General features: G+C 33.3%; 5 protein-coding genes and 1 non-coding gene across 7 annotated transcripts; 2 read left to right on the top strand and 4 right to left on the bottom strand.

The window, feature by feature from the left end:
- Positions 1-4,141: 4,141 nt before the first annotated feature.
- On the bottom strand, positions 4,142-7,547 carry LOC133193118 (uncharacterized). The gene is made up of 2 exons (XM_061329093.1): positions 7,479-7,547; positions 4,142-7,148 (listed from the first exon to the last, which is right to left on the bottom strand). Exons 1-2 carry the CDS (start codon positions 7,479-7,481, stop codon positions 5,175-5,177), a joined length of 1,977 nt encoding a protein of 658 aa, XP_061185077.1. The 5' UTR covers positions 7,482-7,547; the 3' UTR covers positions 4,142-5,174.
- An 11,646-nt stretch (positions 7,548-19,193) lies between these two features.
- LOC133180289 (uncharacterized) lies at positions 19,194-19,937 on the bottom strand. Its single transcript, XM_061314831.1, has 2 exons — positions 19,652-19,937; positions 19,194-19,565 (listed from the first exon to the last, which is right to left on the bottom strand). Exons 1-2 carry the CDS (start codon positions 19,881-19,883, stop codon positions 19,342-19,344), a joined length of 456 nt encoding a protein of 151 aa, XP_061170815.1. The 5' UTR covers positions 19,884-19,937; the 3' UTR covers positions 19,194-19,341.
- Positions 19,938-86,902: 66,965 nt separating this feature from the next.
- On the bottom strand, positions 86,903-117,720 carry LOC133193107 (tyrosine-protein kinase RYK-like). Its single transcript, XM_061329085.1, has 14 exons — positions 117,503-117,720; positions 102,465-102,598; positions 99,540-99,639; positions 97,174-97,308; positions 96,721-96,825; positions 95,037-95,193; positions 91,872-91,966; positions 90,842-90,964; positions 90,402-90,500; positions 89,882-90,084; positions 89,489-89,598; positions 88,708-88,867; positions 88,205-88,341; positions 86,903-87,766 (listed from the first exon to the last, which is right to left on the bottom strand). The coding sequence occupies exons 1-14, from the start codon at positions 117,609-117,611 to the stop codon at positions 87,655-87,657; spliced, it is 1,779 nt and encodes a 592-aa protein (XP_061185069.1). The 5' UTR covers positions 117,612-117,720; the 3' UTR covers positions 86,903-87,654.
- On the bottom strand, positions 88,470-88,542 carry Trnas-gga (transfer RNA serine (anticodon GGA)). The gene has a single exon. It is a non-coding gene; the product is annotated as a tRNA-Ser (tRNA).
- A 3,246-nt stretch (positions 117,721-120,966) lies between the features above and the next one.
- On the top strand, positions 120,967-129,124 carry LOC133180276 (spliceosome-associated protein CWC15 homolog). 2 transcript variants are annotated; one of them, XR_009720301.1, is made up of 8 exons: positions 120,967-121,007; positions 122,596-122,737; positions 122,979-123,082; positions 123,875-123,954; positions 124,836-124,934; positions 125,982-126,094; positions 127,462-128,177; positions 128,960-129,124. XR_009720301.1 is itself a non-coding variant. In XM_061314824.1 (7 exons), the coding sequence occupies exons 2-7, from the start codon at positions 122,607-122,609 to the stop codon at positions 127,586-127,588; spliced, it is 654 nt and encodes a 217-aa protein (XP_061170808.1). In that variant the 5' UTR covers positions 120,967-121,007; positions 122,596-122,606; the 3' UTR covers positions 127,589-128,211. The 2 variants fall into 2 exon arrangements, 1 of the variants encoding a protein (XP_061170808.1); XM_061314824.1 differs by lacking the exon at positions 128,960-129,124 and having other exon boundaries at positions 127,462-128,211.
- Positions 129,125-130,335: 1,211 nt separating this feature from the next.
- Positions 130,336-141,057, top strand: LOC133193167 (4-hydroxy-2-oxoglutarate aldolase, mitochondrial-like). Its single transcript, XM_061329139.1, has 7 exons — positions 130,336-130,664; positions 132,091-132,219; positions 132,461-132,588; positions 132,968-133,102; positions 133,758-133,854; positions 134,724-134,857; positions 140,878-141,057. The coding sequence occupies exons 1-7, from the start codon at positions 130,421-130,423 to the stop codon at positions 141,028-141,030; spliced, it is 1,020 nt and encodes a 339-aa protein (XP_061185123.1). The 5' UTR covers positions 130,336-130,420; the 3' UTR covers positions 141,031-141,057.
- Positions 141,058-144,179: the final 3,122 nt, after the last annotated feature.

The raw sequence follows: 144,179 nt of genomic DNA, 5'->3' as shown, positions 1-144,179 counted from the left end.
TTTGATAGTCCATTGCGGCCCTGCCCTACCCCTGGTGGTCATGCTTTGAACAAACTTGAATCTACACTACCTGAGGACGCTTCCATATAAATATGACTCATCATGGCTTTGCTGTTCTTGAGAAGAAGATTTTTAAAGATTTTTCCTATATATATATTTCTATATAAAACTTTAATACTCCATTGTGGCCACACCCTACCCCCGGGGGTCATGATTTGAACAAACTTGAATCTACACTACCTGAGGATGCTTCCATATAAATATGACTCATCATGACTTTGTTGTTCTTGAGAAGATGATTTTTAAAGATTTTTCCTATATATTTCTATGTAAAACTTTCATCCTCCATTGTGGCCACGCCCTACCCCCAGGGGTCATAGTTTGTACAAACTTGAATCTACACTACCTGAGGATGCTTCCATATAAATATGACTCATCATGGCTTTGCTGTTCTTGAGAAGAAGATTTTTAAAGATTTTTCCAATACATTTCTATGTAAAACTTTGATCCTCCATTGTGGCCACGCCCTACCCCCGGGGGTCATGATTTGAACAAACTTGAATCTACACTACCTGAGGATGCTTCCATATAAATATGACTCATCATGGCTTTGCTGTTCTTGAGAAGAAGATTTTTAAAGATTTTTCCTATATATTTCTATGTAAAACTTTGATCCTCCATTGTGGCCCCGCCCTACCCCCGGGGGTCATGGTTTCAACAAACTTGAATCTACACTACCTGAGGATGCTTCCATATAAATATGACTCATCATGGCTTTGCTGTTCTTGAGAAGAAGATTTTTAAAGATTTTTCCTATATATTTCTATGTAAAACTTTGATCCTCCATTGTGGCCCCGCCCTACCCCCAGGGGTCATGATTTGAACAAACTTGAATCTACACTACCTGAGGATGCTTCCACATGAGTTTCATCTTTCCTGGCCCTATGGTTCTGGAGAAGAAGATTTTAAAATGTTGCCATTATTTTTTCACTAATTCCTAATTATCTCCCCTTGATAGAGGGCGTGGCCCTTCATTTGAACAAACTTGAATCCCCTTTACCCAAGGATACTTTGTTGCAAGTTTGGTTGAAATTGGCCCAGTGGTTCTTGAGAAGAAGTCGAAAATGTGAAAAGTTTACAGACAGACAGACAGACAGACAGACAGACGGACAGACAGACAGACGGACGCCGGACAAAATGTGATCAGAAAAGCTCACTTGAGCTTTCAGCTCAGGTGAGCTAAAAACAGGTCGGTTAATAAAGGAGCACAATTAGTGCCCATCGCATTTAAAACAGATTGTTCCTAGATCTGGTCTCCGAAGACTATATAAATGTTGTCAATGAGAAACTCCAGCATTCTTTTAAACTCAACATCAAAGTTCTTGTATGTAGAACTTGATGCTGTCGTAAGACAGTAATACCTGCACTAAGGTATTTGCCTCTAAATGCAGCCGCCTTCATATTTGGGTAACCAGGGAAGAAGCCACAATAATTCTATTATTAACACAGAATATATACATGTTATTGTTAAATCGAACATAAAATGCTCAGGTGAACATGCGGCCCATGAGCCTCTAATATGTATTTCTTATATACTTAATTCATTACCAGTCTGAAATTACAGAATTTAATGATGTAAATTCTGTTTAAAAGTGAATTTTTGAAAGAAGATTTTTGTTTAAAAAAAAAGGGGGTGGTAAAATTTGGCCCATAATTGGAGTTTGTCGAATCTATTGTCAAAACAACAAATGTTGTCAATTTTTTTTTTTAGAGCATAGTGTTTTGGCTTAACTTATAAAAAAAAAAAAATAGATGCCAAAATGACAACTTCTGGAATTGATCGAACCGCAACTGGAGTTGGACTTGAGTCACACTACCAGTACTAGTTTTACCATCATCATTATTGGATTTCACATGGTGTAAACATCATTATGTCAGTAAAAATTTATAGTGTGTTTTGTATGGAACATATATTATTTTATGAAGTTAACAGTACCAATAACATGAGCGAAGTACATTATATCTGTGGGGTGCCATTAAAAGTTTAGGTATAGAACGTGCAAAATAATATGAAATGCAAATGGTTAGGGGCCTTTAGTTTAAAAAGGGTCAAAGAATCATTGGATGCCACATGCAAGTTATACATTGAAGCAAATCCCTGGGGATCATTCCCACTCCCTGGAACTGGAAACAATCAAATAGCTTTAAATAAAATCGAAAGCCCCAAAGTCATCTTTGTATAATGACACATTAAATGATTCCCCGAGGCCTCTGCGACCACCCCCTGAAACTGAAAATGATATATATTTCAATAATGGTTGAAAACTTTTTCCCTTAACCATACATAATCTTGTTCCCTGTGTCATTATGTATTTAATGGTATAAAGGTTATGAACCCCTGGAGGTCATCCCCAGCCCCTGGAACTAGAAATGATTGCAATATAACCTGTTTCAAAATTGCATCATTGATACTAGTAATCTGCTTGACATTTCATTCATGACACCCTAGGGTCAACCCATCCTCCTAGATTTAGAGAAGAAAATCATTCAGAGACCAACCATTAAACTTTGTGTACATTTTCGTATATATATTCACAATTTTTTTTGTGTCAAAACAACGTACTGGTGTATACAATGTACATAAACAGCAAGGGGGCTGGGAAGGGGGGAAAAGGGAAGGAGTAATCTCGAACAACTCCTAAAATTTTGAATATTAACCCCTTTTCCCACTTGTCCTTATTATTTACTCCTCTTATAACACACATATTTATTTGTCAATAGATCATAGACTTTTGGTCATATTCCCAGCCCTTTCTTGAATCAGGAATGAGGGTATTAATATTTTAAGAATCCTTAAGAGTTAAACAGGTCTTACACAATCTCTTAAAAATTGATAAAGCTCTGTTACAGTAGTTGAATTAGCTATACTGGTTTAGCTTGATTTTGTAATTCAAAACACCTTGATTTAGCTATTTAATCATACTTTTTTTTAAATATGCAGTTTTTTCAACATGGATAAAAGTCACACTATGGTGACAAGGTTTACATTTTCAGCTCTGAACTATTCTGAAAACAATGCATGAAAAAAAATTGCTTTTCAAATATTGTGTCTCCTTCCGAGCATTTGCGATTATATACAGTCAAACCTCGTTATCTCGAACTCGGTGGGACCATGAAAAAAGAGATAACCGAGGATTTGAGATATTAGGGGTAAAATAATTAAAGAATAACTGGTTGGTACTTCCAATTTACTTCGACATATCCATGGTATTCGAGATATCAGTGTTCGAGATACCGAAGTTCAACCGACAGGTAAACATACCCCTTAGGGTATAATTATCATACATGGGCCTGTACAAAATTAAGTTTAAAAAAATCAATTATTGGCCCCCATTTAACCCCGAGGGTGAAAATGAAAATTCCAAAACCTTATTGTATATCTATTGGACATCCCCTTTCATATTCCACAAGATCAATCGGTTACTGATTAAAATAAAAGAGGAGTTTGAGGATGAAGAAAGTGTGACAGACGAACGGACGGACCAGTGTTACAATATACCCAGACTTTCTTTAGAAAGTGCGGGTATAATAAGAGTGATGTCTAATAAAATAATTTCGTTGATGACCAATCACAAGATATGAAAATTTTCGAGTTCCGTTTTTTTTATTAAAGAAGCAGTGCCTATGATATCAAAAAGCCTATAGTTTTTAATTTATAGTGAGAATGGGTTGAATTAAGTGTAAAATAAAGGCGTGCGTTTTGATGTTACTGATTTAAAAAAAAAAAAAAGAAAAGAAAAAAAAAATGGGGAAAAGATCAACTTATAGATGTTCACTGCACGGGATTTATGTGCGTACGGTTCACTGCTATATTTATTTGTATAGAACATTTAGTATATAGAGAATATTACAAACCAAAATCCATAGATATGTCACATATCAGCCCGAGGGTTGGTATGACATATGATATGGTTCTTAGTATGTAATATTCTAATCATATATTTTAAGTATATAATATATGAGTTCACATAGTCATTTAAGAAAATTTTGTGCATGTAAATGACCCTTTTCTTTAAAAGCTAATAGAGCCAATTTTAGGTCATTTTCAAACTAATAAAATCAACAAAATTTAGTACAAGAATTAAATTACATGTTTATTTCAATAAAGTCAAGTTAATTAACTTTTAAACTTTATATAAACGTTACTTTCAGTTGGATATGGCAGGCCCGTACCATCAGTTTCAAAATGGGGTAGCCCTCCTGCCCCCTCCCTGCGTTCTACGGGCCTGTTTGTAATTTTGCTCACCGGCCTGATACGCGATATAATTTTTTGGACCGGACGTTAATATTGGGTTTTGTGACATCACCCGTATTGCATAGCGCGGAATCGAAGTATTTCCTACTAAGTATATGATAAATGCATTTATATAATAACACACTCTTTGGATTTAACACGAAACAAAATTTGTTGTTTGTATCCCGATATTTCAAAGATCTATCAAAAAGCCTTGTTATTTATACAACTATCTTTAAATGTATTACGTTTTGGGTTTTGTGTCAGGTTCCACGCTAAAAGTATGAATTTTATATGTTTTTCTCCCGATTTCAAATACATTTAAAAAATTCTTTCAAAGGGGATCAAATAACGTAACTGCAAATTTTAACAGCAACTGTACATCAGAGAACTGTCCTTTTCAATTTGTGTAGAAAAAAAATTCTTGAGATATAAAAACAAAAACAAAAGCTTCATTAATCAATATTAAGAAACTTTCAAATTCCAATATACTTTAATCAATTATAAAGGCAACAAACAAGGATTTTGATATTTTAAATTATTTTCTTCCGAATTCTTCCGGTTGGTATGGCGGACTAGTCAGTGGCTCGCAGCTTGAGTAAGTATTTTGAAATGATATATATGGAAAGCAATATTTGTTAGTAAGTGTGTGGTGTAGAGTATGCCATATACTACCAGGACTAAGTGCAAATGGAAAAATAGTAACCCAACTAAGTGTGTTCGTCATAAAAGCTACGTGAGTCAAAACAAAGAGAGCGGAAACAAAGGGGTCAGTACATCTATCATGGCAGACGATGGTAAAGATGAGCCTGTTGGTGTAGAGGATTGAGTATGTGGATACTTGAGAAGAAAAGATTAACAAAACTTAAAAAAAATTTTTTCAGAGTTCACTCTTGTAGCGCCTAGTCTGTCGTGACTTCGATTCACCGTCCATTCCGTCGTCTTTGTTGTCGAAACTGCGGCAGGTCGGAAGGTTAGGAAGTTCGGGTATGTTGTCTATGGCTTCATACAACATTAGCGCCATTCCATTCATCATGTGACTATCGATGTGGCAATGCATAAACCACACCCCAGGGTTGTCGGCGATGATTCGGATTATAGCATATCCACCCATCGGCACCAACAAGGTGTCCTTTCGGACTGGGTTGTTTAGGTTAATACCTGGTATCAGTTTGTAGTCATTCCATGACTCGTCCCTCCAATAAGCATTATTACAATTGCTTTCATTATTCGGCAAATTCTTGTTACACTGGATATCTTCATTTGGTACTAGAGTATCTATTCCAGTTGAATCTTTTTCTACTTTCGGAAAGGCCATCTTCAAAACCTCAAATGTGTGGCCATGCATATGGATTGGATGGTTTAAACTACCCCCTTTTCCGAGATTGAGGAATACCATAATTATTTCCTTTTCGTAGGACAGATCTATGGTGTGAGTGCAGGAGCATGGGCTCTCATCGACACATCCTTCACATTTTGTATCCACTTCATCCGGTTCCAACAAAGCTGCTATTGTTGGCGGAATAAATTTGCGTCCATTAATTGAGGGACCACCTACGAATGCAAAATTTAGAAAAAACGTCTCAGAGTTTCTCGTTTCCTGAACATTTGATTCTGTAAATGTAGATTTAAGTTCAGAGACTGGCACGCAAGTCTTTTCTGGAGAATTTGGATAGATTTCGAATGGACAATTTAGCACTGTTCTGGTATTTTTTCTTCTATTTTCACAGCATTTTGCATTCTGCGACTCGATCTCCCTTTGTCCTTCCTTTCGTGACGAAAGATGTGACGTATCTTTTAGAAGATGTCGAGAAGATCCCAAGCTGTTGCCTGAGCTTACTCCTGTGACTCTCAAAAGGGCTAACCCTTTTATATTTTGGCTTTCTTTTAAGTCAGAACCAGTCAGTATTTTCACGATAATTTTATAATTATTTTGACAAGCGTTTTGCAGATCAAGTTCAAAATCATATCGTTCAGCCGGAAGAATAATGATTTGGTCTACGACTTTTGGTTCGACTGGAAAACCGTCAGTTTCTTTGACTATAAGTTTTAACCCTGGCACGGAAAGCAGCATGGTATCAGCGGAGCCTACGTGAATCACACGGAATACATGAGATTTGGTTCTGTCTACAATAAAATTTTCCAATGGTGCATTATTGCCATTGAATTCTCCTTTTCCATTGATAAGGATAGATTTTTGATCATTACCGGCACCTTTTAAATTAGCTTTAAACCGAGCAACTGGGTCGTACAAGTGGTTCCATTCCTGTAATTGCATAATGTATTGTCTTTCTGGAGGAATGTCATCGTCTCTTCTGAGAACTATAAAGGCCCCGTACAAACCCATTTCTCTCTGTATACCGACGTGGGAATGGTACCAGTAAGTACCGGCGAAGCGAGGACGGAATGTGTATATGAAATGTTGTCCTGGCAAAATTGGACACTGTGTAACGAACGCCACTCCGTCCATTGCAGGTGATCCAAACTGGTCAATGCCGTGCCAATGCATTGTGATAGCCTCGTTCATTAACTTATTTTTGACTTTAATGGTAATTTTCTGATCCTTGTACACGACAATATTAGGTCCTGGCATTTTTCCATTAGCGGTCAGTAAGTTTGTGGTTGTCAAGTTCCACCCGTCTGCTGTGTTCACACATTCTATCGGTACTTCCTCGTCACCATCAACAGTGAACAGAGAGCGGTCTTTGGCGTAGACTGGACCGTTCACGGGGTCAATCATTGTAAAGGAGTAATCGATTTCGAGGCTTCCATAACAAACATCATCTTCCTTAACACAGCTAAATCCAAACGCTGAATCGAATATGACGAGGGTAAGGAATAGAAAGACTTTTGCCTAAAATATGATACAGTAATCTTTTGACAATCGAAGAAGTATAAACAGTTATTCAATGTTGATACCAGACACATTTTTACTGTACGTCCTAGGATTAATTTTTTTCTTGAGGTTATGTTCAGCTAGGATAATGTAATTAAATCAATGCGAATTGATTCGATAGTATAACATTTGCGTTGGGACATATTTTGTTAAATGTTCAGAATATTTAAAGTTTAATAGGTTTAATTTATGATCTAAAAAATAAAACATACAATATATCATTGACTTTAAAAAACCACGTTTATAATTTCAAAAGTAATAATTATGGAGCAATTATTTTAATCTTACCATTACTAAGGCGCACCTTGCTGACCGGGAAAATGTGTTCTGTTGTTAGTTTTTTTTTTGTTTATATATTGCGTGTACATGTATATCCTTTGTTTCGTCATGTTTCTGTGAAGTATCAACTTATTATGTAACGTTATAGAAATAAAACCACATGCTTCATATGGTTTCCTTTGCGGATCTTGATTCACCTTGATTAATCATGAAAAACATCATTAAAATACTTTTAACATATTTTTTTCAAGTAGCTCTTTTCTGTAAAATCTGTTTTCAGTAGATAATTTATACAAAGAGTCGCCCCTCTCTTTAAAACGATTTGCTTTTTATGATGAATCAGTACTGGCGATTTTTATCATAATTATTGTTTCTTCTGTATTGTTTGTATGCATTGTTTATGTTTGTATCTGTCTGTCTGTCTGTCTGTTTGTTTAACGTCTCTTCGAGAATGTTTTACTCATACAGAGACGCCATCACTTGCCGATGGAGGACTGCAAATAAGACCTGTACGTGGCCTTAAAACAGAGAGGGATCTTTTACGTGCCAGTACTTACTGCGAAACGGGACCTCGGTTTATACAGTCTCATCCGAAGACCGATCTCCACATCCCGCAGTGGGTTTCGAGCCCACTACTTAAAGATCAACTCCTTACTCCGCGACTCCAGAGCAAAGGTCTAACCACTCCCCACGTTGGCGACTGTTTGTATCTGTACATTGTAATCGTGCGTTATTGCGTCAATTCTTAAGTCCTTATAACTGGTTTAAGAGAAATCAAATGGTGCTTAACTTAAGAAGCTACAAAAACTTGTACTAAGATTCTTTTGTGCCTCTCGAAAATTCGTATTTGTTAAAAATAAAAAAGATTTCCGAGATTGTATTCCTGGACATGTTAGTTTATTGTTTAGTCGTTGCATATGAAGATATGCTGCTTTTAATTTGAAATGGAAATTTTACACCCTATTTTCAGTCCCTTGCTCAGCAAATAATTCGGGGAAGATTGGCAAAGACCTGCTACGTATAAAAAAAAAAATCATTGTGTATGATCCTTGGCAAAATAAATCATTTAGATTTGTTTTTGACCGTTGTACCTTCCACAAAAATGTGTTAGTTTGATCAAATATATATAATACACAGCTCAGATTCCACCTCCTTAGTCCTATGGACTTGAGTGACCCTGTATACCTCTGTGGACAGCTCGGATACCTGGATATCCGTTCAGATGTTAAAAGCATTAGAAAGCGTAAACAAAGATATATAAATATCACAGAAGTTGTGTTATATATTACGTAAAGCTCAATAAGTATGAATGTTTCTTTTCAATGGCGATACATACTTTTAGTTTGTTCATTATACTTTTTTTATTTATAACGGCGCTATTACAGAGGAAAGGTTTTGTATGTGTGAGATGGAAGAATTAACTACAAAGATGGAACTAACCGGCTTAAGGAGGGGACTTTTGCAATAAGAATTTACATGTAATTGCTATCAAATAACATACATGTATATGACATGTTAATTTGAATAATTTTAAACCATTTGTTTTTTATCTTGGCTGCAGCTAGGGTAAGGTTCACAAATTGCTTTTTTCCGATTTCAGATTACCAAATTTTACTCAAAAAAGTCTTAAATATTAACAGTACGGAAAGTGATTATTATTGTAACAAAATGGACTGCAATTTTCCGTTCGTTATAGATGTATTTTGATGTCATGAGTTTAAGTCATTGATTTTTATCACAATGGCCAACGTTAACTTTTAAGCCTCAATTTCAATATGTCGATAAAAGATCCCAAACCTTTACAAACCTTTCAAGCATACTTAAGTAAAGTTAGTTTGGATTTTCATAGTGTTCCATAAAAAAAGGGGGTTTGTCCATTTTTTTTTTTAAATTTATGGCTAAATATATTGAATTTCATTAAGTTACTAATAAAATTTAACATAATCTTTGTTTGCTTAGCTCATTACAACATCTGTATATCAGATTAATTAATTGATTGTTTGTCCTTTTACGTCCCGTTCGAGGATTTTTCACTAATATATAGAAATGTCACCATATAGGGCTTCAAATTTAGACCTTTACTCGGCACTTAGGGCCATTGAGCACGGGATCTCCGTTTTTAAGGTCTCATCCGAATGACCCATAACTTTCACTTCAAAGTGCCGAGAGCTTGGCGAATTAACAGTTGCTACCTATTTTTTATCGACTTAGGTCAGTCGCGGCCGTGATTCGATCACAGAAGGAGCGGAAGGCCGTGTGTTCGAATCACGGCCGCGACTGACCCAAGTCGATGGACTTGGTTTTAACACTTCATCTTTAATTCCAACTGAAACTCTTAAATCCCTTTCAAAAAAAAATAATTAAGCATTACCTGTCGGTTTTTAATCATTTTAACATCTCAGTCAACAGGAATGAATTTTGAGTTACTATGCCTATGTTGGATTCCAAAAATGTCTTAAATTTTATTTAATAAAGATGTGTTGCAGGGTCTAGTAGATGTTCTACAAAACCCTTATCTTTACTCCTCACAAACACTTTAACTGTTGAATATGGGAAACTTGCTACAACATTTTCGAAAAGTGATGTAAATCAATTTAGGATTCTATAAAATCTCCAAAGATCTTTTAGAAAATCTGATTTTTTTTTCAAAAACAACGGCAATACATCATATCTCTTCAATATTTTAAACAACAACTTTTCACAATATAAGACCTGGTTTTTTCACTTTGTAGAAAACTGTTACTTCAATGAAAAATGGAACACAGAAATATTCATATCTTGTGATTGTGTGTCATTTCGATATTGCATAAAAATTCATTTTCATTCACATATATCGATTCTAAACATCCTAATGAACTCGAAATTAAAGACCTACAGAGTCTGTTATATCCAATCTATAGCTGCATTTTTTTAAATAACTAAAGAAGGAATGGCTAACACTTGAACATTTGTAAATGTAAATTAAATTAGCGCATTATTAAATAGTGCAGTACTCTTTTTAACTGATTAGAGCAATCATAGATATGCGAACGTGATCCTTTAAAAACAAAAATTATCTTTAATCATATATTAGCGTGTGCATGAATAAGCAGAAAAGAAGCTGCCTGACAGGCGCTAAAAATGATAACCGCTAAAATAAGTACGTTAACAGTATATAACAAACAGAATGACTTCATCTGCTCCATCGTCAACGTCCCATGTTTATGTTTTTAAAAAACATTCTGTTATCGCCTGTGTGAAGAGCCTATGTCTCTCAGTCAATTCTACACGCAATATTTACGATCAATTTTTAAACCGAGACAAGCTTCTGACAAATAAGTTGATGTTATATTACTTGAAAACTCTCCTTAATTTCGTTATTTCTATGGTTTTCAGAATGAACTTGATTACAAATATGGCCTAAATATGGCCCATCGTTTGGTCTTGGTTTAATTGACATATTATATCAATTGTCAAGATATCGATTTCATTGACTTTGGGCTACTCTGTTTACCTGATAAATACAGATGGCTTAAGGCCTTCTAGGCACCTCATCCCACCTACCTCTGGTGTTTCCAGGGAGTTTGAGCTCTGTCCTGTTCTCAATTTTGTATGATCATAGGATTTCTAATATTGATCTCAGTTATCTCCAACTGTTAAATTCTAAAACTTTTTATCAAAAGTCCTATTCTGCTTTAAGAAACTTTTTTGTTTGCATGTAATTAAAAGAGGACGTCTGTTCTATACAGTAATGTTTGAAATTTGTAAACAATGAATATTGATTAATTTAGGCATACTAATTGCCCACGTTTTTAAAGTATTGAGAGTGACTCGCTGTTGATGTAAAAAAATATGAAAAATGTATGTATATTTGCATTTTTTAACATTGAAAATGATGATTAATAAAAATAACATGATGGTTATTAAAGGACCCCCCCCCCCCAAAAAAAAAAAAATGATTAAAAAATGACATGATATATACAAAATATCAGACAGGTAGAAATCCATAGCAGTTCGTTATACAAGAAGTCGTATAATAACTGAAATCGATAATGCAAGAAGTTGCGTATAACTGAAATTGGTCATACAAGAATTTGAGTATTACTGAAATCGGTCATACAAGAAGTCGTATAATAACTGAAATCGGTCCTACAACTAGAAGTCTTCTAACAACTGAAATTGGTCATACAAAAAATCGTTTAGTAACTGAAATCGGTCATATAAGAATTCGAGTATTAACTGAATTCGGTCATAGGGGAGAAGTCTAATAATAACTGAAATCGATCATACAGGGAGTTTAGAAATAATTGAAATCAGTCATACAAGAAAGTTGCATGTAATAATTGAAAAAGACGTGTAGTAATTGAAATCAGTCATATTGATAGTCGTGTAATTCGATGTAACTGAAATCGGTCATTCAAGATATCGACTATTAACTGAAATTGGTCATACAAAAAGTAGAGTAATAACTGAAATCGGTCATACTAGGAGTCATGTAATGACCAAAATCGAGCAAACAACAAGTCATGTAATTACCGAAATGGGTCATACAAGAAGTCGTTTAATAACTGAAATCAGTCATATAATGAGTCGTGTAATAACTGAAATCGGTCCTTAAAGAGGTCATGTAATAAATGAAATAGGTCATAGAGTCGTGTAACAATTGAAATCTTTCATAGATCGAAGAAGTCTGGTTATAACTGAAATCGGTCATACAAGGAGTCGTGTTATAACTGAATAAGGTCATATAAGGACTTGTTTCGTTTCCTCCAATTACCTTCACTATCCCTCCCTTCAACATTTTTATATATGAGTGAATGGTAGAAAAAAAGCTTTTTATTTCAAAATATGATTAATAACATGTCAGATTCAATTTAATATCAGATTTCAGCAATCTTTGGCTATTTATCTTTTCGGATCATCTTTTGAGGGAACTAATTAAAATAAGGCATAAAAAGTGATTACGCATAAGGCTTCAGTAAATCATTTCTTTGTTTTACGTCCCTGGATGGTAGGATTCAGGAAAATCCAGTTTAAAAAATAAAAACAAGTCAGTCAAATCCTCAACAATATTTCTCTGTATTTTGGGGGAGGGATGGGTGGGTGGGGATGCTGCAAATCAATTCAATTTTAAGACTACAGTAGTTTTTGGAATGTGTTTGTTTTTTTTAAAATTCGGACTGGAGGGTACTTTTTCAAGGAATTAAGGGACGTGAAACAAAGATATTACATACCTAAGATGATTTTCTCTTTTGGCTACATAATTCACGCAACAAGAGATTTTGATCATTACATGAATTTTGGGATATGTGTGTTAACCCAAAAGTACGTCATAAATGACTTGCTAAGCAAAAACACACAAGTTGTATATATATTACCAAAATTATAAATATTCTTTTTTCTCAGAAAAAAAGTTATGATAACGAACAAAGAACAGTTTTATAACACTGAGCTAATGCACATCTTGAACAGGTCAAAAACACAACAGAATCTTTGAAAAAACAGAAGTAGGATCAGGTAACAAAGAGGAGTAAGCATATTGTTTGTCATATGATTTAGTCCTTAGTTGGCCTTTAGCAGCTATAGTCAAATAATATTCAAACTATGAAACAGCAGTGGTAAACTCTTATGAAATTGTCTTCATAAAAACTTGAGACACTCCGACTTTCTGTCTGACTCGGTGACACAAGGCTTAGGTGAACAAAAGAACATTCAGCGTTTAAAAATTTAGCTTTACAATATATATGATTCTTAAAAGTAATCCTTTTCTCAAAGTATCACTCGATTTAATTTATATGTGTGTGGTTTTCTTCGATGAAAAGATGACAGATGTATTAAGAAAATGTTAGTCTCTTTCCTTGTCTTTATAATCTTTATATACTGAAACACAAAAGAAACGCAACATCATATTTTAGGGGAAAATATTACATATAGGATATAATTTTTTATCTAAAAAGTAAGGACGTCTTCAACTTTGTAAATATCAGTAATTTAACGGTTGAATGATTTTCGTACCATTACCGAAAGTTAAGTTTGAGTCTGCTTAACAGAAATCAAAAATTGCATGTTTAACAAAACATTTGGCAATAATATGGTGTTTTAAGGATTTGTATATCTGTTCATCATAAGTAATGCAGCAATGTTCCGAAAAAGAAATTCCCCTTTCTTTTCCGTAAGCGATGCCAAGGCTTCCTGAAAATGACTTAAGTACGCATTTCCGTTGCTCTAGCTAAAAAAATCTCAAAATAAAGGTGATGGAGAGTTGCAGATGCAAATATGACCCACATCACGCCTCAACAGGCTCTTTGTATCATTAGCATGAATGACAGTCCTTGGAGCGAAAGTCCAAGGGTTACTACACTGCGCTTGGCTAGAGAAAATTCGACCTCATCATCTGAAAAAGAGGCATTTAAAATGGCAAAGAATATATCTTTCGTCAGATCTCGATATTGATGAACCTACTGCATCGTAGAAATCAAGCTGCAAGTGTTGTGCATGGCAGTCTTGCACGCTGTAATTGAATGGCCGGGGTGGGGATGTTTTAACAGTCATGTGTTTCTTTCTTAAGTTGAAAGATATTCATTTAACATTTTTATCAAATCTCTGATGTTTCAAATCAAGTTTTACCTTAGTTTATTCATTTTTGAAAATCATTAGATAAAAAAATCAAATATTTGTAGATTACTGCTTGTTGCGTTTCTTTTGCATTTCAGTATATTATCTTTTTATTATCTTTATATATTTGTAGTAAATATCCCCAAAGGAAACAAGAAGTCTGTGAGCCAATGCTCACTAATAATATCCCCGCTCTGATGTGAATACACAAGTTCATTTTTGGACAAGGGATAAACAAGAAGTTGACATCATATTCGTACAAAAATGAATCCCACCATATGACATGCCTAAAAAATGAGTGTGCTAAACTTTCAAGCATCTGCAATAAGTAGTTGCTGAGAAATCTGCAACCAAAATTTGTAATGTATGGTACGGACAGACGCGAGGATAAAAAGGAAGTTGAAGTCAGATTCGCACAAAAATGAGTCCTACCATATGGCATGCCTAAACAAAGAGTGTGTTAAAATTTCAAGAATCTGGAATAAGTGATTGCTGAGAAAACTGCGCCCAAAATTTGTTATGTATGGTACGGACAGACACATGGATAAACAGGAAGTTGACATCGGATTCTCACAAAAATGAATCACACCATATGGCATGCCTAAACAAAGAGTGTGTTAAAATTTCAAGAATCTGCAATGAGTAATTGCTGAGAAAACTGCACCCAAAATTTGTTATGTATGGTACGGACAGACGCATGGATAAACAGGAAGTTGACATCGGATTCTCACAAAAATAAATCACACCATATGACATGTCTAAACAAAGAGTGTGTTAAAATTTCAAGAATCTGGAATAAGTGATTGCTGAGAAAACTGCGCCCAAAATTTGTTATATATGGTACGGACAGACGCATGGATAAACAAGAAGTTGACATCGGATTCTCACAAAAATGAATCACACCATATGGCATGCCTAAACAAAGAGTTTGCTAAAAATTTCAAGCATCTACGATGAATAGTTGCTGAGAAAACTGCGACCAAAATTTGTTACGGACAGACACACGGACACACACACACACAGACTGGCAGACAGACGCACAATGGCAAAACAGCATATCCCCCTCTCCTTCGGAGCGGGGGTATAAAAAGCAATTAAACTATTGGTGATTTTCAGTATTAAATAATAATTTTGATTCATTAACTTGTTGTAATATTACATCAAAAGTATTAATATAAAAAACGCACGTCCTCATTTAACAATTGAATTGGAACTTTAAAAACAATAGATAAAAATAAAGATTTTTTTTTATTAATCAATAAAACAATCAAAATTAAAATGACGCAAAGATATTCAAAATAGGTGAAATGAATAAAAACTTTCACAAAATGGAATTTAAGAAACTATTTTTGCACATTAGCTTTGTCATTTCAGTATCCACATCAATAATCAAATTAAAAAAATAGCCAATAAGATCTGAGAGGAAATACTCTAAAGTCATTTATTTTCGTGGGGTCAAATTTTCGTGGTTGTAGGAAAAAATATTAGTGATTTGATTTCGTGGAGGATTTAAGTCCGTGGGTCTCCACAAACCATGAAAATAAACTCCCACAAAAATAAATGATTTCACAGTATATTTCAAATACATTCACAATATCAACTATAACTTAAAAAATAAAATAAAAATAAATAACAGTCATACATAAAAGAAGTGTGCAGAATACTCCAAAATGTAAATGAACAAAAGGAAGGATTAACAAGATATCACTAAAATAATGCGAGCTGATTATTAAGAATTTATGTATAAAATGATTTTTTTCTTCGTTTTTGCCCATTGAATGAAGAAAATGCCCTATAAAAATCAGCAATTTTTTTTATTTTTACATAAGAATGATATTTACAATAGGCTACCTTTATTAAGGCCAGACGACACGTTCCTCAAAAATATATAACTTTTCCCAAGAATTTGTCATTGAAGTATTGCTACTTAAACAAGTTTCCTCACCAACAAGAGGCCCAAGGGCCTTAATGGTCACCTGAGTATAATACAACAATTTAGAGAAAAATAGAGTGATCAGGATAAAAAAAATAATTAGTCTAGCATTCATTCACAGTTGATAAATTAGGTTCTAATCTGTTCCTCATTTAACACTTTCACCATACAGTAAATAAACAAAATATCACTGCTTCTGTACCATCTTAATTCCTTGTTGAAATCTCTTACATTGGTCTCTCTTGATCTTTGATGAACATTTAATAAGACAAGTTATTTTTGTCTCATTTTTATTTATCTATTACTTACAAGTCTACCTGATCATTAAAACTATGAAAGTACTTTTTGTACTTTTTGTATTATACAATAAAAATTCTTGCATAATTCTCTTATTCTATTAACCTTTCAAGTACATTATTTACAGTGATTAATTATCAAAAGTAAATGGCAAACTCTCAGTAGATTACAAATTAATAGTGCCCTAGCTAGGACCAGAACACTTTACTAAATGGTCCAGATGTTCAAATATCTGGTAAAAATACCCTTCCTTATTAAAACTTTTACTCTTTTTGCCTCTGATATGCCCAGGTGCAGAGAAGATTTTTAAAGAAATAATGCATTTTTACTACAGATTCACTATATTATCAATAGAACCCCCCCCCCCCCCTCCATCGAGAAACATCAGAGCCTCTCACCCTGGGACCAGAAGTTTGCACATCATAAGTAATCACTTTGTTTATCTGCTTAACACTGAGGAGCAGACAGGATTTTGGAAGAGGCATCCTTGCTTATCATAACAATGTACTTAATTTGTTTAAATAATACCAAGGAGCAGAGAAGAAGATTTTTAAATCATTAATGCATTTTCACTATATAATAAATAGAGCCCCACCCTAACACCAGAACCCCTGATCCAGGGGCTATGAAATTCACAATTTTGGAAGAGGCATCCTTGCTTATCATAACTATGTATTTAATTTGTTTCAGTAATACCCAGGAGTAGAGAAGAAGATTTTCAAAGAAATAATGCACTTTCACTATATATCAATAAGGCCCCGCCCTAGCACCAGAACCCCTGACCCTGGGGCTATGAATTTCACAATTTTGGTAGAGTCACTCTTGCTTATCATAACTATGTATTTAATTTGTTTCAATAACACGCAGGAGTAGAGAAGAAGATTTTCAAAGAAATAATGCACTTTCACTATATGATCTATATAGCCCCGCCCTAGCACCAGAACCCCTGACCCCGGGGCCATGAATTTCACAATTTAGGTAGAGGGCTCAATGCTAATTACAATCATGTCAACAGTTTGACTGCTTGATGTCCAGGAGTAAGGAAGATTTTTAAAGATTGCATTAATTTTGGTGGTTTTAGCCCCACCCCTCAGGCCCCAGGAGGGCAGGGACCACGAAATTCACAATTTTTGTCCCCCTTCACCCACAGATGCTAATTGCCAAAATTGGTTGAAATTGGTTGAGCGGTTTCAGAGAAGAAGCTGAAAATGTTTAAATGTTAACGCACGACGCACGATGGACGACGGACAAAAACGGATAGCAATAGGTCACCTGAGTCACTCAGGTGACCTAAAAATTGAGGTACCTTACCAGGTATTTGAGCAAGATACCAGAGGGCAATATTTCCTATATAATCCATTTAGGTAATGTTTTGATCTGCCAGTGTTACAATCTTTGTTGTACTTATTTTTTAAAACATATTGAAAACAATTTAGAAATCACAAGAGAGTGACAATTATGAATAATTTTTGATATAATACCAAGGTATACAAAACATATAATTGACGTGTCGTCTGACCTTAAAGGTTAATACTTGTTATCTTTATAATAATTCATCTTATCCAGATTTAACTCGTGCATGTAAATATTTCAGTGTTATAAAATTCCGATTCAACAAAAATTTACGATGTTAAAAAAAAAAATGTACAAGATAACATTAAAAATAAGTATTTGATGAGATTGAAGCTCTACTGATTAAGCTTATATATAAGTACCAGAACTGATTTAGCTTTACATTAACCGAATTTTAATGACAGACGACAGGGGGATTTTTTTTTTTAAAGATTTCATTCATTTTCCTACATTTAATAACCACTGTATTATTTCCATTGAATGCCATAGTGTAGTTACTGATATCAATTACATATCAAGCAAAATTGAGGAAGAGTGACGTTCCGACAGAATTTTACATAAATTTCTTTTTTTGGAGCCATGGCAAAGCCAACTGTCAACATCAAATAACAAATGAAAAGTATTATGTAGCGTTTCGCAGTCTTCCTGTGTAGGAGATTAAAATTAAAATTTGAGCAATTCAGTAGGAGGGGTAGCGTTTTGAAAAGAGGTTCACAGAGATTTCTATTTTTAGTAAAAATAGCAGTACTGTTAGTTGAAATAAAAAACAAAACAAAGCAAATAAAGGAGTTATGCATTAAGTGCAGTCTACTTGTGTAGCAATTAAGTACTTAGAAAAATTGTTTACAGAAAAACAGACCAACAGACAAATAAATCAACAAACGGACGATGGACACTTTACCATCGCATAAACTCTTCTAGTCTTGGACCAGTAGAGCTAAAACAACTCAAAATGCATTTTTTTTTTTAGAAAGTCATACATCAGTTCATGTTACTTTTTTACATTTTCCAATAGGACTTTTTTTGAAAGACAATTCTTTGTTCATTTAACTTAGTATAATTTGTTCAACTTGAGAGACAAAAATAACGAACTCTCATTGGAAAACGACTTGTTACTATTCATCACAATTTCTTCCCTCCTATATTTACAACTCTAACAACTCATTTCCTTAGCAATATTCCTAATATTACTTTTAATTTAGCACCATTAAGTAACAACTTGTTGTCCTTGACACACATTCGCACTCGTGAAAATAGAAAAAAAAATCCTGTCTCACGAGTGAAATAAATTCAATATCCAATCACAAAACACTGAATATACCCTATTTACATCACAATAATGATAATTAGAAACCCTCCTCATAATACATGTATGTGATTCTCTGCTTATAATTAAAACCTCGTTTTTGTAGAGTACATGTTACTCTTTGTTGAATGGATTAGTAGCGAGAAAGTTTATTTTTTCAATGACATAGACTAAATTAAATTAAATTTTGGAGGATGCAAAACCACATTTTGCTAATCTCTTATTATTTATTGGAATGGACAATCACCTGGCATTATCAATTAGATATCAACAATAGTAAATGAGTAAAAGTTATATATCACAGTGTGAGTCAATAACACGTATAAATTATATCCAAATATCGTTATAAACAGCACCACGCTGATTTACAGAATTTCACAATCCTTCTATTAATCAGCATTACTTTGCAAAATATTTTTGAAAATTTGAAGATGTTCTTTATTTAGATTGACAAAATCATAGAACGTTTTTGCCCTTTCTTTTCTTTTTCGTCCAGATCCTGGACTACATTTCTGCACTATATCAAAAGGCACATCTCCAATTTTCTCAAAGGTGTCGTTGATAATGCTGGAATCAATGTCATCTAACAACATTTCAGTGTTCTCAAATAAGCCTGAAAAAAAAAGAAAAATGTGCATATTCTTTTGCATTACTTCTTAAAAATATTTCATTTGAGAAAAGACTTTTGAAATCAATTACCATTTTCCTCAGCCATTGCAGAATCACAAGTAGGGATTTCCTTGCTTCTGTACATATCTATCACACAGTTCATTGTATTCTTAAAAACTTTACGTTTCTTTCCACTTAGAAATAACAGAATGGCCTTTGCAGTCTGTTTCCGAGCATGGGTGGGACTGAAGAGATCCTCTATTTCTCTATGATATCCAGGTAAACATGTTTTAAGAAATTCTTTCACTATACTAGGCTCCATGTTTTCCAATATCTCTTTCTCGAAAGGAAGTGAATTATTTTCAATCGATTTCCTCCCTTTGAATAGTGGGTCTTGGTAATTAAAAAAGAATATATAAAATGTATTCATAATTTAAAATTAATTTTAAGTTGTGTACATTTGTTTCCTATTTTGAAATTTACATTATAATTGATAGTTTTAATTTTTTAAATATAAACTATGTGCATATTTTCAGTCATTCATTATCATCATAAATCAGATTCTGTTTAAACAAAAATATTGTTGGAGATTAAACTTCGTTTATTTTGTTGATTACCATAATTAATAAAATTAAATCCCGCAGTAATTTTTATATGGTACGTTATATATTTAATATGGTTATTTTTGGAACAAAATAAAGCCCCTCCCCCCAACATTTTACATGTACTTCAAAATTTAACGATATTTACTCCCCACTAAACTTTGCTTTCACGGTGGTTACCTTCCGCACATGAATTTTTCCAAATTTTGCATTTAATGTTGTGACAATCAGTTTTTATGTGAAAGCCAAGTCCTTTCATTTCACCGTTTATTGCCAGGACAAGAAGTTGTAAACGGTCTTGTATTCTGCTGTGGCGTGGTTGAACTTGTACATACAGTATCAACATGCATTTGGATTTCAACAAACCTAAAAATAATTATCAAGTACAGTGGAGATTAGAAGAGTCAAAAAAGTGAATTTTGAAGGAAAAAATTCTTAATGTACATATCGCATGTAATTGATTAGAAAAATTAATGCATCTTTCCATATTTCATTATAGATTCAGAAGAAAATGTGTTATACAATACAAGCTCCTCAACCCAGAAAGCATCTAAAGACCTCTTTAATCATTTCTTTGAAAGACTGGAGACTTTCTACATGTACATGTATTATTAATCATAAAGTCGAAATTCTTATTATCAAATATTAACAAGACAGTTTACCTGGTTCTATAATCCAATTCTTTGTTTCTATTCTAAAGACTCTAAGTGACCATATGTTTGACAAATTAATCTTTGTCATTTCTGTGACGTTTTCTTTTGGCAGAGAAAATACTAATATTAATGACCCTTCTTTGACACCACAAAGTTTAATTTCCCTAGGTTCTAAATGAAGAAGAGTCGCTAGTATTTCACGAATTTCCTCCATTTCACGGCGAACAGTGTCATTCGATATATCCAAGCTGGTATGAAGAGTTATTAATTCATGGTTTTGACCTAAAATGGAAAGAAACACTCTAGCTTGTGATTCTTGATTACGTTTTAAATTGATTTGTATGTTTGTAAATAAAAAAAATCGCGTTTTACACTTGATTTTAATACAGGTAAGACACTATGTAAAGTTTTAAACAAATTTAAAATTTTCCAGCAAATAAAAATAAATCATTCTGTCATTCAAATCGGAAGACTTGGTCTTTACATTGAGGCGTCTTGAAATAATACTTGTTTACCTTCCCTTCAAGAAAAGAATATAAACCCTAAAGAGTGCAAGAGTGAATAAACCATTCTAACTTTGTCTAAAACAGTCATAGTTTGTTAAAAAATCCATGTTTAAAAAATTTCAATCTCACAACCCTCTGATGTCGACGTCACTGCTTACGCAAAAGAAGAGATGGTCAATAGGGACAGGCGCAAAAGGAAAACCGAAGAAAATGCAATAATAAAGAATTCAATCTCTTGTAAATGGATTTGATATTTATTTCACACGTTAGACAGAATTATCTTTATTATATTTTCACACACGCGTAAAAGTAAAAAGAAAATCCTCCCCTGCTCTTGAAATAAATTCCATTTTAAACTACAAAACATTGAATATCCTCTTATACTTTGCCTAAGTTGATTTGTGTCCCTTGCACATACTGCAGGGAGAATTCTAATTTTTAATTATTCATACTGACAAACTTATCTAAAACTTTATTTTAGAATTAATTGTATGAAATGATTTGTTTCTGAAATGGAGTTTTCATTTGATCATAAAATTACCTTCACGAGTACATTCAAAATATGCGAGACACAAAGGGAAACATTTTGCAAATACAGCGCATTCCTCAACCAGGTCCACAGCTCCGCATTTTTTCAGTAATTGTTGTAAATGCCAAATATTACACTGGAAGTTATGTTCTTTGTTCCATTGTATAAATTTTTCTCGTTGATTTACAGTATTTTCCTCCCTTTTATCTGAAATGCATTTATTTGACCTATTTAATGCATCCATATAGCAGTGTTAAAAAGCTATATCAAACAATATACAATTTTTGACTTTTGATGAAGTCTACTTATGAATATAAAGACTGATCGGGTATTGGTTGGCCGAGGCTGAAGGCTAAGGTTAACAAATACCTGAAACAGCTGTGAACAGGTCCAAATAATCACAAGTAGGCTCAAAAGTCAATAACCGTTTTATTAAATAATCAGGTATTATACAATATATTTTACACAATAGGTCCTGTCTCCAAAAAATACAAACACCTCAACATTATGCAGCTATTACTGTTTTTGAAGTCAATATATTGATTAGCCAGTGTACAATATTCCCCTAGACGGAATTTTGTAAATGCAAGTATATGTACATTGTACATACATGGAAATTATTGTAAATATTGCCTATAGGATGTATTTTAATAAACTGAACGAGTAAGAGAACAGAACTTAGTATGATTTCTATAATGTTAGATCTCAGCAAATCAGAAATTATTTAATCTCCTATATGACATATAATAAAATATGTTGTTTAACGGCGTAATTATATTTCAACAGTTAATAACTGTTTAACAAAGTGGAAAACAGTATTGTAAAACAATGATTACTCATCCATGAAATATGTGGAGATAACGAACAGCGTTCGGGCTCAAAAGTCCATTAAACATTACAAAATAGAAACAGAGCAAACACGGACCTCTAAGACATCAGAGGTGGGATCAGGTGCCATGGAGGAGTGAGCATCCCCTGCCGACCGGTCACACCTGCCGTGTGCTCCTTGTCATGATCGGGAAATAACGGAAAAATCCGTCGACAATTCAGTGTGTAAATAATGGAATAACAATTAGTATGAAAAAACGTCAGTCAGCATTTGACTTAATGAAAGATTTATTTGCTGACAAGGTCATTGTATCGACCATATAACTTACGAAATGATGACTTTAAACGAGACTGCTGTTATTCTTGTTTCATCAACTTGCCTATCAATAACTTACCTAGTTTAAGAAATTGTTCATACATAGAGTATGCTCTGGCGTATCGAATCAACTGAGAGATATAAACCCCGTATGCAGGTGATAAGGGTATATTGCTGCATAAATAAGGGAAGTTGACGATTGAAAAGTTAAAGTCACCACGTTCGTAAAGCTATGTTGTTAGATTACCATTAACGTCTTTTTGTAATAAAATATCCAAATATGAAACAGATGTGTCAGACTCTGTGGTATCTTTTATCTCAAGCTCAGCCGGATATATCGTGTCGACATAAAATAGAAATAAGCACTGTTAATTAATTGACATTTACGTCGTCGATATATCTATATGTCGAGTTGAAGGCCATCTACTAATAAAGGAGCTTAGTTTCTCCGATACTGGCTTCTTTTTTACGGTAACAACGACATATGCTTTGAAACTCGTGGTTTGATTGTTTGATTAAAATCTAAGCAAATCTATGTTTGGTAAATTGAGACCCCCTCCACCAAAAAAAAAAAAAAAAAAAAAAACACAAAAAACAAAAACAAAAACAAAAAAAAAAAAAAAACAAAAAAAAAAAAACAACAAAAAACTCCCGCAACTTTATTTTGAACTACACACTCTGTAGTTCACCTCAGGGAAGAGAGTCTGGACCAATCAGAATTCCTGATCATCTACTGATGGCCATTAATCTTCCCCAAATTAAACTTTAATAGAGCAATCTATAATTATGACTTGAAGAAAAGAATATTAGGATACTTCAAACCATTAAAAATGTTAATTAATTATGAAATTAGTTAACTATGATATCAATAATTTGACATAAATTCCCATATCAATTTCTTTGAAAGAAAAAAATGGAGTTTTTTTTTTTTGTTTTTTTTTTCTTTCAAAATTCCAGGTCTGTTTAGACTCTGCTTCTTTTTCTTAAATGTAATTTGAATAAAGATGATATTTCTTAAATATAAAAAAAATTAGATTGGACAGACTTGCATTCTTTTAGTATCAAAGCCAACCTAAGTTGCTTTTTTTCATAGGTTCTGCATATTCTTGTAGTAGCTCGTAGTTTGCAACCTCATAATAATGACAAAATAGTCTGCCATCTGCCATTTCCATCAGTTATTACATATTTAACCATGAATATTTACTTAATGCTATGTTTATATTTGTCTTAGCTGCAGAATTGTAGCGTTATGGTTTTATAGTTTAGTCTTTATGGTCAAAGACTAAAATATAAAACCATAACGCTACAGTTCTGCAGCTATATTTGTCTGCAATCTGATTGCTTAAAATATTAATACGTTCTTCAGTGGGATTCGAACCCATGACCGAAGGAGTTTCCTTACTTCACCAATCTAGAAGACTAGGCTTTAACTACTGTGCCCTGCGAGCAATAAGTGCGGTTGATATATGCTATAACATGTAAGGTTGTCATCTATTGACAGTCAACTGAATAGGTATGCAACCATGACAAAATACTAAGGAAAAATTAATCAAGCACAATGAAGCAATTAGATTTTAGTTTAAAGATCTCAATCTTTCAATGATGCGCGATAATTTTATTTTCATTGTTCATATATCTTGATTTATCTGAGAACATTTTCTAAAGGAATTATTTTTATTGAAAAACCCTACCATAACAACAAAAAGTTTTATTCCCCCCCCCCCCCCCCCATCTGTTTATCTGTTTGTCCGCAAAAACTTTAACATTGCCCATAACTTTTGATTGGCTGAAGCTATGGCTTTCATATTTCACACGTCGTGACGTGTATTCCTACTGACAAGAACTTTCTTTGGGTACCATCTTATTTGACCTTTTGACCTTGGCCTTTGAGTTTGACCCAGTTTTGCAAAATTTTACCGAACTTTAACCTTGGCCATTACTTTTTAATGGTTGGTGCTAGGGCTTTCATGCTTCACATATATAATTCTTTTGACAAGTCCTTCCTTCGGATACCAATAACTTTGACCATTTGACCTTGACCTTGGAGTTTGACCTACTTTAGAAAAAAGTTTAACCTTGGCCATAACATTTGTACGGTTGTTGCTAGGGCTTTCATACTATACATATGTATTTCTTGTGACAAGACCTTCCTTCGGATACCAACAACTTTGTCCCGTTGACCTTGACCTTGGAGTTTGGCCTAGTTTTGAAAAACTTTAACCTTGGCCATAACTTTTGAACGGTTGGCGCAAGGGCTTTCATACTATACATATGTATTCCTTGTGACAAAGTCCTTCCTTTGGATACCAACAATTGTTATCCATTGACGCGGAGTTTGACTTACTTTTGAAAAACTTTAAACCTTGGCCATAACTTTTGTACGATTGGTGCTACGGCTTTCACATTTAACATGTGTATATCTTGTGGGAAAGCCTTTCCTTGGGCACCATTAATTTTTACCATTTGACCTTGACCTTGACATTTGATTTACTTTTGAAAAACTTTAACCTTTTCCATATCTATTCTATGGTTCTGCTAGGACTTTCATATTTCACAGGTATATTCCTTGAGACAAGACCTTACTTTGAGTACCAACATATTTGATTTGCATTTGAGAAAGTTTAACCTTTGCTGTAAGTTGCCATATGGGGGCATCAGTGTTTCACAAACACATCTTGTTGAGTGTTGTTTTTATTTGGTTGATAAAACTGACGACTTATAAAAAAACTGCTTTGTATGAAAAAGTACTTTGACGGGTACTTCCAGGAGTATTAAAAAAATATTAGGAGAGAAAGATTAATGACGTGTGTCCTCTGATATGCATAATATGTAATGACTACCTTGAAGGAGCACGGACATCTTCTGCACCAAATCTTTCTCTATCATTTTATCAATTAAATCTAAGTAGAAGTCGTTGAAGAAAAGCCTGTTTTTTTTATCTTCATCCCAGATAGCAGTATTCGTTTTAGGTGTTTCTGAAAAAAAGAAAGAAATAATAATAACAAAATAAAGACAAGAGGCCCATGGGCAACAAAGCTCACATGAGTCACTTTGGCCCTGCTGTTCTGGATCAGATATTCCCCCCAAAATACATGTATTTTTCTGTATTTTTTTTAAATCTCATTTTGTGGCCCCAATCTATAAATAGGAGCCATGCTTTGAACAAAAATGGATCTTAAATACCAGAGGATGCTTCTAAATTAATATGATTCATAGTGGATTTGCTCTTAAGGAGGTTTGAAGTTTTTTTCCCTGTATCATTACTATTGTGGCCCTGCATGACCCCCATTTGCCATGAATTGAACACTTTAGAATCTACACTATCCCATAAAGCTTCCAAATAAGTTTCAGCTTTTTTAGTACAGTGGTTCTTGAGAAGAAGATTTTTTAAAAAAAAATTCCATGTATTTCAATGTAAAACTTTGATTCTCTATTGGGGCCCCACCCAACCCTTGGAGGCCTTGATTTGAACAATTTAGAATTGCCACTACTTCAGGACACTTCCACATAAATTTCAGCTTTCCTGGTCGGATGGTTCTTGAGAAGAAGATTTTTATAGAATTTTCCTATATATTTTATTAAACTTTAATTCCCTATTGTGGCCCCACCCTGCCCCGGGGAGGGGGGGGGGCATGATTAAAACTATTTAGAATCTACACTACCTCAGGAAGCTTCCACATAAGTTCTAGCTGATTTGTAAATCAGTAGTCCGCAATCTTATCCAGAAGTGAGAATAATATACTTTATGCCCTTATGTCTCGTTCTTAATTCTATAAAAGTATAAACATTAAACTTTAGAGGATTGGAAGATTAATGTACATACCCGAGACTGGCATGGAATTACCAACCATTCTTCTTTTGGTAACTTCAGATCTATGAACAGTGATGTTTTCCTTAACTACATTTCCTGTCTCTTTCTCTTCGGCAATCTTTCCTTTTATTTCTTTAATTCCTGTTATATGAAATTCAAAATATGAACTTCCTGATTTCTTTTTAAAATGTGGTTTCCTGTTGTGAATGCTAAAACAATGCCAAGGATATTTTATTGATCTTCGAGATATTTTTTGGTTGATAAAAATCGTGCATTATGTGTTACTTGGATGTGAAAATATTTTTCCCTAATTTTACGTATTTCCTGGAAACACGAATGCTTACTTATGGAAAACGTTACTCGTTGTTCTTAACTCAAACACATAACCAAAAAAAAAAAATTATATCGGGAAAAATATTCATTCTTTATTGCATCTGGTGTTATTTCGCCAACAATGCAAATTGTTATTACTTAACGTCTTCTGTCAAAATCTTTAACCTGAAAACCTCGTTTTTGGAGCATTAATTTAGTCAGCATGAACCCAATCTTGTACTCGATTATTAGTCCCCTACCGGTGAAACCGGAGGGGATTATAGGTTTCCTCTGAAGCTGTCTGTTCGTTTGTCTGTCTGTCCCTCTGTCTGTCTGTCAGTCTGCCCACTTGATTTTCCGCACTTTTTTCCTAAACGCGTGCAGATATTGAGCTAATTTTTGGAATATGAGTGTATCTTGATGAGTTACAAATCAAGTTTGCATTTCGTTCCGCTTCATTAAGAAAAAAAATGTGGAAAACCCTGAAAAATTGAAATGGACGTAATTCCTTCAAAAATCATTGAAGCGAAACTCATCAAGATACACTCAATTTCAAAAAATCAGCTCAATATCTGCAAGTGTTTAGAAAAAAAGTGCGGAAAACCAAGTGGGACAGACTGACAGACAGACAGAGGGACAGACGGACAGAAAGACAAACAGACAGACGGACGGACAGACTCAGATGTCTCACCGGTAGGGGACTAAAAGGAGAAATGTTCAAAATTGATTTACACTAACATCTGTTGGTCAAAAATGTAAAATTCAAACTTGATCTACCGTTTGTCACTATAAAGGTACCCAGCAAGTCTTTAACATGACAACCTTGTTTAGGAGCATTAATTAAGTGCAGCACGAATCTGACCGTGAACCCGATCATAAAAAAGAGGAATGTTTAAAACTGATTTACTCTAGCACCTGTTTGTCAAAAGTGACAAAATTCAAACATGATCTGTAGTTGGTCACTATAAAGGTGCCCAGAAGTTTCATATCAATTCTCAAAAGCTTAAAAAAAGTGCCGAAAACCAGACAGACTGACAGACAGGCAGACGGACGGATAGACGCAGAGGAAACCTATAGTTCCCTCCGGTTTCACCGGTAGGTGACTAATGATTATAATATGGAGCACATTTTGACCATAGAAAGCATCCCTTGTCCATCAGTCACGCCCGCCGTAAGCCGTTTTTCTTTTGATAAGATAAATGGAGTAATTTTTAGACAAATGAAAACAATGGCTGAACAATTTTTGTGAAAAACACCTGTCAACAATTGACCTAACGACAGTTTGTATATGCAAACGGTCATTAAAACGAAATGTGAAGATAACGATAAGTGATCGTGCTCAAAAGTCCATTTAAACAATACAAATGTGAACAGAGACAACACGGACTCCTGAAAACAGAGGTAGGATCAGGTGCCATGTAGGAGAAAGCATCTCCTGTCGACCGGACATACCTACCGAGTGTCCCTTAAAGGAAAAATCCGTAGATAATTCAATGTGAAAATAATGGTCCAATAATTATATGTTTGTATTTTGTTTAACGTTCCTCTCAAATTTTTCACTCAAATGAATAAGCCACCACTTGCCGTTGGAGGGCTGCAGATTAAGAACTATACTCGGCACTCGGGCAATTGAGCAGTGAGAAATCTTTATCGTACCAGCATCTACTGCGACACGGGACCTCGGTTTATACGGTGTCATCGGAAGGATCGGTATCCACGTCCTGCAGTTGGATTTCGAACCCGCGACGTAAGGATCAACTCCTTAATCTGCGACTCTAGAGCAACGCCTTAACCACTGCGCCAGTCGATCGACGCTTAATAATTTGTATCAAAGGTGACAGTCAACAGGGTGTGACCGGTCGGCAGGGGATGCTCACTCCTCCATGGCACCTGATCCCACCTCTGATGTTTGGAGGTCCGTGTTTGCTCTGCTCCTATTTTGTATTGTATAATGGACTTTTGAGCTTGAATACTGTTCGTTATCTCCATATATTTCATTACATAGATCATGCTCATTTGCAAAATTCTGACTTAAAACGAATTTGCTAACATCTTTGTAACATAAATCTTATTTGTAAGAAGCCTGTCTCAGTTTAGAAATCGATGGTACGCAGAAAATTTTCCTGAGTATCAAATTGATTGGCAGCATTAACATCATATGCAGGTGATAATTGTATATTGCTACAAAAACATGGGGAGTTAGAGATAGAAAATATGATGTCATCCTTTTTATCATAAAGTCTGAACAACAAAAATAAGTCAGTCAATGTAGACATACAATTGATGTCCATGGGTATTCCAACTGATTCCTTGGAGACATAGTCTCCAAAGACAACAAAGATATTGTCAATCAGAAATTTTAACACCTTATTTTTAATCTACTTCACAATAGTTTCTCCTTCTCTGCTGTTATTATTCTCATGAGGAGTAAAGAACGAAGTTTGGTAGAACATTTACTGGATTCTGCTAAGCTGTTTGCATATTTAAAAAAATAAAGTTGATGAGTTCAATATAGCTACATGTATGGTAATTCAAATTGGGAAAATTGAAAATATTTAAAACTGGCAAATGATTTTGAAGAATCTTTCTTTTTTAATGTAAATTCTATAGTTGAATAAATTATTATGTCTAATTTGAATTAAACCCAAGTTCCTCTTAAACACAATTGTAATAAATATTGTATGATGTATGGTTCGTAATTCTATGAAACTACATAAAATTCAATGAATACATGTATGATAAACTTAAAAAGGGCATTAATGAACATACCCGATAAGGAAATACCATCTTCTTTACTTCTAATATCTTCAGATCCGTAGGTATTGAAAAATTCCTTTGCATCATTTTCCGACTCTTTTTCCCCCGCAAGAAGTTGATCTATTTCTTCTATATCTGTTTAAAAATTAAATTAAAGAAAATGTAGGATTTCTTTTTTAAAAAAGAATTTTTCCTGATTCTTATGTTAAAACAATGCAATTTATTTATTTTCACTTTTATTTTTTTATGTATCGATAATCACAGCAAACGTGCGTGTACAAGTCGTGCATGAAGCGCGTTGAACTGTATTTCCACCCAAAATGGTAGTTTTAATAAGGTTTTTTTTTTCGACGGTCTCAATTTCATGGCCAGGGGGGCTTTAACAACGGTTTTGGGGAATGTTTTGTTGAGGAAGTAGTAATAGAATATGCTAGGAACACAGTTAATAATATTTTGAGATGGCAGCGTAAATATACGGTGAAATAAATCGAGAAAACAGCGCACTTTTTTGTGCGCAATAAATATACACTTTTTCAGTTGGTGGCACTGTAGCTCGTTGGTCGTCTATCCAAACTTTTTCAGACCAGCGAGCTACAAATCTGCAGCTAGATGGGGTAATGTTCTGTTAAATACAAAAGTATTACCCGTTTTTCTGAGCATGGTATAATAGAGTTTTTTAAAAATATTATATTAATAGTTGTTAAGTTTGTTACTCCAATACCTTCTTCTTTTTCATTGTCCACACATGCTGTGACTTCTTTAAGGCATTGATTTAGTCCGCATTTTCTCTTTGACTCTTCATCTAAATAATAATGGATTTTCTTTTTACATGTTGAAAAACATGCTTTATTGGATTTGAATTTAAAATCTGAAGTCTGACCGACCCACTTCATGAAGTTTTTAAACTTGTTATTTATTTGTTAAAAAATTTACGGTCCACCAACTTTTAGGAAAAATATAATTATATATATTTATCACAGTTAAACTTTAATCCTTGCACTGTTATGATTCCATCTTCATTAGACCTAAGGACCATGATATGAAAAAAATATATATAATATGTACACATGGGGTTACTTGCATACTATTTATGGTGCCCTAATGTGATCCCTTAATGTGGACCATGATTTGAACGAAAAGTCCCATCGCATATTGACTATTTCTCACTTAAACCCCGCCCCTCTGAAAGAGGATATGGCTGTTTATTTGAAAAAAAAGTTGAAATCCCGACACTCAAAGATGCTTTTTTGGCAAAATTAGGTTTAAATTACCCAATAGTCATGGAGATCAAACTGTGAAATCTTGACAGAGAACATACAATACACGATAGTCAGATGCCAAGCACTCTTTCATAAGAAAAGTTTTTTTTTAGGTCTTTCGTTAAAATTAGGTAAAAAAGAAATTGAATAAAATTACATTACATACCAGATGAGGTCTTTGAATTTTTTTCGATAGTTTCTATTTCATTTACTTCATAAGGCGTATTATCACTCATTAAAGTAGTGTCCTCATCATTTACAGAATTCTTCTTTTTAACAATCATTTCTATCTTTTCCTCCATTTCTGTTAAAAGAAAGGAAATACATCTATGTTAATAAATTACATCAGAATTTATTAAATATTTTTTCCCCGAATCAAGCCAATTTTCAATCAATAGAAGCTCGCCATCCAAAATCGTTGTACTTAATATTATTTTGCAATTTGCTTGAATTTTTCGCCCTACAATATATTATATATTCGTGGCCAAAATTGGCCCTGTTAGGTTATAAGGAATGTCAATTATGTAGTTGAATATTTCGTAGCCTTATTTTTCTCAAAACAAGCCCGTAAGTTCATCTGAGTCACCTTGACCATGCCTTTCTTCGGATTCTTGAGAGATTTTCCCTCTCTATTCCCATGACTTATCCCCATGTTACCCGGTATAATGAGAATCAACACAACACAACACAGCATGGGAATGCCTCCATAGGACTAAAACGGTATTGCTGTTCTGGAGAGGATTTTTCAAACAATTTTCCCCAGTACACATGCATTATGTAAAATCTGATCTCCAATTATAGGCAGTGCTTCCATATTACGAGGGGTGATCAAAATGTTCGCGAACTATCTCTATAATTTACAAAACCACACTTCAGATCGGAATGAAATTTGGAAAACAAATAGTCATAAACATGTTATATAAATAGCAAAAGTTACGTAATATTTTGTTCAATGTTTATGACGTCACAATGTGAAAATGACGTCAATATGTAGGTGACTTGTGACGAAAAATGGATGACTCAGTCTTACTCAAGCAAGGAACGGTTGTAAAGTTTAACGTAAATCTTGGAAATTCCTTTGCAATGGCAACAATAATTTGTACAGGGTTTATGAAGGCGACGGACTTGCAATAAGTTTAGTCATAAATTGGATTGATTGTTTTAGTGAGGGAAGGGAGATGTTTACAAATGATGGTTTGTTCTGGTGCCCAGTGAAAGTATGCTGGGAAAGAGATGTGTCTTTAGGTGAGCAATTTGTTATGAAAGATCGCCAAGTTACAGTCAGAAAAATAGTTGACTATCTTAACAATAAAATAGTAATTAAATCCCTAAAATACATGTATCATTTACTTTAGATATTAAACATATCAGATATGATAAAGAGAACGTGCCCATACTTGATCCACTTAAAAAAAACGACACATCCACGCCAGAGGAATCGGGTTGTGGCGGTCACCATTTTCACTCTGGTAAAAAATATCCTTATCCACCTATCCTATTACCAAGATTTTGCCATTTGTGACAAATGAACTATTCTTGTTATAAAACACAAGCATTCTGAGAGTATTGCAGTAGCAATACTAGTCCCCTACCGGCAAGTGTAATCTGGTTCCCATTAAAAAATGATTGATTGATTGTATGTTGTTTTACGTCCCATTCGAGAATTTTTCACTCATATACAGACATCACCATTTACCGGTGAAGGGCTTCAAATTTTGACCTTTACTCGGCACTCAGGGCCATTGAGCAGTGAGGGATCTTTATCGTGCCAACGCCTGCCGTGACACGGGGCCTCGGTTTTTAAGGTCTCATCCGAAGGACCCGCAACTTTCACTTCAAAGTGCCGAGCGCATGGCGAAGGAACAGTTGCTACCCATTTTTTATCGACTTAGGTCAGTCGCGGTTGAGATTCGAACTCACGACCTCCCGATCACGAAGCGAGCGCTCTACCGCATTAAAAATGAGAATGCCATAAATCCGTCAAAAAAAGCATTGCAGCGGAACATAGTGCAAAATTGCTCTATAACTCATCAAGGTGGTCTCAAACGCTAAAAACTAGCTCAATATTTATCTGCAAGCATTAAGAGAAAAAAGTGCGGAAAACCCTTTAAAATTAAAAAGGTCGTAATTCCCTAAAAAATCATTGAAGCGGAACGAAATCCAAACTTTATCTGAAACTAACCAAGATACACTCATATACCAAAAATCAGCTCAATATCTGCAAGCGTTTAGAAAAAAAATGTGGAAAACCAAGTGGGACAGATTGACAGACAGACAGATGGACAGCTAGACAGACGGACGGACAAACGAGGTGGAAACCTATAGTCCCCTCCGGTTTCACCGGTAGGGAACTAATAACCTGCACGGTAATGCTGTGAACAGAACGCTACGGAGCACGTCACGTGACCTCCTGGACCATGTGTTTCGCGCGTGGGCAGAACGGTGACAGATGTGAACTAAAATCGGAGTGGACTACTTTAAAAAACAGTATTGTATTAGCAATACTAGTCCCCTACCGGCAAATGTAATCTGGTTAACGTTAAAAATTGAAAATGTCATAATTCCGTTAAAAATCATTCAAGCGGAACGAAATGCAAAAATAATCTATAACTAATCAAGGTTAAGTCACATACAAAAAATCAGCTCAATATCTGCAAGCGTTTGGGGAAAAAAAATGCGAAAACCCTTAAAAATTGAAAAGGTCCTAATTCCAATGAAGCGGAACGAAATGCAAACTTGATCTGTAACTCATCAAGATTCACTCACATACCAAAATCAGTTCAATATCGGCAAGCGTATAGCAAAAAGTGCGGAAAACCAAATGGGATACACTGACAGACAGATAGAGGGACAGACGCAGAGGAAACCTATAGACCCCTCCGGTATCACCGGTAGGGACACACTGAAACTTAATTTTATTAGTCCCCTACCGGTGAAACCGGAGGGGACTATAGGTTTCCTCTGAGTCTGTCCGTCCGTCTGTCTGTCTGTCAGTCCCTCTGTCTGTCCGTCTGTCCCTCTGTCTGTCTGTCAGTCTGTCCCACTTGGTTTTCCGCACTTTTTTCCTAAACGCTTGCAGATATTGAGCTGATATTTGGTATGTGAGTGTATCTTGATGAGTTACAGATCAATTTTGCACTTCGTTCCGCTTCATTGATTTTTGACGGAATTATGGCATTTTCAATTTTTAAGAGTTTTCCGCAATTTTCTTCTCAACGCTTGCAGATATTGAGCTGATTTTTGGTATGTGATTTTACCTTGATTAGTTATAGATCAAGTTTGCATTTCGTTCCGCTTCATTGATTTTTGACGGAATTAAAACATTTTCAATTCTTAACGGGAACCAGATTACACTTGCCGGTAGGGGACTAGTATTGCTAATGCAATACTCTCAGAATGCTTGTTTCTTTTATGGAAGATGCTATTAGCCCCACCTCTCAAGCTCCAGGGGTACAGGGACCATGAAATTAACAATTTCTGTTCCCTTTCACCCATAGATGCTAAATGCCAGAATAAGTTGAAAATAGTTGAGTTTTTCCAGAGAAGAAGATGAAAATGTTCAAATGACTGACGACGGATGACGCATGACAACGGACAAAAACAGATATCAAGAGGTCAACTGAGTGCTTCAGGTAAGAAAATCACACGTCTTTTCAGAATAAGTGATCCTGTACAAATATTATTTAGAAATATTTACATTTGCAAATATTTTCCCTTAAATAACACTATTTGAACAAGTTTTTACACCTGTGTAAAAACAGGTTCGTCGTGTGACCATAAATTGATCGATCTACGTAATTTCATAGTGACGTCATAAGTCATCGACTCCCTCAACACTTTCAATTTATACCGTTGAGGTTTGGAAAAAATAAATCAATTTATGGGTTTAAAACTATAGGACCCAACTATTTGTAATAAATCAGTCACAAATGTAAATATAAGTCATAAGGTATCATTTTAAAAACTCCAAAGTGCGATGGGACTCCAAAGTCCGATGGTCTGCGCCAAACCCCGATGGTTTGACACGCCAAAGTCCGATGGTGCGGAAAATCAATTAACGTTTGTGACGTCATAGTGCTACTGCGCAAAACTGCGATGCCATACCATGCCAAGATCTTAAGGGGATGAAGGACACATGGTCACATGACTTTGTTAAACTACGTCATAGTCTCCATTTATATAAGTGCAAAACGTGTAAACCATCAGTTCTTGTATAAATTTTAAAGTTTAACATTCTTGTAAACATTAACAAATTATGAAAAAAGATTGATCCACTCCTCTGTTTCTTTAAACTGCGCGTCCAACAAGTCGGTGACGTCATACACGATCTGCTAGTACAGCAAGATCATACTCGGTGAATACAAGGGCGGTATTATTATGTAAAAACAGGTCATAATCAGTACATGATGAAGTATTTTGAGAAACGGGGAACACAAAAATTATTTTTGCATGGCTGATGACGGAAATCTTATGTAGGTATATCTTATTTCGCTTATTTAGCTTACGTGTGACGTCATAGTTGGTTTTTCCCGTACTCGAGAAATGTAAACATGACAAGTTTTTGTCCTGCTTATGTCGTCTTTAACGATGTCCTGTGCAATATTGAGGTCAGCTTCACCATTCGAAATTTTTACAGTTAATCAATAATTTGAAGGACTTGCATTTCAACGTAAATTTTGAAATATTGAATGATAGGATTTTTCGTAAATTACGTTTTTTGTTGTTTAAGTTGTCTTAAAAAGTTCGTAATTTTCCCTATCCAGATGCAGTGTGATAGATGAAACTTGCCTTTTCGAATTTTGAACCCAATTCATACTCTGAAATATTTTAAAAGATACATGTTCACTTACATATTTTTTATATATGCTTTAAAACTCCAATTATGGACAGAGTAATGAGCCCGGAAAAATGGAGAATTAAAACTCCACTTAGATACTGTAGGGCATAATATTTGTCAGTCAATATCTCTAAAATAAGGTAAGAAACCTAACGATATAACTGCTTTAAGATATGTGGGACATACTTAATAAGAAATATACAAAATATAAAAAAAATTGAATGACAAGTATTTTTTCAGCTAAAGGTTCTTCTTCTCCTTAAATAAGTTTAAATAAATATCATTATGCGAAAACTAACCCTAAACTCTCGGACAGGTGCGAAACTTACCGTAATCGCTCGAAAAGTGTATAACAACTATAACCTAGATATCTTTAGTGGGTGTGAGACTAGCCCTAGTCAGTCGAATAGTGTACGAGGACTAACCCTAAATCTCTTTGTTGGTGCGAAGCTATCCGATAATCAGTCCAGTAGTGAACAAGGCCTAACCCAGATCAGTCGAGTGGTGTGCGAGGACTAATCTTAATATCTCTGGTGGGTGCAAGCAATAAGCAATCCCAGTAAAATTGTATGTGTGGACGAATACTGAATTGATGGCTTTTGAATTCAGGAAAACGGCGTCAAGGATTGACGTCTGAATATTGTGACGTCATAAACGTTCACTGTTTCTCCGCACCATCGGACTTTAGCGTGTCAAACCATCGCACTTTAGCGCAGTGCGTCTCAAAGGAAACGAGCCATCGGACTTTGGCTTGACCATCGGACTCTGGCGTCCGTACTGACATCAAACCATTTTGGGGTCACACAAAACCCAGCGTTTGGATATAAAAAAAATATCGAATGAGTGATATCCACGGATAAAGGGATAAATATGGGATAAAAATAATTCCCTCATCGTCGGAATTGTTGAAGATTTTACCCCTCAGTCTCGAGATTTTGTTGGCAAATAAGAACCTCGCCCTTTGGGCTCGGTTTTTATTTGCCAACAAAATCTCTCGACCATCGGGGTCTATTCTCCAACAATTCCTCTGATGCAGGAATTATTTTTTAATTACATGATTGAAATTATTAAAATTTTTCTCACAAAATATTTTTCATTAAGAATGCTTTAACTAATATTTCATATCATCGCTAATCTGAATAAAATGATAAGTTAACTGAGTGAAACTGCTTAAATTTTCGAAATGTTTTGTATTCTTAAGAGAAAAACACGAATGAAATCTCAAAAGTCAGATCCTGTGGCAGAGAAGTTACTACCAAGATTAAAATACCCTTCCTGTTTTGGTGTACATATGGTACTTCAGGACACATGTTTTATCAAATTTTATGAAAATAATAAAGTGCATCGCCACGGCGTATGATAGGCCCGTCAAAGTTTGTTCAAATATCATAAACAGCTTAGAGTGCAAGAAGAAAATCATGTCAACCTTGATACAAAGATTTCAATGATTTTTCCATTCCTTATGTTTGATCAAGGTAATAGCGGGAGATAAACAAGCTAACAGACAGACAGACGGACGGACATGAACGCCATAACATAATACGTTCTGTCTTAAGACGGGCGTATAAAAACTAAATTTATCTTGTGTAAGTAAAATGATTGAGTTTAACTACATAAATTTTAATTTTTCAATCAAGGTTTCTCAACGAAGTCCGTTAAAGTGATAAAAGATTGTATTTAAGGGTGATGGCAAAAAGTAAGAATTTTGAACATCACACAGAGTCTACAATGTCTTAATATTTTAGAAATTTATGTTTGCATCATTCACAGCCAAAAAATAGTCCAAAACTTAATAGTAAATCCATACATCAATTTTTTGTTTGATTAGGTCTTTTCATAAAAAGATAGGTTCCTCAGGAAGTACTAAATTCAGTTAATACTTTACATTATATAGTTTGTCAAAAAATACCTTAAACTTACCACCGGGGTTATCTGTTTTTTTGCTTTGTCTAGGACAAACTACAAGAAGACATGAGTTAGAAAATATACATTTGTAGACATGGCTTTGAAACACTTTATTAAAAAAAATTGATGTATATATTATTAAAGTAAAATTCCTGTACATCGCACTTAATCCGACCTTCTTTAGACTGTAGGCCTTTTTAAATATTTCCTCAAATGCATGAAAACAGTTTAAGAAATATTTTGACTAAATTAAAAATATCAAGTTCATTTTTAGAAGAATTAAATTGTTATTTGATATTTATTACTTTTTAAAAAAATTCAATGGAAAACTTTACAAAAACATGTTACGAAATTTCCTTATCATTGTAATGATGATGAAAAATAAATACTTTTCCTCCGTCTAAGAAATATTATAACCACTATAATGATGATGAAGAACATCGCTGAACCCAAGAGGGCTATAACGATGTGTTCGGATGATCTATATGAAAAGAAACAAAATGCAAATTATTTATAAGTTTTTCATTTAATATATGCAATGCGAATAAAATACAACATTAACTTTTTTCAGTGAAAATGACGAGGATTATAATTTTCCTTTTTTTTCAAATGCATACCAACGATACAAATAGACAATTCAAAAACTCTCTTCGACTATAAGTAAACATTGAAATTACATTGTATGTCTTTATAAAATCATTTATATATATATATATATATATATATATATATATATATATATATATATATATATATATATTAGGGCTGTGCATTGAGCAAAAAAAATTGATACGATACGATACAAAATTTTATAATGCGATATCCGATATATTGGATTCTTTAACAAGTTTATCAAAAACGTCATATAAATCATTTAAAGCATGAGTTTTATTTAAAAAAAAAAAAAAAAAAAAACTAAGTGTTTTATAACCCATTTTGAAGGTCTTGTCTCATTATCTCTACAAATTACACTTCAAATTCAGACTATTTATGACTGTAAAAACGGCATGTTAAAATGAAGTTGTCTATGTATTTTGTAATATTAATCTAAGATGTGCTTTCTCCTTAATGATTATATCATTATTGATCAATTTTAATTCAAAACAGTGAAAATATAACCTTTGGTGATTGAAATTCCCAACTTTTCCACAGAATTTTGAGAAAATCTGCATGTCCGATACATATTGGAAGCTATTTTTTCTATACGATACATTCTTAAATATCGATACGTATCGATATATCGATATATTGATACAGCCCTAATATATATATATATATATATAAACTTTATGCATGAATTTTTACCTTTCCATTCATCAATAATAATTTTCTAAACATCAAAGATTAAATTTCAAAGTGAAAATGTTTTTTTTTATTCCTCAGATAGAATGAAAGCAATAACAGATGTTAGTTTGCGGATTCAAATTTTTTAAAGTCTTCTGTACATGGGCAAAACATAATCACAAGTATCTTTTGTCGTATTACAAGTAAGAGTGAATCTATAACATCAATAACATGGTTTCTCTGACAAAGGGAACTTACTTGTTTTTAAGATTACTTGCTGTTGTTCTCCCCAGTCCTATTGTTGTTATATCTGTCAATGTAGTAACCCTTCTGAAATTATATTAATTTTTTTTATCGATGTGTAGCAATTTTATCCACATTGAGAATAAGTATAATTACAAAATGAGTGGAAAGATGTTTATATATATCAGGGATGGGGTCGATTACTTTCAAAAGTAATTGATTGAATTACAATTACTTTGGATTTTAGAAGTAATCGATTACAAGCTGATTACAGCCATTTTTTAAAGTAATTAATTACATCTTATTACTTTTCCATCATGTAATCATGATTACTTGTGATTACTCTAGATTACATTAATGTTCGGGAAAATACTTTTTTAAAATCATCATTCGCATTTTAAAGGTATAGAGTTCAGACAAAGTTTGGTTACAAGTCCTTATATAGATGCTTGAGATGGTTTATCTGATAATCTGATTTATATCTTATTTTATCTGATCATCTTATTTCTATAATATATACAAGTAAACATCTGTATTATTGTTGAGGAGAAAATAAGATTTATAACTAATTCATCACTCATATGGGACATAATTATAGTTAGAGATAAAGGGATTCAATAGAAAACATTTTCATATGTAAAGGACCATATTGATATGAGTGATGAACCTTTTAATTAAACTGCCAATTGTTAGATGTTTTTTTACTAGAAATAACACTTTGACTGGACAAGCATTGATAGTTCATTATTGTCATTACTCAAGCTGACCCAACTAAGGTACAACTGTGTTTTATTGCTAATTAATTCACATATTTTTTTTCAAACAAAGTTGTGATTTTTTTAGAATACACATCACAAAGAAACATTTGATAAAAAAAAAAGAGAATTTACTCATTGTCTGGTCAATGGACCTGATTTTGAGCATTTCTGAAGGCAATAGAAGATAGAGCTATATATAGCCTATAACTTCTATAATAATTGTTACTTATAGATAAATTTGCACACTGAAAAATATTTAATGAATATCATCAGAGACCATTATTTTATGAACTTCTTTTTAATCATTGTAATCATAGAGTAATCAAATAGTAATCATGATTACAAGACTTTTTCAGAGTAATCGATTAATTATAAATTACGATAACTTGTAATTAGAAAAATGGATGATTACTGATTACTCATGATTACACTGCAAACACTGTAATCGATTACAGCTGATTACGATTACTGAATACGATTACATCATCCCTGTTATAAATATTTCATCGGCATCGAAAGCAAGTTTTTTGACTTGCTTAGAGGGCCGAGCGGCTTAGCACGCTGTTCCTTACTGCTAGGAAACAGATTCCGCTGGTCAAGAGTTCAACTATGTCGGGTTGGGGCGGAAATGGGTATCCTTATGAAGAGAATCTATATTTTAATATTTCTTCACTTAGGGCAGTTATTTTAGTTCAGAGTTATTGTACTAGTACTATTGTACTAAAACTAGTGTCCAAATAACTGTATCTCACTTCAATTCTCAATGATTGTGTAGTGTAGGGCGGCGCTGCAAGAATACCATTGGCCTAGAAAGAGATTTTTTTTTTTACTTGCCTAGCGCAGGTATGGTACATGTACTTGTTTTTTCGTATACAGAACACCCCTACTTATTTCAAGGAGCAGTCTTGCGCGCTGTTCCTTACAGCTAGGAGACAGATTCTGTAGGTCGAAAGTAAGTCAATGGCGTTTTCAGACCCATTTTCATGATTTTTATGCCCCCATATCGAAGATTCGGGGGTATATAGTTTTTGCCCTGTCCGTCCGTCTGTCTGTTTGTCCGCAAAAACTTTAACCTTGCCCATAACTTTTGATTGGTTGGAGCTATGGCTTTTATATTTCACATGTATATTCCTTGTGACAAGACCTTTTTAGGGTACCACCATATTTGACCTTGACCTTGGAGTTTGACCCAGTTTTGCAAAATTATACCAAACTTTAACCTTGGCCATAACTTTTGAACGGTTGGTGCTAGGGCTTTCATATTTCACATATGTAATCCTTGTGAAAAGACCTTTCTTTGGATACCAACAACTTTGACCCTTTGACCTTAACCTTGGAGTTTGACCTACTTTTGGAAATCTTTAACCTTGGTCATAACTTTTGAGCGATTGGTGCTTCGGCTTTCATATTTCACATGTGTATTACTTGGGAGAACGCTTTTCCTTGGGCACCATTAATTTTGACCATTTGACCTTGACCTTGATGTTTGACACCCTTTTAAGAAAACTTTTCCATATCTATTCAATGGTTGCTGCTAGGGTTTTCATACTTCACAGGTTAATTCCTCGAGACAAGAACTCTTTGGGTACCAACATACTTGATTTGCATTTGAGAAAGTTTAACCTTCACTATAACTTGCCATGCGAGGGCATCAGTGTTTCATGAACACATCTTGTTCTGTTAAGTCAAAGTTGTAATTACTCGAAATTTGGATTATCACCCTTTACAAAATTGGTTTATTTCTCCTATTTATATTTTGTGTCTGCTAAAATTATATGCCATTGTTCATAATACTTTTGAGAATTTCAAACAAATTATACAAATTATTAAACATCACAAAGATGGCAACACATGACAAACAGTTTTACAGACTTTTTATTCATTGAAGGAGGATAAGATGTGGTGTTCTAGTGATGAAAGGATTATGGAAAGATATAAACAATTTACTGGGTAAATGGCTATCAAAATACTTATTGAATTAATATAAATAAATTTAATTTTTGATAATTCATGAGGTACCTGAAATGAATTTAATTTTTGAAAATTCATGAGGTACATGAAAGTTCAACCCCGGAATGGGGGGGGGGGGGTAGTGGGTATCCTTATAAAATGAATTTCTCTGTGCTTTCTATATATTTATATATATATATATTCCTACCTTGTGACATTTTTTGGACACCCCGGATCGGCGAAATAGCATTTCTCAAGAGTATTGATTTTCAAACAAGCCGGATCTTCAAAGAAAACATAGCAATAAATGTTACAAAATAATTCTTAATTATAAATGCAAACATATGACTTGGAAATAAGCTCCAAGTTCGAGCATCATACACATGTATAAGCATGAACATTGTTACCATAGAAATATAGCTACGATAAAAAAAATTTATATTCAAAATAAAATGATGAACATATTAATAAACTAAGATAATATCATTAACAAAATTGAAAGATAATAAAAGCTAAGATATGTATAAGAACCAGGACAATCTATCTTGTATAAACTCACGTTTGTATGTTTCTCGGGTGTGAAACAGCTTTTTAGGACATCCATTTGTGAAATTCGATTTAGAGCAAGGACGCCCCGTGGGAACCGTCGCATTTCGCTCATAATTTAACACAGGACAGTTACCTGTTATTCATTTGGAACAAAGTATATGAGAAATTAAAAGGGCAATCAGGTTTAAATTATAATCCCTGAAATGGAACCAAAAAATGATCGGATACACTTTGAAAACAAACATTTTCTGATTGGCTTTTAAATACCATAACCACAATATAATATTCAAAGAAAGTACGTTTCACAAAACTCTTCGAGCCAATTCTATTGTTTACTTACTCAGTAAATTGCATCAAATTTCATCTCATTTCGAATGAGTATGATAAATAAAAATGATAAAAGAATGATAAATCATCCTTTAAAACTCTTTTGTTGAAGACACTGTTTTAAATCTGTTTATACCTTCTGTAATAGCTGTCATTGGACCACAAAATGCCACTGTTTCATTGAGATAATTACTTGGCATGCAATTGTATATGTCATTAAGTTCTTTAGGATCCTCATTTTCCAAGTCATCAGTACAACCAAGGACAGCTGATGCTTCCTTCCAAGCTGTTATGTTATTTGGTGTCGGACATAATGGTACTCTACGGAATCCTTTTCGGAGTTGCAAATCTGACAGACTGATCTACATTTTTCAAATAAAATTGAAATTGTAAACGACTACTTTTTATACTTACATAGCATGATTGGTGTTGCTTGTCGTACACTAAATATATTATAAAACTATAATTTTATTCAATGCTTTGCTACAAACAACTAGGGCTGTATCAATATATCGATATATCGATACGTATCGATATTTAAGAATGTATCGTATAGAAAAAATAGCTTCCAATATGTATCGGACATGCAGATTTTCTCAAAATTCTGTGGAAAAGTTGGGAATTTCAATCACCAAAGGTTATATTTTCACTGTTTTGAATTAAAATTGATCAATAATGATATAATCATTAAGGAGAAAGCACATCTTAGATTAATATTACAAAATACATAGACAACTTCATTTTAACATGCCGTTTTTACAGTCATAAATAGTCTGAATTTGAAGTGTAATTTGTAGAGATAATGAGACAAGACCTTCAAAATGGGTTATAAAACACTTAGTTTTTTTTTTTTTTTTTTTTTAAATAAAACTCATGCTTTAAATGATTTATATGACGTTTTTGATAAACTTGTTAAAGAATCCAATATATCGGATATCGCATTATAAAATTTTGTATCGTATCGTATCAATTTTTTTTGCTCAATACACAGCCCTACAAACAACTGTTGAAAAAAACAACAACTGTACTCATATTCCGTTTCTACAGAACTGATATTTTCAAGCAACTAAAACTCAGTTGATATTACCAATTTTTGTGAGCTCATACTTCTTTGTGCGTCACCAATTATTAAGTGAAAATATCACTGACTTTTCAGTCGATTTTGTGTAATTGTCTAAAGAATTAAGGGAGCCGACTGGGGTTTTATTGTGTGAAAACTACTATAGAGAAACTCCTTAATTTTATACCATATGTACCTTTCATTGACTTCAGTATACATACCAAGTTTAGTGAAAATCTACCGTCTGGTTATTATTTAGGGGCCATCTCAAAATACAGGTACATTTACTATAGGATTATATAGGAAAATACCATTTTTTCGCACTTCGGAGCAAATTATACAAATGCTACTACAGACTTTTTGCTCAAATTAAATTATTTGATCGGTAACACTATATTGTACATTTTGTGCAAGAAACACAAAATTTTACCGTCTGGTTTCCAGAGGGGGCATCTCAAAATGTCAAAATTCCTGATATTTTCCTGTTTTTATGGAGTATAACAAAACATGACAGATAACACAAATTTACATAAAAAATAATAAAAATGATTGTTATATTCTCAATTTCATGTGTTTAAAATTTCAAGAGCATATATTTTATACTTTTTATTTTTTGGAATAATTAATGACCCCGCTTAAAGAACTTCGGTTAATCATAACGTCAAAAACACACTATTACGACGTTTACCTACCCGTCATTTGAAAAATCGTTAAAAAATCAGTTATTTAAAAACGTTATTAGATTTTTTAACCTGAGATTTCCTAAATTTGTTGTTTTTCATAAATTATGTAAAAATAGTTGCTTTAAAAGAGTAAATACGCTTTATTTTACGATGCTGCGCGAAGTATTGCGCAATGAAAACCCAAGTCGGCCCCCTTAAGATAAAGAAAAACTGCAGTGTTGCCACAAAGCATGCATTAAAAAATCATTTAAATTTGTTTTGACCTATCCAATGCAAGAAACTAATTAAAATTTTAGAACATGAATTTTTATATGATTTACAATTTTGACCGCAACAATATAGCAGAAAGGAACTCGAGAACATTTATTTTACGGTAAATTTTTATGACAATGCCAATAACTCACCAGAATGGAAAACAGTAGTAAAGATAGCCAACAAAGCATCTCATCACAGTTTTTATTTAGCAGCACTGAAAAAATAAAAAAAAATGAATCAATTAGATATTTCCTGGATTGGCAAAATAAACGTAAGTATAGTTTTCCTCTTTCTTGTAGCGATATCATTAAATATTAGGGAAGGCAATTAGTAACCGGTCAACCGATTACTCGGTCGGACCGATGGTAATCGGTTGGAAAATCTGTAATCGGTTGGGCGAAAAAAATAAAATACATGCATTTGTAAATTTCGACGAAAGTTCTTTAAAATTCAAATTTAAAACTTCTGTATTAACGTTGATAAGTCATCCCTAATTTGCAATTAAAATATTATATGTATAGTTTTCTGATTACGTATACACAGGATATTACTATAGTCTTTTTTAGTCTGCTTTATAATGATATTACATGTAGCTTACTTGAAGAAATATATTTTTGTTCAGAAATAATGTGTTTTGATACGATTAACCGGTTAATCGGTCGGAACGTCTTGCGGTGGTAAACCGATTGGCAATTCTGTATTCGATTGCCGTCTCTAGTAAATATATACATCCACTGAATATTTTCTCCTTTATTTCTTATGAAACCCACTTCCCTTAATCAGTACATTATCTCTAACTAGTTAGAATCGAATTTTAAAGCCCCTGTATGAAAGATTTCTTAAGCAGTGGGCTCTTCCGTCATGAAACATACCATGTCGTACAAATCACCAATTTAATATTTTACATACTCATTTCTACTCCATACGATTATTTTTACAGACATTAATATAGATTCTAAAATGTATTTCTTTTCTTTTTAATGCAGGATTATACGAAAGCCCAGAAGGCTCATTCGAGGGATTAACGGTTGCAACCATTGCAGAAAAAATGTACATACCTCCCTTTGGCGGGTTACACATTTTTCATGCAATGGCTGCAACCATTAATTCCTGCATTAACAAGCAAAGAAAGCATCTATTGTTTAAGTAGGACCTTTCCATTATGTTTCATCACTACCACTCTGTGATTATTTTGTTTTTGTTTCTTTCTTCTGATTTTTTTTTTTTTTTTGGGGGGGGGGGGGGGTTCTCTGTCATATTAGAGAAATCCTAATGAACATTTAATTCGAACTAAAAGTAATTAACTCTGAAGGATATGGAAATGTAAATATATTAACTGGATTCTTTACAGTTAATCATTATAAAAAAGTAGGAAAATCAAACCTGTAAAAAGATAAAAATTTCCCCAGAACATAGGCGAGGTTCATAAATAAATATACTGCTTATCTTTAAGAATCTTTAAAAACATAACACCAGTTCGTTTGAGTTTGTGGGTCAGCAAATTTAATTGAGTTTTGTCTTTACACACATAATAATGAAATGGAAGTTCTTTCACGACCAGCAAATGTTTACTTATGATAATGTTTAAGACAAGAAATGTATGCATCTTTTACCATTTCACAGTCCATATCAACTTTTATTCAATCTTGGGCCATAAATTAAGCTGCTGTGTGAACCAGGATTTATCTTTGGTGTGATATAGAAAAAGGGATTTACCTTGTTCATTCCTCGCTCCGTCAATTGATCTGAAAAAGTAAATACCCATCTAATTTAAAAGTATTAAGCTCTTCGTCTTGATCTGGTAAATGGAGTAATCAACAGACAAATGAAAATAACGGCCTAACAATTTATCAAAGAGTCAGTCGACATTCAACCTATCATCAGGTTGTATTTGAAAACAAGGTCATTGTAACGATCGTAAAATTCGCGAAATGTTGACTTTAAATGAAATTATTGATACCTTTGTAAAATCAACTTATTTGTTAGTAGCCTGTCTCGCTTTAGAAATTGATCATAAGCAGGTTTAGGTCTTGCTTATCGAAACATTTCAGAGACATAAACACCATATGCAGGTGATAATTGTAAACTGGGCTGTACTATCTTCTTCACAGTGCAGAAATATTGAAGTTATCGATTTTATCACAATTTTTTTTCTTGTTACTTTTCCGTCAATGTCATTCTCTAGCCAAACACTCAGATTTGAAGTAAATGTGTCAGACTCACTAACGTTCCTTATTTCAACTTTGTTTGAATCTATCAAATCAACTCATGAATGAAAATGAACAATGTTAAAAAAAAGAGACATTTCTTTTAATATATAAGTGCATGTATACAACAGCTCGGCTAGTAAAGGGGCACAATAAGCAACCGTGGGGATTCGAAAATCTTTACAATGTACTAAAATGTTGTAAAAGTCAAGCAGTCCAAAATGAAAACATTTTTCTATATTGCTTCACAAAAGTTTTGTTATCTGCAAATTTAGAGATTAATTTAACAATTGATTGACATTTTAAAGGTGATAAAAAAATTGACTTAAGGCTACATGTAAGTCTGTTTCATGATCCTAGGAACCTGATCTCCCAAGAATAGATATTGTCAATGAGGAACTCTATCATCTTTTTGATATCAACTTCAAAGCACTGTGTAGAAACAGAAAAATTTTTTTTGGAGTTGACCAAGCAAATGAAAATTTAGGTCTAGAATTAAGTTAGACGAAAATGATCTGCGGTTAATCGGTTTGGTTATTATAATGTTTTTGTATGAAAGATCATAAATATTCATAATAATTATATCGTTTATATCCTCATATAAATATTTGTACAAAACAATAAATGCAAACTACTTCACAAACATTTTGATTAAAATAATTTAGTATTCAAGGGATAAAACATTACATAAAACCAAGGAATACATTTAAAATAACAAAACAAACGTTCTTTTGTACGTATTAGGTAGACAGGTCGACAAATAGTACTGTCAACCCTTCGATCTGTCAACCAGATAGAATAGTACGTTTATTAACAATTGCACTTTTATGACTTCGAAATACACAGTAATAGTTATGACAACCTGTCAACCAGATATAATAGCACGTTTATTGACAAATGTACTTTTATGACTTCGAAATACACAGTAATAGTAATGTCAACCTATCGACCTGTCAACCTATCGACCTGTCAACCAGATATAATAGCACGTTTATTAACAAATATACTTTTCTGACTTCGAAATACACAGTAATAGTAATGTCAGCCTGTCAACCTGTCAGATATATTACTCCGTTTGTTAACAATTGTAGTTTTATGATTAACCATGATATCAAAATACACAGTCATTTTTTAATATTCATATTTGTCTACCCGTCGATTTGTCGACCTGTCAGATATGAACGTAGTTACCTGTCTACCTGTCAACCAGATTTAGTAGTACGTTTATTAACAAATATTCTTTTATGATTTCCAAATACACAGTAATATTAGTTACACAGTCAGTTAGGGACCTAATACGGAGTCATACAGGGTGTGAAATGGAAATCCGTATTGGGCGAGGCGACGCTTCGAACGGAATCGCGTGCCCGATTTTTATATTACCCCTGGACGGAAAATTTCAGGGCGTCATGTAATTAGCTTTTATCCAATCAGTAATCTACAAATTTTCTGAAGCGGGATAGTAATAATGTCAACCTGTCGACCTGTCAAATTCAGTACGTCTATTAACAAATGTAGAAAAAAACCACTGCATAAATAATCATTAAAATTTAGTAAAATTAATGAATATGCAAAAAAATATCTTGTTTTGTACAGTTATGTTTTTTTAATATTCATACATAATGTTTAAAATTATTGAATATGCAAAATAGATATTCTTACGAGAAAAAACGGAACTATTTTCGTCATATTTTGTACCTGAACCAAAAATTTTCTAGTTCCATTTTTTATTGCGGATAGGAGTTGTTTATAATGTCAAAAAGCCTGGCCTTTAAGCTATCATGAGTAACGGTTGTATAGAAAGGGTTGAAAAGTCAAAGTATTGACGCTATTGATTTTGAAGGGAAAAGAGAAAGGTACCGCTATAAATATAAACTTAGCATTGTGTTTTACTGTTTTTGTGCACGCAGTCTATGCATACTCTGTAGCTCACAAAATTTTTATCCCCTAGTGTGACCACATCCTAGCCCCTGGAACAAAGATGAATCAAGTCCACTGAAAAGGCTTGCATATGTACAAAATGATTAAGTTTAGTTTTGGATTTTAATTTTTAAATTTACGATTTTGTTCTACATGTATACAAGAGGGTTGTTCCAAAGCTTTTATCTTTTACGGAAATCAACGTATCTCTTTAGAATTTTCTGGATGGATAAATTGTGCTGTTGGTTGATAAATTACAACGTTTAAACATAATTACAGAAAACAATTCGGGTAATTACATAGAATTGTAACACTCGGAGCAATCTCCAAAAAAGAGAAACGTCATCGATGCTGTAGAATAGGATTCCCCCATAGCCACCTTCACCCCCGGAATCTGTACTCTAGAGTAGGATCCCCCAGGGGAAATATCAAAATAGAGCCAAATTTCCCCTCTTTCTTTCTCAAAGTAGGTTTTCCCCTCTTTTATCAATGCTTAAATCATATCTAAAATATTTTGGTATTTTGGTTTAGATTTTATGTGAATGTCAACTGATTTTTTAGTGGAAATATGAGTGTTTTCTACTCAAGAATTGTCAAATTTAGTATGAAATCTTAAATCATTCAGCTTTAAAAAAGAATTTTAACTCATAGGATATTGTTTAATTAGTCACTCAAAAATCGACTCGATGTCAATCTCTACACCCTCTCTCGACGCCTGTTTGTTCAAGAAATTTTAAATTGCATATCAGGCCACCTTTAGTGATCTGATAATTTTTTGTCTTCTAAAAGGCCCGATATTTTATCTATGGTTCGATTCTTTTTACAAAGAGTGTGTAAGAGAATTCTAAAATTTATGTTATCAGAGGTTCCACGTACTATTTTGTGAGTATTCGAATCGAGTTCTTCAAAGGGAAAAATGAAAAAAGCCAAAACTAAAACCTAACAATACAAGAAACACTGCTTTTGCAAGCCGAAGCATAAGTAAGTCTCCTCGACCCTAGCACTTTTATATTGGATTTGAAAGTGGATAGCAATTACTCTCTTAAAGTTTTGCAAAATTTCAAATTTTTAGAAATAAATGACTCATTTTTAGCTCCATGGCAACTGCAGCTACTTTGTATATTTAAACATCAGAAACTTAGAGAGATACTTACATATCAATAATATGTAAATGTAGTTTAAAACAAAGTTGGAGAAAAATAACTTAAAATAAAATTCCTTTTTGTTTTCATGGATACAGTGAAAAATTTATGCAACCAATAATATTGTATCAATTTTTTTGTTTAGAAATCAGTTTGACCAGATGAAAAGAATAAGATTTTAATGCTAAAAAAGAATTGGTTGGACATTTACTGAGAAAAATGAGATTTAAAATTAAATTCATACTTCCTATGTTTCAGTGGAACTGGTCGCCATTTGAAAAGGGACACTTGTAATAATATGTTGAACCCCTCATACATAAGCACAGCCATGATATTTTATTGGATGGAAAATAGGTTTTGGGGGAAATAGCACTCTTTAACTATAACGCAGAGTAGGATTTCTCCCCGGAAAATTGAATATGATGTGGGATTTCCACGGGGGAAATCCTATTCTAGTCATTTTTCCGTGAAGGAAATCCTACTCTAGAGCCTATTTTCCGGGGGGAATCTCTAGAGCCAGTTTTCCGGAGGGAAAGATTTTAGGGGGAAACACTTACTTCGGGGGATACACTAATTACCAGGATAACTTTTTTTATTCATTATAAAGATTATAGATATAAACGTGAAATAGCTTAATTGTTATGATGTGATATAACATTAAAATATACGAAAAGTGTATGTACATGTATCCAATAGCAATAGAGGGGTGATCAAAAAGTTCGCGAACTATCTCTATATTTAAAAAAACCACAATTCAGATCAGAATGAAATTTGGCACACATATAGTCATACACATCTTCTATAAATAGCAGATGTTAAATAATGTTTTGCTCCGTGTTTGTGACGTTACAATGTGAAAATTACGTCAGTATGTAGGTCACTTGTGACAAAAAAAATGGTTGACCCAGTCGTACTCGAGCAACGAATGGCTATAATGTTTAACGTATATCTCGGAAATTCCTTTGCAGTACAATATGATAATTTGTACAAGGTTTATGAAGACAAAAGACTTACCAGAAATTCAATCATTAATTGGATTGAATGTTTTAGTGAAGGCAGAGAGATGGTTAAAAATGATGTTTGTTCTGTTGCCCAGCGAAAGCAAGCCGGTAAAAAGATGTGTCCTTAGTTGAACAATTTGTTTTGAAAGATCGCCAAATTACAGTAAGAAAAATAGTTGAATATCTGAGCAATAATATAATTATTAAATACCTAAAATATCGTTTACTTTGGACTTTAAAGATATGAGATATGAAAAAATGAAGGTGCCCATACTTTTTCCACATTGGATAAATGACGCTCCCGAGACAGAGGACTCGGGTTGTGATGGTTGCCATGCTAATTCTGGGAAGGGATATCCTTATACACCCATCCTATTGCCGAGATTTGGCCATTTCTGACAGATGGTCTGTTCTTGTTATTAAAAAATTACTTGCATAGTAAGAAATATAAGACTCGGAAAAATTTCTTAACTTCCGTGAACAGACTGCTACGAAGCATGTCACGTGACCGCCTGGATCACGTGATTCGCGCATGGGCAGAACAATGGCAGATGTGCATTAAAATCGGAGAGGACTACTTTAAAAAATAACAAGAAAACATTGATGTAACCATCAATTGGCGCCCGGGAAATAAATAAAGTAAACAATGGAAATGAGTCTTGATCATCAAACCGCTTCGATATGTGTGAAAAAGGCATGCGTCTAAATGATTGAGACGATAGTCGAGAATATTTTGAAAACTTATAGTCGGATGAAAATCGAACAAAAACGATACCCTTTTAACTTTATCAATTCCTCAAGTAAATGTTGGCTGCATAAAATATAATTTGAAACCAGACACATGCATCACCTATTTTCAAAAATGTCCTTCACTTTAAGAATATAAAACACGAACTGTGTAAAGTACATTTTTACGTTTTTATGCGATAAGTAAAATTCGATGTTCTAAAAAAAGGGACCTGTCGTTTTTTCGATAGTAAATGATAAGCAACTTTATATATTAAATATGAAAAACATATATATTTTTACAGATTCACTTTATGGAAGTAAATATATTGTGTATCTCGTAATTTATAAAGGGAAAGAACATTCTGATTAACAATCTTTTTAATGTTTAGAAAACCTTTAATTCTTAATAACTTCTCCCACCTAAATCCCCAAATACCAACACTTAAACTTATATGTATAGAGCAGCCCGGTCCTCCAGGCTGCAATAAACACTAAAACCTCATTTTATTTCTTTTAAGGAAGTAATTCAATTAGCTGGCGAACTTTTTGATCACCCCTCGTAATTTTAAAAAAACCCTCTGATTCTCAGGATTTTTCATCTGTTTTCTCAAATAGAGTTGCACAGTGTCACTTTGACAACGATTTAAAAAAAAAGTTTTCTTCTTCGCTTCTTTGAAACACTTTTCTTTAAAATTTAAATTTACCAAGGACCCGAAAATATTTCCATGTGTACCAGTCATTCACGACTTATGCGTTTCTGTAAGAGTGAATTCAAATTCAGAACATTTGATCGCAGTTCAGTGCGCCGCTTGTCAAGTCAGATTTCAAACCGGTGAATATAAAACATTATAAAATTCAACTAACTGAAAGAATATACAACAAAATTTGAGAAAAGATAGTTAACATTACAATATGAGGAATTTTAATCTCTATTCCCGAAATTTTGAGTAGTAAATCCTTTTTTATAAGATTTTATTTACATGAAATATATGGAGATAACGAACAGTATTCAAGCTCAAAAGTCCATTCAAACAATACAAATCAGAAGAGAAGGACCTCTAAAACATCAGAGGTGGGATCAGGTGCCATGGAGGAGTGAACATCCCCTGCCGACCAGTCACACCTGCCGTGTGCTCCTTGTCATGATCGGGAAATAACGGATATATCCGTCGACAATGCAGTGTGTAAATGATGGCCTAACAATTAGTATGAAAAACGTCATTCTGCATTTGACTTAGTGATAGATTGTATTTGCTGACAAGGTCATTGTATCGACCATAGAACTTACGAAATGTTGACTTTAAATGAGATTGTTGATATTCTTGTTTCATCAACTTGTTTGTTATTTACTTTCCTCGTTTTAGAAATTAATATGTAAAGCAAGCTCATATATATCGAATCAACTGAGAGATTTAAACCCCATTTATATGCAGATGATGAGGGTATATTGCTGCATAAGTAAACTTAAGGAAGTTGACAATTGAAAAGTGAAAGTCATCACGTATATCATAAAGCTTTGTTGTTAGATTACCATTAACGTCTTTTTCTAGTAAAATATCCAAATATGAAACAGATGTAATGATTATATACCGATCTTTAACTGCAATTTTTGGATACTGTACCACATTCTTACACCGGACAATAAAAAATTCTTTATTTAAATAAGGCTTATCTGTGTAATTACTTAATGTTTGAAAGTAAATTTTTTAATTATTGTTTGTTTTATCTATGAGTTTCATTAATTTATGGCACAGAGGTTTCGACAAAACTACGCTTTTTTATGGAATTTTGAGACAACCCTTCCACTTCTATAAGCTATATGTATGCTAAACTTTGACCTTATTTTGGCCCCGCCCTTATACCCCGAGAGCCAATATTTGAACAAACACACATTTATCCCTAAATATTTACATTTCCAATGTCTTTGTCCGAGATAAAATTTCAAATAGTAAAAATACTTTATTTTTACATCAATCTACTGGTTTATCGATAGGCGTGGTGAAAAAAAATCACGTGCGGGGCGGGACATAAGCGGGGCTTGTATCACGTGAATTTGCAGAATCAAGAGCACGTAAATATAATGAATAACTGTCAGATTTTTTGGTTTCATGACGATGAACAATCGATTGGCTTGCGTGATAATTTTATTCATAAATGCCTTCGGCGTTTTATGCAAATTATCACGCAAGCCAATCGATTGATCACATCATGAAACCAAAAAATTAGACAGATATTCCTTAAATATACATGTAAGGAGACTCGCATAAACTTTTTCTTTTCATACACAGCTACCTCTTTAAAATATTGTTCTTATTTCTGTTTTAGGACTCAGCTATACATTAAAGTACCCAAAACAGTGCAGAAACTTCATAAGATAAAATAATTACTGAAATTTCATCTGATTATCGTATACATGTATTTCTATGATAACCAAACATACACATCTCTTGGTCAAAGCACCTGTTTTGAAAAAGAACAGTAACAATATTGTTCCTCCAATGCAGCAGAAATTTCGGAGAAAAAAATGGCAAACATGTCAGAAATAAAAAAAAAAATGGGCTAATTCAAATCGAAAGTAGCTTTGAAATTGACAAAAATGATGAATATACTAATAAGGATGTTTTAAAATGAAAAATCAAACTTACTTTGTGTTGATAAGTTATATCAGCCACTAAAAATGATAAAATGATATTTCAATTTAAACCTTTTGAGGAAAACTGACAAGTTCATTGCATAACAATCATGGCCGATTTAAAAAATATAATCGGTTAACCATAACAGGAAGTATGGGAAGGCGGTTAGCTACGGTTATAGTTACCTTGCTGCAACAAGTGGAATAAATACTAGTTACATTATTTCAGCATTATGTATTTTGAATGCAAATCATATACGGTACCAATTTTGATGCACTAGATGCGCATTTCAACAAATTATGTCTCTTCAGTGATGCTCAAGCCGAAACGTTAGAAATCAAAAATATTTGAATAAAAAATAATAAATAAATTAAATAAAATCATTTTGCCAGGTACTTGAAAAAAGATGAAAAATTATGAAATCGTCCAATGAAAATCACAAAGTCAGTCAGATGAACAGCGCAATTTATGTTCTCAGCTTTCTAAAATGAGTGATATTAAACAGATTTATACAAAGTACTTAAAGTCCCATGGTTATATATCTTATTTATTGAATAATTAAAAATATTTGCTAGTGAGATGCAAATTGTATTTACGTGTTAGATACAAATGTCAAATCAAACAACAATAGTCACAACAAAATACTACTAAGGATAAAGAAGAAAATCATGTGATGTGTTGTCTTGTGACTAATACAGAATACAACTATCCTTCAATAAATGACAATAAATCAGAACACAATATATATAGCCAACAAAATATTACACAGTGACATTTCATGATTTATACCTAAGTGGGAATTAAGAATATAATGCAATAAGCCTTGATACATCGAACTGACTAAATATATAATTGTACTAAAGTAAGTGCTTAACAAAGCACTTCAATCAGCTTGTAGTCATACTTATATTAAGGATGATTTTATAACCTTCTGTTAAGTATTTTTAATATTTGAATGAGATTATAAGGAACTGAAATCCTTACATGAATGTACCATGTGAAGATAATGAAAAGTGATCTCATAATTCCGGTAAACAAAACGAAACTTAAACAGGGCATAAAACACGGACCACTGGAAACGCTAGAGTAGGGATCAGGTACCTAGGAGAAGTAAGCACCCCTGTTGACCGGTTACATCCGCGTGAGCCCTATGTATTGATTAGGTATACGGAATACTCCGTAGTCAAATTTAGTATAAAATCAATGACCTAACAAATGGCATCAAACATGTCAGACAAAATAGACCCAATAAAAGGCTGTATTTACAAACAAGGTCATTATAACGACTGTGAAATTTGCGAAAAGCTGACTTTAAAGTTAAGGTTGTTGAAATCCTTACAATCCTTGTAACATCAATTTATTTGTCAGTAGCTTGCCTCGGTTTAAAACTTATTTGTACTTAGAGCATACCCTTGCGTATCGAATAAGTTGGGAGACATAAACACCATATGCAGGTTACGTTGGAATATTACTATTTAAATATGGGAAGTTGATGTCATCTTGTTTGTCATACAATTTAGTTACTAGTTGGCCATTATCATCTATAGTCAGTAAAAGATACAAATATGTAGTAGATGTGGCAAACACAGTAGTGACTTTTATTTCAGAATTCCTGGGATATATCGAATCGACTTATGAATGAAAGAAACTATTGTTAATTGATAAAAGGTCGTCGATATATCTAAATGTCGAGTTGAGGGTCACAACAAGTGTTTTCTTCTTCGTCGTTTTCTTCTCTTGTAGCAGTTTTTTATATAATTTCTGCTTCATAGGAATATAAAAACAAGTCAGCTAATTAAGGAGTACAATTAGTGCCAAACGAATTTTAAACAGTTTGTTGGAAGATCTGGTCTCCAAGGACTACATTAAATTGTTATGAGGAACTCCAGCATCCTTTTAATATCTACTTCAGAGTACTTGTATGCAGAATCAGAGTGATTTTTAACAAAGTAATTTTTGTTGATGACAAGTCACAAGACATAAAAATGTCAGAGTTTCATTTTCATTGAAGAAGCAGTTGTCTATAATATCAAAAAGCATAGATTTTTTAATTTGTCGTGAGGAATGTTTTTTTTTAAATTGATGAAAAGTCGTACGTTTTTATATTACTCATTTTTGAAAAGTTTAGTAATTTTAATATTTCTAAAGGTTTTTTGGAGTTTTTGAGAATCCACATCAGATTCAGAATCTTTGTTAAAGTTTTTTATAAGTTGACCAATCACAAGATATGAAAATTCTCTAGTTCTTTTTTTTTATTGGGGAAGGAGTTGTTCATAATGTCAAATAGCCTGGCCTTTAAACAATCATGATTAATAGTTGTAGAAAGGGTCGAACAGTCAAAGGTATTGACGCTACTGATTTGAGGGGAAAGAGAAAGGTACCGCTATAAATATAAAAATTTAGCATTGTGGTTTACTGTTTTTGTGCACGCAGTCTGTGCATACTCTGAAGCTCATCAATAATTCCTTTATCTGTAAATATTTGTTTATATAAGCAGAATTTCTCGTTCTAAAAATATAAGCCGAATGTAGTATGAATTCGATTTTATTCCGATGTACCTTTCTCCTGAAAAATAAATCAACTTTTTTAAATTTAAGGAGCTCTTAAACATAACCTTTTTTCTAATCAAAACTCAGAATAAGCCACGGATCATTTTCGAGATTTCAAGGCATTATCATATTTTAAAGAATTGATCCCGTATTGTGACCACATCCTAGCCCCTGGAACGAAGATGAATCAAGTCCACTGAAAATGCTTGCGTATATACAAAATGATTAAGTCTAGCTTTGGATTTTTAATATTTACATTTTAAGATTTTTTTTCAATATAAGAGAGTTGTTCCAAAATTTTGTATACTGAGCTCCTATCTTTTACGCAAATCAAAGTATCTATTTAAAATTTTCTGGATGGATAAATTGTGTCGTTGGTTGATAAATTACAACGTTTAAACATGATTACTTAAAACAATTTGAGTAATTAGAATTGTAGTGCTACCGTTTCCTAACAAACGGAGCAATCTCCAACGTCAAAAAAGGAGAAGCATCTCATTTTTGGAGGAAATACACTAATTACCAGGATTAACTTTTTTTGTTCATCATAATGATTTTAGATATAAATTTGAAATAGTTTAATTGTTATGACATGATATAAGATTAAAACATACGAAATGTATCCGATAACATTATTTAAAAAAAAAAACAACTATGATTCTAAGGATTTTTCGTCCGTTTTCTCAAAATAGAGTTGCACAGTGTCACTTTAACAACGATTTTCGTCCGATTAAAAAAATTTTTCTTTGCTTACTTAGAAACACGTTTTTTTTTTTTTTTTTTTTTTTTTTTTTTTTTTTTTTTTTTTTTTGTTTTGTTTTGTTTTGTTTTTTTTTTTTTTTGTCATTTAAATTTGCCAAGGACCCGAAAACATTTTCAAGTGTACCAGACATTTTCGACTTATGCGTTTATGTAGGAGTGAATTCAAGTTCTGAACATTTGATCGCAGTTCAGTGCGCCGTTTGTGTCAACACTGCCCAATATAAGTGCCGGAAAAACAAAGGTTGTTATCGTACATGTCAAGGTCACGCCTCTTTATTTTTAGAGTAAACTTGTATGTTGGAGCATGCAAAAGTGAAAAAAATATGTTCTAATAATCTTTTTTGATGATTTATCAAAATTCTTGGTCTACCGACAGTCATTTTTTTTGTATTTGAGACCATGGTAACTTCTTCAACTTTTCTGCGCTTGAGTACAATAAGGAGGAAGAAGTAAAGCAATATTTTCGTCTTGGGACATACATAAATTATTTCTTTCTCCATAAAAGTAGATTTTTAAGGTTCCAAATACTGTAATTTTCTGAAACCTAACACTTTAAGGAATTTTACAAAATTTTCACGGGTCATGCAAAAATTCTATGTTTGTCAATTTTCCCGTTTGTGCGTCACGGTGTGGCTTTAACAAATATTAGGAATTTTAATCTCTATTCCCCATTTTGAGTAGTAAATCCTTTTTCATAAGGTTTTTAATTTACATGTTATGGTTATATACCGATCTTTAACTGCAAGTTTTGGATACTGCACCACATTCTTACACCGGACAATAAAAATACTTTGTTTTAATAAGGATCCTCTGTGTAATAACTTAATGTTTGTACATAACATTGTTAATTATTATTTGTTTTATCTATAAGTTTCATTAATATATGACACAAGGGTTCCTACAAAACTACGCTTGCCTACGGAATTTTGATACAACCCTCGTACTTCTATAAATTTTAAGTATACTAAACTTTGACCCTTACTTTGGCCCCGTCCTTATACCCCCAGGAGCCAATATTTCAACAAACATTTATCCTTAAATATAAGGAGACTTGCATAAACTTTTTCTTTTCATACAAAGCTACATCTATAAAATATTTCTCTTTATTTCTGTTTTAGTACTCAGCTATACATTTAACTACCCAAAAACAGTGCAGAGACTTCATAAGATAAAATAATTACTAAAATTTCAATTGATTATCGTATATTTCTATGATAACCAAATATACATACCTTTGGGTCAGAGAACCTGTTTTAAAAAAGAACAATATCAATATTGTTCCTCCATTAACAGCAGAATGTTTGGGAAAAACATGGCAAACATATAAGAAATAAAAAATGGCCTTCCATTCAAATCGAAAGTAGCATTAAAATTGAAAAAGATAATAAGCATACTAATAAGGATGTTTTAAAAATCAAACTTACTTTGTGTTGTTAAGTTATATCAGCCATAAAAAAAATGATATTTCAATTTAAAGCTTTTGAGGAAAAACTAACAAGTTCATTGCATAACAATCATGGCCGATTTAAAAATATAATCGGTTAACCGTAACAGGAAGTATCAGACCGGAGCTACGGTTATAGTTATACCTTGCCGCAACAAGTGGAATAAATAACATTATTTAAACATTATTAATTTTTCAATTATTTAGATTAAAATTATGAAATCTTTCAATGAAAATTACAAACTCAGTAAAGACAACACTGCAATTTATGTTCTCAGCTTTTTAAGATGGCTGATATTAAACAGATTTACATAACGTTTTCTAAAGTCCCATGGTTATATTTCGTTATCTATTGAATAAGTAAAAATATTTGCGATGAAAATTGTATTTACGAATTATATACATGTCAAATAAAATAATAATATTCACAACAAATTACTAATAAGGATATAGAAGAAAATCATGTGATGTGTTGCCATGTGAGTAATACAGAATACAACTATCCTTCATTAAATGACAAGAAATCAGAACACAACATATTTACAACAAATTGCACACAGATATATTCCATAAAATACACAAGGCCAAAATAAAAAAAAAATCTTTGTTTCTTCTAACGCGATCGACTCAATCAAATCTCGCCGACTAAAAATTTTTTTTATAAGATTATTCAAATTCTTTTTTTTTTTATTGGTTATCAACTTTAATAAAATACTATTTCATCAAAATCCGTTTTTATCAGAACGACCGACATTGTTCTTCCGTACGGTTACTTCGTTTACGGTGTTATAAAACAACGGCGAGGTATCAACCTTATGCCTTTAGCTTATTAGAATCCTACACTCTGGAAAAATTCGTTAATAAAATATACCATGACTAATTAAGAGTGTTTCGGTGGTATTTGTAATCTTGTCTTAAAATTATGGTACGTAGTTTATGGTAAGGCCCGCCTCGTGAGCAGAGGTTGGGCCTTCCTTGTGAACACATCAATCAATTTCATTGCATTTTATTAAATTTGAGTTTTGATCTTATAAATATATAGTTCATCTATGCTCCTATGTTTACTATATGGGATCATAGGAATTGTAAATATGTCTGCATATTTCATCCTGATGAATTAATTCAGATGTCCTTTTTTCACGCCTTTATCTGTTTATTCATGGGATAAACTTCGTGACTGTGACATTGTGTATGGCATTTTAGATATGGATTGGTTCAATTAAATATTGTTTACATACTTTTCCAAATAGTTTTGAAATTATGATACAGCTTCCCGAGACGTCCAGTGTATTTTTCTTTAATAAGGCCCTTAAAGATTGAATGTTTCTTTGCTTTAAATCCCTTTGAGAATTGTTGGGAAGACAACATTTTAACATTTGTCCGGTGAAGGGCTCCAAATTTAGACTTGAACTTGGCACTTTGGCCATTGAGCAGTAAGGGATCTTTTACGTGCCAGCATCTACTGCGACACTGAGTTTTTACGGTCTAATTTGAAGGACCAGTCTCTATGTTCCTCATTGGGATTGAACCTGCGACTTAAGTAAATACATTTTTACAACCCATGCGCATGTTGTTTGGCTCCTAAGAATTCACTAGCTAAGAATCTTTACAAGCATACTTTCCTCATGCGACAAACCTCCGCTTCGGAGTTGAAACCTCTAATGGTATATAACCGAAAACCCACTGTGCCCTTTACACAGTGTTCAAAGGAATACAAAAAAAGTTTGGTAATAAAGGAGCACAAATAGTGCACAGCGAAATTCATTCCAACAGTGTTGTTGGAAGATCTGGTCTCCAAGAACTTCATAAATGGTGTTTAATATCTACTTCAGGGTACTTCTGTGTAGAATGATGTGTGTGTAGAGTGATTTTTAACAAAATAATTTTGTTAATGACAAATCACAGGAAATGAAATTTTCTGATTTCCATTTGTATTGAAGAGGCAGTTGTCTATGATACCAAAAATCCTTGGCTTTGATTTATAGTGTGGAATGGCTACATAAAGTGTAGAATTGTCGTCCGTTTTGATATTATTGACGTTTGAAATTTTGGTGATTTTAAATTTTCTAAAAAATTCTTAAATGATTTTTTCAAAACTCTTGATACTAATCAAATGACTAGGTCATCATATTAAGCGGGAATAAACAATTTTTTCATACTTCTAAATACGTATCAAATAACTATAAAAAAGACCATCATATTGTGGGGAAAATATTTTCAATGGAAAAATCATAATTGCTCCCTTTACCCTAATAAAAAAGCAATTATCGACCCATACATCTACCGAACTTATTACAGACTGGATAAAATAAAAAAGAAGCGAAATTGTGCTATTAAACAATAAATCCTCCATTATTTCTAAAAGACCAATTTCACTTTTATAACATTTACGAGAACCTTTGGGAACAAAACAACCCCAATTTTTTTTTAAAACGTCTATATGTCAGTTCCTGAAGTGACGTCATCACCAAAAAGTTATCCTGCCAGGTTCAAATAATTATTTATCATACCTAGAATTTGCAAGAATATTGACCAAGCCGTGCTCATTCTTTTTTCAAAGTGCATTCATATGGTCGATATTAACGTACTTTGGACAGATTTTTTTTTTTCAAAGTGCGTTTACTTTATCCAAAATTTAACGCATTTTGAAAAAAAATTCAAAGCGCGTTATTTTTCAAAGTGCGTTGTAACATACGTGTAACGTAATCATGTATTGGTCTTATGTTTTCTTTTTCTTTTTTATCCCACAGTACACATATTCTATTGGAAATATTCTAACTTTGGTTTTACACTACATATACTCGATTAATTTTTTAGCTCACCTGTGGGGAGCTTTTCTGATCAAAATTTTGTCAGGTGTCTGTCGTGTTGACGTCGTAAACTTTTTAAGTCACCTGAGTCGCTCAGGTGACCTATTGTTATCCGTTTTTGTCTGTTGTCGTTCGTCGTGCGTTAACATTTGAACATTTTCAGCTTCTTTTCTGAAATCGCTGAACCAATTTCAACCAATTTTTGCATATAGCATCTATAGATGAAGAGGAACAGAAATTGTGAATTTCATGATCCCTCCACCTGTGGCCTGAGGGGTGGGACAAAAACCATCAAAATATTAATGCAATCTTTAAAAATCTTTTTCTTTAATCCTGGACATTAAGCAGTCAAACTGTTGGCATGATCGTAGTAAGCATTGAATACTGAGGCATTCCGTATGTTAGATTATCAATTTTTCTGTTACTGCGGGAAATATGAATGGCATGTTCGTTCGATATTGACTGAATGCATACGAGATTTTTGAAAACATAAGAAATGTTTACAATGTAAATATTACGTTTTGTTTTATATTTTATAGACGAGAATCGACGAGATTTTACTAAGAGAATTCTGTATTGAGATTTTCTGTTATATTTTCTGTTAATGTCACGTGATAATACAGATTCTGTGTTTTTCTGTATTTTTCTATGTTTTGCTCGTGCGACGTATAGAATTCTGTTTTTCATAGTATAAAAGCCTGGTAAATTCTGTAATTCGAGGTCTTTTTGGTTCTCTCAAATTCTTGAGGCAACGTAAGTCATTTTTATTTTATTTTGTTATTGTTTAGGCTACCTCTTAATTTTTGAAAGGAAACTTATTGAATTTTATTTACGGAAAGTTGTTTTATTGATTTATGAGAAGTAGCAAATATTTTGGTAATTTATTTGGCTAATTTTAGGGATTTGTTTGAGACTTTGATCAGTTGAGATTTGACAGCAAGCAAGATTTGGTATAATTTTACTGAGTTATTTAATTTTAACTTTATTGGAAAGTCCGGTTTATCTGATTTCTAATATTAGGCTCTTTTTAATTATTTGTGAGAGAAATTATATTTTAGAAAAGTCTTTGTTGAAAACATAACTTGATGATTTTGTCAAGTGATCATTGTAATTGATAATTAATTTAATTACTGTTGTATGAAGACTTAGGGTATTTCTCAAGAGTGATTTTCCTCAGAGAAATTTTATTAGGAACTTTTAGATTCTTAAGGGTGATTTTCCCCTGAGAATTCGATAGCTTATTTATTTCTAATTACTGATAAGAACCTCAAAAGTGATAGCCTCAGATGAGTTTAGCTTTTAATTTTATACAAGAAGTGATTGACCTTCTTTTGTCACATTGAGTTATCCCGAGTTGTCCCCCTTTAATTGTGAAACGATATTGGTCAATCTCGTCATCGTGTCGGTTTTGTGAAACAATTTTACGCACATGAGTGAAGTCCTCAGCCGCGTTGTTTTATATTTTGCTTGTTATATTGATTTGAATGAATAAATTTGTTAACTTTATGAACTTGTGTCTCATTTACAAGTCTAAAAGACTTCTGTTCAGGTGTTGGCAATGGTCAGTGTCAGGGTCAGAGTAAAAGTATTGAGAATGAATAGGTCAGGTCATTTTATTTTATTTTTTTTCTATAAAAGGTCATATTTGAGTTTCCTTGCTGATGGGAGATAATCAGCTGGTGGCAGCGCTACTGGGAAAAGGCCTTTCTCGCTACAATATGTTAATTTGTTTTTAATTCTTTGAAAATCTTCAACTAAGTGCATAGTTATGGTAAGGGTACCTCTTCCAAATTTGTGAATTTCATGACCTTGGGTCATAGATTCTGGTGTTAGGGTGGGTCTCTGTCTAAACTATAGTGAAAATGCATTATTTCTTTGGAAATCTTCTCTGCTCCTGGGATCTCGGAGGCCAGCAGAGTAAAATTTTAATAAGCAAGGGTATTTTTACCAGATTTTTGAAATTCTAGACCATTTGTTCAAATGTTCGGATGCTGACAAGGGCTCTTTTAATTTGTATTCTATTGTAATTAATTAAGGATGGATTCTTGTCAGCATTTTACGTCGTCAATGGGTCTCCATAAATTATGCAAGTCGTAAAATGCAAAATTCATATTTAATTATACTGAAGGAAAAACTATTAGTTAATTTGTCAGTTTAAGTAATGTTGAATCTATTTCTTTTGAAATAAATAAATTTTTCGTAATATTTTCTTTGATTTGCGACAATCGCCATAATATTCGCTGTTCAGTAGCGAATGTCAACATGTCCAGATCATTTCCCGTAGAAAACCCTGAGAGGGTCGTTTTGTAAAATCTACAAACTGTGAACATTATCGAAAAATAACTTGATATTGTATGTCGAAATATCAATAATATTGAAACACACAATTGTCTAATAAATAGAGCAAAATGAAACATTATTGTTCAAAAACTATTTATATGATTGTTTTTTTTCCTTTTCTGTATTTTTAGGATAAAAAATGTTTATTTTATATATATCTAATACACTATAATATAAGACATTTTACATGTGGTAGAATCTATTAAAATATCTCCATTCATTTAAATCAATAAATGAAATACAGATGGGATTAGTTGTTTAATCTTATAATCAATTTCCATTAATTTAAAAAAAAAATAGTCTAAGGGATGTTCATGTTTAATTCCTAGACTAGAAAAAAGACTGGAGGTCAGAATGCAGGATGATGGAGCAAGGCCTAGGGGTGCTGGCAGATGGACTATTGAGGTACATGTATAAGAAATATGGACACAACTTAATCTAACTATCATGTAATGCAGCATCTGCGCTGCTATGTACAATATATTAGTTTTTTTTTTTTTTAAATCATAGGTCAACAAAAAATTTGGACTTTCACCAGGTGGACACATGTTCAACAAGAAATTCTCACATCAAATGAATGATGGCTGTCTGTGGAAAAGAGATTTTCTCAGAATATATCACGTCAGAAGCAGGAACTACATATTTATCTGATCAAAGAATTTTTTTGTAGAAATATGGAAGTCAATGCATGTTATCAAAGTCACTGCTGCTTGTTGCATGATTCCATTCTTGATTTTTTTTCAGAAACTTTCAGTCAAAAGCAGTTTTATTTATGATCATATAATGTTTAATTATTTGATTCCCAAGTACCCAGTACAGTGCACGCTTTGTAGAATGTGATTACTTTACAAAATCTTTGATTCAAATTTGAAATATTACTCCCAGAGTGAATTTTTGAAGCATTATCTTTCATTAGATTACAATGTGAAGATTTACATGTACTGTCATTACAACAACTTGTAAATGATACATACCTAGCTCTATGTATTCATTTGCTTTACATTTTCAAATACAGTTAAAATCTCAAAATACAGTTCTGAGAAGCATAAAAATGTGCCTGCTTTAGATCATTTATAGTTAAAGGGTAATTTTTAGCAAGTGCATGCTGAACAAAATTACTGGTAGTGGCCGGGTTAAAATTAGATTTTTACAAATGAACTACATATACATGTACTTGCAGTAGAAACCCTCAAGAGGTAATTTTTAATTCAATTTCAATACAAGTTATTGACACTGATAAATAAATGTTCTTGTTACAAATTCTCAAAAAGAAATTTCATCCTTGAATAAGTATTTTGCATCTAAATGTGAAATTAAGTTTGATAGCTGCATGCATATTATTGTTACAAAGTTCAAAGGATGTCATTTTCATTCAAAGATGTCAAAGGGCATTTGATTGTCATAGATGGCTTTTTTGTTATCTTAAAACTCCAGCAAATTTTATGCAATGTATGATCACATGGAGGAGTTATAGATATTGGTGCTAAACAAACTATATACTTATAAATGTGTGTAGGTATTTATTGTCCCTCGCTTTCACGAAAATGAGGGGACATTAAATCTCATTCGTCTGTCTGTCACAAAAACTTTAACCTTGGCTATAACTTTTGAGTGAGAAGAGATTGGGCTTTTGTACTTTACATGTACATTACCTGTAACAAGACCTTTCCAAATACACTGTGGATTTTGACCCCGTGACCTTGGCCTTGAAGTTTGACTTACTTTTCCAAAAAATTAACATTACCTTAAATTGGTAATAACTTTTGAATGAGAAAAGATAGGACTTTAATATTATACCTGTTCATTACCTGTGACAAGACCTTTCGGAAATATACTATGACTTTTGACCCCGTGACCTTGACCTTGAAGTTTGACGTACTTTTCAAAAAAATTACATTTCTTTAAATTGGTCATTAAATTTAAATGAGGAAAGATAGGGCTTTCATATTAAATATGTACATTACATGTAAAAATACCTTTCCAAATGTACTATAATTTTTGACCCCACGACCTTGACCTTGAAGTTTGACCTACTTTTCAAAATTTTTATCTTTGCTTATAACTTTTGATTGAGAATAGATAGGGCTTTCATATTTGACATATGCATTAGTAGTGACAAGGTGTTTCTGAGTATGCTATAATTTTTACCCCTTTACCTTGACCTTCATGTTTGACCTAAATTTCAAAAATTTTAACTTTGGTGATTACTTTTGAATGACAAAATGTTTCTGAAAATGCTATGATATTTGACTCTGTGACCTTGCCTCTCCAGTTTGACCTAATTTTCAAACATTTCCTCAGTTCGCTAACTTTTGAAGGAGCAAAGATAGGGCATTGATATTTGACAAGTGCATTACCTGTGACAAGCATTTCCAAATGTACCATGATTTTTAATCTCATGACCTTGACCTTTAAGTTTGACCTAATTTTTAAAAAGTTTAGCATTGCTAATAATGTTTGATTGAGAGAAGATATAGTATTTATATTTGACATGTGCATTACCTGTGACAAGCATTTCCAAATGTACTATGATTTTTTAATCCCATGACCTTGACCTTGAAGTTTGACCTAATTTTTAAAAAGTTTAGCATTGCTAATAATGTTTGATTGAGAGAAGATATAGTATTTACATTTGACATGTGCATTACCTGTTTCAAGACTTTCCAATTGTATACTCTGGTTTCTGATATTTTGTTTTACATGTGCATCACTTGTGAGAAGATCTTTTGGATTTTATTATGATGTTTCACCTCATGACCTTGATCTTGAAGTTTGATGTAATTTTGAGAAGCTATAGTCTTTGCCATAACTGTTATTAATTCAATATATGTCTTTTTTGTATGATGCACAGACAAGACAGGACAAACAAACAAGACAGTTACAATATGCCATAAATAATGGCGTCCCATCCACTAAGACATCGAAAGCGGGGGACCACAATTCTTTGAATTCGCTTGTTGTTTTTAAAACTCAGTCGACAAATGTGAAATATCCAATAATAACATAATACCAGGGACCTATATGTATATAACTACATAATAATTATACAGGTATAGGCATGTATATTAGTCCCTCTGATATTCATATATTAAGCATTGAATGTCTAGATTCATATGGCATGTTCACTATACATGTATATTGATTTCATGTTTATATCATAAATAATGTATTGAAATCTTTTCTAGTCTATGAAAATTTTTTGTATGATTTTTCTTATTTTTTGGAAGGTTTATTAACCATTCCTGGTTATATTGAAGGTTAAGTTGCTTTGAATTAGTCCTGTGCATGTGAAGAACGTATGTGATAATTTTTCAGTAATGCCACTAGAAAATTGATGTATTCATAAAATTGTCAAACAAAACTTATTCATAAGAATAAAATGACAGAGGAAATTCGAATATATATTTTAAAAATCATTAGTGTAAAATACCATAAAAATAGAATGTATAACTGGTAGAAATGAATGTTTTTATGTCACAATTACACCAAATTGATATATTTTTGGGGATTAAAAATCTTTGTTATGGACATTAAAAACACTCTGTAAATTGAAGACTTCAGAAAGTATAGAGTAAATTCGGGATAATTTTTTTTTCTCGATAATTTGCCTGATTACTATATCTTTTTTACCTTGTAAATTAATCTTGAACCTTTGAATATTCATCAGACAAAAATCTAAATATTTGACATTATATGGTCAATTGTAAAAATTGAGATAAAATTTCATGTGAATTCATGAAAACTGAGAATTTTGAAAAAAAATATCGGGGAAATTCGGATTAAATGTATTTATTGAATATAAAGGATTTCATGTTATCTTTTCACCAGCTCATTTCATATAAATTAGTCATCAAAAATAAGTTACAACTTTAATTTTATGGTGAAAGATATTTTTTTCAGTCAGCAAAATTTATTCATATGCATAAATTTCAAAACTTCTCTGTGTAAAAGTACTATTTTTAGGACTGACTTTCAAATGACCTTGACTGAAAATCAAGGCCGATGACACCAAAGTTTTTAGCTCACCTGAGCCGAAGGCTCAAGTGAGCATTTCTGATCACATTTTGTCTGTAGTCCGTCTGTCCGTCTGTCTGTCCGTCTGTCCGTCTGTAAACTTTTCACATTTTCGACTTCTTCTCAAGAACCACTGGGCCAATTTCAACCAAACTTGCCACAAAGTATCCCTGGGTAAAGGGAATTCAAGTTTGTTCAAATGAAGGGCCACGCCTTCTTCCAAGGGGAGATAATTAAGAATTCGTGAAAAATTAATGGCATCATTAAAAAAATCTTCTTCTCAAGAACCACTGTGCTTGAAAACATGAAACTTATGTGGAAGCATCCTCAGGTAGTGTAGATTCAAGTTTGTTCAAATCATGACCCCCAGGGGTAGGGTGGGGCCGCAATGGGCGATCAAAGTTTTACATAGGAAATATACAGGAAAAATCTTTAAAAATCTTCTTCTCAAGAACAGCAAAACCATAATTGGTCATATTTATATGGTAGCATCCTCAGATAGTGTAGATTCAAGTTTGTTCAAATCATGACACCCGGGGGTCGGGTGGGGCCACAATGGGCGATCAAATTTTTATATAGGAATATATAGGAAAAATCTTCAAAAATCTTCTTCTCAAGAACAGCAAAGCCATGATTGGTCATATTTACTTGGAAGCATCCTCAGGTAGTGTAGATTCAAGTTTGTTCAAATCAAGACCCCCGGGGGTAGGGTGGGGCCACAATGGGCGATCAAAGTTTTACATAGGAATATATAGGAAAAATCTTTAAAAATCTTCTTCTCAAGAACAGCAAAGCCATAATTGGTCATATTTACTTGGAAGCATCCTCAGATAGTGTAGATTCAAGTTTGTTCAACTCATGACCCCCGGGGGTCGGGTGGGGACACAATGGGCGATCAAAGTTTTACATAGGAACACTTAGTAAAAATCTTCTTCTCAAGAACAGCAAAGCCATGATTGGTCATATTTATATGGTAGCATCCTCAGGTAGTGTAGATTCAAGTTTGTTCAACTCATGACCCCCGGGGGTCGGGTGGGACCACAATGGGCGATCAAAGTTTTACATAGGAATATATAGGAAAAATCTTTAAAAATCTTCTTCTCAAGAACAGCAAAGCCATGATTGGTCATATTTACATGGAAGTATCCTCATATAGTGTACATTCAAATTTATTCAAATCATGACCCCCGGGGGTCGGGTGGGGCCACAATGGGCGATCAAAGTTTTATATAGGAACACATAGTAAAAATTCTAAAAAAAAAAAAACAATTTGTTAAGAATAGCAAAGTCATGATTGGTCATATTTATATGGTAGCATCCTCAGATAGTGTACATACAAATTTGTTCGAATCATGACCCCCGGGGGTCGGGTGGGGCCACAATGGGCAATCAAAGTTTTACATTGGAACACATAGTAAAAATCTTCTTCTCAAGAACAGCAAAGCCATGATTGGTCATATTTATATGGTAGTGTACATACAAATTTGTTCGAATCATGACCCCCGGGGGTCGGGTGGGGCCACAATGGGCGATCAAAGTTTTACATAGGAACACATAGTAAAAATCTTCTTCTCAAGAACAGCAAAGCCATGATTGGTCATATTTATATGGTAGCATCCTCAGATAGTGTACATTCAAATTTTTTCAAATCATGACCCCCGGGGGTCGGGTGGGGCCACAATGGGCGATCAAAGTTTTACATAGGAACACATAGTAAAAATCTTCTTCTCAAGAACAGCAAAGCCATGATTGGTCATATGTATATGGTAGCATCCTCAGATAGTGTACATACAAATTTGTTCGAATCATGACCCCCGGGGGTCGGGTGGGGCCACAATGGGCAATCAAAGTTTTACATTGGAACACATAGTAAAAATCTTCTTCTCAAGAACAGCAAAGCCATGATTGGTCATATTTATATGGTAGTGTACATACAAATTTGTTCGAATCATGACCCCCGGGGGTCGGGTGGGGCCACAATGGGCGATCAAAGTTTTACATAGGAACACATAGTAAAAATCTTCTTCTCAAGAACAGCAAAGCCATGATTGGTCATATTTATATGGTAGCATCCTCAGATAGTGTACATTCAAATTTTTTCAAATCATGACCCCCGGGGGTCGGGTGGGGCCACAATGGGCGATCAAAGTTTTATATAGGAACACATAGTAAAAATTCTAAAAAAAAAAAAAACAATTTGTTAAGAATAGCAAAGTCATGATTGGTCATATTTATATGGTAGCATCCTCAGATAGTGTACATACAAATTTGTTCGAATCATGACCCCCGGGGGTCGGGTGGGGCCACAATGGGCAATCAAAGTTTTACATTGGAACACATAGTAAAAATCTTTAAAAAAAACTATTTGTTAAGAATAGCAAAGCCATGATTGGTCATATTTATATGGAAGCATTCTTAGATAGTGTACATTCAAGTTTGTTCAAACATGACCCCTGGGGGTCGGGTGGGGCCACAATTTGTGATCAAAGTTTTACATAGGAATACATAGGTTAAATCTTTAAAAATCTTCTACTCAAGAACAGCAAAGCCATGATTGGTCATATTTAAATGGAAGCATCCTCAGATAATGTAGATTCAAATTTGTTCAATTCATGACCCCCCCCCCTCCCCAACCACTTTTATATTTAAACTTTTCAACCTTTCAAGATTGAAGTGATTTCTGCTTTTTCCTAGCCATAGTGCTCAGGTGAGCAATGTGGCCCCTGGGCCTCTTGTTGGATGTTAAAATAGTGTAAACAGTCTGAATATTGAGTATTCAGAAAATCAAGATTATGCCATTATAAGAAATATGAGAAGAATCCATCCTTAATTCACCTTTGAAAATTAATCACTGTAAAGACTGTATTTGAAAGGTTAATAGAATAAGAGAATTATTTAAGAACTTTTAATGTCTTATACAAAAAGTACTTTCATAGTTTTAATGATCAGGTAGACTTGTAAATAATAGATAAATAAAACATAAATTACTTATCTTATTGTTCTTCAAAGACCACGAGAGGCCAACGCCAGAGGTAACAATGTGGGGTTAAAAATAGCAGTGAAGCATTGTTGTTTTGTTAATAGTGCATGGTTACAGTGATAAACGAGGACAAGTAGAACTTACTTTACGAGTTGTTACTGAATACTAGACTAATTATTTGGTTGATATTGATCATCCTATTTCTCTTGATTTTGAGCAGCGAAGCTTCATCGATCATTTTATTATATACTTTTATGGATCCTCTAAATTTTTGTATTATACTCAGGTGACGGTTAAGGCCCTTGGGCCTCTTCTTTACAATGTCATCTTCTTCTTCGGAACCACTGGGTCTATTTCAACTAAACTGGGCAAAAAGTATCTTGGGGTGAAGGGAATTCAAGTTTCTTTAAATGAAGCTCTCTTCACAGGGGGGATAATTAAGAAATAGTGAAAATCGGCTGGGGTCATTTAAACATCTTCTTCTCAAGAACCACTTGGCCACAAAGACGATATAGTTTTGTTATTTCCCTTGTTTATAATAAAAGCTAGTGTCATGACTTGGCGTTTAATCAGGAGTTGTATTAATCTTTTTCCACATTTCAACAGAGAAAGAATGTGAATAGATGATCAGTAAACCTTTAATGTCACTTACTCTTGAATCTGACGATACAAGGGATCTTACTCATACCGGAATAAATATGGAAATAAACTTCAGACAGTTCAAAAACCTCAAAGCGAGGCTCTTTCACTAAGATGGCAGTTAAGATTTTGTAAAGCCTGAAAATTGAGGCGCATTTGATTTGTGTATGAAGTGAATATTAGCGCTAAAACATGATGTCATAAGGACGCCAGGAAATGTTTTATCATTAAGTTGCAATACTTCTTTTTTATCTTTATATTTTAAAACGAATTATATATTTATATCTGAATGAAATTTTTAGGCAATAGTAAAACAAGATAGAAGTATTATTATTTTTGTTTATGACTTTCCAGTTATGACAGATTTTATAGCAATAGTGACATACCTTTTGGACCAACCCTCGTACGTGTATAAATTAAAACATTGCTGTACTTGAAATAGAAAACAAATTGAATAGATTAATGAAACAAAAAATTCTTACAATTCACTAAATCGTTAATTTTTCATATTTGAAGTTGTTTTTCCTTGATGAAAATATCTTTGTAACGTTTATATCTATCAGACATTGAAAATATGTTCAAACAAAAACGGATAGTAAAAGATTGATTGATTTAATGAATGCTGTTTTAACGTCCCATTCGAGAATTTTTCTCTCATATAGAGACCGTATGTCGGTGAAAGGCTTCAAATTATTTCGACCTGTACTCGGCACTCAGGGTCATTGAGCAGTGAGGGTTATTTATCGTGTCAACACCTACCGTGACACGATACCTCGATTTTTGGGGTCTTAAAGACCCGTGACTTTCACTTCTTATGCCGGGCGTTTTGCGAAGGAACAGTAACTACCTATGTTTACGTCTAAGGCTTGAACGAGAATCGAACCCGGCCATGTGCGGATCTAGGGAATTTGCAGTTATTAAACTTCTGGAATTTGCAGTTATTAATCTTTTGTGCTTCTTTATTTTAAACTTTGATCCATATATGTAAATAAGTGATAATATTCACATGTAGGGAAAGGGCGTATTTAAGTTTTTAGAACTTTTGTCCGATCCCTTTTAATTTGTAAAACTTGAAGGCAATAAAGTACGTTCAAACCAACGATGAAATTAAGTATAAAAAATTGCTACAGGACTATAATATTACATAATGCTGCTTATCCATATGAAAACACGACCTTTTGTACAAACGAGGTCTGGTATGATAGGATATATTGCTGCACGTACTACAAGTTCGATCAAAACTTGTAACTAAACCTCTCTATTATTTGGTGTGTCAAACTTTTACAATGGTGGAAATATTACAAAATTTGTCAACTTGTTCTTTTTACTTCTCAATCATATAAAATTTCTAAATTATAATTGCCAGTTTGAGTTTCCTACTTCTTGTAAAACATGTAACCTCAAAATCAAAACGTATTTTGTCAATTTTTTTAATAACAAAAACAAACTTTCTATTTACAGATTAAAAAGGAAAAAGAAAGAGTTTATTCTAAAAATAACAAGCAATCTTATTGTCATTACAGAAAGCTCTTCATAAGCAATTCTGTCATTTTGTCTGATCTTCGTCGGTATTATCGAACTTTTCAATATCCTCAATTAAATCGTCGTCCTTATCGTCAGACACATCAGATGTATCGGGGATATTTTCCTCAGCTGGTGGCATGATCTGCGTGAAGGTCGATTCTAGGCCCTCCTTTTTGATCAGCTCCCAGAGTTTCTCTAGTTGTTCGGCCTGCAGACAGAAACAAGAAGGTCTCTTATGCAGCCTCTTCAATTTCTTCATTTTCCTCCATTTCTGACTTTTCCGTGCTTTGTTTCTTTTATCGGCGTTCCATCGTCGCCTGTGGGTCACTGAATAATTATCCTCGTAGCTGTTTTGTACCTCATTATTCCTATAATTGTCTAAATCATCTGCTGTCATCATACCACGACGTTTCTTCATCCCCTTCATTGTCCTCTGGCGCTTTCCGTTCCACTTCCTCTCTTTCCTGGACATCCAATTGCTCTTACGTACGGAATCATCGTCATCTTCTTTGGTTTCATTATCAGTCGCCATTATCGAATCTCTGGCAAAAGGAGGAACAGTTGTATAAACTTTAAAAAAAAACAACCTGAAACGGCAAATCAAACACAAACGAATAGTGTAATAATAATGTGTTTTCTAACTTCTTGCACAGTGCTTTAGCGCAAAATTTTCAATAGTTTTAATAAAAATTTACCTAATAAAATAAATAAAGCGATTATTTTACAACTAGTGAAAATTTGGTGTAGAAGTAAAAAAAAAGCAGATAAAGATAAAAAATATATACGATTGTTGTTTTGCAATATTTAAAAGATAAAGGTATTAGATTGATTTTCATCTCATTTTTCTCAGTGGGAAAATTGTACAGAAATTCCGAGTTACTCAAAAGTGATGCACATTCTTTTCTTCAATTTTAGTGTAGCTGTTAAAATTGATATTTCAAGAAATTCGATCTCCTTAATTTCGACACAGGGCCGAAGGAAACATTGGGGGCTGGGGGTATTTTCATGTTGCTAATATACAAATTTACTATAAAAACAGAGAAAACAAAGGTTTTTTGACTGTGCCCCTTGATAATAATAGTTGTCAAGAAATGTTCGCTTGGTTGAGTCCCCACCCCCACCCCAACCCCCCAAAAAACTGAAATTATTTGATTGTGCCCCCCCTCCCCCCCCCCCCCCCCAAAAAGTCAAATTGTTGCCTACGCGACAAATTTCATGCATTTGTTAAGATTGATCAACAAAGATTTCAGAAATACAGGCATTTTTATAATCGAAAACACCCAAATGGTCATCGACATGTGGATAAAGCTCGCTTCCGACCACGCATTTGTGCCACATGAAATCTTACGATTTCAATTATCTGGAAATGGTACTCGACAGGTTGTGTCATTTTTTAATTCTCTGCTCAAGTTTTACCAAAAGAGACCTCAAATTCAGGTTTTCTAATAAAAAGCTAGTTGACTTACCCGTGTCTTGTCGTCTGTAGTTCGGCGAACTTCGGTCTTCGCCATTCTCGTCTCTTCCCTCCACGTCCAGCTCCCAGACCACTGACCACGGCCAGGACCAACAAGACAGACAACCAAAGTTTCATCTTGATCCCCAAATTCCAATTTTTGCTGTGCTGTCCGAACAATGCGGAATGACTTCTATATATACTAAGCCGGAGTAATCTCAAACGACTTATTTACGCAATTCTAATCCCAATCAAGAAGGGTTGTTTTTAGGTATTTTTTACATTATGAGTGATTTTGAGTGTTTCTTCCTCGCCACTGGTTTGATCCAGTTTTTGGACACCTCTTGACTGACCAGTGAGTGAACTCTCGCTGTTGTTTTGCTTGTGCATGTTTTTGTACTATGTACCTTATATTTTTCTTATTTTATTGCAAAGGCATTTAATTTTCGACGAAAGATCAATGAAAAAACAAATTTTCATATACATGTAAGGGCAGCTTGTGGCCTAGAGGTTCATAAGCAAAGTGGATAACTGCTCATTATAATTCTTAATATACATGTATTACCAAATTCCCACCCTGTGACCTGGACTGGGGAGGGGGGGGGGTATGGATTTTTTTTTAAATATCCGCAGAGGGCTAGCTACATACATGTATTTCTTCTTGAAAACTTGCCTGATAGAGGTAAGAAAGATTCTATATGACAATATATTATCATCTCACCCACCCACTCTGTAAAGTGGGCCAGGTGACCATAAGTACATGTATAAAATTTTGCTAGAGAATTATGTGGTTCATTATAATCAAAGAACTGATTTGTCTGCTAGACAGTCATGAATAAAAAGAAAATATTTTCAAAAGTGCATGTAATCCCCCCCCCCCCCTCCGCCAATGATACTATATATAAAAAAAAAACACAATAAATCCCGGACTTTCAGAACTTATTCAGTACTACAGTATTATAAAAATTAACGGACAATAGAATTGCAAATTATTTCAAATAAGCATAATTTACTAATGCATACAACTTGTACATGCAAGTAGTTCATTCAAAACTCTTCTTTCTGTGCAATTCTTTACTGAAAAAATAAGTAAAAATGGACCGACAAATAAACGCTGGGTAAGTGTGATCGAGGTATACGAATTTAGTACATTTGGCTTATGTTTTCTTAACAGTTTACACAATTTAAAGGCTTTGTCTCAAACTGGTTAAGTCCAGTTCTGTTTAGTAACCATGTAAACATATTGTAAATGGGACATGAGGTACGTACAATATAGTAGATAAGGCAAAAGGTGTGATTAAGTCTACCAGGTTGGACGATATACCAAATTATATTAATTTTATGAATAATTGTCATTCCCCCCCCCCTTTTTTTTTTAATAATGAGATTTATACTGTATTTCTGTGAGAAAATGGCAGTACATATATTCCAGTACCTTTATGAAGAGACGCAAAATATTATACAATTACATGTATTTCGGGCGAGGTGAATATTGTACTTCGAAGGAAGCTAAATCATCGTATTGAATGAAAAAACAGCTATAATTGTTTTATTATATGATACAATGATTAAATGATACGAACTCATTATTCATCAAGCAGTTCATGCGATCTTACTTGAAGTCCTAGCTAAATACAATGAGAGAAGCGGGGTTACAGGCGCAGATCCAGGATTTGAAGTTAGAGGGGACGCCAAAAGTAGGCAGGGGGTCTGGGTCCAGGAAGCTCCTGGATTCTAGAGATTTTGTAAGGTAAAAATGAGGTCTACCGAGTAGACATTTTACATTTTCTCGACGAAACTATGATTTACGCAAACTTTGACAATTTAAGGGGGGCGCCCCCCTTAAATCCGCCACTGGGTTAAATAAACATTACCAGTTGTATTAATTTGGAATTTTTAAAATTACTTAAGTTGCTATGAAAAAAAGAAATTATGTCAGGTTCATAGAAAAGATTTTGAAAAGGAGGGGGGAGGGCATTACCAGGAAAAAAATTTTTTATAAGCCCCCACGTGCACGAAAAGAGAATTCTTTTAACTTCAAATTTTGTTTTATGGTTTGGATGGGGTTGGGGTGGGGAAATAAGGTCCATTAGTGGGGGACCAGTCTTTCAATGAATATTTTTAGTCTAAATTAAAAGTAAAAATGTACGTTCAGAAAAAAAAAATGTTTGGGGGGAGGTCCTCTGCACCCACTCCCATCCCCCCAACCTCCCCATCCCAAATTATATATTCCCTAATGTTATGTTCACCCGAGTGGAAGTCGGTAGCAAGTGAAATAGCTTTCCAAAACTAGATATTTGATGTCATTCCTCCTTCCATATCAGTTTTCGGCTTTGCAGATTACCATACCGCAAATACACGCTTTAATCCAACGTTGAAACACAGCGAAATTGAGGCTATTCGCGAGCTTGAGGATTGCGCAAAGATTATTAACAACTAGATGAACGCTAATAAACTTAAAATGAATACATCAAAATCTTAATTTCAAAGAACATGTTAATAGGAAATGTCGCTCAGCAATGTTAAATTATCTAAGGATCAAAAGCATTCGCAAATGCTACGGAAATTTTGGTTCTATCATTAGTAAGTTCACATTTAGACTATTGCAATGTTATTTATTCGGTACAGCACAATACGAAATTAATAAATGCAACGAATTCAAAACATGTGAGCCAAATTGGTTTTAAATCGGAGGAAATTTTACAGTTCAAAAGAATCTCTATTTGATCTCCATTGGCTACCAATCAAAACTAAAATATCATTCAAAATTCTGACATTCAAATATAATTGTTCAGTGGGCCAAGCACCAGAATATTTAATTGAACTTCTGTCAAAACAAACTTCCAATCAAAAATTGCGCTCTTCCCGAAATTCCGAAAACTTACATAGTCCCATTTAATAAAAGAACAACTTTCAGCGACAGGAGTTTTAGTACCATCGGACCAAAATTGTGGAATGAACTACCTTTGTATATTAAACAATCAAAATCTATTGATGATTTCAAAAACAACTTTAAAAATTAATGCTTTAGGGACTTTGATGCTTTATTTTAATTATTACTCTTCGTGTATATTTGTATATATTATATGTAAATATTTTTTTTTGCAGTTTTACTGTACAACGCCATTGAATACGTTTATGTAAAAATAGGTGTTTAATTAAATAAATCAGTTTCAGTTTCATTCTCCACGATTAATGAAAGACAGACTCTTTGACACCATAGATAACTGCTTCTTCATTTATAATGGGACTCGTAAATTTGCATACCTTGTCACCGGTCATCTGCAGACTTATTTTGTTAAAAAAACATTCTGATTCTAAACACAAGATATTAAAGAGATGTTTAAATGAAAAAGGTGAAGATAACGAACAGTGATCGATCTCAAAAAATCTATAAACAATATAATTCTATGAAAAGGGCATAAAACACGGACCCCTGGAAATTCCAGATCTGGGATCAGGTGCCTAGGAGGAGAAAGCATCCCCTGTTGACCGGTCACATTCGCCGTGAGCCCTTTATATTGATCAGGTAGACAGAACATTCCGAAGTCAAATTCAGTATAAAAACAAAGGCCGGACAATTCGTATGAAACAAGTCAGCCAAAATACGGCCAAATGAAAGGTAATATTTGCTAACAAGATCATTATAACGACCATAGAATTTACAAGATGCCGACTTTAAACGAGGTTGTTGAAATTCCTGTAACATCAACTTATTTGTCAGTAGCCTGCCTTGGTTTAAAAATTAATCGTACTCGGAGAATACTCTTGAGTATCGAATAAACACCATATGCATGTGATAGCGAGATATCACTACATAAATAAGGTAAGTTGACGATGCTCGTTTGCCATACAATTTAGATAGTCCTTATCGTCTATAGTCAGTAAAATCCAAATATGAAATAGATGTGGCAGACTCTGTGGGGTCTTTTATTTCAAGCTCACTAGGGTATATCGAATCGACATATGAATGAAAATAACATCGTCGATGTATCTAAATGTCGTGTTGAAGGTCACAGCAAGTGTTTTCTTCTTCTCATGTAGAAGTTTTTGAATAGATTCTGCTTCATACGAAAAAAAAAACAGGTCAGCTAATAAAGGAGCACAATTAGTGTTCATCGAAATTCCAATGGTTTGTTGGAAGACCTGGTCTCCGAAGACTACATAAATGTTGTCTATGAGGAACTTCAGCATCCTTTTAATATCAACTTCAGAGTGCTTGTGTGTACAATCAGGGTGATTTTTAACAAAGTAATTTTGTTATGACCAAGTTTGCCATCGACAAATTCTACGTATGTTGTTTTTGGAGACCAGATCTTCCAAAAATCTGTTCCTATGATTACTTATAAGGAGATCTGATTTTGTATTCATGTGAAGCAGAATTAATTCAAAAAACTTCTACATGAAAAGAAGTCTCTTGCTATGGCCGTCGACATGTAGATATACTAGTATATCGATGACGTTTTATCACAGCATTTATTTCCATTCCTACGTTGATTCGATAAATCCCACTGAACTCGAAATACCACACGATCTGTCACATCTGTTTCATATTTGGATGTTTTACTAGAGAATGGCAGTGATGGCAAACTGACGACTAAAATTTATGATACACGTGGTGACTTTAGCTTACTAATGTAGCAGTATACCATTATCACCTACATATGGAGTTTGTCTCCCAGTTGACTCGATAGCAAGAACATGTTCTACGTATGAATAATCTCTTAAATGAGACAGGCTATTGACAAATAACTTGATGATGCAAGGATATCAACAATCCTGTTTAACGTCAACATTTCACAAATTCTTTGCAAATACAATCAATCGTTAGGTCGAATATTGACTGAATTTTTCATACAAATTGTTAGGCCATTATTTTCACACTGAATTGTCTACGGATTTTCTGTGTTTACCCGATCTTGACAAAGAGCACACGGGGGATGTGACCGGTCGGCAGGGGATGTTTACTCCTCCACGGCATCTGACCCCACCTCTGTTTTCAGAGGTCCGTGTTGGCTCTGCTCATAATTTGTATTGTTTAAATGGACCTTTGAGAATGATCACTGTTCTTTATCTTTACATTTCATATGCAGTAAATTAATTTGTCAAGTTGGGTTACCTGAATACTTCCTCAATATTTATAATTTTGAAATGATTGGTGTTAGATATTTTAGCAGAATTTATGAAGATGTGAAAGAACACGAGTTTACATTTTAGCAGAAAAAGAATTTGGTTATCCGTAAAAATTTCTTAAGATTTTTTTTTTATACAAGTAATTTTAGTCAACAAAAAATTGATTTTCCAACTTCATCAGAGGTTTAGATATTAAGGAGGGATTCATGTCTGGTTTCTGACTAGATGAAATATTCAAATTATATTTGCTTATATGTTTTATATATTTAGATGTAAGAGATTTAAGAGATCATATTTTTTATACTTTATAATTTTTACACAATCAAAGACTTGGAGAAATTTTTAAATGTAAGTTAAATTAATAATAAGGGGCTAAAGTTTTAAAATATATCAAATGAATATGATTTTCCAGACAAACTACAATTATGTTAGCTTTTAAAAGCTTCCAATTTAAGTTCAGATTTGAGCCACTAAACCGGAAAAAGTGTTTTTTCTCTCTTAGTAAACGATCAAAACTTTTTGTTTTTAATATCATTTTGTAACATTATGTCACAACTTTACCATATGTGAAAATAAGAAAAATTTAAATATAGGAAGCATATAAAAATAACTTTAATATCTTAAAATTTTAAGAAAAATAGAGAAAATTCGGATTAGCCAATATCCATTTTAGTTAAATTATTTATGTTAATTTTGTAATATCATCTTATAGACCCTATATGGTAATATCTCTTTATGCAGAAAGAAAAACATTTAATTTATTGAAATAGAAGTAGGCATCGCATGATTGGCAACAGAATTTTTTTATTCTTAACTAGATGAAATCCCGCGCAAGCGCGGGGAATTGAATTTATAACACTACCGACAGAATATATATTGTAGTTTCTACTGACAGCCTACAGGCTTATAGAAGGAAGAAATACTTTGTTCAAAATCACACAGGAAGTACATGTACGTCTCCACCCCCCACCCCACCCCTTTTTTGTAAAAACCTGAAAAATAACAATTTCATTTAATTGACGTTTATTGTGAAACCTGTTATATAATGTTATGGATATTGTACTTCAGATGCTCTAACTTACTTCATTTCCGCCAAGGATAAAAGGAGCGAATACACATGTATGCACATTTTACTGATAAATTGATTGGGGGGGGGGGGGGGTAAAAATTCACAGGTACTTGGGTCTTTCTTTATAAATATGTATGTACCTTATTGATATGTAAAAAATGTACTTTACCTTTTTTACATATCAATAAGGTACCCGGTACATACATATTTATATACCAAGACCCAAGTACCTGTGTAAAAATTAGCTGCTTAAAGCCCTATGAATAGGCCAAGTATTTGATATAAAAGACTGTATTCAGAAAAAAACTGAAATGTATTGATTAAAGGACAAAATTTTACAGCTTTAATTATATTTGAACAATATCTTATTCATTAAATTTCTCTTTTCATGTAAGCAATTTTATTACGAAGTAGAAATTGTACTTCGGGTTCGTTGCCACGATGCTCTCACAGTGAGGAATATATTACACATTTTACCAATAAATTTACTAGAAAAAATTACTACATATATGTAATAGTCTTTCGATATATAAATATATTCACAACTTATAGTGTTATCAATAATTTACCATCACTTCACTGACCATTCACACAAAAGCTTTTTTTCATGCAGCTATAATCGCCTCGTTTTTCTTTTTAGGTCACCTGAGTCACTCAGGTGACCTATTGCTATCCGTTCTCGTCCGTCGGCGTGCGTCGTGCGGTGTGCGTCGTGCGTTAACATTTGAACATTTTTAGCTTCTTCTCTGAAACCGCTCAACCAATTTCAACCAAATTTGGCATATAGCATCTATGGGTGAAGGGGAACAAAAATTGTGAATTTCATGGTCCCTGCCCTCCTGGGGCCTGAGGGGTGGGGCTAAAATCACCAAAAATAATGCAATCTTTAAAAATCTTCTTCTTTACTCCTGGACATCAAGCAGTCAAACTGTTGACATGATTGTAATAAGCATTGAGCCCTCTACCAAAATTGTGAAATTCATGGTCAGGGGTTCTGGTGCTAGGGTGGGGCTATATAGATCATATAGTGAAAGTGCATTATTTCTTTGAAAATCTTCTTCTCTGCTCCTGGGTATTAAATAAACTAACTAAGTACATAGCTATGATGAGCAAAAGTGCCTCTTCCAAAATTGTGAAATTCATGGCCCCATGGTCAGGGGTTCTGGTGTTAGGGTGGGGCTTTATTGATTACATAGTGAAAATGCATTAATTCTTTGAAAATCTTCTTCTCTTCTCCTGGGTATTAAATAAACTAAGTAAGTACATAGTTATGATGAGCAAAAGTGCCTCTTCCAAAATTGTGAATTTCATGGCCCCAGGATCAGGGGTTCTGGTGTTAGGGCGGGGCTCTATTGATTATATAGTGAAAATGCATTAATTCTTTGAAAACTCTTTCTCTGCTCCTGGGTATTAAATAAAGTAACTAAGTACATAGTTATGATGAGCAAGAGTGCCTCTTCCAAATTGTGAATTTCATGGCCCCAGGGTAAGGGGTTCTGGTGTTGGGGGGGGGGGGGTTATTGATTATATAGTGAAAATGCATTAATTCTTTGAAAATCTTCTTCTCTGCTCCTGGGTATTAAATAAACTAACTAAGAAAATAGTTATGGTGAGCATGGCTGCCTTTTCAGAAATTGTGAATTTCATGGCCCTTGGGTCAGGGATTCTGGTGTTAGGACTGGGCTCTATTGATTACATAGTAAAATTGCATTAATTCTTTGAAAATCTTCTTCTCTGCTCCTGGATATTAAATAAACTAAGTGCATAGTTATGATGAGCAAGAGTGCCTCTTCCAAATTGTGAATTTCATGGCCCCAGGGTAAGGGGTTCTGGTGTTGGGGGGGGGGGGGTTATTGATTATATAGTGAAAATGCATTAATTCTTTGAAAATCTTCTTCTCTGCTCCTGGATATTAAATAAACTAAGTGCATAGTTATGATGAGCATGGCTGCCTCCTCAGAAATTATGAATTTCATGGCCCCTGGGTCAGGGGTTCTGGTGTTAGGGCGGGGCTCTATTGATTATATAGGGAGAAGGCATGAGTTCTTTCAAAATCATCTTCTCTGCTCCTGGGTATTTTTCAAACAAAGGAAGTGCATGGTAATGATAAGGAAGAATGCCTCTTCCAAAATTGTGAAATTCGTGGCTCCTGGGTCAGGGGTTCTGGTGAAGGGGGGTGGGGTGGGGGGAGAGCTCTATTGATTATATAGTAAAAATGCATAATTTCTTTCAAAATATTTTTTCTACTACTGGTTATAAAGTAAAGAAACAAGTTTATAGCTATGATGAGAAAGGTGCTTCTTCCAGAATTGTGAGTTCGTGGCCAATGGGTCAGATGTTCTGGTGTAAGGATGGGGCTTTATTTATTTAATAATATGGTGAAAATGCATTTCTTTGAAAATCTTCTATGCTTCTGGGGATGGTCAAGGCAAACAGAGTAAAAGTTTTAATATGCAAAGGTATTTTTACCAGAATTTCGAACACCTGGACCATTTAGTCAAGTGTTCTGGTCCTGGCCAGGGCTCTATTAACTTGTATTCTGCTGAGCAAAGGTATTCCCCTTTGCCATTCACCTTTGATAATTAATCAATGTAAATAATGTATTTGAAAGGTTAATAGAATAAGAGAATTATGCAAGAAAATTTATTGTATAAAAAAAAAAAGTACTTTCATAGTTTTAATGACTTGGAAATAATAGATGAATAAAAATGAGACAAAAATAATTTATCTTTTTAAATGTTCTTCAAAGGCCAAGAGAGGCGATTGTGAGAAGTAATAATATGGGGTTAAATAATAGACATCTTGTTAATAGTCTGCATGGGAATAGTGATAAATGGAGGGGGGGGGGGCAGATAGATACTAGACCAATTATTTTGTAGATGCTAATCATACTGTTTTTCTTGGTTTTGGGCAGCAAAGCTTCATTTATCAGTTATGGATCCTCTAAATTGTTGTATTGTACTCAGGTGACCATTAAGGCCCTTGGGCCTCTTGTTAACTTCGGGCTCGATGCTATCTGATGTTCTAGAAGCTTCCGTCAATATTAAGATCGGCGAATGACAAAAATAATTTGCACATTTCCCTTTTTAATCGGTTATCACAACTTATTTCTTTTATATCATTTAAATCAAGTTTTGAATAAATAATAAAGTGATGACGTTTTATAAAATAAATAAACGATTGCTTGTTGTCAGTTTCATTAAAAACTGCCAGTAACTTAGATCCGCCAACCGGAAACGCCACCGTACTCACGTTTTTGCTATTTCATGGCTCTTTATAGAAAATAAAATGAAATATATGGAGATAACGAACAGTATTCAAGCTCAAAATCCATTAATCAATACAAAATAGGAGCAGAGCAAACACGGACCTCCAAACATCAGAGGTGGGATCAGGTGCCATGGAGGAGTGAGCATCCCCTGCCGACCGGTCACACCCGCCGTGTGCTCCTTGTCATGATCGGGAAATAACGGAAAAATCCGTCGACAATTCAGTGTGTAAATAATGGCCTAACAATTAGTATGAAAAACGTCAGTCAGCATTTGACTCAATGATAAATTGTATTTGCTGACAAGGTCATTGTATCGACCATAGAACTTACGAAATGATGACTTTAAACGAGACAGCTTTTCATCAACTTATTTGTAGGCAAAAGGTACTGACCTTGACCTGACCTTGCCTCTAATATAAAACGGTCAAACTTATTCTAACTGATACCATCACTTAGTGATATTGTCTTCTTGATTCTGTGAAAATTTCATTGATTTTTGAATATAAGAAATAAGGGTTCTTATGAGAAGAATCCCTCCTTAAGGATAGAAATATTCAAATGAATAAGAGTACATGTAATAACAACACTGAACAGTATGGAAACAGTAGAGGTAGAAATGGGTTGATCAAAAGGAATTTGTGACAGGTTCCAAAAGAAAGTTCAAGTATTACCAAAATCTGACTTTTTTCCTCAGAGACATTCTTAGACAAGAAAAATTGTTCTACCGGGAATGCATTTTTCAGCATAGTGTAATGAAAGAAAAACAAACATCGCCAGTTAAAAGCAACTGCAAACTGGACATCAAAACATGGTATTATCTAAAGATTATTAAAATATCTACATTCCTATTCAAATTCAGATGAAATGTCCTATACGTGTCTATCTTCCACTAAAGTTTCTACAAATTTTCTGCTGAAACATTCATTTTTATCCACTAAAATGCCCTGCCATTCCATTAAAATGTCCAACCCCTGAAATGATCAAGATAAAAAGAATCAGTTGTTTTCAATTTATTATATAAAATGTGTTAATGAAGAATTAAATACATAAATCTGATCAAACACAAACACACATACACGCACCCTCTTTGTTTTAGTACAAACAAACTATATACGTAATATATAAAATCACATATGTTCTTTGACATAATTAAATATAAAGACAGATTTATTTTTTACAGACATGAGGACATTCATACAATACTCAAAAACAACATTTGGCATCGTGTGTATTTTTCAGCTGGAAAAAGAAAAGAAAATCCATCTTAATGGCACATTAGATTAATTCTTTACTTAACCTACGATTAAGTAATGTACATGTATACACATCAAAGATAAAATTCACTGACATTATCTCATGGAATTCTGCTTCTGTCATTAATTTGTACATTTCATACAGTTTGTGTGACTATCTCAAGATTGAACATTCAATTGAAATAATTAACTCATTAAACAAGATTTCATAAGCATATATTTCTACATATAAAACATTGCTGTCCTGGAAATAGAAAACAAGATGACAAAACATTCCTACAATTGACTCAATTATTAATTTGCTGATTTGAACTTGGTTTTCCTATAATAAAAATTTCTCTGCAAGTTTTATAGCCTTCAGAACTGAAATTTTGTGCAAAGACAAATTGATGGAAAAGGATAAATAAAGTATGAAGGAGTGAACTTGAATGTACATGTACAAACTAGAAAATATGTATAGAACTGCTGTAATGCATAAGTATGAAAATTGCTACAGGACTTTCATATATTACATAATGCTTTACACAATGCTGCTTATCAATATGAAAATTAGACCTTATTTGTACAAATAGGGTTTAGTATGACAGGGTATTAAAGTAGAATATTGCTGCACATATTTTTCTATGTTATAAACTTCTGACAACCATATAAAATTGCATGGACGGAAAAAAAATTCCAAGTACATAATGCATCTGCAGAATTTTGTAAACTTTTATTTTACAGAAGTACATGAGTTCAATAATGACTGTTTTTACATCATTATTTTCTTAAAAATGTCATTTTTTCATCATTAAACTTATCATCAGTGCAAAACATTTGGCACAACTTTTTATTACAAAGTATTTTATATGCACCTCTTAAGCCTCAATCCTCAATGTCAAAACAATAGCACGTTTGGCATTATATATATATATATATATATATATATATATATATATATATATATATATATATATATATATAGTAAAAAAAAAAAAGGATTAACAAAAAAAAAATGTTATGGTGTGTACAGCTGTTCTCATTGAAGAATGGTACATAACATTTTACATGAAAATAAACAGAATGAATTATAAGTTATAGGTCAGGAATTTTTTTTAAATATAATTTTAGCATAATTTTTAATAAATATATCCACTCTATAAATCACAAGAAAATAAAATCAAGATCTATGGAGAAAAGAATACCAAAAATACTGTAAATTACAAGACATCAGAGATGAAAACATAATTTACAAAAATCTTAAGTAGGTATGAATATCAAACTTTGGACACAAAACAATGATGGGAGAGTAATACATGTACATGAAAGGGCTGCTTTTATATAAATTTTATGATGAACAGGAAGTATTTGGTTTACATACTGACAGTAGAGTTATTGCAGACATGACTTACTGACACAGAATAGTCTCCCCTAACTGGGAAGATTTAACCTTGTCTCTCCGTTGAGCCGTTACTGTAGGAGAACACAACATCTCCATTTCTATTGCAACCTGCCCAATTGGCCCAAAGTAATGAATTATTTCATTACAAGTTTTTAAATTGAATGTTCACAACCTTCTGTTACATTCAGTAGAGTATATTTATTACCCTTGCATTAAACTTAGATTTTATCCTCAAGATCTAAATATTCATCAAATGAATATTCACAGTTTAAACAATTTCCTAAAATGATTTGTTGGATGCTCATCATATCTAACTGAAGGTGAACATTCAAGTAACAACGATTCTCCATCAAACAAACTGGTTCTGTCAAAGTTCTGGAGAAACGTTTGAATTATAGAGAAAAGTCATCTATCACTAAATGTACTGGCCCAAAGCTTCATAAAAGTTCTGGAGATACACTAAAAGCTGGGAAAACCTCGGTCTCTCGTCTGGATTTTTGGCCCAACAACCAGACATCATGCTGTACCTTCAAAATATAAAACAGGCATCTTAATTTGGTGTCTAAAAGTTTTTCTTTCTTAGCCAATTCAAAGCATTTTGAAGAAAATTCATGATTTTTTTATTTTCAGTAACCCAAGGCAACACTATTCATTGAAATCAAAAATTAAATGACGGAATTTTTTTTACGAAGTAATCTACTGATGTACAAAGTTGTACTGAAATCAGATGAAAACTACAGAAATAGTAGCCAGTACAGCTTAAATAAATTAATGATATCAAAATATTTTAAAATTGCTGCATGTCTAGACATAAAAACATAGTGGTTTAGCAAGTTTCAGCTCTTTGGAATGGTTTTAAATGTGGTTAATATGTTTTACAGTAATAAAAAGCTTGGTTTGATACAGAAATAAAAGGCATTTGATTGGTTGGTTTGAATGCATAAATAATCTGACTGGATATGTACAATTCATCAGGACAGTTGATTGGATGAGCTATCCTGTAACCCTCTCTAAGGTATGCTGCCATTTCAAAACAATCAATTTCTGAGTAAGGTTGTTGAGCTAGAGACATAAGTTCCCACAAAGCAACTCCAAAAGACCACTGAAATAGAAAAAATTCACTCATCAAATTCTTCATGTTTACATAAATATCAATGTTCTGCAATCATCCACTTATCTTTTGCCTCCACAATACTTTGTAAGTGTAACAGGAGAGGAGAAAAATGCAGCGGACCAGACCGGGATTCGAACCCGGGCCCCCTGAATCTCCAGTCAGGTGCTCTACCAACTGAGCTATCTGGCCACCGGTGATCAAACCCGTCTGACTGCCACATAGGGTATATCTGATCATTTGAATTACATGCACTGACAAATCTTTTCTTATATTTATTTAAGAACACAAAGATAAACTTTACACTCTTGAACAGAGTACATGTATAACCTTTTCCTGATAAGGTAACATTCTTACCACATCGCTGTTGATTGAGAATCTTCTTTCTACCAATGCCTCCAGAGAAAGCCATTTAACAGGGCGATTTTCATTGTCACCTAAGCAATGATAGTCAGCTGGAAACAAATCCCGTGACAGGGAATTATCTGTTAACTTCAACTGCAGATCATTGTCTATGCTGCAAGTAAAAACAGATAAATATAGAGGGAAACTCCCAGAAGAAGCTGCAAGTAAGAACAGATAAATATAGAGGGAAACTCTCAGAGGGAGCTGCAAGTAAAAACAGATAAATACAGAGGGAAACTCTCAGAAAGAGCTGCAGGTAAGAACAGATAAATATAGAGGGAAACTCTCAGAGGGAGCTGCAAGTAAAAACAGATAAATACAGAGGGAAACTCTCAGAAAGAGCTGCAGGTAAGAACAGATAAATATAGAGGGAAACTCTCAGAAGGAGCTGCAAGTAAGTACAGATAAATATAAAGTTGCCATCTACTCTATACTGAAATGCTTAAATCAAAATTCTTTATAACCTTTAACCTTAAGAGTTCAGTAACACTGATCAAATAATCTGTTGGAGAGTTGTCATTTATGTTTGTTTATGGTACATGTGTATGATTTAAAGTTGTCATCTACTCTATACTGAAATGCTTAAATCAAAATTCTTAGTAACTTGATATGTTTTTATAAGTAAGATCATGAGAAATCCAAAGTTGCAAATTGTAAAGATGAACATTTTTTGTTTTAAAAAGTAATGAATAACAAATAATTGATGGTTACATTCAATAGTTGTTCTACTTACACACAATTTCTTGTTGCTATGTCTTTATGAAGTATTTTCTTTCTGTGTAAAAACTGTATGGCTTTCACAATTTGTATTGCTAGGTATACAAGTTGTTGTGTGGATAGAGACTACAAAGGAACAAAAAAAAGGTGTTACGAAACAATGCAAAACACATTAATAATACACCAGACAAGTTTGAAACAAGGAACAAATGACTTTGATTTGAAAATGGATGGATCAACTGTGAAAAGACTTTCAAAGCCATCATCGGTACAAGCTTAATTGAAAGTTGGTAAAACACGACATTTCTTAATATAAGCAATCCCATCAGAATACTACAAATTACTGTATACATGTAAGTCACAATGTACGTAATTAATCCTTATTTGTGATCCTTGATCATTAACTTACATAGTGAGACCCAGTCTCTGAGACCCGACATTTAAGGAGGAACTTTTTAAGGTTTCCTTCTGACGAGTAAGGATAGATGACATAGGGAGGCTGACCAGACTCGATACAGGCTCCGATGACAGGGTAGATGTTTTGGTGGATGATTCCCATCATCATACAGCTTTCTGTCAGGAACAGATGAACCTGGTCAGGTCTCGCTTGATCTGTAACAAACAAGATTAACCAATCAAACAGCTTGCTTCCAATCTGTTCAACATGAATAATACTGAACAAAATATGCAATTGTTAGACTAATTTAAATGGACTGAAAGTTGCAAATTTTATTAAAATATTTTAATTTGTGAAATTCTGTCTGTTGAGTCATTTGACAGACTTACCGCGATTTTTAAAAAAATTTATTTATTTATTTTTTTAAAAAAGAACAACTTCTTATATTTATATCATAAATATATTAATACTTAGTTCTACAAAAATATTTAATGTTTTTTTTTTCTAAAATCATTCCAGACTGTGTATCTACCTGAGACAGTTTTGATCATGATTCCTTGATCCACCCCTATTTCTGTCTCACTCACTGTCTCACTCAGTATTGTCCCTTGGTAGATTCTTCCAAAGGTACCTACAGAATGTGGAATCAGCTTAGTGAAACAAAACTTTCATGTATAAAAATGTTTTACTAAACATTTTAACAATTATTTTACATAATTATACACTACTATTTGTCCCTACTGTAGAGTTCTTCAAAGTTAACATTAAAAAGATTTTATTCCAATATGTAACTTTAATGTTTGTAATATTTATATAATTGTATGTCGATTTACATTTCATATATCTCCATAAATAGGAAATAAAGAATGAATGAATGAATTATTGAATGAATTAATTAATAAAACTGTACTGAAGATAAATAGAAAGCATGAGTAGAAATAAACTGCTATATTTTATTAGATAAATTCCTACCCTCCATCTGTAATTCTCCTAGTGCGATTCTACGATGCTCAATTGCCACTTCTTGCAGGATTTCCCTAGGATCAGGAGGGAAACACTCAGGTATGGGGGATGGCCCACAGGAATAATTTCTCACTGAAATCACAGAACATGTCAGTATACAACACATATACAGTATAGGTTCTCTCTTTAATTTGCCTGATCCTGAAACTTGTGTGAACTTTTCTGATTCAAGTTTGTTGTCTGTTTAGTATCAATGCTGCATTGCAGCATAAGCTTTTATCAACTCCAGTTAGGTAGATTTAAGTAAAAAAGAGACTAAACCATAAACACTAATGTCAGTGCCATTATTTACGGGACACAAAGACACTTAACTCTGATTGAAGAGTACCGTATATACTCGCCTATAAGTCGGTTTTTTGGGAGTTAAATTTTCGTCCAAAACTCTATGTCCGACTTATAGGCGAGTCATAAAAAATTGGCATTATTTTGAACGGCAACATGTAGTATTTTATGAGCGTGTCAGACAATTATTGTTGAATAAAGTTTGGATATATTATATCATTTTTTTAATCTAAAATTATGCATGAAGTACAAGTATTTACATATTTCAATAATTTTATTTTTATCATAAGTGTGCATTACTTATTTTTTTATGATTTAAAATTAAATATTGGCGTCATTTCTTTATAATAAAAAATTACTTAAACCAGGTTAAAACATCATAAAAACATTGATTTGAAATGTTTAGCCGGTTCTTGCAAAAAGTTGTACCAACTTATATGCGGGTCAATGGCAAATGCCTCGAAAATAACCTCAAAAATTACAACCGACTTATAGGCGAGTATGTACGGTTGTTGATAATGAAAGCAATGAATGGCTGAAAAAAAAAACCAAATGACCCAGAATGTATGAATTTTCAAGGAAATTTCAAGGAAATAAAGCATCCCCTTCCACTTTATCTTCTCCTCCTAGAAAGGAAAATGGGACTAAATTTTAATCAGACTGAAAGCTGTTTAACAGAGAATCAGGTTTGACTTACCACTGGAGCCTTTGTAGCTACTCTCTACTGGTGTCTCTGATCGCAGGAAGGACTGACTCTGTTGGTTAGAGAGCTGCTGGGAACTTGTGCTGTCACTGTTAAAATAAGCAAATAATGACAAACTTAATGACTGTTTTTGATCCCTGGTATTGAAACATAATGTACTGCATTATTAAATTCGCAGGTTAACTCTTTGTTATTTTCTTATTACATGCATAATTTTCAGATATTAGACAAACATTTGATACATGCTATAGATAAAAGAATAGTTTAAATAACAAACTACAGTAATTGAATGTACATCATATAGCGCATTTAAAATTTAGCACAATATTCCTTAGCGACTGATTAGTGTCGTCATGAATTAGCGCATTTAGAGCCAAGCTTCTATATGTATTTGTTTTAATCATGTATTAGCATGGAAGTGCAAATGGCAGTAAAAATATGATTAATATCAAAACTTATGCCTTTTTATATAAAGCCTTTGTTAAAACACCTCAAACTTGTGGGCTGCAAATCAAATAAATTAACATAACCAGCTTGAAAAAGTTACCATATTCATGGAGTTATACAATTAAATGAATTAGATATTTCTTTATATTCAATTCTGATTATGCTTACAAAGTACTTAAATGTTGATTCAAGTAATCATAAAGGGGCATGCATGCATTCAGAGTCTACTATAGAAAGAACAGCTTAATGTTTGTGTCTCAAGAGTTTTTCTTTTTTTTTTAACACCTGCGCCATATTACGTCTGTAAACTGTATATTATCTTAATTAAGATCTCAATTGGACTTAAGTTTACTTCATGACATCCATGTTAAAGTGAGATTACAAAACACCTATCTGCTAAATATCTTGTAAGTGGCCATTAGTACAGTGAAATTATGTACATGTGTATTCTATCTTTGCCAAAATTTGTATTTTTCATTGCTCATTGAGAGGGAAGGGATGAAGCGATGTCTGAATAAACACATTATCAAACCACAGTTTCCCTGTTGTGTTCCCACTACATACTTCATTCACTTCACTTTGCCAAGTTAGTAATGTTCAAATGTACAATATTTATTTGACAAAAAGAATTTGATCAATTAATTATATAAAATTGAACCAATAAACAAAAACTATCCAAGCCTCAAAGAAACTTTATATGAACCTACTTAAGTGAATGTTCTAGAGTATAGTAAAATCATAACCATTTTTCTCTAGTCATATGTTTTTGAATGTCTTATCTCCATATTAATTTTTTTTCAAATGCCCTGGGCACGTTCAGCAGCTAACTTCATTGTATTCATTTTCCAGAAATGCATTTGTGGGTGGAAAACTAAACTTCACCATTATACAATTATCAGAGAGTGTACTTAGGCCACTTCATTTATCTAAGGAGAAAATGCATGGAAATCCATATTTTAATTTGACTACATGCATTTACATGTCCATTTGGAGTCCCTGATCTATTTATAGGTGTGTGGTGATAATGTTCTTGTTGATTGCTGTGGAGGGCTGAGCCTAATTAACAGTGTTTATCTGAATGGAAGGGAATATCAATGTCACCATACAGCCATCACTAAAACCACTGAAGTCATCTTGTCTCCATCAACCTCCAGAAGATAATTTATTGTTACATAATCATTCTTTATATTCAGTTATTGACACATAAGAGCTCTTTCCACTGAGATTATTACAGAGTCAGTAATCTCAGCAATTATTTATGGCATGTTGTTTTATGCAGAATTCATTTCTAAATGGACTAAAATTTAAATGAAAATGTCATGTTTGCCACTCATGCTTAGATTGTTATTTAAGAGAAAACAATGTTGAGCAAATGCTTAACTTCTGCTTTTAAAATACTATTTAAAAAATGAAGGCCAGAAAACAACCTCTAACTTCTGGGAAGACAACAATAATATACATTCAAACCTGTAAGTTTCTATTTGAGACCAAATCACAGACTATCAAATAGTCCATTTAGTAAGTTTGTGTTTGCAAACATCTCTCTGCAAATTTGGAGAGAGAAAGGCCGGCTAAAACTAAACATTTTATTACTTTTGTTATCAAAACCAAGATTGAAAGTCACTAAATTCATGGACTTAAACTAAGGATGGAAAATGACAGTTGCATTTCGTAGACAGAAAGTCGCTGATTGCAGGTTAAATATAATGACAAACTTCTCAGGGGAAATTTAACGCTCACATAAAACAGGAAGTCATTTAATACAGGTGGTCGCTATGACAGGTTTGACTACAGGTATGTGATGTTTTTTAAAAAATAATGCCCAAGAATTAAAGATGTTTCTTTTTTTCATAAAAAACCATTTGTTTCTTTAAAAGATTAGAGGTTAATATCCTTAACAATACTTTTTAAAATTTTGTTATTATATAAAATATTTACTAGTTTAATAATGATAAAACAAACTCGTAGGAATCTGTACGTACACGCATTTAGCCCTTCAATCATGTTTGATTTGAATAATCTTTTTATTTTGAAAAGAGTTTCTTCCTCTTATTTTAAAAAAAAAGCTTTAAAGAGGGTCACATCCTTTGAATGGATAAAATAAATTTTGAGGTCATCATGGGATGGGATGCAAGAGTAAAGGTAAATAGTTTAAATAATCATGGACAAAGAGAGATAACTTCTAAAAATATCATAAATGCAGTGTTAGAGTTATCTTTCTTATAACTGGGACTGGACCCCTCCCCCTTTTACATTTTTACCCAGCTTTTTTAAATCGGGGGTCAAAACACCTTTTTCCTATTTTTGTACTCTAATATGCACTACCATATTGATATATCGATAATGCAACCCTTTTGTCTCAATAAGCTGTTTTTAAATATTGATATACATAAAAAGATTACATATCTGTCGAAAATGATATAAGCCCCTATTTAAAAACAGATTATAGAGACAAAAAGGTTACATTATATCTGGCAGCATTTATTGGACATTGTGGTTTATTCTACTAGCCAATATTTAAACATTTCTAAAATTTTGGATCCAATTAAGTGAAACAATGGAAATTTGTACATGCAATAAGTTCCTCTCCCTACTAAACAATAACCTTAATTATTCCTATCTAAGGTTATACTTTGTACTCACTAGTATTTAATCCTCTTTTGTACCCCTCAACTATTTAATTTCCAGTACTGGGTTGTGATTCGTACTCACTAGTATTTGATCCTCTCAGAGTATCCCCTATTGTTGCCTTTCTGAGTATTGAGGTAGTAAATTGCCACAGCCATCGCTATAAGTATAATCACAGCACATGCACACCCCACAGTGATGTAGAAGATACGGGTTGACATCTTAACATTGGTGGTAGCATCTGAAAACACAGAATACAAAATCATAAGTTCAGTGTTTGAACCCAGATGTAAGAATTAGCTCCTGACTTCCCAACTCTAGAACTAAATGCTTTAACCATTGTGCCATGTAGGCAACTAGGTGAAGTGTCATGACCTTCATCCAAGGTTACATCTCAGAGATTCAAGTCATTAATAGTAGTTACTGAGCTTGATTTCAATGAAATGATTGAACGATAGGTTGTCTGTACATAATTAGGTTGTCTGTACATAGATTTGGTACTATCCACCTTGATATGACTGTTTGTAAGTTTGTCTGTACATAACATAAATTTATGTACCTTCCACCATGACATGGCTGTGACCGGTCACGGTAGCCTAGTGGTAGGGCGCTCGCTTCGTGATTGGGAGGCCCGGGTTCGATTCTTGTTCGCCGCGCCACGTCAAACCTAAGACGTAAACATAGGTAGTGACTGTTCCCTCACCAAGCGACCAGCACTAGAAGTGAAAGTCACAGGTCTTTCGGATGAGACCTTAAAAACCGAGGTCTCGTGTCACAGTGGGTGTTGGCACGATAAAGAACCCTCACTGCTCAATGGCCCTGAGTGCCGAGTATAGGTCTAAATTTGAAGCCCTTCACCGGCATACGGGGATGTCTCTACATGAGAGAAATATTCTCGAATGGGACATTAAACAACATATAATCAATCAATGGCATGGCTGTGTGTTAATTTGTCTGTACATTACATAGATCTACATACCATTTATAGTGACACGACTGTGTATTAGTTTACTTTACACTGATCTATGTACGGTCCAATTTGACATGACTGTGTGTTAGTTTGTCTGTACATTACATAAATCCATGTTACGTCCAATTTGACATGACTGTGTGTAAGTTTGTCTGTATATTTACATAGATCCACGTACCGTCCAATTTGACAGGACTGTGTGTTAGTTTGTCTGTACATTACATAGATCTACGTACCATCCAATTTGACATGACTTTGTGTTAGTTTGTCTGTACATTACATAGATCTACGTACCATCCAATTTGACACGACTGTGTGTTAGTTTGTCTGTATATTACATAGATCCATGTACCATCCAATTTGACATGACTGTGTGTTAGTTTGTCTGTGCATTAAATAGATCTACGTACCATCCACAGTGACATGACTGTGTGTAAGGTTGCTCAGACGGTCCAATTTGACATGACTGTGTGTTAGTTTGTCTGTACATTACATAAATCCATGTTACGTCCAATTTGACATGACTGTGTGTAAGTTTGTCTGTATATTTACATAGATCCACGTACCGTCCAATTTGACAGGACTGTGTGTTAGTTTGTCTGTACATTACATAGATCTACGTACCATCCAATTTGACATGACTTTGTGTTAGTTTGTCTGTACATTACATAGATCTACGTACCATCCAATTTGACACGACTGTGTGTTAGTTTGTCTGTATATTACATAGATCCATGTACCATCCAATTTGACATGACTGTGTGTTAGTTTGTCTGTGCATTAAATAGATCTACGTACCATCCACAGTGACATGACTGTGTGTAAGGTTGCTCAGATGTGGAGGGATGGTCTGTATCTTGTTGTAATAAAGTTTGTTTCTCAATGTCTTCTGGTATCTACTGTCTGCAAATCATATAAGAAAAGTCTTAGATTTAGAAAGTTAAATAAAATTGGGTTAAAAATGATTAATACAATGTTAAAGAAATTAGAAACACTTTACCAATACATTATATCAACAGCCAATAAAAAATTAACTGAATTTTGAATTTTGATACTGTGTTTTTGGTGATATTTCGTACAAAAGTCATGAGAGCATGACAACCATTTGCATTGTATCAATTATTTTCTGTAGGTGGCCTCAAAAGATGAAAAGTAAAGGTTCCCTGATGTACAACAGACCCGAATCATTTCAATTAAGTCCCAGTGTACACCTGTAGCTTAAACAGTGGTCTGAGATACTCAACAGCTTACCCATCAGGCATGTTTTCTTGCGTTTGAAGTTGAGGACAGAGATATTTGAAGCAGAGAAGATGCTGATATTCATCTGGATGACGACCTCCACATCTGCAGAGATGTTCCCGGTACAAGGAAAGGTGATGCTGAACACTGAAAAAAAAAGTCATCCAAATAAATTTCACTCCTACTTCTCTCTTTATTCTTTTATTTCCTTATCTAATTAATCTTCTCCTCGAAATTTTTTAAAGTTACAGAAAATGGGAAGAAAAATGAAATTCAAGCAAAAAAGTACAGATATTGAAATACATGTATCGCTTATTTTGAAGTTAAAACTAAATCCCCAGTCTCAGTTTCTCATAATCTTTGCAATAAAATATCAGTTAAATTGAAATTACTTATTCATGTATGAAATATTCACATATAAAATTCAACATATCCGAAGTAGACTGTACTGGGGAAAATATTGAGACAAATCATTGTTGAAGATGAAAATTTCATAAATTAACATATTGATCTATCAATTTTAGAGTTATTTCCCTCTTTGCTAAGGGTCAAACCCCCTTAACACATCCTAACTCTCCGAAAGAAGTCCCATGTAAGTTCCATGTGAGTTAACAAATTACTTATAATTTCATGAATGGTGTTGATATTTACAAAAGTCATTTACTTGTAAATTCACATTAACATTTAAAAAAGCCTTTCCACATTTTTATGGTTCTTAAGACAATTTGTAAACAGTATGACACAACATATAAAGATGTTATTTAATGGTAAACTTCTCAAAAAAAAAAAAAAAAAAAAAAAAAAAAAAAATTAAAATTTATGTGCAACTTGCTTCTGCAGCTAAGATAATACCAATTAGTCTTTTTTGCATTTTCAAAAAAATCAGTTCATATCAGTCCTGGCTCCACAGTGGCTAAACAGACTCATCTGTGCAACACAATGTGATAAAAGCTCTGTCAAATTACTGCTATTTTATCAATTAAATTTGTTCATTAAAATCCCCAAGTGCAGATACAGGATTTGTTCTGTCATCAAAATGAATTACTCTCTGTCATCAGTATTAACAGTCTATTTATACAACAGAGAAGCTGGCAGAATTCATCAACAGCTACAGAGACAAACAGAGGGGGGTAAATACAGGAGAAACATCAGGGGTAAATAATGGGGAAACAGCAGGGGTGGTCCCACTACTCTTACATACAGCACCAGCATCATTGGTAATCACCAAACATGTGTCCAACAGTTTCACTGGGCATGACAAAATAGACTCATAGAGTACACAAAATATTTCTCATTTTACTTATCCGTGTCAGTGGCCATTTGGCTAATTGCAGGAATGGGGAGGTAAAAACATAAAACAAGTGTAAAGTAAGCCACAGACAAGCTATAAATCTGCCAGAACATCACAGGCTTATCAACTGATGCATGTACTTCTTGCTTTCACACAAATTGTTCTCTTCTCAATATTTGAGAATGCTTTTTGTTTTAAAAAGTATTGTTTGTTAAGATAAATGTGCAATGGATATAAGATGTTTACATACATTTAATGTACTTTTTCAGTAGGTAGAAATAGAGCAACAAATCAAAATGGGTTAAAAATATTTTTTATAAACAGACAAACAAAATGAATCCTGACTGTGTAGTAGACAACAGAGCTCATTCAGCGGTCATTTTAAAAAAAAAGATCCATGAGCTGAATGTTTGACTTCAAGAATGGCCACTATAGCTCACAGTACTAGTAACTTATTCTGTCCCTTGCATTGACTTTACCAACCTGAACATGGTGTCTCATCAAGGTCGGGAAGAGGAAGGGTAGTTTGCATTTCAAACTTTTCTTTTAGCATCACAGCGAACAGAAAGGGAGAAAAATTCAATGTTTCAAACCAATAAAACATAGGCACCTTAAATTCTAAATCAGGGATTAGCTACCAACTGAACAAACTAGCTACTTGTAATTTACTGAGTATTTTCGTTCAAATAAATGTGTCCAGGCCTATACTATGCCCCCCCCCCCCCATTTTTTCTAAGAATAGTTTTTTACTGTAGTTTTAATAAATAAATTTTCATTTGGATACTGCTTCCCCCCCCCCCCCCACCAACACTTATTTTTTATTTTTGTTGCTGCTGCATGGTTGTTCAAAACAATTACTGAAAAGTTAAAGAGAGCCCCCCCCCCCCCCCCCCCCCAAACAGAATTTTTGAGTTTTGGCAATTGATATTTTTTTTTTTTGCTTGTCAATTTTTTTTTTTGAGGTTTGCCCCCACTTTGAAAAACATTGCTATGGGTCTGATGTCTGTCTGTAGCTACACAATGGGGTTTACTTACAATGTAGATGAAATATTTCAGAAATTTAACAACCTTCTTATATTACTGATACCTGAGAGTGAGTTGGGGACCTTTCCAGTATTAGAGATGTTGGCTACTGGCATCAGCATGGCTCTCGGATTGGACACCTCAAAGCTCATGTTGTAATAGATCTGGAAAAAAAAAGAGAATCACCCACATAAATACAATCTAATATTCTAACATGATACCCCCCTCCCCTCCAAGTAAAACTCTGCAATTGGCTTTCAATTAATGTCATTAAAATGTCTGTATAAGAATTATCTTTTTATAAATTGTTAATATATCTTCAACCTTTTTTGTGACCTAGCATTCAAATTTGCCCTGTCATTATCATAGATATATTGTACTAAGTTTTATTATAATATATGTATAATGAACAAAATAATATTTGAATCTTTGACATAGAATTGTGATTTCAATGTGACAGGTCTAACATAATGACAATGTATATTTTCCTGCATTGTCAATGCATGTACAAGAAAGGAAGAAAAAAAGCTTGTTATTTGTATCATGTTACTTGTGGTTAATTTTCTATGAATTTGTTTTTATCATGAATGTCAATGAACTATGTTAATTATTCAAGTTGGCCTCTGAATACACTTTCTTTTTACACACAATGAATTTACTTATAAATTTTTTCAAAATGTTTTAAGAATTTTTTCCCCTAATCTTTCACTTGAATGCCCATTAAATCTGTGCTAGATAATGGATTATTTTCCTACAATAATGTTTGATATGTTTGTTAGTCAGACAAATTAAGTGATTCTTTATAAAACCAGAAATAGCCCTAAATGGGTAAAAATGAAACTGTGAGCTCACTTACAGAAGAGCATGACAAAAAAATGTAAGCTCATTCAGTGGGATTTGAACCCGCGACATAAGGATCAACTCCTTACTCCATGACTCTAGAGCAGACGCTCTTACCACTGCGCCACGCAGGCGGTGAGCTCGGTAATAGAATGGGACATGACAGAACAAAACAGTGAACTCAATGATAGAATGGGACATGACATAACAAAACAGTGAACTCAATGATAGAATGGGACATGACAGAACAAAACAGTGAACTCAATGATAGAATGGGACATGACATAACAAAACAGTGAACTCAATGATAGAATGGGACATGACAGAACAAAACAGTGAACTCAATGATAGAATGGGACATGACAGAACAAAACAGTGAACTCAATGATAGAATGGGACATGACAGAACAAAACAGTGAACTCAATGATAGAATGGGACATGACATAACAAAACAGTGAACTCAATGATAGAATGGGATATGACAGAACAAAACAGTGAACTCAATGATAGAATGGGATATGACATAACAAAACAGTGAACTCAATGATAGAATGGGACATGACAGAACAAAACAGTGAACTCAATGATAGAATGGGACATGACAGAACAAAACAGTGAACTCAATGATAGAATGGGATATGACAGAACAAAACAGTGAACTCAATGATAGAATGGGATATGACATAACAAAACAGTGAACTCAATGATAGAATGGGACATGACAGAACAAAACAGTGAACTCAATGATAGAATGGGACATGACAGAACAAAACAGTGAGCTCGGTAATAGAATGGGATATGACAGGAAAGATTGGTGATAGAATGGGGCATTTAATAGCAGGGTAAAAAAATGAACTCAATAATACAATATAGCATCCAGGATAAACTAGTGAACACTATGAAAGATTATAGGCTTACATTTCATGACTAGAGGGAAACATGCAGTCAAACTGTTGTTTCGAGGTAGTGGGGAGGTTCTGGGAAACTGTTGCTCAATGCAGAATGAAGCATCACAGAGTAAAACAGAATGATCAATGACATGCATGTCCAAAGAAATCAGAATGGGGCATGATACATCTGAAAACTAGTAAACTCAGTGATACTCATAAAATGTACACAACACAACATAATCCCACATTCCTCTGACTGTAACCCCCCCCCCCCCCCCCCTTTTATATTGTGACATGTGTGGATGTCACAATATAAAGGCACAGAGGAATCTCTCGGATTAAACACATCAGTGAACTCATTGATAGAATGGGGCATGACAGAATACAAGCTCAAAGATAGATGGAGCAATATATATATATATATTAGAATAAAACAATGAACTCAAGGGCAGAATATAGTTATTCATACTATAGATTGGAAGAAAAAAACAGATTGGAAAAAATACACACCCATCCATATATAATATAAGCTTTCAAATTGATGTTTTAATGGATTTTATTGGGAACTTTTATAACTTTGCCCTCAGTATTACAATATTTTACTGCGACAAAATGAACGAGACTCCACTGTAGTATAAAATCGAAAACTGACAGTGTTGTGTCAGAAAATACAATTTTCTTGACTTCTGAGCCTCAATAGCACAGAAAGATTTGACATATTGCGTGATTAAGTCAGCTCTAGCCTGTTACAGATGACTCCTATGAAGTGTAGCTGCCAATCTTCACTGTAGCATTCCGACTCTGGCATTACCTGCTCATTAAGGTGCACATTGCTGACATTGCTTCACTATCTCCTACAGTTCTGTTGTGTTTTATAATGTTAAACAAGCCAAACTTATCACAGGAGCTTACAGACAGAAGTTTGGAAACAAACTGGCAATCAAATTACATCTAGACTACAATGTCATAGAGTCAAAATAAAATTTAATGAGCCAGTAAAAGTAATGAAGAATCCAAATGAAAATGTTTTTAAAGAAATACATTTTGTACTGAATACAAATCCAAAGATCAAATTATGATAGTTATGTCCCTTTACCACTATTTTGCTCTGAGTGAAACCATTTCCTCCTTCTTTACACTTATAAGTACCTAATCAACGTATTTGGAATTCAAATGATTACCAGAATAAAACCAATACATTTTTCAGAAATCACTAATTATTTTAATTGACCATTTTTATTCACCCTTTTTTACTTACATCAGGTGGACCTTGTCGTAGACTTCGCCACGTGAAGACAATTTCCTGTACATCAGGATGAATAGGAAGAATAAATGATAAGGCATAATTATTAACAATTCCCTTCCTTACATAGTATAACTCTGCATTCACTCCTGAAAAATGAACAAAAAAAATTATTAAATTAAAAATATTCAGCAGATTTTGACCTTAACATATTATACAACATTAAAATTATCAAACTCAATATTCTAGAAAATTATCCAACACAAAAAAAGAATAAGGTGGGGATCTGTGAATTTCTGGTTATGATGAATAAATCTAATTATGAAAACAAGATCTCAAGAGTACAATGTAAATTACTGCAGAAATTAAATAATTAACATGCTTTAGTGCATATTCCTTCGCCTGCAGATGCTCTTATTTTTTGCATCATCAAAAATTTTCCTATGAAAAAAGAAAAGTTTTCAAAAAAAAAAAAAGCAGACTTTTTTTTTTTTTTTTTTTTTTTAATATAATAAACTAATGCACATATTTCAAGACTTTAAGCCATTTAGCACAACAAAATATTACACATAATATATTCATATGTATATGAATATAGTCTATGGAATAATTAAACACGAACCATAGTTAGGAAAAAACCCTCCCCCTTAAAAAAAGTGTATGTTTTTGTGACTTGAAGGCTAGACAGGTGTTTATTGTCTCTGCTGCTGATCAACATAAATAAACCAGACTCCCACAGAAATCAGATATCAAAGGCTTTAAACACTCACTACACAGAAAACAAAGAGTGCAGGTCTCAGGTTTTATACATCAGGGGAGATAACTTTATCTCCATCATTTGACCTTCTGACATAACATTGCAATGCAACAGTAATTTAAAGGTAATATGAGTCACCTTTTATCATCAACAAAATTTATATTAGATTTTCAACAACAGCATAGTTTCATGACCCTTCTTTAAAAAATATCTGTACACACAGATGTTAGAAACCATAAACACAATGTCAAGAATATCCTGATCCCTCTAATATATTGTTCTTACATCAGCTCAATCAGCACTAGATTGTAAAATTAGCTTATTATGACACAATTATCAAAATTCATTACAACATCAAGTTAACATTATTATTAGTGACTAAAGTTACAGGATTCATAATGATAATTATAAAGTATACAAGTTTCTCTAGATTTATGAGTTGTAAAATATCTTTGATAATGAGGCTGAGTTCTTGTTGCCTGCACTTTTGCAGTTTACAGTCCGCTCCCCAGCAAAATGGGCTGCAAACTCTTGGTTTGCGTAGAATGTGTTTACAGACTAAAATTTGATAACCATAATAGTGTTAGGTATTCTAACTTACAATGCAGCAATGTGCACCAAAAAGGACCAGCTTAATGCCTGAACACTAGTAAAAATTCAGTCAGGCTGGTAAAAGTAAGTCACCACTAGAAGAGTTTTTAGTGATATATCTGTATTGTTGAGACAGAGACTGTCACTGAAGTTAAGAAATGGTATCATGAGTAAGAATCAAAAAAATTTTGACAAACACTGATGCAGCTGTTACATGCCAATCATAATTTATAAACTGAATCAAGAATTTTTTTTGTTTTGAATAATATCAAACAGCCTCTAAATCTTGATGTGAAATATTTTGTTATAATACATTCTAATAATATTTGAATTCTATAGATATAGGTATAAAATTCTTTGTGTGACAGTGTTTTAGGAATGATTCATGGTAATCCCCCAGAGCACCTGCACCAGACACTGACAGAGAGCTGATTCCAAACTGTTTACCTACTGCCACTTTATAATCCACTCTTGTTATTTTGAGTGGACATTAATTGAATCCTGATTATTTGAAGAACAGAAGAGCCCAGGATATCATGATTTTCAATATCTGAAAGGACAACAGAGTATTGATCAGGGACTTGAAAACCATACAGGATTTGGAAAATGACACTTGACCTCCATTCTGGAGGTACAGTCATATTGTCTCTGTGAGCTCTAAATAATCTGGTCTTCAGGATATGATATTCCAGTGAACAGATGATACTGTATTCACAAACGTTCCATACTAAATTATACACCTTAGGAAAATGTTTGTTTAGCTTGTGTAAACATTGATTTTCTGAATTAACTTGAATTGAAAATTAGTGCAATTTAAACATGCCAAATCTCCCTTGCTTGGAGTTCTAGATTCATGTAAAATTATAATACATGACGTACAGGAAGATACATCCAATCAAGCTGGGCTTTCTTCATTTTGCTGTAGGAATGAGGACAGTATTTGAAAAGCTTTCAAATAAGACAAATGTCACTTCAGGATGGACAGATAGGGAAAACTTTTGCCTTGACCTCTGAGTTAGACCTTCCCTAGACATTAGGCCTTCACTAGACATTCTCTGGACATAATTAGGTTCTCTAAACGTTTAAAGCCTTCCCTAGACCTTCCCTACACATTAGGCCTTTACTACACATTAAGCCTTCACTGAACATTCCCTAGACATTCAGACTTTACTTGGCCTTCTCTAGGCATTAGGCCATCACTAGACCTTCCCTAGACATTAAACCTTCATTAGATATTCCCTAGACATAAGGCCTTAAGTAAACCTTCCCTAGACATAAGGCATACACTCACTGTAAGCCTTCCCTAGATATTGGGCTTTCCATAGACATTAGGCCTTCACTACACATTAGGCCTTCCCTAGACATTAAGTCTTCACTAGACCTTCCCTAGACATTAAGCCTTCACAAGACATTCCTTAGACATAGACCTTTAGTAGACATTCCCTAGACATTAGGCCTTCACTAGACCTTCTCTAGACATAAGGCCTTTAGTAGACCTTCCCTAGACATAAGGCATAGAGTAAGCCTTCCCTAGACATAAGGCCTTCAATAGACCTTTCCTAGACATAAGACCTTCAGTAGACATTTCCTATACATAAAGCCTTCAGTAGTGACCTTCCCTAGACATAAGGCCTTCACTAGACATTCCCCAGACATAAGGCATTCACCTTAAGCAAATGTGAAGGAGTATAATACTTTCAAACAGTAAAATAATTATTGTCAAGTTTAAAGTTAGTTCATGGTGATTGGATTTTGTGGATGAAGACATGATCATGGTTCTTTATTTCAAAATATAACATTTCATAGAGGACATGAATTATTGCACTGGTATCTTCAAACCATGAAAACAATGACACCCCCCCCCCTTCCAAGTATTAGTGATTTCATAGTAAGTGATTTGTAATTCATGCTTTTGACTATAATTATAAGTTATAATATAAAAGAAATGTAATTCTCATTGTCTGCGAAGAGAAAAACTTGTCAAAAAGTTTTTGAATTCAACATATAAATACACTGGTAGCAAAAATGAAGACGAATGGAAAAAAGATTTGGTTCAAAGTTAAAAATATGAATTAAGATAATTATCAAGAAATAATTTCTTGATTAAATCATAACTAGTAGATTTTTCAAAACACGTTTTGCATAGTTTAAATCCAATTACACATTATCTCTTTCAAAGACACAAAACGTAATTGTGGAAAACACCTTCTGCACGACAAATTCAAACAACATAAATAGAAATACTGCTCAGCTGGGAATTTTTTTTATAATATTATCAGTTCTCAGATCAAATTAGACTAATGACCATCCATTAACAGCCCATCAGCAATTTAACTTCAAAATCATTTCTCTTTAACTTGGAATTCTTTACAGAAATGGCGAACAATATGAGCAATTTGGATGATCTTTTCCAGATAAGCAAATTAAACAACCATTTTATGATGAACAATAATTACACTACCCATGTCATCTAGTTCGTTAAATGTTCAAATACAAAAAAATCTGTAAATTAAATGATAAAATGTCAATTGCAATCATATACTGATGCACAACTGTCTGCCTAGCCAGTTATTAATTTGTACGTCTTAGTTCCCAGACCAAGTTAAGGTTTCAAGCTGATACCTGATTCAAACACACCTGTAAACAAACAGATGACCCGGACAGTATAGCTGACCTGAACATAAAAGTTACAGCACAAGGTCAGCATGGCATTAAGGATCTATGACAAAGGGATTTTGTAAGGAACACTTGAAATAGCAATTACTGGACAAATGATAATTGACCATTAAAATCTTAATCATGAGCATGAAAAAAAGATATTAGACACAAAGTAAAACTAAGAATCTACCACAGAACAAAAATGTGGTATCTAAATATTAAAACTGTCTTATATCAAATTCTGGTGAACTCCAACCATTGTCAATTAGGTTAATAAAGCTATAAAATAACCTAAATTCATCTTAGTCTGTATGGCTTGATTTCACAGTAAAGAATTAAATACCTCGTTTTCAATTTAGTAATTTTCCGGTATTATTTAAAATCTTTACTTAAAATTCATTCAAGGGGAAAATTGAAACCCGAAGGAAAAAATGCATCTAATTTTTTTTACCCTCCCCCCCCCCTTTTTTTTTTTCAAAAGCTTGATATGAATTAAAGTTATTGTACAAGTATACAGGTAAATTATATTCCTTTCAATTTCTTCCCAACTTGAAGGATACAAAAATCTTCCCTTTCCTGTGCTTTTGAATAGAAAATAAGTATAAACTGTTTAACACATTAATTAATAATGCACAAAAGGGAAATGAATCTAAAAATTTTGGTTATGAAAGGGAACTTAATCTTGAAAAGTATCATTTATAGAAAAACAATTTTAACAAGGTTATTATTTTTTTTTCAAAGTCTAAGGAACTAAGGGACCCCCCCCCCCCCCCCCCCCCACTAAAATCATCATGGGTTGGTACTGGACCACCAATTCTGAAGAAGTTCAAAATGTGAAAAGTAAAAACACAGAACAGACATAGGGATAATACAGACAGATGAATGCTGGATACATTTGATTGGAAAAGCTTCAGACTCTGGTCTGAATTTATTGGGTTTTTTTTTTTGCCTTTCAAAATTTTTTTGAAGAATATCATAAAAGCATCAATAAATTCTTTCTTTCTTTCAAAATGACAATACAAACATTAACTTAAAAACATTTGAACTCATATGACTCAGATATTACAGTGTTCAGCTATTTGACTCAACTATCCATTTCACTCTCAGATACCATCATTTACACTTTGTTTCCCAAGTACAAGTAAAAACCACTAATTTAATGGTAGTGACTCAATTGGATATCATTGATTTTGAAGACAAATGAAAAAAGAGCACACAATACCCTTGTAATAGCCACTGATAAATACACCAATACTCTGACTCCTATGAATTACATGCTTCGACTCAATGCAACAAACTCATTTATTATAAAAATAAATACTGCGTCTTTGTAATCTTTGGTTACGAGAAATCATCAGCAGCATCAAGGCTAATTTTATCAAAATCTGAAAAACTTGTTGACATAGAAAAATTGCAAAATAAAATTCTATTAAATTGGCAGAATTAGATAAAATAGCAGCCGGTGGAATTCTTGTTCACTCATTAAAGTTTGTTTTATCTAGAGTCAAGACGCCATACAACCACATGGCCTGAGTTGGCAGTCAGTTTTATGAAAAAACTACCTAATTTAACAAAAATGAAACACTAACAAATGAGATAAATTTTATCTGTTCATCATCCGGTGTTTGGTTACTTACTATTGTATCAGCCTGTCAAAAGGAAACAAATGCCACATTAAATTTTTATAATAGACTTTAATAAATTCTACATGCCTGGCCAATATCTCCTTTTTTGGGATGGAGGTACTTATCAGAACCTATCAGGGACGTGCCTCCTGGCCTATATGTATCTTATTTACATGCTTTCTTCACCTTACAACAGAACATGTTAATTGTTTTATGACATATTTTGACATCAAGGTTAACAGATTCTGATTGAATCTTCAGATAACCTTTCTATACTCAGCATATTGGTATGCATGTACTTATATATTTCAAGGCAATTTAAATACTACAAAAATCTCCAGTATATATATATATATATATATATATATATATATATATATATATATATATATATATATATATATATATATATATATATATATATACACACACACTCATACTATATATATTTTTGTTTTTTAAAGTGTTAAGCATAACTGAAGCAATTGTTTTTTTTTTTTTTTTTTTTTTTTTTTTTTGGGGGGGGGGGGGGGGGTCAATCAAAGAATTTCACATTTTTATAAGGATCAGAGATGTTTGAAATTATTAAATTAAGAGAGTAACTTTTGGAAACATATATCAATGTCAGGTTTTATCAAAGAAATGAAAGATGTATAAGCATAAAGTTTAAAGTTACACAATAAGTAAAAGATCTTTGAGATGGTTGTGAAATTGTCTACCTATAAAATCAAATATTCAATTTAGTAATCTTTATACATCAAATAAACTATAACTTTTATTTCTGAATTACTAGTAAATTGAAGAATTGGGCAAAGAAGGAGAGGGACTACATGTAGGCTAATCACTGATTCAGAAGTGTCTCGACCGGGGACACAATCTAAACACCACAACAGGAAAAGTACATTATTAAAGCAAACACAGAACAAAACTTCAACATATACTAGAACAAATTTGTCAAAGGGCGACATTATTTTCTAATTAAATAAACATATTACAGGTAATGTTCTCTCAAACACTGCACACTTGATCTTCAGCGGACACAGCTTGTCAGTTCCACTGACAGATTGAAGTGGATTGGTGTGTTAGTGGATTTTGTCAATTTCTGCCTGCGGCTAGGGTTAAGATGGGTCGGACATAAAAAGGAACGTCCCCTGCAGAAGATAACTGCTAATCCCTTTGAAGATTTGAAATATGAAAAATCACTTTGGAATGGGAAGATCCTTGGTAGAAATAGTGGCCCACTACAAGGGGTTGAGTGGTGGAGAATAGTGACATTTTTAAATCTATCATAATCCATGGAAAGATAAGAGGGAAATGAGTGAGACAACAACCCTGATTTTTTCCTGAAGAAGCAAAGAAAATCTATACGGTTATGTCACTGCTGAATGGCACCATATCTTCAATAAGCTCTCTGATTATTGCATCTCAACCTGTCAAACACTGCATGAGGCTAATGCTGGTTAGACAAAAATGTTTCTTTACTTTTCCGTTAGTTTTACTGCAGCCAAAAGTACGTAAAATGTATACAATCATACATTATAACCCAAAACGATACGGAGAACACAGATAATCACTTTACTTTTAAAATTTTAAAAATATTTTATTTTGAAATATTAATGCTGTTTTGTTTATGTATTCCTTTCAGTAAAAAAATATAATAAATACTTTAAAAAGGAAATAATTAAAACCTGATAGATTTCTTATTTCAACATCCAATATCTATTAAAACATTACCATTATTAATATAATTCAAAATACAATTACTAAAGAGTATTTACCAAATTAAACATTAGGTAATAAATTTTTCATTTTAGGTAAATATTAATATTGATGTTGTTTCTGCAATTTTAAATTGACCCCTTGCATTTTCCCCCTCCCCTACCAGATCAGACTCCCTCAATTTATACCTTGGTAAAAGGATTCCATTAATCTGCAAAGTCTATTTCCTCCCATATGTTATATATATGTTCTTTAGTGTACCTGACATTCTGGACAGTTCAGTACCTATGTAAACTCTCCGGGATCTTCTTACCCCCTTTAATTGGTTTACAATTTCTTCCCCTTCCCTCCAGGTTCTGTATCAAACCAATTACACTTGATGACAGATTCTGGTAGTATTAGAACAGCACCCTTAAATAACCCCCAAACTCCCTCATTAACCTCAGAAAGAGCCAGTTTCAGACCAATTATTATGACAAACTACATCACGGGTTTCTCTAATGTTGAACTTTGACCTAGAGCTGTTTATAACAACTCAAATGAGGCTTAAAATGTGCATTGTACGATTTCTTGTGAGAGAACAAAAAAGCAAAGTTGCAATCTTAAGCATACTTAAAGCTCCAGTTCATGAAGAAGATCAGAATGGGTCGGTGGAAACCAGGGCACCACATAGACAATTTTAATGAACCAAAACACATTTTTTTCCCCTATATTGAACAAATTCTGCACAGAAGGGAGAAATTCCTCCCAAGAACTCCTTAGAATATATTCTCTTGACAATAAAAAAGAAATTCACTGATTAAAATATCAAGAGTTGGAATCTATTAATTAATACATAATATTTCTACTTGAATATAATTGTCATTTTACTTAACATTTATAGCATTATAAACTAATTCAACAAAAGTTTTTGAAGTGACTTCAGACAAATCAAAAATTCTTCAAATACATGTATATGAATCTTATCATTTTTTCATAACAAGAAACACTAAAATCAATATCATTTTTTTAAAGTTTGAAATAAACCAGTTTCCCATGAAAAAATTGGTTTTCTCAGATATGTACTGCACTACGTAAATCTTTAAATACAATCGATAAATGAATGAAAAATGCTTGCATATATTGCATACCTTGGAGTTTAGACTCTCACTAAGATTGCCATTGATAAATGTAAGAAGTTTTGACACCCTGCTCTCTACAATCAAGCTCTAACCAAGGTATTTGAAATCTAAGGCTCTGTGTCAGAGAAAAGTCCGTTACTATCCACTTTAATGCACTTTATTAATAAAATTGCAGGTGCACATGGAAAAACAACATTTTATAAAGCCTCTCCCTCCTATTTTCCAATTATAACTGAGTCTGGGACAAAGTATCTGTTTGTCTGTGTAGTTCCTGATATCTAATAATACTGTAGCCAGGGAATTATTCCAAAATTCTCATTGATTCTCACCAACAATAGGAAATTAAAATTGGGGGATCTCGTCTCGTCATTTCTCACTGGAAATTAACATTTTACCTGGAGAGAGACTGATCATAGAGACTGGTAATGTTTTGATAAGAATTATGACAAGGTAGATAAATTCTATGTAGCAATATCACATCCTGGAGAATGAAGCATGTCTCATACACACTTATTGTAACATATACCTGTCGTCAAAAAGAATAAACATTATTAGCGAATGCAGAAGCAGTTAATTTATTTCCTACAAACACTACACAGCGTACTTTAAGGGATGGATAGCTCAAATTGATTAAAATCAGTTAAAATGAATAAGCCCACTGATTTACAAGGTATACTTTGAATTATCAATCTTTATTTATCAACAAAGCAAAGAGAAGCTTAAAATTCTCCGTGTTCTTGTTATTCATTGTTGCATCAATCCAAATCTGTGTCCACTTGTGACAGCGTAAGAAGTTAAATTGTCAAAGTGTTGTGTCTACTATCATCCATTCTGATCAGGTACACCTGTAAATTCATTTAAAAAGTCTCGCATGTTCTTTAAAACATTGGTATATTCTTAAACACTTATCTCCCAAAGTGCTCTATATAACCATTTTATCATCAGTAATGGCTTCTCAAAAGCTGCAGAGAAACAAAAACATCTCATCAACTTGTCTGACTTGGTTTTAAAGAAATCTTAACATTATCCCCCTGAAATTGAATTGATAATTTATCTCTAAATCCCAAAAGAGCTCCTTCAGCTTGAGATTCATATTTTCTTATTATTTCATAACATTGTGAGGAAAACTCTTAACACTGCTGGGAAGCAATCCATGATCCACTATGACTCCTTCTGGATGCTTCTGTTTCAAAATCTTATTCTAAATGACATTTGCTTTAACTATGTGATCTGATAACACATTACAGTAATTTAATAAGCTAAAGAATATATATGCAATATATGCTTGACTATTTTGACCATTATAGTTTATAGATAATTGTAATGCTTGTAGCAGCATGTATGCAAGCCTCTGAAATATTTTTGCAGCATATTCCTTTAAATGTTTGTTGGAATTAATTGTTTTCAAAAGTTCTAAACATCATATGGGCCAAAAATTATGGGGATGAAAACTTGGGAAGGTGTTTCTACATTTGCTCAGTTCAAATTCCAAGTAAACTAAATGAACACACAAAACAAGATGACTTGCAGAAATATTCTCTTACTTCAAGACAAACCCTTAATAGTGCCAATGGTTCACACAATATCTCACATCCTGATTACAACTAGAGGTGCTGAAAACATAGGATGCAGACTCATCTACTACACTTCTGTCCGATAAAGACAGATGCCAAAAGGAACCAGTGTTCCTGGTCAATGTCTGTCACAGAGGCTTCATCATCAACTATCAACAAAACCATTAAACACCTAATGTGGCAAACAACAACGGGGGGGGGGGGGGGGGGGGGGGGACAATATAGCATGACCAGACAACAAATGTTGCAAACAACCACAAACAAAACCAAAGTACAACAACCAATCACTTGATGTCACAAACAACCACTAAGAAAACCAAAGCACAACCAATGTCACAAACAACCACAAACAAAACCATAATACAACCAATCATCCAATGTCACAAACAACCATAAACAAAACCAAAGTATAACAACCAATCACCTGATGTCACAAACAACCACTAAAGCACAACCAATGTCACAAACAACCACAAAGTGAAACAAAACCATAATACAACCTATCATCCAATGTTACAAACAACCACAAATAAAAACAAAGCACAATCAAACAACCAATATCGCTAACAATCATATAAGTATATAGTGTTCACACTATTTTAAGGGCCCCTGCCCCTAAAATCTTATTTGCAAGGATCTAATGAAATTTCAATTTTCAGTATTGGATAGGAAAGCTGTAATAAAAGAAAAGAAGAGTAGTAAAAATGTGATCAGAAAATCTCACTTGAGCTTTCAGCTCAGGTGAGCTAAAAGGTTTGGAGAAAAAGGCAAATAGATGTTGGATGTTGATATTATTTCTAATTGTTGCTATTTTCTATTATTTGTAATTTAGCAATTAACTACTTATGTATGATGGGATGATACAATTTAGTTTCATAATTTCCTGTATGTGTCAAAAAATCATTAAACAGTCTAAATGAAATGTCATAAACTATATTTTAATTTATGATATTTGTCAAGTTGTAAAATACAGTCAAACCTCCATTTCTCGATCTCAATGGGACTGGTGAAAAACTTCGAGATATTCAAGTGTTCAAGATATCAAGGGTAAAATACTTAAAGAATAATTGGTTGGGACTTCAAATCAATGGTATTCAAGATATATCAATGTTCAAGATACCTAAGTTTTACTGACTTCTTATTGAAAAAATTTTGGAGAAGTGAAAATTATATTCGGAAAAGTAAATTTCACAGTCATGCCCTTGTCTGAACGGACAAGTAAGAAAAAATGTTATGGTATAGAGTCCTGCACTATCCATTGATGATATTTAATAAATTAATTTTCTCAACTTTTATAAACTATTTAAGTATCAAATGTTTCACCATCTAATGCTAAGAAAACATTGAACATCTTAGCCAATGTCCAGCAAAACCATTCAAAGACCATCAAACCCATATCTCTGAAAATATGTAAACTCTGTTTATGTTTATGTAGTTCTGTTTATTCAGTCTGCCACCAAGAGGTGAGTACATGTACTTTACTTTGCAATTTTAAACAATGAAATTTGAAGATAACAAACAGTAATCAAGCTCAAAAGTCCATTGAAACCATACAAATTTGGAGCAGATCAAACAAGGACTTCTCAAAATATCAGAGGTGGGATCAGGTGCCATGAAGGAGTAAGCATCCCCTGTCCACCAGTCATACCTGCCCTGTGCTCCTTGTCTGGAACAGGCAAATGGAAAATATGCACTGAAATCACTTCATTATGAAAAAATAAGACAAAAATGATACTGCAACATACTAAAATTTAGTGTGAATCATATTTTTATTATCATCTTTTGTGCAGGTTCTTGTCCACTAATTCAGTTACAATTACGTGTACATGCTAATATATGATAAAAACAAATTACATGTATAAATATAGAAATGCACTTAATTATGATTACATTAATAAGTTGATAAAGAAGATTACTGTAAAATTTGAGGCACTAAATTCAGACTCAATATGGTTATCATAAATAAATAACACTCCAAATACACATTCAATAACTTCAAAATCTCTTTCAATCCGGGAGAAAAAAAAAGCAAAGAGAAAGACAACATTACTGAAGATTGCAGTAATATAATTCAATGTATAGCCTCACGCCATATGTAAGCATATACAATGTACTTTAATTTTAGACACATCTCTTGGTATAAAACCCCGACAGGGCATCAATAAAAATGTTTTCTTTTCCTCCATCATGCATGGTTTGTTAAATCTGCCTAGTAATTCTTCTAACATGGAAAGTAAATTAGATTTTAATTGAAGTTTCACTTTTCAATTCACTCCATATTGCAGCATGTTGTTTGAGTGATTATGGCAACATAAAGGTTCAGAGCTGAGTATTACATCAAATATGGATACCCGGCAAATTAAAACTGGGTTTAACAGAGTAAGGGAATTAAGGATACTCGCTGAGAATGATAGTCCAAATCTAATCACAGTCCCTTCAGAAGTCTAGGTAGCTTGTTTCGATTCTTGATACACTGAGAGAGGCCAGACCACATAAGGAGAGTGTATTATATCTCCATACGCAGGACTCAAATGACTGATGTCAACAGAAAACAAAACTCTGTGGAGCGAATACCAGGGTATTATCTTTAACCAGGATTTTCTCAAGCATCACGAATCCTCTTGTTTGTCTGAACAATGATACCACTCCAAAACATTCTATCCACAATCGCAACTCATACCCACAATGTATACAAAATCACACAGATATTCATTGATTCAGAAAGTTTTTGACAATATACATTTCATACATAAATTTTACCAATTTTCATTCATAACTACATGAGTATTTTTAATTTAGAAAATCATGATCTATAACAAGGTTTACATTTATTTAACCATTTAATGCAAGAATCTGTGTACAGTAAAACATGCTTATAGCGAAGGTCCAGGAACAGACAACTTTGCTTTGTTATAAATGTAATTCATTATATATCTGCTAAGTTCATAATACTATTAAAAATCCAAGGTGAATGAAAATTGCTTCGTATAAGCGTAAATTCATTACCAGCATTTGCAATAAACATGTTTTACTGTAACTGACATAGCGAAATTATTTGGAATTGTTAAAAACAGTGTGTCAAAGACTTGTCAGAGGATGCATCCTTGTATAAAGTAGAATTAAAAATCATTGAAGTCCTTACAAATCCTACATACATAATGATTTAATCTAAATAGTTTGCACAACTTTTGACAATTTACCGTCTCACTTACATGTGTGTACATCATCATTAATTTATTATCATATATTAATTTTGCATGCTTTCAGATCATAATTATGCTTTAATTATTGAAGATCAATGAAATTTGGTCTTCAAAAGAAAAAGAATATTTCAAGATTTCATTCCAGAGCTTTTACCTGCTAAATTTCAGGAAGCGAAAGTAACAAATTGTTTCAGATGCATCTACAGATAAATATAAATTTAATTTGGATTATCACTTATACTGTTCTAAGTACAATACTGTATGATGTTAAACTGAACTAACAGGCTTAACTGTAGAAAGCAGAGATCAATTGCAAACAACTAAAACATGTCAAATACCAGACAATGCTCCAGAAAAAATGATGAAATCTCTTCCAACAAAAATGTTATTAAGAATTCTATGAATTGCAGGTGAACTGTCTGCAATCATAAGGCATTAATCTCTTCTAATTCAGCATCAACGGGGAGAATTACTCGGTAAACACTAATAATTAACTTAGCAAACTGCTTTAATTAATTACACAAACATACAGAAAAATGACAGGGGAACCACCCGTGGTAATGGGAATTTAAGTGTACTAGACTGCATCTAGAATAATTGAAAAATCATACTATATTATGACAGATTTATCCAAAATCTAAATCAAAAATATACATATGGATTAATAACAAAATTTTAATATTAAATAAAAAATAAATTACACAAGTACTTATTTTCATTGAAAAAGGTCAGTCCCAGTCCTCTCCATGATTAATTGCCTTAACTTTATTGTTACATACTTTTTCCTTGATTTACATGTACATCTTTGATAACATTTAGATTTATTCATACAATTGGCATTTTTAATAATGTATATTAATATAAATTTAAAACATTGTATTAAGTAAAAAATATAATATTGATTTAAAATGAAAAATAAATACAGTAATAATTGGAAAAGAGTTATTTTCAATCTTTAAGCATGTTCAGTGTGATTTAATTTAATATGACATAATAAAAATTCATTTACTAGTTTAAAGATAAATTATTATTTTAATGTTTATAAATTTAAAATAGAATTGGATTTGGCAAAACTTCTTAAAACTTACCAGCCCTTTCTCTATCTGTTATACCATGAAAAATGTGTATATAGGGATCACACCTTTTACAAATAAAATAATGTAAAGGGTTACAGTATAATCAGTGGGTCAATTATTTCTTTGAGTTAAATATTTGTTATCAAATATGTAACATCTGATAAGGATATCGAAACTTTAAATGTTCTTAAATCAAAATGATGTATACTCATCAGAAATGAAGCTATTAACAAAGCTTGTTTTATGATTTTTAGCTTTTTTTTTATTCTTGCCAAAGTTGAAATAAGAATTTCAAATTGCATAAAAACATCCACAATTAAAAGTTATTATTTTTTTATTCAGTTATTTAGGAATGAAATAATGGGTTTCTAAGGATTGGACTAATCCAAACGTTACCTCTTTGATTTTACCATTTTACAAAGGGGCTATTTAGCCTCAGGGGAGATGGTTGGCTTTACACAGCATCAGCAGCAGAGATATGCCCCGAGAGAGCTTATTATCATATCAACAAATCTTCTAAACTATAAACATGATTTCAACATTACCAACCAAAACAAAACTCAAATACACCATAAAATATAGCTCCACTGACATCAATCTGAATCTCTGTGCACCCCCAATTCATTCTGGGGAACTCAATCAAAGTATTAGCTCTAAGACAATAATGATTTCTTTTTTACCAACTTCTGATTCATGGCACCAAAAGTGCAGGGAAGGAAAACAGCTTACCGAGCAGACGATAGGTTTCATGAGCGTCCAGGTATAAATCCAGGTCAGTCTTACAAACTGTTACAAATCCAAGAAAAGTCAGAGTAGTGGCCACCAAAAAACACTTCATTCTCTCAGAGTGCTACATTCCAAATGCCCCTTCCGTGGTGTTGACATTTCCACTCAGAGAGTAAATGACGGAATGAAAACGGTCGAAGAGTAACATTGACGGAATAGTTCACCTAGTCACGTGGGAAGGAATTTTAATACTTTCTGGAACACACTCAAAACTGAAACAATTCACATAACTAAAATCATAATAGCAGATAATTTATCAGATCGACGTTAACAATTATCTGAATTTTTTAAATACTATTCAGGTATTCTTGAGCGAAATGCGCAGCAGATATGATAGGCTATAAATACATATCTAGGCACTTCTAATAAAAGATATCCACACATATATAGTTTTCTTATACGACTAATGGACCTCAGATTTTATGAAAACCGAAAAAATTCTGTTAATTCGTCCACCACGAAAAAGACTATTCAATCTAACTTATCCAGTACACTGTTTTTTTAATATCATAAAGTTATGAAACATTTCTTTCAGTTTTCAGTGAATCGTTAATTTTTAATACCCTTAACCAGTCGTATCTAAATATACGGAAAAAGGCTCATAATAAGATGAATTTATTACTAAAGAGAGTGACAAACTAAAGATATGAACAACATTTGAAACAAATGTCTATGTAGGCTAATTTATTTTCAACTTTTTCAGTGATGTGGCTTTATTTTCATGGACCCACTCCGTCTTAAATTGTGTAAGATGCTTAATAAGCAAATACATGTTAGAATAAAAAAAATCCACTTCCCTTATAACCCAGACCCGTAGACCGTAGAACGCGGGGGGGGGGGGGTCCCACTTCTATCAGAGTATACTATTTTGCTATGGTAATTTTCCTTTAGAAGCAGGTTCCCCCCCCCCCTTTTATGTTTTAAAGTCGAGCACTAGCAAATTTCAGGATTCGGACAGTAAATTACCTTTTTTTTGCTTGTCAGATAATTTTGGTCAGTTGCCCCCCCCCCCCCCCCTTTTAGTCAACTTAGGTTTTTTTTTTTTTTTTTTTTTTTTGCTTGTCATGCAGATTTTTTTCGGAAGTTGGCCCCCCACTTTTGAAACCGTTGCTACGGGCCTGTAATCCACTTTTTTCATGAGGGGGGGGGGAGGTATTTGCAGAGTTTGAAAACTGCATACGGCTTGCCGTCTTTCATAGCCATTTGGTACCGTATAGCTTCAACTAAACATTTTGATGTAAACCATGTTCTTCGAGTTTGAAATGATTTGAAGCACTGACCTTTTGTAAACAATTTAATTCTAAGCTACAAAAAGACCAAATTTAATACTTTATCATTCCCTGTCATAACTGAAATTTCTGCATAGCATTCATATCGAACAGAGGACAATTTTAAATTTAGAAATTAAACTAATTTAAATTAATTTAAATTTGCCATGAAAATTCTTGCTATTCTCCAATTAGAAATTTGAAATCTTTTTTCCACACAGGAAATTTACATATCAAAGCCAAAAAGAACATGGACGGACAAAACAGGGAGGGATGGGGGTTGGGTGGGGTGGGGTGGATGACCAATGGCTGGACAAATAAGAAAAGTGAAATCTCAAAAAGGAAAGAAAATGAATTAATTATATACGATTAAAATAAATCAAACAATTTATCGCACTCTAATCTGTATTGAGATTATTCATATTAACCTGAAGTAGCACGCCCACACCAAAGTTAGTAAAATTGGCCATTTTCACGTACTTTAACGCAATATGTCCAAATGGATTGATCTTTGCTTCATTATACCCCTCGCTGGGAGGGTATATAGTGATCGGGGTGTCCGTCCGTCCGTCTGGTACCCCTCTCTTATCCGCAACTCCTCTTATACCACTGAATGAAATTTAATGAAACTTTCACAGAATCTTTGTTACATAGCGTCATTGTGCACCTCCTATTTTACTTTTTGATCGGACACATATTTCGGGTTTCCCATAGCAAAACATGGACACTGCCATTCTTTCTATAATATTGAAGGGTACCCATCTCTTATCCGCAACTCCTCCTATACCACTGAATAAAATTTAATGATACTTTCACAGATTCTTTAATACATAATGCCATTGTGCACCTCCTATTTTACTTTTTGGTCTGACACTTATTTCGGGTTTCGGAGAGCAAAACATGAACTTTGCCATTATAACCATATGGGAGGCGGGGGTATCATTTAGTGAGCTCAGTGCTCACAGTACCTCTAGTTTGTTCAGCTGTTATTTGAAACTATGTCTTCTAAAGACGAGTTAAGATAGTACACTTCTGGGATTAATAAGACACACTTTGCTTAACAAATTACAATTTTATGAACTTTTATTTCATTCTTGAAATTATTTTAAGTCCAGCTGTCTTGGGCCATATTAAACACATAATTTAACTGTAAATACAGCATAACTTAAATGTGAGAGGGTACGTGGCTCAGTTGTTTTTGTTTTGAACACATTTTATAGATTAAATCAAAAGGATTGGAAAAAAAAGTTCTAACAACTTACTTTTTTCTCTCCTCATTATAACAATACGTTATGCAAAATAGTTCATAGAAATGTATCGCCAAGAGATGACATGAATTTTAATATTAGCCTGTGTTCGATCCCTGCATGAACCACTGATGTACATTGTATTAATGTTCATTTCTTCTTACTAAGGGATTTTAAATTTTTTTGCCGTCGACGGAATTTGTTATTGGAAAGAATTGTACACTATGAATGACATTAAATACATTGTATGTAACATTGAATTTAAACTTTGAATTTTATTTTAATATACCCAGACATTTTTTTTTTTTTTACAACTTATTATATTATAAATAATTTCATAGTTTTATTAATAATAATTAAATAAATAAATAAATAAATAAAAATTCCTATCTGACTTTTTTTGAACATGTTTTATTAGATATTTATATTGTGCATTTTTCACAGCAAATTTTAAATCCCTACATCTTATCCCCCCCCCCCCCCTTACATTTTCTAAAAAAAAAAAAAATAAAAAAAAAAACAACAACAACAACAAAGAATCATACAAAATAATTAAGAGTTAATATCAATTTTTTCATGCTGAACCCATTTAAAAAAAAGATGTCTTTAAATTTGGTGTAGATAACAATCCGGAAAAATGAAATGGTTTGGTTTTATTTTATTTATATTTTACTCTCTAAACGATTGCTCATTATCATTATTGCTATATGAAGCCTCTATTTGCGAACAATATTTAAATTATCATACAAAAATCTTCAGTTTGTTTCCTAATCTGATATACTTTGCAAACGCGCTTGCAATTAAAATATAGTCTTTCTTATATTGTAATTTGTTTTTATTTAAAGATTATATTAACACTTCCGGTAAGTCTGTGAACAAGAAAAACTGAAAAACGTTATTTACGTTGCTAAAATTTTGATTTGACACTAAATGGTACGTAAGATCAACTTAAAATTAAATGCAGTTGTTTGATATTACATATATTGTCTTTACATTTTCGGAATCTCCACTTTAGCACTGGTGATGGTACGATTTTCCTGTGTTGGGGGGTAATCTTACGTTATGGTCAGCAAGGTTTTTCTCTGTTTTTGTCACTTTGTTTAGAGACTCAGGCGTAGTTGTATTTTGCATTTCTTATTTGGTATAATATCATCTACTTTGCAAGCATGAAGCCTTTACTGTACTGTAGTTTCAGTTGATATGGTCACCCCTCTCTTTTTCTTATTATAAGATACCTAACTCAATTTCAGTCACCCCTGCTTCAAACTCGTAATTTATTAATTTATCAATCATGAACCTACTTCAACAAGATATAGTTCGTTTCAAGATACTTTTTTTCAAATAAATCATTCCAGCCCTGACGTCTTTCGTCGAGCCTCTGTATTGTAAACCAAAGGTGATGGAAACAGTGAAATAACAGGGTTTTCAGGAAATATCAGTTGAATAGCATGAAATAACCGACAAAGCACTGCAATAACAGTGGAAATTAATTAATAGGGATTGGTATTGAAATCTGTTATTTCACTGATTCGTGTCACCCGTAAACCATTTATTCCTCGGATATTTTAAGACTTTACAGAAGATACATCAACTTCCGGTTTTCATTCTGAAGTCTCTGGTTTTATTCTATACTATAAGCTTAACTGGAAGTTGATGTATCCTGAGCAAATTCTTGGAATATGTTGAGGTAATTTTATGAGGAATAAATGAGTGGTTTACAATGCAGAGTCTGGATGAAGAATGTCTGGAATGATTCATTTGAAAAGAACAAATTATCTCGAAGTGAACTTTTTCTTGTTAGAGTAGATTAATGATTGATAAATTAAAAGGTACTAGTTTGAAGTGGGGGTGTCTGAAATTGAGTTAGGCACCTTTTGGTAAGAAAAAGAAAGGGGGTGATCCCATTTACGAAACAATTGCTTTTTATATACACCAGTTGATATACTCTCTTTTCGGCCTTAATTTTAGCAATACAATGATTATTGATTGATTCTTGTTCCACTCATTTTTCATACAATGTAAACTTGTAAAAAATATTTTGATTCAAGAAAAAAAAACCTTCAGATTTTGTACAATTTACATGTACTTTGAATTGTTCTGAGAAAGGGAATCGAGCACATCAAAGTGAGAAAGTTGAATATTTCTATACCATATATACTCGCTATAAGTTGGCTTTTTGGGAGTTAAACTTTGGTCCAAAACTCTTTATCCGACTTACACGCAAGTTATAACAAGATTGGTATTTTATTGGGTCAATTCCTCTAATTTAAGCTTAAAAAGTACAACCGACTTATAGGCGAATATATACAGTAAGTAGAAATCACTGGAAATATGCACATTTTAGAATATTAAAACACATATAGGGTTCTTGCAATTCTAAATTGTGTAATCTATTGATGGCAGTTTTTATAAGTCATGCCTTCATGTAGTCAGTTGCTATTAGATGACAAGAAATAACAATGAAAAGTTTTATGTTTTAGTTTAGTATAGCCAGTAATTTACAAAACTTTATTTGTAACAGACTGAACAGATATGACAACAGCAGCTCGTCCAACATTTGAACCAGCCAGAGGTGGTAGAGGAAAAAATGAAGGTGATCTCAGTGCCCTCTCCAAACAGTATTCAAGTCGAGATTTACCAGCTCACACCAAAATCAAATATAGGTATAAAGAATGTCACAAGAATAAAAATAAAAAAATTGTACAGCAGACTCTTCTGATCATCACATGATTGTTAGCAAAATATTTAATTCAATTAGACAAAACATGCCGAATAATTCAGATTTTGATGATGATCATGAAGAAGCATGCTAAAGTTTATAGTAGAAAAGGTGCAGAAATATGAATCCTGCTGAACCGATGACACATGCAGTATGTACTAGTGATTTATTATTTGTGTTTACAGACAGGAAGGACAGGGAACAACAGAGGAACTTAGAGGTCGTGATTTCAGAAGGGATTTAGACGAGAGGGAAAGAACTGTCAGAGAAAAACGAGATAGAAACAGGGGTAATGGTCCCTTCTATCATAAGTTCTAAGTATTTTCTGATGGATTTAAAATACAAATATTTTACTAGAATAATTGTCATAATCTCATGTATTGGTCAGTAGGGCTGGGACGATACTGAACTTAGCCGATCCGATACATATCACGATACCTTAGGTGCGATACGATACATATCACGATACATTTAAAACCAAATAAAACTAGACATTTTTTTTAGAACATTTAATTTGGAACATAACAGTGTTTGAAAATAAACTAATTCAACAAATAGGTAGCCCAAAGGTGTCCCAGACACCCGACTTACTGCCATTGGGTTTCGTTAATTTAATATAATCCGGCGTGTCTGGCGCCATTTTGACGCTTATATCTTGAATTCTGTATCAGCAAGACGTTTGTACTTTATTTGTGTTTGTTTAAATGTCTTGATGATACAGACTAAAGGACTAAAAATTTCAAATTCTAAAGCCCGGACAATTTTTGGAAATTAAAAAAAAAGTGCGGTCAGGTATCGTGATACTAAATTAGATGAATCGATCTGTAGATCGTCAAAGTGAATACTGTGATGCATTGGTGCACTGGTGGATTGTCCCACTCCTATTGGTCAGCAAAATCTGAACTTATAACTGTCATTTGACTGCATATATTTTGTTCGGGATAATTAAAAAAAAATTTTGCTCAGAATGAGATTCAGCTATTTGAAATAAAAATAAAAATCACCATATTTATGGTACTAGCAGTGAATTAGCCTCCGAAAGTGTAAACATAACCTGAAGAGGAAATTTTTTTTCCCACAGAATCAGGAAGCAGTAAGAGGCCTCGTCTAGATCAGGTTCCAGCTGCTAACTTGGATGCAGATGACCCAGTTGATGAGGAGGTAAACACTGTGTTACTTTAATTTTAGTTTATGTACAATGTTCTTAATAGGTTTACTTAAATTGTCATTCTTTCATTCCTTCTTCCCGTCATTCAATTGGCTTCTTTGTAGGGGTATCAGCAAAAATTTTGTATCGTGATATATCACAATTTTTTCCCAAAAATATCATGATAAATTGTGATATTTTTACATACAATTTTTACCACAATTTCATATGAATTTCCATAATATTTCTTAAAAATATGCTATAAAAACATAACTTTACTTTTTAAATATTTATTTATTTAATATAAAGAATGTTTGGATGCAGTTGTTTAACTGTTTTCAACATTTTTTACACTTCCTGTAATTGTCATTCAATAGATTGAACAAATAAATGAATAATTTCCGGAATTTGTAGTTATGTACCAAATACCGGTATTTTAGTCTTCCTATCACGATACGTAACACGCAATAAAAAATCGTGATATACTGGTATACCAATAAAATCGCGCATCCCTACTTCTTTGCTTCTATTTCTTATTCATCGTATTTCTTGGTTTTTAGCCTTTCTGATTGTAACTTGTACAATAGAAGAGCTTGTGCAATGGAAAAGTGGTCATTGTCATCTATCCATCTAGCTGTTTGTCTGTCTGATCATAAGAAATGTTACAAAATGCTTCTCCACTTCCATTTTTTGTGTGATTCTTACAAAGCATAGAACTAGTGTTAAGTAAATCAAGAAAGATAACTCCATGCACTGATTACTCAGTTTGTAGTTTTGTTATAAATATCTGTATAAAAACAAAAGATTTTCTTGTGTTTTAATGTTCCTTTACAATTTTTACACTGATCTTTGGATTGTATTGAGATTTTTACTGATCCAGACTTACATTTTATAGGATGAAGATGAGTCATCGGATGATGAAGACGACACAGCTGAGTTAATGGCAGAACTACAGAAAATCAAGAAGGAACGAGCCAATGAGAAAGCAAGAATGGTAAATTTTTTGTTAATTATTATAAAGAAGAATCCATTGAGAAAGTATACTGTATATACTCGCCTATAACTCGATTTTTTGGGAGTTAAATTTTGGTCCAAAACTCTGGGTCCGACTTATAGGCGAGTCAGAGAAAGATTGGTATTTCTCTGGACAACAAAAGGTACTATCTTATAAACAATCCCGCTGATTTTCATTGATTTAAGTCTTTATATTTTAAATCATTTATATATTTTTAGATTAAGCATAAAGTAGAATTATTTATAATTTTTAATAGTTTTATTTTTATCTATAGTGTGCGTTACTTATTTTTCAATGATTTAAAATTACATTATGTTACGTCATTTTCTAAAAATATTGATTGAAACCACATTAAAACATAAGAGCATTGATTTGATATTGTCAACCTATTCCGGCAAAAAGTTGTACTGACTTATAAGCGGGTCAATGGCAAATTACTCCAAAATAACTGCAAAAAATACAACCGACTTATAGGTGGACCGACTTATACGCGAGTATATATGGTACTTGCAGTTACTCTGCCTCAAAAGGTTAGGGATGTTAACAGGGATTTCCTTGTCAGTCTGCCATGCTATATGTGTCAGTACCAATGTTGTCCTTATGACCTTCATCCAAGGTGATAAATCTAAATGCAAGGTCATTGTAGAAAATTTCTTTTACTTGTTTCATCACTAACTGATTGAAAAAAAAGCTCATACAAGAGAGAAAATTTCTTATGCCCATATGATGCATACATGTAGTTAATTTGATTAAATGTCAATTGGGCAAGTTTATTGTCTTTGACTGAAAAGATGTAAAAGATATTTTATGCCATAATTGAAAATGATTTGAAGCTCATAATTGACTAAGAATTTGTCTTGAACGTGATTCTAGGTCACTTACACAAGGTCAAGAAAGATTAAAGAGTGGGAGATACCATTCTATGAGCTCAGTCACAGATTCTGGTTCAATGAATCTCAAATGGACAACTTTTACATGATGTTTCTTTTAAATCTCTGGATGATGCATGTTGTATTGAATTTTTAGGATGCAGAGAAGAAGGCAGAGGAGGAGAGAATTAGAACAGAGAACATTCTGAAGGGGAATCCCCTACTAAACCAACAGGAGAAAAATGCCACAGACTTCAAAGTCAAGAGAAGGTATGTAAGAAAGTGTTCAGAGGTTAGAGAGCAGGGTTCTCACTAGGATTTTGCTAACTTGAGTCCCAGGACTCAAGATTTCTGACAAGGTTGCGTCCCAGCTAAATTTGATGCGTCCCAGAAAAATTATGTTGAGTCCCAACTGAATTATTGTAGTATCCTTCCATCCAAACATCAAAAAAAATCTTTCATTATTTTAACAATTTGTTTACGAAATATTAACATATTCAAATATGTAAACTGGTGATGCATCCAAGCCATATTCTAAAATACACGCGTAAAAATAAATTTGGTGTTTATAAAGCTAAAATTAATTGTTGCATAATCAATCAGTACCTAAAGTTCACTGTATACAATCACAGGTGTCACGTGCAATGAGGCGTAACTAATCCTGTTGGTCGTCTGCACTGGGTGAAATTCACGAGATATGTATACAAGCAATAATTATGGTTTCTAGATAAAACTCAAGATTCAAAAGTGTTTTTTAAAAAAAATCTGCTTTGTGTTTACAGCAATCGGAGTTTGGCATGCGACACTATTATGACTATGGACTAATAAACATGAAATATCTTATAATCAATCCCTGTTTAAAAAAAATAGAAATAGGTACCAGAAAAGTTGTTTCTAGGATAAACTTTATGATAGTTACAGGAAGGTTTCGATTAAATATTTCTTTGGCAAATCCTAATATCTGAAATCTCCAGTTTTCGAAAGCACCCAAATTTTCTCGCTGACGAGGACGCGTCCACTCATGAGTCCGCGGACGCATCGTTTTTAAGAACCTTGCGTCCCAAATGATTCTGCTGCGTCTAGGACGCAGATTCTTGCGTTAATGAGAACCCTGGAGAGTGTCTGATATTGAAACATCAGGGTATGATCTTATTTTAATATTTGAAGAGTATGTTTTATCAGTTCAGGTATACTGTAAACCAACTTTTATTCGCGACAACTTTATTTCGCGATTTACCGGGGATAAACTAGTTCGCGACGATTAATTTCCGGGATCAAGCCTTTTTTTTTTTGATCTGTTGTTAATAGAAAGAGAGACTTTAAGGTTCGCGGCGAGAAATATTCGCGATGACGAGGCTCTCGCGAACCTCGCTAAAATTTCTCACACCCAAATAAAAGTTGGTTTACAGTATTCAATTCAAGTTAAAATTTTAAAACATAGAGAACAAGTTAAAATGAGTTGTTCTGATGAATAGTAGAAGGCATTTGATTACCAGAAGTTTTAAGTGAATTATATGCAAAGTTATTGTAATTGTTATTGCATGATTTTCCTGCTTTTTTGTGAAAAACCTGACAAATGCTACGAGAGAATATTTCCTGCTTACATTGAATTAAAAATTTGATTTATTTTGGTGTAGGTGGGATGATGACGTTGTGTTTAAGAACTGTGCTAAAGGAGAAGACGATAAGAAAAAGAGTGCATTCATTAATGACACCTTGAGGTCAGAATTCCACAAAAAATTCATGGAGAAATATGTGAAATAAATCTAGTCTCACTGGGAATAAGTAGACTAAAAAACCTAAGTAAAATTAAGGGGAACAGCTGATTAGTTACAAGGAAGGCGAGGTCCTCTTTGATTGGTTAGCAAATGTTGTGTGTGTCAAAACAGAGTAAAGGGGAACCTGATGACTTGGATCACATCCCATTGGCTAAATGAAAACAAAATCTTATAATGCATGCTGCTAAAAGCTGGCCTCTTTCTCATGTTTTACTGTATCAATATGAAATGTACAGACTTATTGTAGAACATGTATGCTATGAAAGTAGCAAATAATTTTTAGGGTCCAGGCAATTCTTTCAGGTATACTGTGTACAAGCAATACTGTTTACCTAGTACAAGCAATATTAAGGAAAATTACCATTTTAATTCTGTACTATCAAAACTTATATTACATGTAGTACTATTACAAGTGTAATATGTTACAAATTTTCTGAAGTAAAAGTCATTCAATTCTTTTGGGAAACAAAAAAAGACGTTTTCAGTTTTACTTTGTAAATCAGTAGCCATTTATAATAGCAACATTGGTAGAGAATTAGTGATGTATATGTATCTTTCCTCTTTAAAATGTTTATGTTATTTAAAGGTGCTTGGACACAGATTTGAAATTAAATTTTCTCAAATTTTCTGTATAATTTCATGACTTATATGTTGCTATAGCATTTCTTATTAAAATATAATAAAAATCATATTTCATCTCATAGTTATTGAAACTTCAAATTTCTGAATGTGTTTGATTGACACATCCTTGCACTTTCACAAATTTTAATTTTATTCTTAATACATAAGAAAAGTGGCAATTTTATTGTGTATTAATGAAAAATATTAAAACTATAATCCAGAAAATTCAGAGTAGAAATGTTCGAAAGCAAAACCCACTCACAGTATTGTCAGTCCGTGGTCAGTGGTGTGTGCAGAGTTTAACAATTGAACACACCCGGTGAATCGTAAACATTAACAATAACAGAGCTCGTGCCCTGTTTACAAAAACAGTTTACATTTCACGGGTGTATTCAATTTGTTAAACTCTGTACACAACACTGAGCACGGGCTGACGATATTAGTGAGGGGATTTGCTTTCGCACATTTCTACTCTGAATTTTCTGGATTATAGATGTAATGTTTTTCATTAATACACAACAAAATCACTTCTTTTCTTAAATGTTAAGGATAAAGATAAAATTTCTGAAAATGCAAGGATGTGTTATTCAAACGCGTCCAGGAATTCGTAGTTCCAATAATTTCCAGATAAAATAAGTTTTTAATTATATTTTCGTGTGAAATGCTATTGCAGTATATAATTCGTGATATCATACAGAAAATTTGAGAAAATATTAACTTCAAATCTGTGTCTAAGCACCTTTAAGGCAATTTTTAAAATATGGCTAGAATATTTAAAATATGGCTAGAAATATTTACAGTGTGTGTCAAAAAGAGCATAAGATTTATTTTTAGCTATTCCAAAAAGTATTTGATATTTCCCACATATTTTGAAATTTGGAATTGATATGTAAAGTTTTATAAATACATGTACATTTCATGTTAGAAAATCTTACCAATTTATGGTTGTCTAGTATTCAAATATATCTTCATGATCTTTCAAAGATACTTTAGCTTTTACATGTTAAATTTTGTCCAATTTTAAAATCTGTATCATATAAATGTGTGTTTGTTCAGATCATTTCTTGTAAAAATAAAACATGACAGATATTGTCTTTTTTTTGTTGTGCTAAAAAATATAAGAAATATTATGAAGAGGGGTATCATTTCTTGTAATGATAAAACATGACAAATGTTAAAGGTTGCAATACAGTATTAAATTTTGTCTATGTTCTTACCAAAAATTTCCAACTTTGAGTGGGTGGTCTTAAGAACTGTGAACGATAGCATTGTTATCCCACCTACCTCTATGTAATTACTATTAAGTAAACAATTTGCAAGTATTTTCAATTTAAAAAAGCAACAGTGATTTCTGTTCATCAGTACTGTCATGCGGGGCTCCAGGAATTGAAGTTGGAGGGGGGCACAAAAAGTAGGCAGGGGTCTGGGGGCCACCTTGAGGCCCCTTGGGTCCAGGGCAAAGCCCTGGTGGCGGGCTCAGGGCCAGGCTTTGCCCCCTGAAGTTCCTGGATTCTAGAGATTTTGTAGGGTCTACGCAGTAGACACTTTTACATTTTCTTGACGAAACTATGATTTATGCTAACTTTGATAATTACAGGGGGGCGCCAGGTGCACACACCCCCCCCCTCCCTTAAGTCTGCCACTAACTGTGTTGTCTTCAAAATTTTTTTCTGAGGGTTAATTGCTTTAAATGTTATTTATCATGATACACAGGAATAGTTTTTGTACTGTGATATAGTACGATTTTTGTGTATTGCAGTATACTGGTAGTATATATATTGGTATATCATTACACAATTTATAGTTATACCCCACCTTATACATTTACAAATAAATAGAGAAATATGAGTGAAAGCATATTGTCTTTACAAGTCTGTTGAAGTTTGTATATTTGGAAGGATTTTCTTAAGTTAATTTTCAATATTCTGTAGACCTAAGAATATTTATTATGTTGTAAAAAAATGCAACATGATTTCCTTATGGGAGGAGTAGAATAAGAGTTTTTGCCCTTTATCATGTTTACGCCTTTCAATCACAATTTGAATTTCCCGCCATTTGCATAATGACGACCGGAAGTTAAATCTCTTGTTTCACTTTCATGTTTACTTTACCCAAGAGGTCGTCCGTGAATTAATGCAAAAGATAGCTGTAACCGAATACCCGCACAGGCTGTGTGACACACGATCCATGTCCAACTATGAAGCGAGTGGCGAACTGTCTTGTTAGATTTTGCAGGCGATCTAGGGTTCCTTTTCATGGGAAACATTTACGACCGCCACCTGTGGTGATGTCCGTGGTAAGGCATTCCAGTAGTGGGACAGGACGGGTAGATGTCAGTGGTATTTACCCTCCTATTGCCACGCCCTTTAACAAGGATGAGAGTGTAGCTTACGACAAACTGACTGAAAACATGCAGAAGTGGAATAAGATACCTTTTGGGGGTAAGATATGTAGGTCAAACGATTAACACACTAGATCTAGGCCTGTGTCAGCTGGTAAGATTTCTCAGAGGTATAAACCATATTCCTAATGTTGTACTGTACAAATTTCTGCAACTAATGATTACATCTTACGTAACTCAGTGACCCACATGCATTTGGTTTGTTTAGAACTTAGGGAGTAACTTAATTATTTCAGATAAAGTTGATGTATCATGAAAGTGTCTGCAATGCATTGGGGATTGATAAGATAAGATAACATACATGTACATGTTAGTTCCAAAAATAACAAGAGAACTATCTTAAAGGCCTACTGCCAGTTTGATTTTTTTAAATAAAAAGTTTTTGCATAGTGTTCAAACTTAGAAGACAATTACACAGAATATGAGAGTCATGACATTGATCAAGTTTGATGTAAAGAATTTTATATTTAGGATGGACAAAATGGACAATTTTCAGCCTCTCTCCTTTACCTAGAATATTATGTCCATTATTCCATTGGACATTGTCTTGAAAAATATATTTTGTTTCCTTTATAACAATGACTTCTATGAATGTATAGTTTCAGGTAAACAAAAATTGCAAAAATCATTCATGCAACAAGTTTCTTTAATACTTTTGTTTACAAAACAGCAAGTATCAGGTGAGTGTATGGAGGGTATCAACATGAGTGAATTAGCATTAAACTGAAAATGAGTTATTTATTATCACTCAAAAGTTCATACGGCCATATCTAGTCAACTGTCTTGCACAGACATATTCATACATGTGATATGTACAGGCTGTACGCAAAATGTACAGTTTTTTGAGCCTATTCATCGTGTACCGGCGGGACACCAAAATTCACGGAATATGAAAATTTGTACAGTATTTTGAATTTCTCACTAAATGCCGCCATTTTCCTCTCATTCTCGCTCGCGAGACACTGGAAAACGTCACCTGTGTTTGACACTTGACCTTCTGAGTAGTGTACACAAACCATCGCGTGCGAAGGTGTGAACTGTGGGATAAATCCGTATCAAATACCCCTTTAGGTAGCTTTATTTTTTAAGGGATACTTAATTACTGTTAATGTTTCGTATACGTAACTTGATTGAAAAAAATTAAGCCAACTTCTAAAGTTGATATACATGACTTAATATCCGTGAATCTGACCCAGATCTTCATAGGTATTAAGTATACGATGTTTATTACAATGACTACGATGGAATTTCAGAAGAATTTAAGCGATATTTTATACCATTTTTTGTACCGTTTTTCGATAGACAGTGTACAGTTTTTTCACCCAAATTCCAGTTTTTTTATGGCTCCTGTACAGTTTTGTGGTCTTTGACTTATCACATGTATGCATATTGAGAAACACAAACTATTATGATAAATTTTGAAGATTAGCCATTTTATGTAACATCTGTAACACATTGTTTTGTAGGTTATGTTGTACAGGGATCCAATGGGGAATATGTATATCAGACAGCACAAGAGAGGATCAAGGTCGTGGAACATGTTGCTAAGACAGCGACTCCAGACAAGGTCATCATGGCAGGCTCCGGATGTGAATGTATGTCCAACTTGTTTATGTTTTACCAAATATTTATAGGATATATATTCTTGGCTTGTTTTTGAACACATGGAAAAAAATATATTTTGGTTGTTTATATATATATATATTGTGTTTATTTTAACTTGCATGCATATGTTTATATACATATGTATAAAGAATTTATTTAGAATTTCAAAACTTTGATTTTTTGCAGAAATTTTAATACTGTATAAAACTATATATATTAGCTTATTTGTAGCCACCAAAGATACTATAGAAATGACCAATCGAATGGCAGACGTAGGGGCACATGCTGCACTAGTGGTGACTCCTAGTTATTACAAGAATGGGATGCACAATAGGGCTCTAATCAACCATTTCACAAAGGTTCACAATTCAACATCTATATATGCTAGATCATTTGTTGATTAAATGCTTAACCCTTGTCCTGAACTTTGTGAAAGCTAAAGCATTATTTTTGTCAGTTTGTAGATCTACATGTAGAAAAGTAATTACAATCTTGTATGGTGGTATTTGTTCTGTAAATATATCATATTTAACGTGTACAGTATTTTGTGGATATTGAGTTTTAGTGCATTTCTGAATGTACATACTAATGTACATGTAACCTTGACATTTGGTGACCATGTACTTGATTTATAGATGTTGCTTTTTGCTAAATCTGCTAAATAGAAACAAAGCCAATGTAATACATGTAGGTGTACAGTATTTCATTTTGATTAAATGTTATATCGCTGGATTCTAGGTTGCTGATGCCAGTAAGATACCCATACTGTTGTACAGTGTCCCAGGTAACACAGGAATTGACCTTGACCCAGAAGTCATTATAACCTTGTCCTCCCATCCCAACATAATTGGACTAAAGGACAGTGGGGGGGATGTAAGTATTCAATACAAAATACAACAGATTCAAGTTCATGGGGAGTCTTTCCTCATAGAATTGTTTATTGTCACTGACAATTTGTCAGTAACCAAAAGGTTTTCTACTCATTAACACTTCTTTCAACAATTGTAAATGATATAATCCGGACAACAATTGTAAATGATATAATCCGGACAACAATTGTAAATGATATAATCCGGACAACAACTGTAAATGATATAATCTGGTGGGTTACTGATGACTCAGACCTAACATCATGCCAGGTAAATCAGACAGGAAGCACATCTCTTTTGTTACCTCGGCAATTTAATTCTCACACTTCCATTGGTCCCACTGTTATTAAATTCACAATAAATATAAAGTTAGAAATTAATGAGTCAGAATATTTATTTTTTAAGTCTCTATTTCTAAAGAATAAATGTAATACAGTGAGCACATGTTCCCATTCTTAAAATTTATTTTGTTTTGACAACAGGGATTGACTTTTGATTTGGAAATTTTCTGTACTTAAAATTGATACTTTCCGGTTCAGAATTTTGTTTTAGCTCAAAGTAAGCAGCATAGAACTTACAAAGAACTAAAAAAAACTATTAAAACTTAGTAACATTTTACACCCTTTATAATGGTGCTTTATTTGATTTTTTTTTTATAGATAGCCAAGCTTGCAAATTTGGTATACAAGACTCAGGGTAAAGATTTCCAGATAATGGCAGGGTCTGCTGGATTTTTGCTGCCTGCTTATCTTGTGGGTTTGTATATTAAAATAATTTAATTTTAGTTTAACACATCATTTGATTGGATGAAAGATTTTGTTTATATCGTATAGCATAAGTTGCCTATGTCACAATGAGTTACGTCAAAAACGTAGGACTCCGCTCGACATTACTTTTAAAATATGCTCAATTTGAAGCCATTTTTTGGAGGAAAATTGTCTTATTGTCTACACTGAAATTAAATTATAAGGAATGAAGCTTATTTTAACCTATGTTGTACGATATAACCTATTTTGGGGCAGTTTATGCTTTTTTATAAACTGCTTCGTGGTTTATAAAGTGTAAACTGCCCCAAGTTATGTTATATTGTACAACATAGGTTAAAATAAGCTTCATTCCTTAAATGTTATTGCATCTCTGACTCCTGGGAATGAATATTGTGTGCTCAGTTAGGTTTGTCAGTACCCAAAAAGCACAGTTGGTAAAGCACCTTCCTTGAGTTCAGGTGGAAGGGGTCACAAGTACAAATCCTATTCTGATCTGTCACATATCCGCTATATTTATCAGTATCAGATTCTATGGAAGTAGATTTTACACAATTGAAACAATTCAGTGTTTTGTCTGAGTGGGATCTAATACCGGTAGAATAGAATTTCCTTTGAGAAGGTTCTGATACAAATGTTATTTGGTGTGTGGCTGAGATCTGATGCAATAGAAACAATTTTGTTTTTGTAGGAATCTGATACAACAGATACATTACTGTCATGTAGGTTAAAATCCTGTTGAAGGCAATAAATACAGTTTTGTGTTGTAGGAAGAGTGGATTGGGCCTTACAGACTGACTATAATTCTATGATATGGTTTGTATGGTTTGTGTAGAAAAAGATACAGCTCTTTTTTTTTAGGTTGTGTAGGTGGAGTATGTGGGGTGGCCAACATGCTGGGACAGGAACTCTGTGATTTAGAGCAGCTGTATAAAAATGGAAAGATGGAGGAAGCCACAAAATTACAGCAGAGAATTGTTGCTCCCAATGCATGTGTGAGTTATATTTATTTCTGGATAAAATTCTTGGTGTTGTTGAATGTATAGATATCCCTTTACCTTGAAAAATACTAATATCACATTTTATCCTAAAAGTATACAAATAAAGGGATTGTGATCAGTTGTTTCATTTTTGATGTCCTTTGAAACCACTTATCATCTTTTGGTTCGGTTAAGGTTCCTAATTGAACTTATTGCATGACTTGATTCTTCAAAAAACAGAATGATTATGCATATAAGAAATGCAAAAGTGTTTGATTAAGAAAAAGGGTAAAACACATTCAGTTTTTAGGGAGAGGGCCAAAATAGGCTGAGCCTGCTGCCCAATCCCATTCACTTTTGTGAATAAAGAATTGTTTGAATTAAATCATATTAAGTTTTTAGCTCACCTGAGCTTCAATTAAGCTCTACTGATCGCCCATTGTCCGACATCTGTTTGTCTAGCTGTCCATCTGTCTTTCCATCTGTAAACTTTTCACATTTTCAAGTTCTCAGGAACCACTGGGCCAATTTTGACCAAAGTTGGCATACAGCATTCTTGGATACAGGATATTCTAAATTGCTCAAATGAAGGGTTAAGCCTCCTTCCAAGGGAAATTAATCAAGAAAAGGCAAAATTAGGGTGGTATCATTAAATAAAATCTTGAGTAGGCTACCACTGGGCCAGAAACAATGAAACTAATATGTGAAAGATTCATGAGGTAGTGTAGATTCTAGAAAGTGTATATAGTGTAGTCTAGATTCTAAATTGTTCAAATCATGGTTCCCTGGGGTAGGATGTGGTCACAATATGGGATCAAAGGTTTACATTAGACCATGTGAAAAAAAAAATATCTTCTTATCAAGCAATAAAACCATTAATATGCAAACATTCCCAAGTTGTGTGGATTCAATTTTTTGTTTTCAAATTATGGACCTTGGGTTACAGTTGGCTAAAAGCAGGAGCAAATTTTACATATTGCATGTATACAACAAAAGAGTTTTCTTCTTAATGAAAACAAGGTCATGTTAGTCATATTGATATTGAAGCTTCCCCATGTTGTATGGATTCAGAGACCCTTTAGAGTTTGTATGGGGCCATGATATGGATCACAATTTTTCACTGGAATACAAAAATCTTCCAAAGAACAGCAGTGCTAAAGTTACTCAGGTGAGCTTTTTGGCCCATGGGCCTTTTGTTCAAGAGGATGTCATTTCATACACAATATGTTTATAGATGATATGTAGGAGCTCTAGTTGTGTAGATTATAGAATATGTTTATATTGGCATATTCATAAAGTAGCTTTGTTTTCCATAGTATACTATATGCATTGCATTGGTAAAATTACCCCCCTCCCCCCTTTGCCGGTTCCTATGGCCATGATTTTACAACATTGACATTAGCAATAATTTATTAGAGGTTTTTGCTTTTCGTATTTGCATCGTGTTTCTTAAAGAATCTTCGTAGCAAGTTTCAATTTGATCTAATGTATACACCTTAAGGCAGAAACATAAAATGATATATGAGTAAAAAAAAAAAAAATCAAAGTTGGAACATAAACTAAATTATTTCAGTAACTTTCATATGACCATCAAAACATCTGAACATCAAAGGAGAACAGTCACCTTCATTTCACTGCTAGATCTATGTAAAACATTTATTGTTTAGTGTGTGGCCAGCACATTATTGTTTTCAGTTATGGTAATTATGTTCCCCAAACGAAGTTTGGGAACATATTGTTTTTACTCTGTTTCTTATTATTATTATTATTAAGGTCTTCCGTCTTCAACGGAGGACCTTATTGTTTTCGTTCGGTTTCTTTTTCCCTATTATTAAGGTCTTCCGTCTTCAACGGAAGTCGGAAATTTTCGTCGTCGATGACGTCACTTCCGGTCGTGAGATATGGACGATTTTCTGATTTTCAGAGGGTCGGCTTGTCCTGGCAATCACTCCTAAACGACTCAAGATATTGAGTTGAGATTTTCAGTGAAGGTAGAAGAAGGATTGTAGATGTGCTTTTTTGCGTCTATATCTTCCCGGCGCAAAAGGCGCTGAAGCTTGCCTGGGCTTGAAAAATAGGCTCAAAAGCATCTCGCAAAATTTGACACGTTTTCTTTTATATCTTTATACCTGTAAATATTTTGTTAAAACATATATACCAAACGTTGTGCAGAATGATAAAAGCTTTCATTTGATATCAAGAAAAAGGGGCTGACCCCTCAAATTAGGGGCTCAGAGGGGCCCAAAGTCTTTCAAGTATAACTCTTGAACGATCAATATTTTGTTGTAAGTTACTGAAACAAAAATGTTTATCTTAACGATTTGGAAATATATGTTATAAAATTTTGATCCTATATTGCATAATAAGGGGTCAAAAGGGGCCAGAATACCAAATCTTTGACGCTTTATATCTCAAAAAAGGGGAATATTTTGATAAGCAATACTGAACAAAAGATGTTCAGAATAATGTTCTAAACGATATGCACCCTTTCAATTTTTGTCAAACGGCCCCATTAAGGACTTGGAGGGGTGGCCCCTAAATGTTCCCATTCGGCATATCTCCACAACGAAAAGAAATCTCTGAAAAGGTATTGAACAAAAAGTCTTCAAAATTACAAGGTCTTTCATTTGATATCAAGAAAAAGGGGCTGACCCCTCAAATTAGGGAGTCAGAGGGGCCAAAAGTCTTTCATCTATAACTCGTTAACTATCAATATTTTATTATCAATTACTGAAGCAAAAATGCTCCTCTTAATGATTTGCCACTATATATTATAAAATTAAGATCATATATTATGTAATAAGGGGACAAAAGGGTCCAGAATGCTAAATCTTTGACGCTTTATACCTCAAAAAGGGGAGATATTTTGATAAGCAATATTGAACAAAAGATGTTCAGAATAATGTTCTGAACAATATATATCCTTTCAATATTTGCAAAACCGACCCATTAAGGACTTGAAGGGTTGGCCCCTAAATATTTCTATGCTACATATCTCGAAAACGAGAAGAAACTTCTGAATAGTTGTTGAGCAAAAAATGTTTAAAATCACAAGTATTTTTATTTAATATCAAATAAAAGGGGCTAACCCTTCAAATTAGGGGCTCAGAGGGGCCAAAAGACTAATATGTAACTCTTCAATATGCAACAATATGTTGTAAAACTTTGATTCTCTATTGCATGTAGGGGCCTTAGGTGGTCAGAATGTTAAATCCTTTGCGCTTCATATCTCGAAAAAGGGAAACATTTTGAAAAGCAATATTGAACGAAAGATGTTCAAGATTATATTATATAAATCAAAAGAATGAAATCTAAGGAGGGAAATCTATATATCATTATCTTTTAACGAAAACTTAATTAAAATCACATCTCATCTCATCGAAAAATCGGACGGAAGACCTACTCGTTGCTCGCAACGAGATCACATCTAGTTATTATTATTATTCTTTTTTTTTCTTACCGATTTTGTGCAAGCGAGTTCTTGGAAACGGCTCGGTCGATTTTCACGAAACTTTCAGATCTAATAGATATTGATCTGAACCTTATTGGAAATTTTTTATTTTGATGACATCACTTCCGGTCGTGAGATATGGACGATTTTCCAATTTTCAGAGGGTCGGCTTGTCCTGGCAATCACTCCTAAACGAATAAAGATATTGAGTTGAGATTCACAGTGAAAGTAGAGGAAGGATTGTAGATGTGCTTTTTTGGGTCTATATCTTCCAAGCGCAAAAGGCGCCGAAGCTCGCCAGGGCTCGAAAAATAGGATCATAACTATCTCGCAAAATTTAGCACGTTTTCTTTCATGTCTTAATACCTGTAAATATTTTGTTAAAACATATATAACAAAAGTTGTGCACAATGATAAGAGCTTTCATTTAATATAAAGAAAAAGGGCCTGATCCTTCAAATTAGGGGCTAAGAGGGGCCAAAAGTCTTTCATCTATAACTCTTTAACGATCAATAATTTGTTATCAATTACTGAAGCAAAAATGTTTATCTTAACAATTTGCAACTATATGTTATAAAATTTTGATTCTATATTGCGTAATAAGGGACCAAAAGGGACCAGAATGCTAAATCTTTGACGCTTTATATCTCGAAAAGGGGGAATATTTTCATAAGCAATACTGAACAAAAGATGGTTAGAATAATGTTCTAAACAATATGAACCCTTTCAATTTTTGACAAACGGCCCCACTAAGGACTTGGAGGGGTGGCCCCTAAATATTTCCATTCAGCATATCTCCTCAATGAAAAGAAATCTCTGAATAGTTGTTGAACAAAATGTTTTCAAAATCACAATACCTTTCATTTGATATCCAGAAAAAGGGGCTGAGCCCTCAAATTAGGGGCTCAGAAGGGCCAAAGGTCTTTCATCTTTAACTCTTTAACGATCAATAATTTGTGATACATTACTGAAGCAAAGATGTTTATCTTAACGATTTACATTAGAATATGATAAGATTCTGATCATATGTTACGTAATAAGGGGTCACAAGGGGCCAGAATGCTAAATCTTTGACGCTTTATATCTCGAACTGGGAGAATATTTTGATTAGCAATCCTAAACAAAAGATGGTCAGAATAATGTTCTAAACAATATGTACCCTTTCAATTTTTGTCAAACGGCCCCATTAAGGACTTGGAGGGGTTGCCCCTAAATATTTTCATTCAGCATATCTCCACAACGAAAAGAAATCTCTGAATAGTTGTTGAACAAAAAGTCTTCAAAATCACAAGCCCTTTCATTTGATATCAAGAAAAAGGGGCTGACCCCTCAAATTAGGGGCTCAGAGGGGCCAGAAGCCTGTCATCTATAGCTCTTTGATAATGTTATATAAATCAAAAGAATGTAATCTAATTAGGGAAGTCTATATATTATTATCTTTTAACAAAGATCATTGTCAAAATCATATCTCATCTTATCCAAAAATGGGACGGAAGACCTACTCATTGCTCGCAACGAGATCTAATCTAGTTATTATTATTATTATTCTTTTTTTCTACTTTCTTCTCCGGTACTTTTTTGTCCGAGAGTGTTCTCATAGAACCACTCATCCGATTGACATGAAACCTTTTTAGGGTTAATAGGCATGTTGTGTAGGTGTTCGGAACGAAGGTCATTTTGCGCGCACATGCATGCACGTGCGTGCGCCTGCAATGAGTGAAATGACTGATATAATGGTTGAAGCCGTAACTTTTATATTTCTTGATGAATTGCTTTGAAACTCAACATATAAAGATATATTAGTAGTCTAGACAAGATAACATGGTCAAATTAGCGTGAACTCACGCTCATGCACGTGCGCTCTTCTCTGATTGGCTGATACAAAAATCTCAATAATTTTCTTGTTTTTTGACAAAATACTTTGAAATTTAGAATATAAGTATATATTATAAGGTGCTACAGCATGTTATATAGGAAATTTCTTGAAAACACGCGCATGCAGGTGTGTTGCAATCTGATTGGTTGAAACTTTAAATGTCTATAACTCCCTTGGTTTTCAACAAAACAGGATGAAATTTACGACATGGATAGGCACATAGAGCTCCTACATTATGATACTATCGAAATTGAATGCAAGGCCATGCATGCGCGTATGCTGAATTCTGATTGGCTAATACTTAAAGGGTTACATCTCTCTTATTTTTCAGTGAAATTCTTTAATACTTAACACAAATGTATGTATTGTGAGACACTATAAGAAAATTAATGTGAAAAATGTAGAAAACATGTGCAAGCACATGCGCTGAAATTTGATTGGCTAATACCCATATGGCTATATCGGAGTAGTTTTTCAATGAAATACCTTTAAAAATAAAGTGTCCATCTATATTACAAAAGTATTGGCTAATCTATTGAAGCTTGTAGGGAATGGGGCATCATAAGGGATTGGGGAGCCTTTGGGGAACATCTGTAACGGTTCCCGTTACAATTAGCACTAGTTATTTTTGAAAAGCACTTGATATTGAAAGGTTGTGTTTATATCAGGTAACACACACTTGATATTGAAAGGTTGTGTTTATATTAGGTAACAAAGAGGTTTGGGGTACCAGGGCTGAAGGTTGCCATGGAATGGTTTGGTTACTATGGAGGTCCAGTAAGGTCACCATTACAACCAATCACAACAGAGCAGGAAGAAATCATGAGGACTGTGTTCAAATCCTCAGGGTTCCTCACCTGAGATCAAGGATATTGTAATTATTTCACAATATGAAGTACATGTATATAATGAAATGTGATTATAGACTTTTATACAATTTATCATATATTCTTTTATCATTTACCAGTATATTTTTGTTGTATTTTGTTTTACAAAATCAACTCAGGAAGACATGGAATCCAGAAATAAGTTTCATTATACTTATGACAACTGAAACATCTTTCTCTCTCTTTCTCCAAGATTTTTTTTCTTTTGCTGTGTTTAGCTCACTGAGCATGTTGTCTGAGTGATATAGGGTAGGGCATATATGACAAGAGCAATATTTCTGTCTTGTATCTCTCAGATCATAGAATCTTGTATGCTCAGTATTACTATATATATAGACTCATCTCCATGTCAATTACAGTAATCAAACATTAATTCTATCTTTCCCACAGACTCGGACACTGTTATACGAGTCTGTAATTGGAATGATTCCCATTCAAGCATGAATCTTTCTCATGTCCTCATAATAAAACAGAGTAAAAGTAAAAAGAAATGGATGTATGAAAGGAAAAAAAAAGGGGGGGGGGGCTCACAACCTTTTACTACTATGAAGACTAAACTCCATATGCTTTGCACAATTTCAACATTTTTATCTTTGAATAGAATGTCCTCTTGAAAAGAAGGAATACAGCTAAATAAATACAGCTAAATTCATAATGAAGTCAAAGCATATTATATTAGATTTTATATATAGAAAACATATTTATGCAAACAGATATATCAAAGAAATTTAGCTGTTGTTTGAGTCTCTGTTCAACTGGGGACATTTCCCTGACCTTTTGCCTATGTTCTTTCAAAATGTACCATGAATTAAATCAATGTGTAATATAAGTATTTTGAGTTTGGTATCATACTTTATTCTCTGGTGCAAATCTCGGTGATTTGCATTTCTTTACCATGCAGTTGTTCTGATGTCTGCAATATCCAAAATATATACCTTACGTTTAGCTGCAGAACTGTAGCGTTATGGTTTTATATTTTAGTCTTAAATATAAAACCATAACGCTACAGTTCTGCAGCTAGTTATAAATGTCAATATCGAGATACAAAGTCATAAGTAAGAGTGTGGTCCCTCGGTTGAGACCGTATAACCCGAGGTGCGTTGTCGCAGTAGCTGGCACGAAAACGATCCCTCACTGCTGAATGGCTCTGAGTGCCGAGTATAGGTCTAAATTCGCAGTCCTCCATCGGCAAGTGGTGGCGTCTCCATATGAGTGAAAAATTCTCGAGAGGAACATTAAACAACAAACAAACAAAACTAAAATAATGATATAAAGGATTAATCGTACGCAATGCTACGAGGGTTGTCGGTAAAATCGTGGACAAAGCGTTGTTATTGAAAAAAAATGGGTGCACTAAACTGAAATTTTCAGCAAATGTTTATTTATCATAATTTATTTAGGTGCATCTTAATTTTTTTTAATATAAAATACAGACAAAATAGGATTTTATTATGCTTGAATGTGCACAGGGTAAGGTCCTACGGAGCACGACGAAAAACCAGGGTTTCAGTAGAGAATACACGAGCATATTTTCGTAATAAATGTATTAAATAGATAAGATTGGCGTAAAACATCCTATTTTTAATCCACTATCTATGATGTCGTCTTTTGGAAAATTTCAAGGAATTTGCTTAATTTTTGGCAGTTTCCCGAGCATTTGAAATGGGAAAACGGTAAACACAAGAAAAATTGCAACGTTTGATGACGTCACGGCGCACCGGAGAGCATTTCAGTTTGATTAAGATGTAGTAATGACGCCCTAAGAGACTTTAAATGACTAAACTCAGACGAAAATAAATATATAACAAGATGTGTTTATGAAACACTGATGCTCCCGTATGGCAACTTACAGCAAAGGTTAAACTTTCTCAAATGGAAATCAAATATGTTTGTACCCAAAGTAAGGTTTCGTCTCGAGGAATATACCTGTGAAATATGAAAAGCCTAGCGGCAACCATTGAATAGATATGGAAAAGGTTAAATTTTTTCAATAGTATATCAAACATCAAGGTCAAATGGTCAAAATTAATGGTGCCCAAAGAAAGGTCTTCTCCCAAGAAATACACAGGTTAAATATGAAAGCCGAAGCACCAATCGTTCATAAGTTATGACCAAGGTTAAAGTTTTTTAAAAGTAGGTCAAACTCCAAGGTCAAGGTCAACGGATTACAATTGTTGGTATCCAAAGGAAGGTCTTGTCACAAGGTTTACATATGTGAAATATGAAAGCCGATGCACCAATCGTTCAAAAGTTATGACCAAGGTTAGAGTTTTTCAAAAGTAAGTCAAACTCCAAGGTCAAGGTCAACGGATTACAATTGTTGGTATTCAAAGGAAGGCCTTGTCATAAGGATTACATATGTAAAGTATGAAAGCCCTAGCACCAACCGTTCAAAAGTTATGGCCAAGATCAATGTTTTCCAAAAGTAGGTCAAACTCCAAGGTCAAGGTCAAAGGATCAAAGTTGTTTGTATCCAAAGGAAGGTCTTGTCACAAAGATTACACATTTAAAGTATGAAAGCCCTAGCACTAACCATTCAAAAGTTATGGCCAAGGTTAAAGTTTTTCAAAAGTAGGTCAAACTCCTAGGTCAAGGTCAAAAGGTCAAAGTTGTTGGTATCAAAAGGAAGGTCTTGTCACAAGGATTACACATGTGAAGTATGAAAGCCCTCACACCAATTGTGCCAAGTTATGGCCAAGGTTAATGTTCGGTAAAATTTTGCAAAAGTGGGTCGAACTCCAAGGTCAAGATCAAAAGGTCAAATATGGTGGTAACCTAGAGTTGAATGATAGTGAGAGTACTGTCTATAACTTACTAATGAATCATGTGTATGCGAGATTGGTTCCTCGACTGTTTTTGGAGGAATAAAGGGAAACTCAAGTATGTGCATTATTGAAATTCCCGAATTAAAGTGGGGATTATTCAACTTTTTTTTTAAGCAAATAGGACACTTTGACGTTATCATCCGTGCACCGTTAAAGGTGATACCACACGACATAAAATCTCATAATTTGTTTATTTCTGCATATAATATCCATTTGAAATTTACTATGTATATTAATGAAAAATGTACTAAAGAATAGTGAAAATTTTAGAACGCAGTGATGATTACGTTTCACTCTA

Source organism: Saccostrea echinata, unplaced genomic scaffold (genome assembly GCF_033153115.1).
Source record: "Saccostrea echinata isolate AGI-Se365-2 ecotype Australia unplaced genomic scaffold, CSIRO_AGI_Sech_v1 ptg000001l, whole genome shotgun sequence".
Classification (NCBI taxonomy): domain Eukaryota; kingdom Metazoa; phylum Mollusca; class Bivalvia; order Ostreida; family Ostreidae; genus Saccostrea; species Saccostrea echinata.
Note: the sequence above shows the minus strand (reverse complement) of the source record. Positions and strands in the feature narration are given on the sequence as shown.

Coding starts and splice junctions, on each gene's coding strand:
- LOC133193107 (XM_061329085.1), bottom strand. CDS start 117,611: ATGAAGTGTTTTTTGGTGGCCACTACTCTGACTTTTCTTGGATTTGTA. Junction 88,342..88,707: donor TCTCAATCAACAGCGATGTG/GTAAGAATGTTA, acceptor TTTCTATTTCAG/TGGTCTTTTGGAGTTGCTTT. Junction 87,767..88,204: donor ATCAACTGTCCTGATGAATT/GTACATATCCAG, acceptor TATATTTTGAAG/GTACAGCATGATGTCTGGTT.
- LOC133193167 (XM_061329139.1), top strand. CDS start 130,421: ATGAAGCGAGTGGCGAACTGTCTTGTTAGATTTTGCAGGCGATCTAGG. Junction 133,103..133,757: donor TAAAGGACAGTGGGGGGGAT/GTAAGTATTCAA, acceptor TTTTTTTTATAG/ATAGCCAAGCTTGCAAATTT. Junction 133,855..134,723: donor GCTGCCTGCTTATCTTGTGG/GTTTGTATATTA, acceptor CTTTTTTTTTAG/GTTGTGTAGGTGGAGTATGT.
- LOC133180289 (XM_061314831.1), bottom strand. CDS start 19,883: ATGGAGCCTAGTATAGTGAAAGAATTTCTTAAAACATGTTTACCTGGA. Junction 19,566..19,651: donor TGCAATGGCTGAGGAAAATG/GTAATTGATTTC, acceptor TTTTTTTTTCAG/GCTTATTTGAGAACACTGAA.
- LOC133180276 (XM_061314824.1), top strand. CDS start 122,607: ATGACAACAGCAGCTCGTCCAACATTTGAACCAGCCAGAGGTGGTAGA. Junction 123,083..123,874: donor AAAACGAGATAGAAACAGGG/GTAATGGTCCCT, acceptor TTTTTCCCACAG/AATCAGGAAGCAGTAAGAGG. Junction 124,935..125,981: donor CCAATGAGAAAGCAAGAATG/GTAAATTTTTTG, acceptor TTGAATTTTTAG/GATGCAGAGAAGAAGGCAGA.